This window comes from Motacilla alba, chromosome 15 (assembly GCF_015832195.1).
Source record: "Motacilla alba alba isolate MOTALB_02 chromosome 15, Motacilla_alba_V1.0_pri, whole genome shotgun sequence".
Classification (NCBI taxonomy): domain Eukaryota; kingdom Metazoa; phylum Chordata; class Aves; order Passeriformes; family Motacillidae; genus Motacilla; species Motacilla alba.
This window is the reverse complement of record NC_052030.1, coordinates 9,176,556-9,311,168: the sequence shown is the minus strand read 5'-3', so window position 1 is coordinate 9,311,168 and position 134,613 is coordinate 9,176,556. Positions and strand designations below refer to the sequence as shown.

The 134,613-nt window shown below is 58.7% G+C and overlaps 8 protein-coding genes and 1 long non-coding RNA gene across 19 annotated transcripts; 5 read left to right on the top strand and 4 right to left on the bottom strand.

The window, feature by feature from the left end:
- Positions 1–4,345: 4,345 nt before the first annotated feature.
- SEZ6L (seizure related 6 homolog like) lies at positions 4,346–42,527 on the top strand. 2 transcript variants are annotated; one of them, XM_038152748.1, is made up of 17 exons: positions 4,346–4,541; positions 26,691–27,413; positions 28,048–28,181; positions 31,954–32,146; positions 32,648–32,833; positions 33,656–33,821; positions 34,518–34,684; positions 35,461–35,655; positions 35,741–35,879; positions 37,571–37,767; positions 38,867–39,061; positions 39,211–39,402; positions 39,624–39,818; positions 40,137–40,169; positions 40,275–40,386; positions 40,702–40,804; positions 41,081–42,527. In XM_038152748.1, exons 1-17 carry the CDS (start codon positions 4,472–4,474, stop codon positions 41,108–41,110), a joined length of 3,030 nt encoding a protein of 1,009 aa, XP_038008676.1. In that variant the 5' UTR covers positions 4,346–4,471; the 3' UTR covers positions 41,111–42,527. The 2 variants fall into 2 exon arrangements, with proteins under 2 accessions (XP_038008676.1, XP_038008675.1); XM_038152747.1 differs by having other exon boundaries at positions 4,347–4,541; positions 40,272–40,386.
- A 3,928-nt stretch (positions 42,528–46,455) lies between these two features.
- Positions 46,456–54,671, top strand: ASPHD2 (aspartate beta-hydroxylase domain containing 2). Of its 2 annotated transcripts, none has more exons than XM_038152937.1 (4): positions 46,456–46,602; positions 48,973–50,044; positions 52,234–52,347; positions 53,199–54,671. In XM_038152937.1, exons 2-4 carry the CDS (start codon positions 49,165–49,167, stop codon positions 53,306–53,308), a joined length of 1,104 nt encoding a protein of 367 aa, XP_038008865.1. In that variant the 5' UTR covers positions 46,456–46,602; positions 48,973–49,164; the 3' UTR covers positions 53,309–54,671. The 2 variants fall into 2 exon arrangements, with proteins under 2 accessions (XP_038008865.1, XP_038008866.1); XM_038152938.1 differs by lacking the exon at positions 46,456–46,602 and adding an exon at positions 46,696–46,881.
- Positions 54,672–55,349: 678 nt separating this feature from the next.
- Positions 55,350–70,407, bottom strand: HPS4 (HPS4 biogenesis of lysosomal organelles complex 3 subunit 2). Of its 2 annotated transcripts, XM_038152666.1 has the most exons (12): positions 69,269–69,370; positions 68,479–68,622; positions 67,412–67,519; positions 66,585–66,701; positions 66,382–66,476; positions 65,073–65,145; positions 64,342–64,375; positions 63,689–63,785; positions 62,331–63,219; positions 59,886–60,018; positions 59,495–59,603; positions 55,350–57,934 (listed from the first exon to the last, which is right to left on the bottom strand). In XM_038152666.1, the coding sequence occupies exons 1-12, from the start codon at positions 69,368–69,370 to the stop codon at positions 57,763–57,765; spliced, it is 2,073 nt and encodes a 690-aa protein (XP_038008594.1). In that variant the 3' UTR covers positions 55,350–57,762. The 2 variants fall into 2 exon arrangements, with proteins under 2 accessions (XP_038008594.1, XP_038008593.1); XM_038152665.1 differs by lacking the exons at positions 55,350–57,934; positions 59,495–59,603 and adding an exon at positions 70,104–70,407 and having other exon boundaries at positions 59,727–60,018; positions 69,269–69,359.
- Positions 70,269–72,109, top strand: SRRD (SRR1 domain containing). Its single transcript, XM_038152667.1, has 7 exons — positions 70,269–70,417; positions 70,488–70,528; positions 70,608–70,738; positions 70,826–70,924; positions 71,003–71,157; positions 71,389–71,434; positions 71,716–72,109. The coding sequence occupies exons 1-7, from the start codon at positions 70,269–70,271 to the stop codon at positions 71,920–71,922; spliced, it is 828 nt and encodes a 275-aa protein (XP_038008595.1). The 3' UTR covers positions 71,923–72,109.
- A 686-nt stretch (positions 72,110–72,795) lies between these two features.
- TFIP11 (tuftelin interacting protein 11) lies at positions 72,796–81,723 on the bottom strand. The gene is made up of 12 exons (XM_038152663.1): positions 81,332–81,723; positions 80,790–80,943; positions 79,975–80,131; positions 79,042–79,169; positions 78,426–78,578; positions 77,221–77,730; positions 76,372–76,478; positions 75,970–76,138; positions 75,541–75,784; positions 74,838–74,980; positions 74,207–74,372; positions 72,796–73,627 (listed from the first exon to the last, which is right to left on the bottom strand). The coding sequence occupies exons 1-12, from the start codon at positions 81,526–81,528 to the stop codon at positions 73,272–73,274; spliced, it is 2,484 nt and encodes an 827-aa protein (XP_038008591.1). The 5' UTR covers positions 81,529–81,723; the 3' UTR covers positions 72,796–73,271.
- A 140-nt stretch (positions 81,724–81,863) lies between these two features.
- Positions 81,864–98,352, bottom strand: TPST2 (tyrosylprotein sulfotransferase 2). Of its 7 annotated transcripts, none has more exons than XM_038152850.1 (7): positions 98,182–98,352; positions 90,457–90,522; positions 86,268–87,170; positions 84,635–84,833; positions 83,904–83,954; positions 83,735–83,783; positions 81,864–82,385 (listed from the first exon to the last, which is right to left on the bottom strand). In XM_038152850.1, exons 3-6 carry the CDS (start codon positions 87,101–87,103, stop codon positions 83,754–83,756), a joined length of 1,116 nt encoding a protein of 371 aa, XP_038008778.1. In that variant the 5' UTR covers positions 87,104–87,170; positions 90,457–90,522; positions 98,182–98,352; the 3' UTR covers positions 81,864–82,385; positions 83,735–83,753. The 7 variants fall into 7 exon arrangements, with proteins under 7 accessions (XP_038008778.1, XP_038008781.1, XP_038008780.1 ...); XM_038152853.1 differs by lacking the exon at positions 98,182–98,352 and adding an exon at positions 98,069–98,113; XM_038152852.1 differs by lacking the exon at positions 98,182–98,352 and adding an exon at positions 97,970–98,055.
- Positions 98,353–99,371: 1,019 nt separating this feature from the next.
- On the bottom strand, positions 99,372–103,731 carry CRYBB1 (crystallin beta B1). Its single transcript, XM_038152462.1, has 6 exons — positions 103,591–103,731; positions 102,846–103,005; positions 101,963–102,081; positions 100,263–100,395; positions 99,997–100,139; positions 99,372–99,691 (listed from the first exon to the last, which is right to left on the bottom strand). Exons 2-6 carry the CDS (start codon positions 102,984–102,986, stop codon positions 99,511–99,513), a joined length of 717 nt encoding a protein of 238 aa, XP_038008390.1. The 5' UTR covers positions 102,987–103,005; positions 103,591–103,731; the 3' UTR covers positions 99,372–99,510.
- On the top strand, positions 102,813–108,705 carry CRYBA4 (crystallin beta A4). Of its 2 annotated transcripts, none has more exons than XM_038152464.1 (5): positions 102,813–102,839; positions 107,266–107,384; positions 107,672–107,813; positions 107,910–108,052; positions 108,484–108,705. In XM_038152464.1, exons 1-5 carry the CDS (start codon positions 102,813–102,815, stop codon positions 108,629–108,631), a joined length of 579 nt encoding a protein of 192 aa, XP_038008392.1. In that variant the 3' UTR covers positions 108,632–108,705. The 2 variants fall into 2 exon arrangements, with proteins under 2 accessions (XP_038008392.1, XP_038008391.1); XM_038152463.1 differs by lacking the exon at positions 102,813–102,839 and adding an exon at positions 107,123–107,161.
- Positions 108,706–109,710: 1,005 nt separating this feature from the next.
- On the top strand, positions 109,711–114,281 carry LOC119707645. The gene is made up of 4 exons (XR_005258799.1): positions 109,711–110,086; positions 110,579–110,608; positions 112,204–112,281; positions 112,547–114,281. It is a non-coding gene; the product is annotated as an uncharacterized LOC119707645 (long non-coding RNA).
- The last annotated feature ends 20,332 nt before the right edge of the window (positions 114,282–134,613 follow it).

Genomic DNA, 134,613 nt, shown 5'->3' with positions numbered 1-134,613 from the left:
TCTCCAGGCATTGCCACGAGGAGCTTTAGTTAATTAAGCTCTGAATTATGAATTATGCATAAAGCATAAAACAATGTCCTGATTTCTGGCTGGGGAATTAAGGAGCCTTGGGCTCAGGTAGGTGCTCCCAGGCTTCAGTCCTGGTGCACAAGGAGAGATTTTGCTCCGTGGAGGGAAAAGGGACTGTGGAGCTGTGCTGAGGTGGCCCACACAGGGACACTGAGTGGTGCAGAGGGGACCCTGGGGACACAGCACCCCGGGCAGGCTGTCCCTTCCCTCCAGTTCCACAGGGACGCTGCTGCCTGCCCTCCCCTCAGAGGGTTTGTTGCCCTCAGCCCCCTCCAAACCCCAACGGGCAACAGGGAGCCTATTTTCAAGCTGTGCAAAGTCTTCTTCTGTTGACAAGGAACAAGGGCTTCCCTCCTGAGCGGGCCCCCAGCTGTGCCTGCTGGCACTGGCTCAAAGGGGCAGGATGCCAGCCTGGCCTCCAGCTCAAACCCCCCATTCAGCGCCGTGTTTGGAAGGCAAAGCAGGGAATCAGCCCCGTTCCCAAAGCCAAAGGCTGGAGTGGCTCTGCCATCTCGGAGGGACAAAGGCCTTTTCTGCCCCGGGACAATATTGCCACTCAGCAGCAGTGCCCCCAGCCTGGGCACGGCTCCTCAGAGCCGCCTTTCAGCTGCACTACGGGGCACCTCTGCTCCCAAGTCTAAAGCTGAGGTTATTTTTCCGCTTCCTTGTGCCATTGAAGCCCCCCCGGGCACTGTGGAGGAGGGGTGAACGCTTCCCAAGGAAGCTGCAGGGAGGAGGCTGCTCTCCTGCGTGAGCAGAGGGCACGGGGGGGCAGCAGCCTGGCACCCCGTGCATGCCCTCTGTGCCCTCACGGAGCAGCTGCAGCCTCAAAATGATGCCCAGAGTGTTTGGGATGGCTCACACGGAGTCAGGGGAGTGGGGTCTGTCCTGGTGGGGTCTGTCCCCAAAGCACCCCGGTCCCCATCTCCAATCTGGGGGGAACGGGAGCTGCCTGTGGGCTCTGTCCCACCTTGCTGCGGGGCACGCGCTGCAGGATCCCACAGGGTGGGTGCGTGCGGGGTTCCACAGGCTGCTCGGAGCCCTGGCAGCGCTGCCCCTGCCCCGCGGGCACGGGGAGCTGCGAGTGGGTGGCGATCGACCCACGGGCACAACTGCAGAGCCAACGCGGCAGCGCCGGCGGCTGCGGCAGCGGCGCGGAAAGAAACGAGGGATTGATTTTCTGGGCGGCTCGGATCGCATGGATCTCAGCTGCCGTGGCAAGGGGAGTGCAGGCACGGCTGGCACCGTGGGGCTGGCACCTCCCTGTGCTGCCCAGTGCTGAGGAGCAGCCGTGTGAGGGGATGGGGGCACCCAAAATGAAAGGCAAAAGGCAAAGCAACTCTGAGCGGCTCCAGGGGACAGACCCCAGGCAGGGAGCTGGCAAGGCTGGGGACATTGGGAAGGACAGGGAAGTGGGTGTCCTGGGCTCCCTGTGGGACCCCCCTGCTCCCTGTCACCAGCCCCTTCCCAAACTGCAGTGAGCAGCACCAGCAAGGCACCGTCTGCCTTTAACATCTTATCTCCAAGCTGCTCTTGCTAAGTCACATCTGACTTAATTATGGTAATTAAGATTGACATTAATACAAGATTAAAATGTGAAATTAAAATTAGCTGTGAAACTTATCTGAGTTTTTAGAGCAGTTATTGATTTTCTCCACTGTTAATCAAAGGTCTGAGGTAATGGCCGATGAACACGGTGCTAATTAGAGCAATGCCCATAAAGTGGCCTCGGGAGATGTTTGTCTTATTTCTTGGAATACCTCAGGCTTCTGACCACGCAAACATCTCTGCCCTGAGCGCTGCTGAAGGAGCTCAAGAGGCCACGTTTTGCCCGTTCCTGGAGGTGCTGTTCCTGCTGTGGAGCTGCGGCCATGCCCGGCCATGCTGAGCTGTGCCCAGCCAGGCTGAGCCATGCTGAGCCATGCCGAGCCATGCTGAGCCGTGCCCAGCCATGCCCAGCCGTGTCCAGCTGTGCCCAGCCGTGCCAGGGCTGCAGGAGCCGCTCCAGCTGCAGGGGTTTCAGGGTGGCAGGTCCCAGCTGCAAGCAGAAGGGCCCTGGTGTTTTTGGGGAGCAGCAGGAGCACGGAGATCCCGGGAGCACCGCGGCTGCCGCTCTCTCTCCCTCCCCGCACACACCCCGCTGTTTCTCTGGGTGAGATTCCACAGCCCATTAGGCCCCCGGGAGGGAAATGGCTCAAATCGCAGCAGCTCTGGGGAGTGCATCCCACGGTGCACCCTGTGGTTCATCCCAGCCCGTCTCCCTACACACACTCCTGCCTCCCAGCTCACCTGAGCCCCCAGCGGAGCTGTTGGAGGGAATGAGGACCCCAGGCAGCACAGTTCCCAGCAGCAGGTCCCCTCTTTCCCCTGGAGTCTGTGGTGTGATGCCCGTGGGGTGCAGCCTGGTGGGAGCTGGGCCCACCTGCACCCCCTAAGCCCGGCTCGAGCCTCACCGTTCCCTCTCCATCGCTGACAACTTTTGCCCACTTCATGGGCATTTCTGCAGCGCAAATACGGCGCTTGGTCTCTTTTCCTGCCTGTTTCCATGGCACTGCTGTTATTATCTGGCTATCTTAGGAGTTTACTACAATGCAGATGAGCACAATAAAAATCACTCGAGGAGAACTGCTAAATGAGAGACAACTCTTATCTTTAGCACCGGCAGGTCGGGAGGGAAGCGAGGCAGGAGCAGAGGGGGAGCAGTGCAGGCTGGGCTCGCTGTGCCACAAGCTTTGTTCGACCAAATTAAACCTCCGAGCAGGCGAGTCCCAGTTGGGTACGAGAGTAACAGTGTTAAACAACACGCCGCACCTCTCGCTGCTTTCTCTCTCGTTCTTATTTTGTTCTTCTCGAGCCTGCTGCCCAACTGCTCCCAGCTGCCAGCGGCTGGGAGTGACACCGGGAATGCAAATGACCTGCCGGCCGCTCCCCAGCATCCCCGGGCCGCTGCCTCCGCTTCCAGGGGAGGAGGGAAGCTCAGCGGAGCGCGGCGGGGAAAACGCAGCAGGATCAGTCCCCGTGTTTGGACAGCTCCGTGCCTCGGTGCGTTCGGCGCGGTGGCACCGGTGGTGCCACCAGAGCGCGATGGTTGTTGCTGAGGTAACGGGATCAGTGTAATTGCTCCCGCAAAGGTAGCGGGGGCTTCTCAGATGGCAGCATCGACAAAGTGGCTCTTTAGGGAAGAGGCTGGGCTGTGTCTCGTGCAGTTTGACACCGGTGTTGTGCACTCGTGACACGGCTCTGGCTGTTTGAGCTGACAGGCAGAGCGGCCGGGAGGACCTGGCGCTCTCACCACCGAGAGGTGATTCACAGTAAACATTTCAGGGCAGGATCTGGGATTTCAAGAGAACCAAGCCTCTGTTTCTGTTCTTCTCAAAGTCAGAGTAATTACACCGTGTGCTCTACGGGCTCACGAGGGGCCTGCTGGGAGCCCTGGGCTCTCAGCTCCTGCTGGTGGGACGGGCAGGAGGTTCCTGGGAGCCATCCAGGCCTCGGTTCCCCTGCAGGCAAGGAAGCTGAGGAGCTCTGGGGCGAGGTCCTGAGCAGGGACTGCCTGTGCTGCTTCCTTTGCCACAGGACTGAGGGTACCCCAGTGCTCAGCCATGGCCAGCCCAACATTACGGGGGGCCCTAAGCAGCACCCGCAGACTGTGGGCTTCTGTATGCTCAGTGCCTCCACCCCACTGAGGTCAGGCAGGTCACAGCTGCAGCTCCCTCCAAGCCAGGCTTTGCTGGCTCCAGCAGCAGGGCCAGAAGCCCTGGAGAATCCCTGATCCCAAGGGAGCCACGGGAGCCTCCCCACAGCACCTCTGCCCTATTCACAGCCTGCTTTGGGGGAGCCTGAGGAGAGGGAAGGAGGGCACATCTGGGCTTGAGGAGGGAGCGAGAAGGGCTTGGAGTGCTGAGGGGGGGCTTTGGATGCTATGGGGGCTTAGGGACAAGGAGCAGTGAGATGGGACAAGAGACAGGCTGATGGGGGGGCTGCAGTGGGGGCACTGCCCAGGCTGGGGGGACACCCGGAGGGGGAAGAAGCCGAGGAGGATGGAAGAAACCGCGGGCACCCGTGTGCCCGGGGCTGCTGCGGGAGCCGTAGCCGGGCTGCTCGGTGGGGCCGGGCCGAGCGGGGGGGAGCTGCGGGCGGGGCCGGAGCTCTCGGCGCTGCGCGGGGGCCGGAGCGGCCGCCGGAGCCCTCCCCCGCCGCTCGCTCCGCGCCGCTCCGCGCTCCCCGCGCTCTCCGCTCCGCTCCGGTCCGCCCTCCGCCGCGCCCCCGCGCTCTCCGCTCCGCTCCGCTCCGCCGGCAGCGCCCGCCCCCGCCCGGCCCGGCCCCGCTCGGCGCGGAGCGGCTCGGATCGGCTCAGCTCGGCTCGGCTCCGCTCGGCTCCGCTCGCCCAGCTCGCCGCAGGATGCCGGGGCCCCGCGGGCTCTGCCTGCTCGCCCTGCTGCTGCTGGGCACCCCCGCGGCCCCGCGCCCAGGTAAGCGGGGCGGAGCGGGGCGGAGCGGGGCTGGGGGCTCCCCGGGGCCCGCCGCCTCCCGGCTCCGGGGAGGGGGCACCGCCCGGCGCGGGGGGATGCGGCCGGCACCAGGGAGGGGGCGGTGGGAGCGGGAAGGGCTGACGGAACCGGCCGTGCCGTTCCCCATCGGGGACCCCCCGCTTCTGCCGCTCGCCGGGCCGGGATGAAACTTCTGGCATTGCGGAGAAGCGCAGCGGCGCCGGGAGCGGGGCCCGGCGGAACGCGGAGCTCAGCACCGCGGGGCGGACAGCTCCCGCCGCCCGGGAACGCTCCGGGAGCCGCGTCCTCCCCGGGAACCGAGCGCGAACGGGGCTGCGGCCTCCCGGGAGCCGTGCCGGACCCTTCGCCTCCCTCCCGCAGGGAGAGCAGCCTCATGTGTCCCCAGCCCTCCGTGTGTCCCCAGCCCCCGGTGTCCCTCCAGCCCCCACTTCCACGGCCCCACTGGTGTTCCCGCCCCACCGTCTCGGGCCGGGGGTGGCCGTGGGGGGTGAGTGTTTACCCAGGGGCTGTCTGTCCCTTCCACGTGTCCCCCGTCCCCACGCAGAGCCGCTCCCTCTCCCACTGCCGCGATGCCAGACCTAAGAATAGGCTCCGGGATGCGCTCGCGGGTGACTTGGCAAAGTCACCGCAAACTCGCGTGGGGCTCGGAGACGACCGAAGCGGCGCCTGTGCCCAGCCCCTCGGCACCGCTGGGAGGCCAGGACGAGGCGGCCGGGCTCGGGTGTGCGTCTGGGTGGGGTTCCCAGTGTGGATTGTTCGGTGGGAGAAGGGAGAGGCCGGTGTGCGCCGGTGCTGCAGTGTGCTGGGGCCTGAGGCTGCCCTCCAGGGCTGGCAGGGTGTTTGTGGCAAACACAAGCAGCTCCTGGTGTCAGGAGTGCTGTGCGGTGCTCCAGTCCCTGCGCTCGTGGTCAGATGGCGTTAAATGACTGACTTTTCCGTCTGAAACCCGGCTCTCCAGGCAGGGACTGTGTTACAGAATCCTTTCTTGCTGGGCAGCAAAACAGCAATGGATGCACAGGGTGGCATTTCTCCCTCACCTGCATGGGTTTGTGTTCTGTGATGGTGCACGTACTGTGGAGGAATCAGATGCAAAGTCCCTGCCAGTTCTGGCATCCTGTTCCAGCCTGGGGACACACAGAGAGGCACGTTCCTCTGGTGTGTTACACAAACGCTCTGGTCCGGGCTGCCGGTGCTCTGTGTGAGAGCAGCAACCATCCCGGGCTCCCGGGGGAGCTGGGAAGCAGAGCCAGCAAGCACAGGCCCGGTGAGGGCTCTCAGCTCCCTCACTGCCTCATGTGCTGAGGCAGGAGGGCTGCCCCAGTCCCACAGGGAGCATCAGCAGGCAGTCCAGCTCCCGGGAACAGGATTTGGCACAATCTGCCATAAATCTCATGGTGGAAGAACACAGTGTGCTGAACTCCTCTTTCCTTGGCAGAGAGAGGGAGCTGATAAATTGTTGACCCTTTACAAGGTTTGGTGAATTATTGCAGTAAAATCCCAACTCCTGCCTACGCAGCCTGGAGCCCGTGGCGACGTGGCAGCTCTGCCCGTGCCTGGGGGGAGTCTTGTCCATCTGTGTGGAGGGGGACACAGCCGAGGGCCCAGAGCAGCAAATCCTGCTGTTCTCCAGCTGGGGAGAATCAGGATCAGACCCCGCAGAGAGAGACTGCTCTGCTCCATCTGCCGCTCTTCCCGTTCATGCATCCGAGAAAAAACCCTTTTCACATGACTTGCACCCATCGGGCGCTTGGCTGGTGCCTTTGGGTGCTCTGCACTGGTGAAGCCATTTAGATCACCAGAGAGGAGGTGTGAAAGCCTCTCCTCTGCTCTCAGCATCCGCTCACACCCACCCACCGGCGCAGAGCAGGCAGCAGAGGCACGTCCCTGCACGGGGACTTGTGCCAGGAGGCTCCGGGCAGCCTGTGCTGGAGCAGCGGCACCCCGGGAACGTGGGCACCAACAGGGGCATCTGTTTGTACCCTGGACTGATGCAGAGGGCAAACGGGGGGGTGTGGGCAGCTGAGGGCAGACAGGGCAGCGCTGCCCGTGCTGCCCATGCAGGCACCGGGGGTGGCAGGGGCACAGCTGAACCCCTGGCAGAGCCAGGGTTTCTAAATATATTTGGGGTGCTCAATACAGGCTGTGATGAGACCAGCCTGAGGCTGCAGGGAGGAGAAATGCAGCTGGGGGTGCTGAACTCCAGGCTCCTCTGCACCCCCAAAATCCGCACCCTCCCTTCTCCGAGGCTTTGGGGCACTCCTGGGGCGGCTGTCACAAGGACAGAGATGCTCCTGGCTCTGTGGCCAGCGCAGCACCACGGGGGGTGTTTCCAGAGGATCAGGTGTGTCCGGCAGGAAGGAAAACCGAGCGTGAACTCGGCGAGAGCTGCAACAAGTGCGTGGTGAGCTCTCGCGGCAGCACCCCGGGCAACGAGATAACAGCACAGAGCCAGGCTGCCAGCACAGATAACAGCAATGGGGATTGTCTGATGGAGAGCTATCAAAGGCCATGGCAAATGCTCGCTCTTGCTCTTGCGTCTCTCCTCCTTGGCAGAAAGGATGAGGAGAGCCTGGATCAGGAGTAAATGAAATTAGTCTCTCTCATCCCTCTGTTCTCCGGTATTTTTTGCCGTTATGAATATACAAAGATGCCATTTCAAGCGCAGTTTTGTGGATGTCACAGTGTCACAGACATTTCCTTCTGCACATTTTTAACTTCTCCTTCACTGAGGAATCTGGGAGCAGGATTTAGGGCTGAGGAGCCAGGCTGCACCGAGTCAGCTGAATGCACTCGCTCCCTTGGCATCCAGAACGGCAGCAGAGATCTTGGAATAGCAAACCATGGAAAAAGGGAAGTGTGTGATCCATCCCTTGGAAGTCAGGTGGTGCTGGGTTCGGAAGTTAATGGATAATAAGTGACGGATGAGGCAGAGGAGTGCCAGGGTGTTTCTGGACTGGTAATGTGGGCATCAAAGGGGGCTGGTGTGACCGTGGCCCATCCTGCCAGCAGGCAGGGATGATCCCTGGGTATTCCAGGTCAGTGCCGAGTGCTGGGGCGCTTTGTTATCCCATTTTGTACAGACAGTTGTTTTTTTAATGAAATAGACTTTGTCTGATTAAATAACACACAGCTTTTGATGTAGACTACAAGCAGCCTCAGAAATCTGTGTGTTTTCCATCCTCTGTCACTGCGATGAGCACAGCTGCTTCCAGTGGGCTTTGGGAACAAAAAATCCAAACCCACAGTAACCTTCTGTGAGCAATCCGAAAGTTATTTACTTGATGCGATTTTATTTCTCAAATATTTGAAAGTGGTTACTGAGCAGTAAAATAGGCTCCAAGGAAATCCTGTTACAAAACACAGGCTCTATTTTAATTAGCATGACGTGAGCGACACGGCTGGAACCGGGGCTGCCACCGAGTGCATCTTTCAGGAGCTTGGAGATGTCTGTAGGAAACACGGCGTGAGCACCGGCTTTCCAATTTTCCAGTCCATCAGGATGGATTTACACTCTTGCCAGGGGTATGAAATTGCTGGATGTGCTGGTGAGACTCGTGTGTCTTTAACCACTTGGCTTGCCAGGCACGGGGTGCTCTGCGAGGTGGGGATGTGCCTGTCCCTGCTCTGGTCCCTGTCAGGGGAGGGGCAAGGGGACACCGGCACCCCAACGGCACCCAGCCCTCTGCCTTTGTCAGGGATTCAGCAGGATGGGTGCCCCCCACGCTGGGGACCAAGGGCAGCACCTGCCAGGCCCCTTCTGGCAGGCAGAATGTGGGGCCAAAGCCAGCTCTGCCAGCAGAAGCCTTGGGTACAGCTGGTGCCAGCCCCTGGCGGTGGGGAAGGGGACCTGCCACCCCCAGCTGCGCACCCCAAACCAGGGGGCAAAGGCAGAGGGAGGAAGGCGGTGGGGTGAGAGAAGGTTTGGCATCCCTCTGGCTCAGGCTGCTGCTCAGAGCTGTGCTCCACGGCTTTCCAGAGCCCTTCCCAAAAGGAGCTGCTCCACGAGATGGCTTTTCCTGCTGCTGCACGAGCGAGCGGTGCTGGATTGGTGGCGTGCAGGGAGCAGATCTGCCTGGTGCAGGTGCCTCGGCTGCTGTCCCTGCAGCCCCGACGCGCCGGCAGGCAGCTCAGTCTGCAGGAGCAAGGGAAAGAGCAGGGCTCTGCAGCAGGAGCCCTTCCTGCCGAGGTGCTCAGGGAGGGAAGGTGTCCTTCGTTCCAGGGGACAGGCTGCCAGCTCCCGGCTGTCTGTCTCCTTTCACAGCTTGTTAACCCACAAGTTGTTAAGGATGTTCCTGCTCTGTCCCGCGGGGCCGGCCCCGCTCTATCCGCATCCTGCTCTATCCACATCCTGCTCTACCCACGGATAAAAATACCTAAAATACCTGCACGACGAAGCCAGAGAGAGGAGTGAGAACCTGCCAGAGGAGCAGCCCTGCAGACACCAAGGTCAGTGAAGGAGGAGGAGGAGGAGGAGGTGCTGCAGGTGCCCGTGGTGCAGCCCAGGGTGAGACAGCTGTGCCCCTGCAGCCCGTGGGGATCCACAGGGAAGCACAGATCCACCTGCAGTCCGTGGAGGAGCCCGTGCTGGAGCAGGATCCTGGCAGGATTTGTGTGTCCATGCAGAGAGGAACCCACACCTGGAACATGCTTGCTGGCTGGACTCATGACCCCGTGGAAGAGATCCAGGCTGGAGTATTCTATTCCTGAAGGACTGACCCTGTGGAAAAGACCCACGCTGGAGAAGTCCATGGAGGACTGCAGCCTGTGGGAAGGACTCAGGGTGGGAAGTTCATGGAGGAATGTCTCTTTGGTGGGCACCCAGGATCCGTCCAGTGTCAACCCAGCACACCCACAGGGTCAGCTCTGCTGCTGGGAAGACAAAAAGGGGAAACAAATGAACCTCTGCTGCTCAGCTCTCTTACATCTCAGATTTCATCCATAAGGATTTCCAGAATCAGAGGAGAACCATGGAGCTGGGTTGCTGGAGGAGCCTGCAGGAGCCTGGGACTGAAGGGCAAAGCTGGGAGCAGGGGAGGCTCCTCTTCCATCCCAGAGAGGGACGTGCTGTGGGTGGCCAGCAGAGCCCTGGCATTGGCTCAGAACCAAGTGCAAGTGTTGGTTATCTCTGCCTTGGATCTACACCCCTGGTCCCTGAGGCTGGGGGATTCTTGAGCAGCCGCAATCAGTGCATGTGACCTGGGACTGCCCCAGGACCCCCCAAAAACCAGGGGGTGTCAGGGAGGGTCTGCCAGGAGCTGTAGAAGTGGAGGCTGTGTCTGGTGGGGAGCATTCCTCTGGCACTGTGGAGAAGTCACCACTGCTGCCCTGGTGTCATTGCTGGGTGTCACTGCTGTGACACGAGGAGCCCTTTGCAGCAGAGGGGGGGGTGTCACACTGCCACAGCTGCGCTGAGCTGCAATCAGGGATCCAGCCCAGGTCCTGCTCCTGGGGAGCGAGCAGGGGCACCTGGATCCAGCCCCCTGGGATGGGGACCCTCTGCTGCAGCGCTCTGTCCCACGGTGGCTCGGGGCTGTCCCCATTCAGGGGGATTGCGTTCCCAGTGCTGAGGAGCTGATTTCCTCTCTGTTCCATCTTTTTGCTTGCTGGAGCTCCCACCAGTGGTGCAGCTGCAGCTGGCCCGCTCCCAGGGCACAGCCCCGACTCAGACATCTCTTTTATTCCTTTTTTCCTCCTTTTCCTTTCTCTGGGAGGGGGCCAGAGCAGCAGCTGACCAGCCCTGAGCACCGAGCCTGGAGCTCCCCTGATGCACAGCGAGGAGGCTCTGCCCGGATTCCCCGGGTCTGCCTCGAGCGGGGGCAAGCACGGATTTCTCCAGACCTTTCTCCCTTTCCCTGGCCCCAGAAACCCGAGGACTGCAGTAAATTTTCAACCCCAGAGAGCCCAGGAGGCTGAGCAGGGGCCTGGCTCTGTGCCTGCTCCATGGCGGGAGGAGAAGGCATTGGCACCCCGGGACAGATGGCTGCAGCAGGAAGGTGCAAGGAGCCTTCATGGAAGCTCAATCCAAGCTGCTGGCGGTGCAGAGGGATGGGATGAGCAGCCTGGCCACTCAGCCCCGCTCCCAAGGCATCGTTCCAAGTGCAAAGCTTTAGTCTAGGAAGGAAATTTGGTGCCAAAAGCAAAGGCATCCAAAAACTCGAGCGCGACAGAAGGGATAGCTGTGGGATGGATCCCAGAGCGGCGTCATCTGCTCGGCAAGGAGGATCCTCACGGCTCGGCCCCGTCTCTCTGTCTTGCACACTGGGCTGGGATGTGCCAAAGTCAGCAGCTGAGGGGCCGGGAGCACCCCAGGGAGGGTGGCTCTGCAGGGGGACCACGATAAATGTGGTCCCCGGGGCCTGCAGGGGTCACTCAGGGATGTGCTCCAGCCCCGGGGCAAGGGAAGCGCTGCGGGGAGCTGGCTCTGCCGTGGGGGGCTGGGGCACAGCAGGCAGGAGGAGCAGGCTCGGGAGCAGCATGGGGGAGTGAGGGAATGTTCTGGAAAGCGGTCATTCCGGGGCAGCTTCAGAGCTAGTCAGAACGGCTGGAAATATTTAAAATTCAAGAGAGAATCTCCATCTGACGTTTTTGGGTGGATTAATGGAGCATGGCAACATTTTGTGGATGAGATGCTTCATCTCGGGTAGAGTGGTGGCTGGGGGACAATGCTGAGGACATCACTGCTGATGTCCCCTCTGCCACCCTGCATCTCTTCCATGATGATGGGGCTGCACAGGAATGGGGCTTGCATCTCCTGATGCTGATTTAAATGCAATTTCAGTAAAAAAACCAGGCTATTCCTGACAGCTCTGAACTTCCATTTGCAAAGATACCAAGTCCCTAAACTGACAGACCACTCTGGCATGACCCCCAAGAGCTCCCAGTGCTCCCAGCACACCAGCACATCCCTGCCCGCTGCAGGAGTTCTTGGCAAAGCCCTCTTGAACACATCCAATGCCATCCTTGGGGAGCTCAGACTATTCCCAGCATTGTCAGGGTTAATCTGTTCTGGTGCAGGGACCAGATTCTGGAGCAACAAAGCTTCCCAAAGCAGCCACTCACAGCAAAGCCGCCCCAAAATCTGGGCCCCCAAGGCAAGGAAAGGCTCCTTTCCAGGGCACACAGCCCCCACCAGACAATGTGTCTCCCTTCACTCCTTATCCATCCACATTATCCACGCAGCAGTTTTTAAATTGCTGCTGGACACTATATTTACATAAATATGTGAGCCAATGAGGTCTAAAACCCTGGTGAGCCCTAAATGGTGAATTAGCTTTTTGGAAAGAGGATTTTATCAATTTACTGCGAGTGCAAATCAACAGAACAGAATTTACAAACGCATCAAAAAGCGAGGTGACAGTTTGGAATTAATCCTCTGCCCCAGGCACAGGATGTACCTCCACAAACATCTCCCAGCATAAATATATTTGAGAAATAGTGGAGGAAAACGTAACTCCTAATGCCTGAGCACGCTGGCGGCGGCGGCAGCGGGAGATGAATGGAGTTAATGTCATCGGGAAGGTGCTGCCGCCTCCTGCTTTATTTTTATCCAAGACTCAGCGCCCAGCCTGTGCTGAGATATTGCAGTTTGTCTTTGTGCCAGAATTTCCCCCGAAGAAAATCTCCCTGATAATCGCTCTTCCTCATCTATTCCTTTTTAGAACAACAACAAAAAAAAGAGAATAATTCGGTTCCGTTCCTCCGCACCCCTCACTGGCTGGAGAAGCCCCGGAAGGCTGCACGTCCTGGGGGGGATGAGGCTCCCCCGGGGTGGATGTGGCTGGGGGACAGATTTGGGACAAAACTGGTGCTTTTGGGGCCATTTGGGCGCAGGGATCCGGGATGCCCCCAGGCGCAGGGGGATGCTGCTGGTGCCGCGCTCCTTTCCTGGGGAAGCCGAGCTCTGGCGCCTGCCGGGCCACGGCGCTGCTCCTTCCTCAGGGACCGAGCACAGGCCGTGTCCAAACCCAGCACGGCGCCCCAAAGGCGCAGAAATCCCAATTCCTGCGTCTCCCGGGCCCGCGGCTCCCGCAGCGGGATGGGGATGCTCTGCTGTCCCCTGAGGGGCTCCGAGCTGCCGCGGAGATGAAATCAGTGAGGCAATAACCGGTAAAAGCCAAACTTCTCAAGCCTTCTAATCACAAGTAGAAAGGTTCCTTTTCAGCTTTTGTCTGCAGCTCGCAGAGGAGCCCGTGGCTGCCAGCGGCGAGCAGGCTGGCTTTGTTGTAGAGATGGCTGTGAAGGACACAGGCTGTGTTCCCATTCAGGAATGCATTGAGGCTTTCTTGGAATTCATTAGGAAAGGTAGGGAGGGAAGGGTGCAGCAAAACGAGAGTCCTTGCCGCTCCCCTGGGGAAGAGCTTTTCAGTTTTTCTGCTGCAAAACGTCTTTTGCAACATCTAAATTCGAAAGCGGTTCCGTTCCTCCATCGGGGCTCTCCTGCAGCACTGGGAAGGGGAAGGGGAAGGGGAAGGGGAAGGGGAAGGGGAAGGGGAAGGGGAAGGGGCCCTCCCTGCAGTTGTTCCCCAGCATCAGGGGGTTCTGGTCACAGTGGGACCCCCAGGTGGGTCCTCCCTCGGACCCATCCCACGTATCCTGGACAGCTCTGCTAGAGCTCAGCATGGAATCATGGAGTGGTTTGGGTTGGAAAGGATCTTAAAGCCCATCCTGTCCCACCCCCTGCCATGGGCAGGGACACATTGCACTAGACCAGGTTGTTCCAAGCCCCATCCAGCCTGGCCCTGGACACTTCCAGGCATGGGACAGTCACAGCTTCTTTTGCCAGCCTCTGCCAGGGCCTCAGCACCCTCACAGGGAAGAATTCCTTCCCAAGATCCCATCCAGCCCTGCCCTCTGGCAGTGGGAGCCATTCCCTGTGTCCTGTCCCTCCATGCCTTGTCCCCAGTCCCTCTGCAGCTCTCCTGGAGCCCCTTCAGGCCCTGCAAGGGGCTCTGAGCTCTCCCTGGAGCCTTCTCCTCTCCAGGTGAGCACCCCCAGCTCCCCCAGCCTGGCTCCTTGGCAGAGGGGCTCCAGCCCTGCATCCACAGGGATTGTGACTCATTGTCCCCATGGGCACACTGTCCCCCAAGGGCACAACCTGAACTGAGTCACACAGACATCATCTCCTTCAGTGGCTCAGGTACTCACTCAAGCTTCCTTGGGGGCGGGCTGGATTTTTCCACATTTCCACTCCACATGCACTGAACCATCCTCAGGAGCAAAATCTTTCCTAAATTACACAGTGTTTCATCTCTGTGAAGACCAGAAACCCGAGTGAGCAGCAGGGGCAGGAGCCTGCCCAGAGCCAGTCACCTCAAACAGGGGGTCAGCTCTGAAAATTCCTTCCTCAGTCCCCCAGCACCATCCCCAGCTACAGCCCAGAGCTTCCTCACGTGGAAAATCCCTGTTAGAAGTTTATGTTGACCTCCTGCTGCTCCCAGGAAATCGGGTGTTGTGTTTATCCTGAGCCAACAGCCCCAGCCTGGGGTCTCCTGCCTCCATCCAGCTGCTGTTCCAAGCAGGCTCTGCTGCCCCTCGGGGTTCCTGCCCAGCACCGGGGCAGGGTGTGACCCTGGTTTGCCACAGGCAGGTGGTGGCACAACCCAGGAACCCTTCAGCCCAATCCCCGAGTGCTCAACATCGTGTGTCAAAAAGGCTGTCCTTAAACCCAGATTTATGTCTCAGATGTGGCTGTTTTAATCACACTACACTGCTATCAAAAGGACATTAAAAATTATGATTACCCTCCAGGAACATAAACAACGGCAGCAGTGACAAACCCCTCGTCCCAGGCGGGTGGCACAGCGTTTGTATAATTGGCCAATTCATTGCCTGCTGGGGAGAAGAGCCAGGTCCTTCCTCACCACATTTCCCCATCTCCAGGGCGGGTCAAAAATAACACCAGGAGGAAATCTGCCCAGCCAGCAGCCACAGGAGACCAAAGAGCTGCCCACGAGGGAGTGCAGTGCTCTGCAGCAGGTCCAGCCTCTCCCCAAAACACCCCCTGAGGCAGAGCTGGGGGTACAAACCACCCTCCAGCGCTGAGATTTAAAGGCTTTCTCTTAACTCAACCCAGCTGTGCTTCAGGAACAGCCAGCCCATCCCTTCCTTGGGTTCCTGATGTTGATGTTTAGGGAGTTTTTGGGGGTAGAGGAAGGTGCCTTACAAGGGAGATGCCTTTCCAGCAGCATCCTTGGAGCTGTTCCCAAGGAGAAGGCGGTGGCAGCAATACCCCGTGGGCACAGGGGAAGGTGACACAGGAGGGACATTCCTTGCAGAGCGGGTCCCCGCTGCTGGCCACCAAGTCCTCTTTGCTTGTTTTTGACATCCTTTTTAGCCTTCTACTCCTCAGTTTCGGGGAATGCAGGGATTTTGTGGGTGCTGCAGTGGGCACAGAGAGGGGCTGGGTGTCCCACAGCCCACCAGAATCATCAGCTGGGCACAGCAGCCCTCAGCAAAGCGTTGTCCTCTCTGCTCCCAGCGTTCCTGCACCCCCCAGCACAGCCTGTCATTATCCTTTCTGATAGAATTCAGATCAATCAAACAGAATAATAGAGCAGAGGTCAAGGAAGGCTGTTCCTTCCCCGGGGAACAAGGAGCTGCTTTCGTCAGAAGTGCCAGGGAGCCAGCTTAATTGTTCTAAATCTGAGAAATTATGAACGTGCCTGGTAATTGTGTGTCCTCCTGTGCTGGAGAGGGAGGAGAGCATTGCATGGGAGCATGGAGCAGCGGGGCTAAATCAGCTTTTAATCCCCAAAAAAACCTGGTTTTCAGGGGTTGATGGTGCCACCCATACTGGACTGGGAGGAAACTCTGCCCTGTGCCTGCCCAGCTGGTGCTGGGTGGGAGCGGGAGGATGAGGAGGGATGCAGGAGGATGAGGAGGGAAGCAGATGGGTGAAGATGGATGCAGGAGAATGAGGAGGGATGGAGGAGGATGAGGAAGGAGGCAGGGGGATGAGGAATGCAGGAGGATGTGGAGGGATGGAGGAGGATGAGGAAGGAGGCAGGGGGATGAGGGATGCAGGAGGATGTGGAGGGATGGAGGAGGATGAGGAGGGATGCAGGAGGACGAGGAGGGAAGCAGATGGGTGAAGATGGATACAGGAGGATGAAGAGGGATGCAGATGGATCTGAAGGGATGCAGGAGGATGAGGAGGGATGGAGGAGGATGAAGATGGATGCGGGAGGACGAGAAGAGATGCAGGAGGATGAGGAGAGATGCAGGAGGATGAGGAGGGATGCAGGAGGATGAGGAGGGGTGCAGATGGATGTGGAGGGATGCAGGAGGATGTGGAGGGATGCAGATGGATGTAAAGGTGGCCGGAGCAGCAGACCCAGCAGGGCTGAGCACTGCACCCAGGACCAAAGCTGCTCCTCACCATGCAGGAGGACCCTGCTTCTCTCCTGACATTCTGATGGCTAATGAAAATATATTTGCTATCTGTATTAATTAAAATAAAGTGCAGCAGCTCATCAGGAGGCTCTGTGGGAGAAGCTGTACATGGGTTATCATCATCCAGCACAGCATCGTGCAGTGATGGAATTAGTTCTGCCAGGCCATCTTTAAAACACAAATCGCTGATGGCTGATACAGCTGACAATTAATTCTATAAAAACCAGTGTCACTGGGAATGAGGTGAGGGCTGAGCAGCACCAGCAGCAGCCCGGGGATGGTCTCAGCGTGGGCTGGGTGGTCTCAGGGTCCGGGACAGGGAGGGGGTGAAGCCTGTTCCAGCCCCAAAGTGCTGCTCTGCCCCCAAGAACGACTCTGGTTTAAGCGAGAAAAATGTTGAACAGTTAAAAATTGAGTTTCAGCCATATCGTGTCTGAAAAGGGGTTTGTTTCTGAAGGAGTGAGCCAGTGCAGGGCACACCCGAGGGATGTGCTGGGGGATGCAGTTCCCACTTGGAGCTGCTGGCAGGATGTGCCAGTGGAGCTGCTCTGCTGCCACCCCCAAACCGGCCTGGCTGGAACAGGATCCAGCAGGATATTGCTTCTTTAGAGGGAAAAACCAAGGGAAGGAGGGGTGACAGCCTGCACCAGGGCCAGGCTGGACAGGGCTTGGAGCAGCCTGGTCTGTGCAAGGTGTCCCTGCCCACGGCACGGGGAGGAGCTGGATGGATTTAGGATCCATCCAACGCAAACCGTTCCGGATTCTGCATTCTCTGATCACATCTGCCACCGCTCCAGGCTGTGGAGGAGCACCTGGGAGCCCAGTGTGCCCCACCTCTGAGCCATCCTGGGCTGTTCTGAGCTGTGCCGGGGCGCGTGGGGCTGGCAGCAGGAATGGGAACGGGAATGGGGAATTCTGGGCTGTGCCCCAGTTCCCGCCAGCCTCGGTGATCGATGGGGCCCGATAACTGTGATAACCACAGCCATCAGTAACCCTCCCTGGCCCTGCCTTCCCCGTTGCCAGCAGCAGGGCCCCTCCCGAGCTGTCAGGAGTCATTAGGCACCGAGCTGCAGCGTTTCAGAGCAGGCAGCAGGGTCCTTTCAAGGGCACCAGGCAGCACCAGCTCCTGCGCGGTTCCTACGCGGCCAAAAAGGGAAAACTGGGAGATGGCTTCGCTGATAAAGCAGCAGAAGGGATGGCAGGAAAAGGGGTTATTGTAGCAATTCCACAAAAAGAGGTTGATTTGTAAGAGTTCACCCCAAAATATGACCAAGCAGACCACAAAAGGAGTGAGTTCCTTAAGGCTGGGATCACAGAGAGTGGATGGGCTGTCACACCAGCAAAGCAGGCTGGAGTCCCACCCGTGATCCTTCGGGAGCTAGCCCGGAGGGAACACGAAAACACACATTTTGGGAATGAAAATCCTCTAAAGCACCTAAAAATGGTAGTAATAGGAAAGGGAGTGACTGACATCACACAATCAGTAGTGAGCAAATGTGAGACCTGAAGGGAGAAAATGCAAAGAAAATCATTGCCTGGCAAGAAGATTCCCCTGCAAGCTGGGACACGCTGATCCCAGTGACTGTCCGGACCCCACCTGGTCCCCAGGAGGGACAAACGGGCCTGGCACACCGGCTGGGAGGTGCAGAGGACTGAGGCACGGCCTGGGCAATCCCCAGAGTGCTCCATTGCCTCATCCTGAGCAGCTCCAGCTCTGCTGCCTCCGTGTGATCCCAGCAGCTGCATCCCACGGTGGGAACAGCCCAGGGGAGTCTGTGAGGAGAGCAGAAAACTCCGTGTGTGCCAGATGTCACCTGTGCCACCCTCATTGCTCCGAGGCACCTCTCCACCTTGGCAAAGTGGCCGGGATCTGATGGGCTTCAAATCATGCCTTGAGATGCCCCAGGGCAGCTTTTAGGGCACTCAAAACAACAAATAAAAATCTTTTGGGGTATCCCTGGACAAGCCCATAGAGGAGAGCAGCCACGGGCAGCAGTGCTGAGGCCACGGGGGACAAGTGACAGCCCCGAGGTGCTGCCAGTCCCTGCTCCTCTCAGAGTCTGGACTGGAGCCACGCTGTGATTCCTGTTACGTGCTGTGAAAGAAATATAAAGAGCTGCCAAAGAGATTTAGCAGAGGCAGCTCAGCTCTCCCGCAGCTGCTGCAGGGGGAGCTCAGGCAGGAGCTGAATCCTGCAGCTGCCCCAGCCAGGGAGAGGCGGGCTGTGATGCTGCTCGGCTCACCTGCACCTCGAGTGTCACATTGTCACCTCGAATGTCACATTGTCACCTGGTATTTCCAGTGCTGGAGTATAAATCCAATCAAACCCAGCTCTGCAGGCAGCTGGGACAGCAGGGGAGGCTGGGAACAGTCACATATTCCACGGGTGTGACTGCATGGGAGTGGGAATGTGTTGTGGCCAGACACAGGAACAGTCAGGGATTGTAACCAGGCCGAACTTTGTCTCTGCAGATGCTTCAGGGCTGTGTGTCCAGGAAGTGCTTCCCCGTGCCCCCAGGAGCAGGGAGTTTGGCTGAACCCACTGCTGCATCCCTGCCAGGGCTGCTGCACCCCTCCTGGGTCCCCTCCATCACCCCAGAGGCGGCGCCAGGGCACAGCACCCCTGCCAAGCCCTTGGCTCGTGCAGCACTGGCACCGAGAGGCGCTGGCGTGGCAGGGTGTGGCATTCATTTCCTCTGAAACGTCCCTTCGCCCAGGGTTTTTCTCCTGGGAAGCTGAGAAGCCTCAGAGAAAAGGAAAGCAATCCTCATCTCATTTGCTTCTCCTGTGTTTTGCTCATGAGGAATGTGTTTGGAGGCTGTTCACCCACAGGTGGTTGTTCCATTGGATTCTGGTGGGTTGTTTTCACTCTCTGGCCAATCAGTGCCAAGCAGTGTTAGGACTCTGGAGAGAGTCACGAGTTTTTAATTATTATGGGTTTTTTTTAGCATTCTGTAAGTATCCTTTCTGTATTCTTTAGTATAATTTAGTACTCTTTAGTAGAATATAGTATTATAAAATAACAAATTAGCCTTCTGAGAGCATGGAGTCAGATGCATCATTCCTTCCTCCCTGCCGTGAGGATCCCTGCAAATACAAGAGCAGGGGACACAGCTGAGCAGAGCCAGCCAGGCAGGACCCCCAGCATCTCCCCTGGCACGGCAGCAGGAGCTGCTCTCCCCTCCCAGGGCCGACCTGCTCCCAAAGAGTTAATCCCAGCACTCCCCTCCTCCTCCAGACCTGCTCCGCTGCATCTTAACAGTGATGGGAGATTAATTATTTTAGCTGCAGAGAGCTGACTAGAACGGGGTTTTGCAGCTAAATATACTCTCTCTTTAGGAACCCATTTAATTTTATGCCCTGATGTAGACGGCTGGGCTGGATGATTGGCGAAGAAAGAAGGAGCTTCTCTTCTCCCTCTTCAGTTTTTAGCCTGAAAAGCTGCCAAAACACTCGATTTCCTCTCCTCAGGTGGGCCCTGAGGAGTGAACATTCCAGCTGGGGAGCCCAGGAGAGGCACAGGAGGGATCTTCCTCTGCTCCTTCACCCCTCTGGCTGCCCCTGGATCCCTGGCAGTGTCCCAGGCCAGGCTGGACAGGGCTTGGAGAAACCTGGGACAGTCGAAGGTGTCCCTGCCCATGGAACAGGGTGGGACTGGATGATCTTTATAGCTCTTCCCAATGAATTTCTGAAAAAATGAATTCCCCCTTGAACCCAGCCTGCTGATTCCTTTCAGCCGGGTCTGTCTGCAGGTGTGCCTTTCTTGCACTTGGTATCATAAATCCCTGTGATAAACCCAAATTATTGCCTGCATCAAAGCTCCTCTCTTTCTAATGGCTTTGCTGCCCTGCTCCCAACCAGCCAGGAATATCAGGATAATTCCTGCCCCCATGAGCTGGGACACAGTGGGATCCAGCCAGGATGGGACAGAGATGCTGGAAGTCTCCTGATGCCTCCATAATTGGAGAGCCTCTCAAATCCCTCTTTATCTGCTGCTGCTCCTCCCACATTCCTTCGGGAGGAGCTGGGCAATTCCCAGCTGAGCTGGGCTCATCCCTGGGGATTTGGGCCGTGCTGGGGGTGATGCTGCAGTGAGGGGTGCCAGGGCTGGGGACACTCAGTCTGAGGAGTCAGGGCAGCACGGGCAGGTGCCCCAAAGCCACAGGTGCCTGTGCAGAGCTGGCATGGCCAGAACAGACGCCTGGGAGTCAAAGTCTCATTGATTCCAGCTCCGTGAAGCAGCAGCAGGGAGGAAAATCCATTTTCCTCCTAGCTTGGAGAAGTGTGTAATTTCCTGGCATCTGTCAGGGCTGTGTGGATCGTTGGAGCAGTTACAGCTCCTCGGGAGCACCGGCGGAGGGGGGAGAGGTTTGTGAGTTTAATTCCTGAATTCCTTGTGGTGTCCTTGCTCCCGAGCCCAGCAAGCCAGGCACGGGCAGCGTGGATTCTCCAGTCAGGCACAAACAGGATGGATTTGCCACTAAAGCAGGTTTCCAGGAGGGTTTTGCTGTTGGAATATTGCCCCCAGCTGCAGCAGTCCCCATGTGGAGCCCAAACCCCCTGGAGCAGGAACTTCCACGCCCATGGTCAGTTCGGGGGGATTTCCCCTGTCTCATCCCAGGGCTGGGACAAAGTGTGGGTGTCTGGTGTCCCCTGGGCTATGTCCCAGCTCTGTGTGCCCTGCCAGCACAGCAGGTCCCCGATCCCCTCAGCTCAGGCAGTTGGAGCTGGTGAAAATCCTCCCTCCCATCCCTGGAAGTGCCCAGAGCCAGGCTGGACAGGGCTTGGAGCGACTCAGCTCAGTGCTTGGCATCCCTGCCATGGCACAGGGGGTGGATGAGGTGATGTTTAAGGTCCCTTCCAGCTCAAACCATTCCAAAATTCAGTGATTCCATGATTCTCTCCTCCCTGGCCTTGCCAGCAGAGCTGGGTTTGCTGCTGGGAGCAGGAGCTGGGTGGGCAGCAGGAGCAGAGCCTGGTCCTTCCCGGCCACGGCTCCTCGGGCTGGGCACCACTGCCAGCATCCTCACCCAGTAACGAGGGGTTTCCATGGCAACCTTATTTGAGCATCTCGAGTGACACAGATGTAAATTTTAAAATGAAATATTCAGACCACAGTCCTGTGAGCATAAATAAACCCCTGCACATGGGCAATTTAACAGCATTTTAAAGCAGATCCAGAACTCCCCAGGGCCGGCGGAGTCTCTGTGGCATTGGGAAATTCATGGCCATGGAAAGAAAAGCGTCCTGACCTCTTTCTGCCCCAGGAATCCCAGCTGCATCCCAGCCTGAGTCCAGAGCAGCAGCAAATCATCAAAGCGTTGGTCACACCTGCCCTGCAGAGGAGGTGGCACAAAGGGACAGCCCAGGAGGGACAGCCAGGTGTCCTCTGGAATGGGAGGAAAGCTGCTCCAAACTTTCTTGGCCTCTGCTGCGCTGTCTTCCTGAGCAAAACCTGGGCATCTTTTTTCTTCTGGATTATCTCCCATTAACTGCTCCATGGAACAGTCCCAAGTTTTCCCATTGGAGGCTGGAGGCTCCCAGCATTTCCAGGTTGTCACCAGCATTGGGACAGGCAGCTCTCCTTCATCCTTGTGCCAGAGAGGAGAACACCTGTCTGCTTTCTCCAGCAGCAAGGGGAATGTTCGGCTGCAATCCATCCGCAGCCCTCCCGCTAAAAACGAGAGCAGGCTCCCGTACTAAAGCGATTTCAGCTTTCATTGTAAGAAAAGAAAGGCCCAAAGCCAGGGGCCCGGGCCGAGCAGGAGCCATCCCGTCGAGGATGCTGCAGCGCCGGCGCTGGGGCTGCTCAGCAGCGATGGCCGCGATGGAGCAGCACACCTTCAGTGGGTCAGAAGCCCCTTTTGATCCTGTTTTTGTCCCTTTGGGTTGGTTTCTGTTTGGATCCTACATTTGCACGAAGGTTTAAGGTTGGCCCATGGCAGTTCAGTCCAGGCTGGGCTGGTGCTGCACTTTGTTGAGGTGTGCTACGCTATGCTGAGTACCGGATTTCTTGTAACCCTTTAACCCCTTTTACAATATAACAACCCAACTAACAGCACGTGCTTAACAATCTCTCAACCACTTCACAACAGGTTCCTAGCCTATTTTTAACGCTGCCGTCCCCGTCTCACCTTTGCCGGGAGAGCGGCTCCGAGGTGCCGCGGGCAGCGCCGGCTCCGGCTCCGGAGCTCCCACGGGCATGACTCACCCGCAGCGGATTGCTACGCTTTTATTTGCTTAGAGGGGGAGCTGACAGGATGCTCTTGAGGAAAACGTTTGGTTTTTGGTTTTTTTTTTTTTTTTTCTTTCCTGTTGGAAAATCTTGATCTGCTGAAACTGAAACTGCGGGAAAACCTGGGACTCGCGGCTCCCGCTTGCAGGCAGAGGCTGCATCCGCCCGCGGGGACGCTCGGGGAATGAAAGATTGTTGTTGCAATTAAGGTTTTTCTGCTCTTCAAGATTCAAGGCCAAAAGCTTTTAAAATCTGAAACCGAAGCATCGCAGCCACGTGTTTTGATGGACACAACGTGCTTTTTGTCAGGAGCCCCTTCCCGCCCAAACTCTCCGTTTTCCTCCCTGAGGATGAAATGTTGCACACGCTGGAGGTTGGCATAGGAAAAGGTGGGAGGGCAGAAGGTGCCCAGAGTGCCCCTTCCCACCCCCCAGCCCCCCGGTGATGAAGGATTACACCAGGACCTGCCTCGACCTCCCTGATTTATCCGGGACCTGGATGAACTCGTCCCCAGCAGGAGTGATCCCGCTCCTCCACAGAGGTGCCCGGCAGCTCCTGCCGACCCTGGAATGGGGGAATGGGGAGCTCCAGGGGCTCAGCCTGCGGGCAGAGCGTGCTGGGCAGTGCAGGATAAATCCCAGCTCCCCACGAGCGCTTGGATATGAGGCCAGCAGCATCTCTGCGCAGGATCACCCCAGCCCAGCACCCCGGAATGCACCTGAGCCCGTCACACAGGCAGAGCTGAACACCGCGTTAATAGTGCCTGGACCGGCTCTATTCATTTCTGCTGCAATCAGATCCTAACCCTTCTGGGCAGTGATTCCTGAGCCGGAGCGATGCTGCTGCCCTCCCTGGAGCGAGCGCTCGGCGCGATACCATCGGCATTAGTAATGGGAGCTGCGATAGGGCTCCTCCTGCCTCGGCTCTTTCAGGAGCACGGCAGCGAAACGAGGCCTTTGTGATTATCCCAGCAGCCTTTTATCAGGCATTTGCAGCTCTCTAATTCCTCTAAACCCCTCTGGCTGAGGTATCTCGGCAATCGGGTTCTCCCGGTGCCACGGCGCCTCTGGAGCAGCAGCCGCGTGTTGGGGACACGGGACACGGGCCTGGCTGGGGGTCCTGAGGACCCTCTCGCGTGGGGAGGAAGCTTTGGGGCTGGGGAGGAGGATTTTGGTGCCTCTGTGCCGCTGCTGCTGGGGTGGGTGTGTGCTTGGTGCCCTGCCAACACCCAGTGCCGCGTCTGCGTGAGAGGAGATGCTCCGGGAGCCGCTGCCCTGCCACCCCTCCTGCCCGGCTGCCTCTCCAGAGCCTGGTGCCACCAGCCCAGCCCTGGGATGGGGCTGTGCCCCGCCGGCAGCTCCCACACACAGCCCAGGCTCTGCACCGGAGCTTCCTCCTCGGCTAAGTATAAACCGCGGGGGCTGAGGCTGGATGGAGACATCCTCCCTCCCCGGAGCCCAGCTTCCTGCAGTGTTTGCACACACCCAGGCACGGCCCAGAATAGCCCTGGAGACCAGCTGTCCCTCTGTGATAAGGTCCCTTTGTGCTCCAGACCGTCCCGGCCCTGCCTGGCCCATCCTGCAGGAGCAGCTGCTGTGCCCACGCTGCCGGGCAGGGCACAGAGCCCCCCACGCCACCCTCGGGGCTGGCGAGGGCTGCAGGGCCACCACGGAGGTTTCCGTGGGTTCGGAGAAGGCTTTCCAGAGCCAAAGTGTCCTTGGAGAGCTCCTGATGGAGGTACAAGATAAACCCCTCGTGCATCTCAATAGCGTTTGTTTCCTCCAGATTAGATCAAGGTCAAACGTGGCCATTTCTCTTCCAGCAGCTCTGGATTGATCACTTGAGCAGAGCAGGATGGGGTTTGGCAGCTGGGGAGGGTCCCGTGTGGCCATGATCACCCCACGGGCCTTGGAGGTGGTGGAACGGCTGCCGGAATTGAGATCAGTGGGAAGGATTCTACCAAATCCCACCCTGGCCCTGCAAACATGGAAACCCTCTGCAATCCTTCCCTAAGGATAGGGATAGTCAGTTCTGCTTCCCAAACGGTCTCCAGGCAGGAATGGGGGGGCAGGGGGCTCTGGGGGCTGCGGGGCAGCGCAGGTCCATGGGGAGGGAGCAGAGCCTGGCAGCCCAGCTCGGCTTTGGGGGTGGTGATCAATCAGGAGCCGAGATCCACAATCAATTCCCTTTCTGATAATGTGGAATAAGCCCATATCGATCCCGGATGCCCCGTGCCTGCCCCTCCCCTGCTCCAGCCCGGCTGTGTTCCGCCCTCTCCCTGCCCTGGAACGCGTTTGCCCTTTACAAACTGCGGCATGTTTAGTGGCTCATTAAGGAGTCGCTTTACAGAGTGTTTTATTTCATGCTTTGTTAAGGACAGAATCGGGTAAATGCATCCTGGCAAAGGATCTAATAAGGAATTAGTCAGCTTTCCAAAAGCATAGAATATGGTTTAAAGGCACAATCCATTAAGAATTAGGGTTCGCATGACAAATAACCCGGGGATGCAGGGTTGGTGTTTTTGGGAATGTGTCGGCTTAAAGGACTCGGGATCCTTGACTCTCCTGGTGTAAGCTGGTGTCCCAGAATGTCCCAGAATGTCCCAGCCTGTCCCACCATGCCCTGCCAGCCAGGGAGCCCCCTCCCCTCCCAGGGCTGTGCTTCCTCCCCTCTGCCTGAGAGCCCCATCCTTGCCCATCATGGACAGAACCTTTTGCTGCAGAGCCCTAAAACTGTCACCTGGGCCATGGGAGAGCAGCCACCGACTGCTCCTCCCGGGCTCGGGGTGGGAGAGGAAGAGAAGAGCCCTGGAGAGCCCTGCAGAACTTCTCAGGGAAGGAGAGCTGCACTGGCACGGCCCTGGGGACATTCCCTCCCACCAGCCCATGGCAGGGTGTCCATGGAGGCCGAGATCAGCCTAGGGTGGGATGGAGAGGGAAGCAGAGACACCAAGAAACAAGCAGAGGGTGTGAAAGCTCCCGGTGTGGAAGCTTCTGGTCTCCCCCCAGAAGTGTGGGGACACTGAGGCACCCAGCCTTCCTGGGGGAGATTATTCAGAGCTGACACAAGCTGATGGTTGCAGATGATGCGTGTGAAATGTCTCCTAATGCGCTCAGGGAATGGGTGATGGATTTGCTGAACCATTTGCTAATTAAGGAATTAATGCTTTAACTCGTGGCAAACGGCAGGAGAGGCCAGGAAGGCAGGAGAGGCCAGGAAGCCCTTGGGAGGCTGGGAGAGGTTTGTTGGTGGCTGCAGCAGGTGGTGGCAGCAGGGTGAAGTGGCTTGGGGCAGGCACAGCTCTGTCCCAGGGGCAAAGGACCAGCCCAGGCACCAGCAGAGTGTCCAAGGACTCTCCTGGACCAAGGAGCAGTGTAGGGACAGCCTGAGTGTTGGCAACTCCATCCTTCAGGCTAATTCACCAGCTTTGCCTTTCCCCATATTTGGCTCTTGCCAGAAACTGCTTCTGTTTTCCAGGAGATGGAGCAAAGTCAGTTTTCAGCGCTGCTCAGTCCCTCTGCGCAGGCTGCTTGTGCCCTCCCTCGGTCCCCCCGGGCAGTGGCACCCACAGTGTCCCTGTGTTTCAGGATTCGCATACAAAAGCTCCGTTTTTTCCCCCCCTCACCCTTTTCATTCCAGTCCCACCTTAATTAGCAGAATTTGAAACAGAAAACACCAAGTGAGATGCAACCCAAGAGTTGTGCTTTTGTTTAAAGCGCCTGTACTGTCGAGGTGAGCTGAGATTTACCTGGAGTCTGCTTGGGAAGGAAACCCTGACTGATGCTCTGGCCCCCATCTCGTGGAGAGCTGGGGCTGTGGTGGCCACATCCCACCATGTGCCATGGTGGCCACCCGTCCTGGCTGCCACCACAGGCATGTCACAGCAGCTGGAGCTGCTCTAGGGCTCAGTCGGTGCCTGGGCAGCCCCAGGCCAGCAGCGGGACCCCCTGTGCCCACAGAGGGACAAGGACCCTGCGTTCCACGGGTTCCAAACCCTCCCAGGGTGCATGAGGGGGCTGGAATTATGGTCTTTAAGTAGCGTGCATTAAGTGCCTTCCCTGGCAACTGCTGTTTCCATGGAAAGCGTTGACTCTCGGGCGCTCGGAGCTCTTTGCGGCATCTCCCTGAGCTCACGGCAGATTCCAGCCCATGGATCACAGCCTGGCCACCCCACAATGGGGGATAAATCTGTATTTGTGCAATTAGCCCCTGGCCAGAGCTGGGCTGGGTGGCTTCGGTCATTGGCTCTTTCCTGCCCATCCCTGTTCCCAACAAATGTTGGGTTGGGTTTGCCCAACACGGCGGTGCCTGAGGGGCTCTGCCGAGGCGGGCGTGTTGTGCTGTGGGGGCCGGTCGTTCCTTCTTTGGGAAGTGGTGGGTGTTCCTGCAGCCTCCCAGGGGGCTGATTTCACACCAGCAGCCCATGAAATGTCTAATTTGGTGCCCAGCTTTGCCCAAGTCCCACTTTTCCCTGTTTCTTGCAGACAGCGGCTCGGGGGCAGCGCTGGTGCCGCCCAGCCCGGACCCTCTGGCTGTGGATGAACCCGTGGAGAAGACAGGCGGTGGAGCTGCAGAGCTGGGGCACAGCACGGGTTTGACTGGTGCAGCTGAGGATTTTGGGCATGCTGCGGGTTCAGACCCTGGAGCTGGGGAGCTGGGGCAGGGCACTGCCCTCAACCTCCTGCCGGCCCCGGAGGAGACCACGCCGCTCCCGCCTAGGGCCACTGCTGCCCCCAGACCTGATGCCAAACAAACTTCCCCTGTTAAGAAAAAGCCACCGACTCTAAAGCAAGCAAACACGGGAAGGAAACACCCAAGGCTGAAGCCCACCCCGGCAGGGCCCCCTGGGACTGCCTCCCCAGCCAGCCCACGGAGCTCCAGGCTCCCCACGGCCGCCCCAGGGCTGCGGGTGCCGGCAGAGGACACGGAGCGGAGTCCCCCCGAGCTGCCCTGGGCGGACCAGGCCACCACCAGCCACCCCACGCTGCAGATCTCCCCTTCCACGTTGCCCCCAGCCCTCCCCCAGCCCTTCCCTGACAGCACGGGGGATGCTGGAGAGGCTCCCACCGTGGCTCCCGCTGGCGCTGCCATCATCCCAACCAAGGGCGCGGAGAGGGACGCGCACGGCTCTGTGCCAGAGGAGAGCCAGGAAACCACCACGTCCACCATCGTCACCACCACTGTCACCACCACGGAGCCCACCCCTGGTGAGCTGAGCTGAGCACGGGCACGGGGCTGTGGCACTGGTGGGGAGCACGGCATGCCTGTGTTTAGGCAGCCCCCCCAAAATCAGACCACCACCCATGTTTGGGGGCTGCCTAAAATCTTCTGCTCTTCATGCACTTTGTGACGGGGGGGATGAAACACTTGTCCTGGCTGGGAGAGCTGGGAGAAGGCTCCAGGAAGAGCTTAGAGCTCCTTTCAGTTCCTAAAGGGGCTCCAGGAGAGCTGGAGGGGGAATTTAGACAGGGGCATGGAGCGTCAGAAAAGGGGGAATGGCTTCCCACTGCCAGAGAACAGGGTTACATGGGGTATTGGGAAGAAATTCTTCCCTGTGAGGGTGGTGAGGCCCTGGCAGGGGTTGCCCAGAGAAGCTGTGGGTGCCCCTGGACCCCTGGAACTGTCAAAGGCCAGGTTGGATGGGGCTTGGAGCAAGCTGGGACAGTGGAAGGTGTCCCTGCCCATGGCAAGGGTTGGACTTTATCGTCCCTTCCAACCCAAACCCCTCTGTGATTCTGTAATTCCATGGGATCACTGATGGGGCAGGGATTGCTGGGTTTCGGGGGGTGGGAGTGAAGACCTGAGGGAAGGTCAGAGTGACCCCGCTGTGTGTCCCCACAGTGCTCTGCAGCATGAGCTTCCACGAGCCCGAGGGCTACATCGACTCCACGGATTACCCGCCGCTGCCCCTGCACGGGTACCTGCAGTGCACCTACAACATCACCGTCTACACCGGCTACGGCGTCGAGCTCCAGGTGAGCCCTGCCTCAGGCTGTCCCCACAGCCAGGCCCGCTGGTTGTTGTGTTTGGGTTGCCCCCAGATGAAGGAAGGAAGGATGAATCCGACTCCATGCTCTCAGAAGGCTAATTTGTTATTTTATGATGATATATTATATGAAAGAATATTAAAATATACTATACTAAAGAATACAGAAAGGATACTTACAGAAGGCTAAAAAGATAATAACAAAAACTCATGACTCTTTCCAGAGTCTCAACACAACCTGGCCCCAGCTGGCCAAAGAGTTAAAACTATTCACATCAGAAACCCAATGAAACAATCACCTGTCAGATAAACAATCTCCAACCACATTCCAAAGCAGCAAAACACAGGAGAAGCAAATGAGATAAGAATTGTTTTCCTTTTCCTCTGAGGCTTCTCAGCTTCCCAGGAGAAAAATCCAGGGCAAAGGGATTTTTCCAGAGAATGTGAATACCACAACTGGTCACTGCAGCAAATGATGCCAAGCCTTGGGTACCTCTGCCCTGAGCATCTTCACTTGATAAAATAGCCCTTTCCAGGGAAAAAACAGATTTTTTTCTGAGGCTTTGTAATAAATGAACTCTGTGAGGGAGCTGGAACATCCTGAATGTCAGCGATGATCAAACTCTTTAAATGTCACGCAATTAATTTAACCAAGAGGCGCTGGCAGCAGGTTGTTAAAAAGGCTCTTGGTGGGATGGGGGCACCAGCTCCCTGCCCTCTGCACCCCCCGTTGGCTGGGAGGGGTTTGGGTGGCTCTGAGGGTGCAGGAAGCCCAGCAGGGCTGCCCAGGTTCCTCCTCTGGCTGGGGCAGGTGCCCAGCAAATGCCCACCCGTCTGAGCAGGGGGTCTCACCCAAGCTGATGTGCACCATCAGCTCCCCCAAAATGAGCATCCCTCAGCCCAGGTGAGGCTGCAAGCAGGGCAGGGGCCTCTGCACATTCCAAACCCTCTCCAGGTGAAACCAGCCCAGGGTCTCCATGCATTCCTTTCTTCTTGCGATTTCCCCATGTCACCATTTGCATCCAATTTGGATTTGTGTGATTAAAAGTGCGCATTAAAAGGAGCTGGAGTTCCAGCGGGATTGTCCCCCGCTGTCCCCCTGGTGGGCACAGGCAGGGGCTGGCCCCCAGGCCACGAGGCCACCGTGGCTGCCAGCCCTGGTGGGGAGGTTGCCCTGGCAGCAGCAGTGGTGCAGGTTGAGCACTGGGGAGTCTGAGCAGCTCAGCCACTTCTCCATGGCAGTGGAAAAGTAACTGGGCACAGCAACTGTCTCCTCGGATCCACAGGGTGCTAAAGAGAGGCTGCTCTGCTGTAAATTCGCCTCTGTCCATAATCCATCAGGTGACACCACTCCTGACCTCGCTCTGTTGCGAGCTGAGGTTTTAATGGAGCATAAAATTGGCCTCTCCACCCCCCCCAAGCTTTGCATTTTGCTTTGCTGATGCTTTGGAGCGTTTCAGACAAATTAAATCACAACAGCAGGTCGGTGCTGGTGGAGCATGGCCTCATCTGCAGCTGGCAGTGCCCTGTGCTGCAGCACCACGGGCTCGGGGCTCGGGGGTGAATTCCCAAGGCAAGGCACTGGATAACCCGGGTTTGGATTGGATTCCCAGCTCCTGTAGCGGGGAGATGCTGCCTCTTGCCCTGGGGATCTCAGTAAAGGCATCTGCAGGAGCAGAGAGAAGCCCCTGGGACACGAGCCCCTGCATGGGCAGTCACCTCTCCCTGCAGGGGCTGTGGGACAGCCTGGTGGTGGCCGGGATGCCTGTGGCATTCCAGCCCTGCCCAAAACTGCTCCTGCAGGCACTGGGAGCCGTGCAGGAGGACTCGGGGACCCTCCACTTCCTTTGGAGCCAGACCCTCACTCACTGCGGGGAGGACACAAAGCCTGGAGGTCAGGCATGGTCCTGGGAAAGGCTGGGAGCTGCCCTGGGCTGTGTGAGAGCTCGGGGTCCCTGCTCAGCTCCCTGCCCCTCCCTGCATGCCCCAAAACATTCCAGGGACAGCTGTGTCCCTGCCTGTGCCATGGCAGCCCTGGGAGCTGGGAGCAGCCAGCTCTCCAAATGCTTGGTGAAATTATATTTATTTTTAAAATTCTTGAATCTTCTTGGCAGGAAATAGAATTTCCCTAAAGAGGTTTTTCCAGTGGGTGAGCGAGGCTGGCAGCCTGACTCGAGGATCCCTCCTGCCTTCCCGAGGCTCTGGAGGAGCTGCTGTGGGTGCAGGCAGTGATTGAAGGCAGAGCCCGTGCTCCCAGCCCCGGGCAGGAGCTGGCACATATGGTCCCTCTCGCAGGGCTGACGGTCCCTGGCACGGGGCCATGGCAGCGTCTGCACTCCCTGCCTACTCCAGGCTCCTCTGGGAATGCCAGCCTGATGCTGGCACAGCGAGTGGCACTTGTGGTGACACCCAGCTGCCCTGGCTTCACCGAGGGGAGGCTGATGGTGGAACTGAGTGTGTGTGTGTCCCATGACACCCAGCACTGATCCCCAGCTTCCTCCCTTCCGCAGAGCTCTGCCTGCTCCAGCTGCTCCCCCGAATCCCCCTCCCAATCTCCCAGAGTGATTTGGCTCTGTGTCATGTGCGTGGTGCCACCAGCACTGGAGGGACCCAGCTGGGGAGCAGGTTTGGCTTCAAGCGACTGCAGAACAAAATCTGTTACAAACACCTTGGAAAAATCTTTGCAGGGATCCAGACCCAGCTGGAGAAGCAAAGCTCTGTCCCAGCGGGAGCTGGGGAAAATTGCTGGCACTGTATGGAGCCTGCTTGGATGCCTGGACTCCAAATAATTCACCCAAATAACACTTAATTCATGCCATTTATTAACAATCAGATCTGAGCCATCCCACCAGCCACAGTGGGGGGGGGACGGCACATTTTTTGGGACAATATCTGGGAAAGAAATGACCCAGGGCAGGCAGGGGGTCAGAGTTGCACGTGGCCCGTGCTCCAGACAATGCTTTTCCCTGCCAGGACCCAGCTGGAAAAATAAGGCAAAATCAGCTCCTCTTGGATGGAAACAGGGGCTGGGGTGAGCCCAGTCCTGCTCTGAACTGGGCTGGGGTGAGCCCAGTCCTGCTCTGAACCATCCTGGGGTGAACCCAGTCCTGCTCTGAACCATCCTGGGGTGATCCCAGTCCTGCTCTGAACTGGGCTGGAGCTGTTAATCCAGCTTTTTCCAGGGATTTCCTTCAGGAGCAGGCTCAGGATGCTGAGGGCTGGGGTGGCACCATGCAGTGCCCTTGGAGCAGGGCACATCCCAGCCCCGTGTGCCAGGGGGAGGTGGGCACGGCGGTGACAACAGCCACAAATCCCTGCAGTCACAACATCGTCGGGAGCGCTCCCAATCACGGCTGGGCTGGTGCTAAATATAGAGCCCCGGGCCTCACACACTCAGGGAAACAAATGGTCTGATGAGCATCTTTCTGCTGAAATATGAGCCCATTTATTAAGCTAAATGGACGTGAAATGTAAATGTGAGGTTACTGCTCAGCTATTTCCAAATAATAATTAAAGCCTTTTGGAACTACTCATTAGATGCACTTGCTGTGTGGCTCCCCAAGCGTTCCCCAGTGGGGTGAGGGATCCTGGGGAGGTTTCCTGGTGCTCGGGGTGGGTGGTGAGCACCAAACCCTGAGGAGTGCCCTGGTTTTGTTGCAGCACTGTGCTGGTGTGATGCTCTGGGTGTGTGTGACGGGCTGGGATGTGACCCTGGGGTCCCCACTCTGCCCCCACAGCTCACAGATCTCTGCTCCCCGCAGGTGAAGAGTGTGAACCTGTCAGACGGGGAGGTGCTGTCCATCCGTGGCGTGGACGGCGATGCCCTGGTGGTCTTGGCCAACCAGACCCTTCTGGTGGAAGGCCAGGTGATCCGCAGCCCCACCAACACCATCTCCGTCTACTTCCGCACCTTCCAGGACGACGTGGTGGGGACCTTCCAGCTCCACTACCAGGGTGGGTTTGTCCCCAAAACCGCCCTACCCAAGCCCCACTTGGCTGCAGAGTCAAACCAGTGGGCTGTGCCCCCACAGAGCAGCCACGCTCCTGTTTCACCACCTGCCCGTGCTCAGAGCGTGGGCTGGGGCGGGTCGAGGTGCTGTGCCCAGGGTGGAGGGTTCGGTGTGCCCTGATGTCCCCAAGCCCGGTGCTGGCTGTGCCTCTCACACCCGCCTTGCCCCGTTTCTGTCCCCGTGCAGCAGCTCCTCCTGCACACACTCGCACTGCCAGTCTATTTTTTACCTCGAAGAGCTTTAAAAAATAAATGAGTTCCAGCAAATTATTTTTAAAATAGAAACTGGGTCTGGGCAGCAGCACTGACAGGTGGGGAAGCAGCGGCAGTGGGGGGTTGGCGGTGCTCTGTCTCTGCTCTGTGTGACACGTGGGCACATCCAGCACGTCCCCACGGGGTGGCTGGGAGCAGCTGAGCCCTGAGCTCCCAACGTGTGCCTGTTCCAGTGTTTATGCTGAGCTGCAACTTCCCACGGAGGCCTGACTTTGGAGACGTGACGGTGATGGATCTGCACTCGGGTGGCATCGCTCACTTCCACTGCCACCTGGGCTACGAGCTGCAGGGCCCCCGCACGCTGACCTGCATCAACGCGTCCCGGCCGCACTGGAGCAGCCCCGAGCCCATCTGCTCAGGTACCTGCACATGCCAGCCCCGAGCCCATCTGCTCAGGTACCTGCACATGCCAGCCCCGTGGGGGAAACTGGGCCCCACTGAGGAAAACACGAGTCCCTGTCTTTGCCCCATGAGAGGAACGTGGTCCTGGGAGGTATCAGTGATATTTTGGCCCGACGTCTGGCCGAAATGATGAGGACTCCATCTTGTCAGAAGGCTAATTAATTACTTTATTATACTATATTATTCTATACTATACTACATTACATCTAAACGGAACCTGCCCAGCACTCCACTGCACTCCCCTGCACAGCATCTCCTGACTGTCAGCCACAGTCCCAACACACACCCCTGGATTCAACTGGCCAGTGAATCAAAACACTGACACCAGAATCCAGTTGTCAATTCCCTTCAGGTAAACAATCTTCCACAGTGCGTTCCACTTGTGAACAGCACAGGAGCAGTGAATGAGATAAGATTTGTTTTTCCTTTCTCTGAGGTTCAGAGGATGTGAAACCCAGAAATATTCTTGGGAAGAACTGTGCCTTGCTTTTCTCTGTGGAGAGAAACGTGGTGACAGGGAGGGGGTGAGAGCAATGCCTCAGGTGGTCAGGCAGTGACAGCAGAATCTGTCCCCTCGTTAGGCAGCAAAGGGAAAGGAAATTAAGATTTTATGTGTGTGTGTGAGTATAAATATGCATTTGTGAGTATAAATACGTACAGACAGAGCAAAGCAGAGCCAGGTGAGAGGTTTGTGCCCTGGGCACTTTGAGGAGAGCTGGGCAGAGGGGAGCACCAATGCCACTGTGCCCGTCCCAGCGCGGCTGTGCTCTGTGTTGCAGCTCCCTGCGGAGGGACAGTGCACAATGCCACCATCGGCCGCGTGCTGTCCCCCAGCTACAGCGGGAACCAGTCTGCAAGCATGTACTGCGTCTGGGCCATCGGGGCACCACCGGGCCAGAAGCTGCACCTGCACTTTGAGAAGCTCCTGCTGACTGAGAAGGACAGGTGAGGCTCCAGGAGCTGTTTCCTCACAGCCCTGGGACTGCAGAGAGATCCCAGGGGGTTCCAGGGGGCTTCTTCTGCACGGGGTGAGGAGCAGGGCCTTTTGCTGGGCACTAAATATAGAAAAATGGAATTATTTGGGTTGGGAAAACCCTCTGAGATCATTGAGTTCCACTGTCCCCCAGCACTGCCAAGGCCACCACTAAACCATGTCTCCACTTTTACATGACTGTTAAACCCCACCAGGGATGGGAACTCCACCACTGCCCCTGGCTGCCTGTTTCAATGCTTGTCAGCCCTTTTGGGAAAGAAATTTTCCCTGATATACTTGATATGCAGTCTAAACCTTCCCTGATCACGAGCTATTGCTTCTCCTCCTGTCCCTGTTCCCTGGGAGCAGAGTCCGACTCCCCCTGGCTGTCCCCTCCTGTCAGGGAGTTGTGCAGAGCCACAAGGTCCCTCCTGAGCCTCCTTTTCCCCAGGCTGAGCCCTTTTCCCAGCTCCCTCAGGTGCTCCTGGTGCTCCAGCCCCTTCCCCAGCTCCATTCCCATCCCTGGACACATCTCTGGGAGAGCAAACCCCAGAATACCCCAAAACCTGGAAGCCCCCAGCTTGTCCCAGCTGCTCCATCTCACCCCCCTCGCGCCCGGGTGGGACTCAGGGGCGCTGTCCCGCGTGCCATGCCCCGTGTCCCCGCAGGATGGTGGTGTACAGCGGGGACACCAACCGCTCGGCCGTGCTCTACGACTCGCTGCGCGCCGACAGCGTCCCCTTCGAGGGCGTCATCAGCGACGGCTCCTCCATCAGGATCGACTTCCTCGCCGAGGAGCCCGTCGCCGCCACCGCCTTCAACATCCGCTTCGAAGGTGCTGTGTCCCCGTGCTGGGGCCCCAGGGCAGTGCCCGGCTCAGCCAGGACAACCAGCCCCCAGGGGACAGCTACAGACACGAGGGGTCCTGACTGCCCCCAGCACGGGCAGGCCCGGTGCCCCTCTGTGGCTCCTGTTGTCATTTCAGTGGGTCCCACTGCAGGATCGCTGCCACTGTGGCCCTGAGCGATCCCAGGGTGGATGGCTTGGCGTCCCCAGCTTGGGAAGCTGTCACTCTTGCGTGAATGACACAGGAACAGGCAGGAGGCAGTATTGTAGGAAGAGCAAAGGAGGGTTTATTCAAGAGAGCCACACAGTTTTTATAGGGTGGCACGATAGATTCTGTGTGATTGGCTAACCAACAAAAACATCTTCCTCACACACTGTCCTTGAGAAGAACAGAAAGACGAAGTAGAAAAACACCACCTGCAGATTGTTTATACTTAACAAGTTGTCACATCCTTACAACTCCCTGAAAATTCTCACAAGCTGCTGTGAGAAACGCGTGCTGTTTCTCTCTCTCTGTCCCGTGGCATGCACAGGAAGCACAGTGCCTGGCAGTGCCCTGAGCACATCCCTAGTGCTGAACCACCAGGGCAGTGGGGTTTGGTGAGGCCTGTGTGGCTCAGCATGGATATATTGTTAATCCTAATTGCCTGTAAAACACTCCATGGAAGAGCCATCCATGCGGGTGGGGACAGCAGCAGGGCCTGGGGAAGCTCAGCAGGAAGGGAGAGGCTCCGTGTCCCCACAGGTAACAGGGATCTCTTCCAGCCTTCGAGCGGGGCCACTGCTACGAGCCCTACATCCAGAACGGGAACTTCACCACCTCGGACCCCACCTACAACCTGGGCACCACCGTGGAGTTCACCTGTGACCCCGGGCACTCCCTGGAGCAGGGCCCCGCCGTCATCGAGTGCATCAACATGCGGGACCCCTACTGGAACGACACGGAGCCGCTGTGCCGAGGTCAGCCCTGCCCCTGGGCACTGCCGGGTGTGGGGTGACACCCCTGGGCCCCGGCTGAGCTCTGCCTACCCCCTTGCCCCCACAGCCACGTGTGGAGGGGAGCTGACTGCTGTGGCCGGGGTGATCCTGTCCCCCAACTGGCCAGAGCCCTACACGGAGGGGGAGGATTGCATCTGGAGGATCCATGTGGGCGAGGAGAAGCGGCTCTTCCTGGACATCCAGCTGTGAGTAGCCCAGGAGCTCAGTGTCTGTCTCTGCCCCAGAAGTGCTCGCCTCATCTTCCTGCAGTGTCCTGCTCCCCTGCCTCCACCGTGGAATCACAGAATTCCAGAACAGTTTGGGTGGGAGGGACCTTAAAGCTGATCTCCCATGGGCAGGGACACCTCCCACTATCCCAGGTTCCTCCAAGCCCCTTCCAACTTGGCCTTGGATACTTCAAATGATGGGGCAGCCACAGCATATCCAGGCAACCCGTGCCAGGGCCTCACCACCCTCACAGGGAAGAGTCTTGCCATGCCCTGTTCTGCCCCTCAGAGCTTCCATAATCCCCTTTGATACACTTGGCACCCCGGGCAGGACTGAGTGCTGCTCTCCGAGTTCAAAGCACCATTACACGATCCATAGCAGCAGTGAATTGCTGCTCCAACAGCTTTGGAGTTCTCCACAGGGAGCAGTGCCACAGCAGCACGTGGCCATGTGCTGCTGGGGTGACACCCTGCACGTCAGGAGCTGGGTCGTGCAGGGTTAGGAGAGCCTGGAGGCATCCATGAGATGGAAACAGCTCAATCTTTGGGTTGAATGTGAAATACAGGCACTAAGGGAGTGGAGCCACTCAGCCAGCCCAGGCTGAACGTGCTGGGGTCAGAGGGGAATGGGATCCAATGCCAGGCTGAGAGTTCTTGGCATGGTAATGCTGCTGCTGCAGCGGGAGCCTCCTTTGATGCTATTTTGGGTTTTCAAGAGGAGGACGTGTTTCAAGTAGAGTCTTAGAGTCATAAAGATTTTAAAGCTCCCCATAAAATCCCAAGTCGGAGCTCCCAGCACACCTCTCCCAGCTCTGTGGGTGCTGGGGCTGAGCAGAACTGGAGGCCAAGTGATTTGAAGTCATCAGGCATAAATGTCACCGAGAAAATCGTGTTTGACAGAAAGCAGAGATTTACTACAAATGTCAGCTTGCCATGGGGATTAGCTGGGCTCCCTCCAAGAACATTCCTAATAAAACGTTTGGGGATCAGCTCAGGCATCTCCTGGGCTGGGAGCATCCTGGTGCTCTCCCCTCAGGGAAGGGGAGGAGGTTTGTCCCTGCCCCAGTCCCCCCTGTGCCACCCGGCAGCGGGTCCTGGTGCTGTGCTCCCAGCCCTGGGGAGCCTTGCTGGGCGTGGACAGGGCAGGACAGCGAGCAGGGAAGGGGTGTCACTGCCCACCCTCGGGGTCGGTGTGACCGTTCACCCACGCTGGCAGCCTCGGGCACCCAGAGAACCCTCCCGACACCAGAGCTGTGTCCCCTGGCGTGTGCATCCATCGCCAGCCCTTGGCTTTGGAGCGGGGGGGATCAGCGAACCCTCCCATCCCCTTGGGCTCCAGGGCAGCCGCATTCCCGGGGTGGACGGAGGCTGCAGCCATCCCTGCCCGGTGTCCCCGGCCGTCCCCGCCATCCGCGGGCCGCCACTGCGCTCTGGTGGCCGCGGGGACAAGCGCGGCTCTTGCGGACCGGCACTTCCAAGCGCGGGGTCCCGGGAGAGCCCGGCCTCGAACCCCCCGGAGGGAGGTGACCCGGGGGGAGGTGACCCGGGAGGAGGTGACCCGGGGGGAGGTGACCCGGGGGGAGGTGACCCGGCTGTCCCTTGAGCCCCGCGCTGCTGTGTCCTGCCTGGGCTCCGGCACACGCTGCTCTCTAACCAAACTCTCCTCTCAGCCTGAACATCACCAACAGCGACATCCTCACCATCTACGACGGGGACGAGCTCTCCTCCCGCATCCTGGGGCAGTACGTGGGCAGCAGCGGCCCCCAGAAGCTCTACTCCTCCAGCCCCGACCTCACCATCCAGTTCCACTCAGACCCTGCTGGGCTCATCTTTGGGAAGGGACAAGGATTCATCATGAATTACATAGGTACGGGGAGCAGGGTGCTGGTGCGAGGACGTGGCACACAGCCAGCCCAGACTGTCCAGCTGCAGGGTCTGGCAGCAGGGAGAGGCACTGTAGCATCAGCACCCCCTTCTCATCCCACCCTGAGCCTCCTGCTGCACCCCCAGCCTAGCTGCAGGTCTCTGGGTCAGTCACTTCTGGGGCGTCCCTGTATGTGAGCCCTCCTTCAGGCTGGCAACCAGGCAGGTTTGGTCCCTGTAGGCCCTGGTCTGGCCCAGGGGGAAAGGAATTGCTGGAAACAGGGATGCAGGATCCCCACAGACACCCTGCCAGGCAGGGTGGTCACTGAAGCCAGTCCCTGGGTGGGCTCCTGAGATGGATGTTCCCATCTCCGTGCTCCAGAGCAGCTCAGGCTGCACCTGCACACATCTGGTCCATTGTCCTTCGGGGCAGCTGTGCCCTGTGCCTGCCAGGCTGGGCCTCTGGGTGCCCACGGCAGGGACAGGGGCTGTGAGGGGCATTCCATCCCCAAGGCTGCCTCTCCCCCACCCCGCTTCCCGTGCCAGGCTCCTTCCAGGCATGTTTTCCTTGCACTGCTGACAGCCCTGGCTACGACAAACAGAGCGAGCTGCAATGCAGAGCACATGGGAGGCTGCAGGGCCCTCCTCAGAGCTCTGCAGCACACAGGGCTGGGGAGGGCAGGGCCCAACCCCTCACCTGAGCAAACCAGCCTGGAGGAAGCAGGCAACAAATCCTCCTGTGAGCAAACCAGCTGTGCTGTGACCATGGTGCTGGCACCTCTCCTGCACCCGCAGCTTGAGCTGAGCCTGGTGCTCCCAGGTTATCCTGACCCCAGCACAGACACTGCCCCATATTCACCAGCCCAGCCTCCTCTCTGCCTGTAGGGTCAGGGCTGGGGAGGCTTCAGAGAGCCCCTGTCCCCCACTGCTGCACCTCCCTGTGCCCAGGGGATGCTGCCTGCAGACCAGCTGTGCCATTTGTGGAGCTGTGGGGAGAGACAGGCCCTTGGGAAGAGCCCTGTGTCCAGCTGGGGTGGCTCTGGGGAGGGCTGTGCCCTGGGTCCTGCTCGGTGGGTGACAGCCAGGATCCCTCTTGGCTGCAGAGGTGTCCCGCAACGACTCCTGCTCTGACCTGCCCGAGATCCAGAACGGCTGGAAGACCACGTCACACACAGAGCTGGTGAGAGGGGCCAAGATCACCTACCAGTGTGACCCGGGCTATGACATCGTGGGCAGTGACACCCTCACCTGCCAGTGGGACCTCAGCTGGAGCAGCGACCCCCCCTTCTGTGAAAAGAGTAAGTGCCCACAGGAAGGTGCTTCTGTCCCTGTCCCACACCCTGTGGCAGTGCTGGTCCTGCTCCAAGGGGCTCCCTGCTCCAAGGGGCTCCCAGCTCTGAGGGGCTCCTGCTCCGAGGTGCTCCCCTCAGCCATCCTCTCTCCCCAGTTATGTACTGCACGGACCCCGGGGAGGTGGAGCACTCCACCCGCCTCATCTCGGACCCGGTGCTGCTGGTGGGCACCACCATCCAGTACACCTGCAACCCCGGCTTCGTGCTGGAGGGCAGCTCCCTGCTCACCTGCTACAGCCGCGAGACCGGCACCCCCATCTGGACCTCTCGGCTCCCGCACTGCGTCTGTAAGTCTGGGGGTCTCTCCTGCTCCCCTGCAGTCCAGCTCCTCTCTGGGGGATCCTGGGTAGCACTTTCCTGCAGCCAGGACCCTGCCCGGCTGTGGGAGTGGTGCAGATCCTTGAGCTACTTGGGAGCAGAGTGGGGTGAGAGCTTGGGTGCTTCCTCGCTGCCCCCAGGCTCCTTCTCTCCCTCGGGCTCACCCTGGATGTGTTTCATTCCCTTTCAGCTGAGGAGTCGCTGGCCTGTGATAACCCAGGGCTGCCAGAAAACGGGTACCAAATTCTTTATAAGCGCCTCTACCTACCAGGGGAGTCCCTGACCTTCATGTGCTATGAGGGCTTTGAACTCATGGGGGAGGTGACCATCAAATGCATCCTGGGCCAGCCGTCCCACTGGAGCGGCCCTCTGCCCATCTGCAAAGGTAACAGGGAAGGGGAGGGGGGCAAGGGGACAGCCAACACCTCTGTCCCCAGCCTGGGACAGCCCAGGGACCGTGGTCTGGCTGCAGCCCCAGCTGGGAGCTGAACTCAGCTGAGACCTGGAGCTTCTCTGGATCTGGGCTCTGCTCAGCCCAGCCGGCTCAGTCCTGGCCACATGTTTATTAAAAACTGGGAGTTCACAGCGTGGTTTGGGACCAAATGGGGCAGGAGGTCCCAGATTTGGGTTTCCCAGCCGGCAACAGCTGCCAGCACCCAGTCAAAACCAGCTACAGACCAGTAACTCTCCATCTCTCTTCCAGTGAACCAAGACAGCTTTGAACACGCTCTCGAAGGTGAGTGACGTGGGTTGCCTGGATGGACAGCATCCTGGTGGAGCCTGGGAGGAGGGGGAGAGGCAGAGAGGGGATCCAACATAATAGATCTTGTCCTTTCAGTAGCAGAAGCTGCTGCAGAGACGTCGCTCGAGGGGGGAAATATGGCCCTGGCCATCTTCATCCCGGTGCTGATCATCTCCCTGCTGCTGGGAGGAGCGTACATCTATCTCACCAGGTGGGGCTGCAGGGGCTGGCACAGAGTGGGGGCACGGCCAGGGCTGGCTCAGCATCGCCCTCGCCAGCCACACGCCCTGGGCATGGCGCTGGGAGTGCCCTGGGCTGCCCGGGGTGCTGGGGATGGGGGGATGTGGTTCTGGAATCAGTCTGGGGGAGGTGGTTCTGGAATCAGTCTGAGGGAATGTGGTTCTGGAATCAGTCTGAGGGAATGTGGTTCTGGAATCAGTCTGGGGAATGTGGTTCTGGAATCAGTCTGGGGGATGTGGTTCTGGAATCAGTCCCTGCAGCTCAGTGACTCCGCCTCTCCCTGCAGGTGTCGGTACTACTCCAGCCTCCGCCTGCCCCTCATGTACTCCCACCCCTACAGCCAGATCACGGTAGAAACGGAGTTTGACAACCCGATTTATGAGACAGGGGTGAGTCCTGCTGTGCCTGTCCTCCCTAGGGACACTCCTGAGGGGCTTGGCTGGTTGGGCAGCCACTGGGATGAGTCCAGCCAGGCTCTGTGGGAGCAATGGGACACGAGTCCATCCGTGTGGGATGGGAGGCACAGGGGGCTGAGGGATCCTGGCTGCCAGGGCATCACTCCCCTGGGAACAGAACAACACCCAGAATCTCTTTTGCTGCCTGGGAGTGGGGAGATGATCCTGAAATGCAGCTGCTGCCCTCAACTGGTTTTTCCTTGCTTGCAGGAAACACGGGAATACGAGGTTTCGATATAAGAACAGCGGTAAGAGAGTCTCCAGCAGCGAACTTAATGTGCTCTCATAGAACTTCCTCAGTAACTAATCCAGAGACCACGTGGAGTTTGGTTGGACCCCCGGACCTGCTGTTGTCTTTCCTTTTGCCTCTCTATTGAAGATTTTACTGTTTTCTTCGCTGTATTTATTCTATTTAAACTGCGATAGGTGTGCTGCCCAGCCCTGGGCACAGGCAGCAGCTGGAGCCGGGGCAGAGCTGGGTCCTGGTGAGGCCAGGGGGGCACGGGGGCACTGCTGTGTCCCCCTCCGTGGCAGAATGTCCCCCTCCATGGCGGAGCGTCCCTCGGCACTGCCCACACAGACGCAGGGGGATTTTTGCGGTTCTGATGTTGTTAAAAATTAAAGATGTCTCCATTGCAAGAGCCTGCGGTTGATTGCTGGGAGCTGAGCTAGCGCAGGGTCCCCCGCAGGGTCCCACCCCGCAGCTCCCACAGTGGGACCCTCCCCCGGGGGGCTCGGGGGACACCGGCCCAGGGACTGTCCTCGCTGCAGGGCTCAGGGACAGCCTGGCACACACGAGGTACGTGCTGCTCTCTTTTCCCACTTCGCTTTGGATGTGGAGAGGTGATGCTCTGTGGAGAAGCACCAACCAGTGCCACCCTGCCGCTGGGAGCCCTGGAAGCCACCCTGGAAGCCACCCTGGAGCGAGCAGAGCTCCCAGCTGGTGCCTCTCTGCCCGTTGTCTCTCCAGCAGCACTTCCCGTCACCCTGCCAGGAACACGCGGCATGGCCGAGGGTCGCTCTGTGCCCCTGGCAGCATCTCAGGGTAAGCAGGATGGGCTGGGCTCCCTGGCTCCTGCTGCAGGAGGGGCCCTGGTGGGCTGTGCTGTGCGTCCCCAGCCGGGGGATGAAGGTGGAGCTGTTGGGAAGGAGAGGCAGGTGGGATGTGTGGAGGCTTCAGCGCAGGCAGAAATCGCCCTCAGTCCCACCCTCGCCATCCCCTGCACTCCTTCACTGCATCACCCCTGCCAGAGCCACACAGCGGTGGGGACACGGACCCCAAAGGGCCACCACTGTCCCCGCTGTCTCTCAGCCAGCCCCTGGGGAGGGCAGCGAAGCCACCGCCACGTCCTTGGCTGCTGATGTCCTTCTTTTGTCCTTGTAGAACAATCGCAAGTGCGGGAGGCTGGGTGAGCTCGGGGTGCTTGGTGCAGCTCTGCGGTGTACAGCTGGGATTTTGGGGTTTTCCTTTCAAAACAACGAATGTGTGTTTGTAATTTGTAACAGTTAAAAAAGAAAAAAAAAAAAAAGAGGAAAAAAAAAGAGAAAAAAAAAGTGCCAAAAAATGTACAAAGCGTTTCATTTCCCTTCATACATGTCTGTTTTTATAAGAACAATGTGAAAATTGCTGGGATTAAATATTTTTGAACATGATAAAGTAGTTCCGTGGGAAGCTCTAGCATTCAGTATAACCTTGATAACAATTGTTCTGTATTTTTAAATGTCTGAAATCAGTTTGCAGATGCTCTGGCCGCAGGCTGCAGCCATGCAGGGCAAGGTGAGGGCCGGGTACACTGCATGCCCTGCTGTGGGATGGTGGCCCAAAGCCACTGGCTGGGCTCTGAGTGCCAGGTCCTGCCCTGGTGCAGCCCCACAGAGCCCCCCGCTCCTGTGGGAGGGAGGCATCTGAGCCCTGCTGGGACACGAGGTGACCTGGCATGGCCTGGGGACATCTCCCCTCTCTGGGTCACCCCACAGGAGCCAGTGCCTGCTCCCCCTGTACCTCTGAACTCAGCTTTGTCCCTTGCCATGCCAGCCCAGCCCAGTGATGTCTCACAGAGTGGGTGGGGGTCTGGGTGCTGCCCTGAGGCACTGGGTCCCCACTGGAGACCCTTGTCCCTGTCACAGAGGACACACAGAAAGTTTTGGGGAGCCCTGGTAGCCCAACCCCATTGGGCAGGGGGTCTGTAGGGACCCATCCTGCCTGTGCCCTGCTCACCCGGCAGCTGCCCAACAACCTGTGGCTGTCACCTGGCAGCTCCCCGAAACTACAGGGAGACCACTGTGGGGACAAGAGGGGACTGCCCCAGTGTGCAGGAGGCTGCATCCCACACGGAGCAGCTTGGGAGGATCCCGGGGCTGGGTGGGAAAAGCCCCCCCTGCTCCCTGGGAGCCTTTCCGGGCTGAGCTGCTCCGGTGGGGGAGGAAAGGAGCCCCTGCGAGGTTTTCCTCCAGCTTCAGGGCAAGGTCCTGCGGGGGGACCACGGGACCCTGAGCACGGCTGTGCCTGAGAGCGTGGAGCAGCACGGTGACTGTCACCTCGCCAAGGAGCAGCGCCACCGGGACACCCCAGCGGGAACAGCGTTCCCTGATGCCAGCAGCCCCGAGCGTCCCTGGCAGCGGGGAGGGAGGGGGATGCTCAGCCCACCCCACCCCCCGGGAAATGCCCGGCCGAGGAAACCCGGGGCTTCCCATCTGTCCCTGCCCCACCCAAACAATGCAACAGCGCTGCCCTCCCCAGGCGTGCTTTTAGCCAAGGTTACGCTGTGACATCGATAATGGCTTTGCTCAGCAGCTGCCAGGCTAATGCACAGGGGGCGAGGGAGCCAAGGCTCTGATGCAGAGCATTCCTGGGGGAGGGAGATTGGGTTATTTTTGGACAGAGATTGCAAGAGAATTAAAATGAAGGGGGAAAAAAAAAGCCCTTCATGCTGCCGTTCCTCCTCGGTGACGTAAAGCCAGAGCCAATCTCTGGCCTCAGGCGTTGTGCTGCGGATGGAGCTTTGTCTGGGCCCAGCAGCCTCGGCCACAACGGCCTCCTCCTGCCCGGGGCCGGGCGGGGGCACAGCGGGGCCGTGTCACAGCAGTCACACGGCTGAGGGACCCCCGAGGGCAGGGATGGAGCAGCAGGGACCCCTTGATTCCTTGCAAGCTGCATTGGAGGCTGGTGAGGCAACAGCATCCCTGCCCACTCCAGGCACAGTATCCCTGCCCAGCCCAGGTGAGGCACAGCATCCCTGCCCACTCCAACCCAGGCACAGCATCCCTGCCCAGCCCAGGCACAGCATCCCTGCCCACTCCACCCCAGGCACAGCATCCCTGCCCAGCCCTGGTGAGGCACAGCATCCCTGCCCACTCCAACCCAGGCACAGCATCCCTGCCCAGCCCAAGCACAGCATCCCTGCCCACTCCAGCTCAGGCAGAGCATCTCTGCCCACTCCAGGTCAGGCACAGCATCCCTGCCCAGCCCAGAAGGCTGGGAAAAGCCCTGGGATGCACTTGGCACAGCTCTGCCAGCGACACCCTGGCAGGAGCCCAGTCTGTGGGCAGCCTCCTGGCTCCAGTGGTTCCTTCTCCCTTTTCCTGAGCTGTCCTCCTGGGGCAGACACTGCCAGTGTCCTCCCCTCAGCTGTTGCCAAAACCGTGCTTGTGTTCTGCCAGGGCTGGGATTTCCTGGAATGTTCAGACTGGAGCTGGGGCAGTGCTCCCGGAGGGGCCTTCCCTGTGCTGAGGAATCACAGAATCATGGAATCATTGGTTTGGGACATTTAAAGCTCATCTTGTTCCAAACCCTTGTCACGGGCAGGGACACCTTTCACTATCCCAGGTTGCTCCAAGCCCCATCCAACTTGGCCTTGGACATTTCCAGGGATGGAGCAGCCACAGCTCTCTGGGCAGCCTGTGCCAGGGCCTCACCGCTCCCAGGGAAGAATTTCCTTTCAATATTCTATCTAAACCTATTCTCAGTTTCAAGCCAGTCCTCCTTGTCCTGTCACTCCATGCCCTCATCCAAACTCCCTCTCCAGCTCTCTTGGAGCCTGCAGGAAAGCCAGGTTGATCTGCAGGGAAGAGCTGAGTGGTGGAGCTGGGGACCAGGGGCTGGGCCAGAGGCAGCAGAGAGCTCAGAGGGCAGAGGCAGGGGAGACAGGAGGGGAGAGCCCAGAGCCTCGGAGCCTGCAAGTGCCGACAGAAAGATGCGCTGTCTGCCAGGAGCAGGAGCTGTGCCTGAGGCTGGGGGGCCTGGGAAGGAGCAGGGTGGAAAAAACTCCCGTTCCTTTAACCCCGCAGCACACAATGCTGCCAGGGCCCTGCAGCAGCACACCGGGCTGAGGAATGTGCTGGTGGGGGCACGGGCAAGCAGCAGGAGAAAGCAGGAGGCAGAAAACGTGCCAGGATGGAAAACAAGATGCATTTTGGGACTGCCAGGGATGAAGCTGCTCAGAGGAAGCACAAGCACACCTGAGGGGCTGTGCAGGACAGCTCTGCTTCCACTTCCAGAGCCCTAAGCAGTGCCAGGGGAGGATGCGTGGGCACCGGATGGCAAAATTTGCAAAACAAGGCAGGGCTTTCCTTGTGCCCTGTGGCGGTGACAGGTGTCCCACAGGGCTCCACGTGGCACTGCCACAGGGCAGGACAGGGCAGCACTACCAGGGCCCTGCCTGGACCTGGGATCTGCCTGGACCTGGGATCTGCCCGTGGGCAGCTCAGCTCAGCCGCTCACCCGGCACCGGGGCCATGGAGGAGGAAGGACTGGAGCACTGGATCCCCCGGGGCTCTCAGAACTGATAGCATTGGCTTAGGGGAACAGGAAATGGGTTGGGGAGGAAAAAGGCAAACAGGAAGACTCACGACAGTTTCTCCACTAGCACTGAAGAGTTGTAAAGGGACGCTCCAAGCTGGGAACAGTCTCCCCCCATCCCTGGTGCCGCAGCACACTCTCACATCCTCACTGAAGCATTCCCTGGCTGCCTGCATCTTGGGCCTCGCTGGGAGCTCCTGTTCCCTGCATGCCAGATGCATTTATTCTTGGAGACAAGCAACCCCTGCAACCCGAGGGCTGCAGCACAAGGGGCCGGAATCCCCGGAGCCAGTACTCCCAGCTCCCTGAATGCGTGCGTTCCTGCATCCCTGGAGCCAGAACCCTGCACATCCCGACTGCTGCATCCCTAATAGCCCGTGTCCCTGGAGCCAGTCCCCGTTCCCTCGGTGGCTGCATCCTTGCGTGCTCCCACCCCTGGGACCAGCATCCCCAGACTGCTGCAGCCCCCAGAGCCTGAGTCCTCGGAGCCGCTGTCCCTGCGCGTCCCGCCGCACCCCCGGTGCCCCCGCACCTCCCGCGCCGCCGCCACCCAGCCCCCGCGTCCCGGGGCGCCCCCGCGGCGGGGCGGGGACGGGCGCTCCCTCGGGGACCATCGCCGCCACCTCCCGCCGCTCCATCCCCGGGACCCCTCCCGAGTGCCGCAACCCCGCGGCTCCCCCGCCCCTCCGGGCCCCTCCCGGCAGCGCGGGGCGGGAGCGCGGGGCGGGGGCGGGCGCGGCGCGGGGGGCGGGCGCGGGGGCGCGGGCGGGCTGTGCGGGGCCGGGGCCGCAGCTGCCGCCCGGCGCGGGTCCCGGCGGGGGCGGCGCGGCCCCTCCTGCCCGGGCTGCTGGGAGTTGTGGTCCGCGGCGGCGGCGGAGCGGCGCGGAGGGAGCGCGGCCCCGCGCGGCCCCGCACGGCCCGGCGCGGGCGGCAGGTCGGTACCGCAGCGCATCGCGGGGGGGGCCGCGGGGGCGCGGGGCGGCAGCGGGGCCCGCGGGAGGGCGCAGCCCGAACCCCCCCGGTCCCCGGCCGGGGCAGGGGCTCGGCGGCGGGCGGGCGGCACGGCCGCGCCGGGTGACAGCGCGGCGGCAGGTGCCACCGGCGCTCCGGGCGATGGGACACCGGCACGGCCGTGCCATTGCCACGCCGGGTGATGCGGCCACAGCGGTGACACCCGCTGACGCCGCCACGCCGGGTGACACCGTCACACTGGGTGAGAGCAGCGCGCGGGTGACACTTACTCTGCTGGCACCGGCGGGGTGGCATGCTCAGGAGAGGGTGAAGGGAGCACACGCTGCTCCTGCTCCGGAGTGGCAGCGGGCATCCCGCCTCATCCCAAGGCTCCTGCTCCTCATGCTGCTCCCAGAGGCGACACCAGCCGTGTGGAGCCGAGGACATCCCCGCCACGCGTCCCCGTCACTGCAGGCCCACGGCCCGGGGACCCTGGCTGGGCTGAGCCGAACCCGCTGCCTCCAGGAGATGCCGTGGCCACCAAGGAGTCACCGAGATGCAACTTTGTGCTGCATCGAAGCCTCTGCCTTCCTTATGTAACACGGCTGCTGCTGGCACGGTGCTCGCCTCCACGTCCTGCACAACTTCGGTGCAACGTGGAATTGATCTCTGCTCCCTGGAATGGCTCTGCCATTATCATCAGCTGAGGAGCCTTTTCTGGGATCTCAGGCCAGGGGTGCTGGATGTGACCCGTCTGGGTGCAGGGTCGTGGCTGGGAGGTGGCAGCGCCCGCTGGGTGCCCCGGGCTGCCCCAGCCACATGGTGTGTGTCGGGAGCAGTGCCGATGTTTGGGGCCCTGCCCCAGTGCTGGCACAGCCCCTGTGGGGTGGGTTTGGTCAGGTTTGCAGTGGGGTGGCCGTGCTGGAACAGGAGGCAGCTCCTGGGCTGGTCCCACAGAGACTGTGCCCAGAGAACCCCAGGGCTCTGCAGCCCAAGGCTCCCAGACTCTCTGGGGTCAGGCAGGTGATGTGTGTGGGCGTGGGGGCTTGACTTTCTTGCTGCTCTGATGGTTTCCCCCTGATCTGAGGTGTTGCCTGCATCCCTGGGGCAGCACTGGGGCCGTGTTTGTGCTGTGCCACCCTTGCAGGGTGTGACTCTGACCTGGGGACCCTGAGGCTGTCAGACGCCCCAGCTCTGTTCCTCTTTGCGTTTCCATCAGCTCCGGCTGCGCGTGGCTGCTGTGCCTGAGCAGTTCCCTTTGTAGGGCAGGAGCCACCCTGGATACACATCACCCAGGGCTCTGCTCCTTCCCTAACATGCTCCAGTCCTGCAGGTAGCACAGGGGTTGTGCCAGCCTTTGGGGACATCCCTGGCAGCGACTCTGTGGTGGCACCCCGGGAACCGAGGCCTGGGTGGGAGAAGCGGGAGTGTCTGGAGGGATGCCAGCTGTGGAGATGGAGGAAAGTTATCTTGAGATTCCCGGGAGGCTGTGACACGCCACGTGGACTGCAGATCCCGGGATGGGGCACGCAGGCAGCATGCTACAAGGAAGTAGGGTGGAGGGAGGTTGGGTGTGTGGATGTTCCTCCCTGGGGTGTAACACTCGCTCAATCCCAGGTCTCCAGCCCTGCAGCACGTCTCTGCTGTGGGGTCAGATCCCATCTGCAGCCCGTCTCCATCACCATTGATAAGGGAAAGCATGTTGAGAGGCTGCAGGACCTTGGCAGGAAGGGCTGGGGGGGTTTGGATGGCTTTCCTGGCTCATAAACCCATCCTAATACTTGGAGTCGGTGCTCTTACCGGCGAGCTGGTAAATCAAACAAGCCAACTTGAGCTGCCCCTGTTGCCACCACCCTGACCTGCTCCCGTGGTCATGTGCTGGCCCTGTGGCCATGTGCTGGCTGAGCTCTGGGCTCTCCCACAGCTCAGTCTCTGGAGGGAGAGTCACTTCAGAGCCATCAGATGGAGGGGATAAGCTGATGTGCTGCCAGATAGGGCAGTGAAGTGTGTACTCTCAGTGTATATTCACTTAGCAGCCAGATTTCAGACATGATAAGGCAGCAACTTAGGAGAGAAACTGCAGGATGAGCAGGAACATGGTCACTGAGGCAGTGGGAGATGGGGTCTGTGTCTGGGCCTTTTATTTGGGTATTTGTGGAAGATGCTGTTGGGAGCACTGGGGGATTTACTCAGCATGGGCTGGTGTTGGGCTCCTTACCCACCATCCCCTCCCTGAGGAGCCAGTGCCCCATACAGTCCCAGCGCACAGCTCCAGCTGTATCCCGTGCACTGACCCCAGCAGGGACCCCACGGGGCAGCCCTCTCCCTAACACCTCTGGGTTTCTCTCTGCAGAACCTCCCTCCAGCACTGCCTTTCAGGATGATGGGCCCAGGAACACCAGCGGGGACCCTCCAGCCACGTGGCTGCTGACCCAGGGGTGCTGCCGGGCCCCGCTGCCAATGCAGAGTTCAGGGCAGAGCAGGGCAGAGCCGCCGCTCCGCTCGCCCATGGCAGCCCCTTCCTGCCGCGCCCCGGCCCGGCTGCATGGTGTGGGTGCCCCTGAGCCCCACGAGCAGTGACCGGCGGGCCCCGCTGCGCGCTCCCAGCACCACCACCATGTCTTTGGAGTGGCTGATGGACTGGAGCTGGTCCCTGGACGGACTCCGGGATTTCATCGCCACGGGCATCCAGTCTTTCCGCGACTGCGACGCCACAGCCCTGGTGGCCGTCGCCTGCCTGCTGGTCCTCTTCGTGTGGTACTGCTACCACGTGGGGCGGGAGCAGCCCCGCGCCTACGCCACGGTGAACGCGCTGATGCAGAGCGCCGAGGCCAACGGGGTGCAGAACGGGTTCGTGTACTGCCAGTCGCCCGAGTGCGTGCGCTGCTCGCACCACGACGGCCTCAACCAGAAACTCTACCACAACCTGCAGGAGTACGCCAAGCGCTACTCCTGGTCCGGCATGGGCAGGATCCACAAGGGCATCCGCGAGCAGGGCCGCTACCTCAACAGCCGGCCCTCCATCCAGAAGCCAGAAGTCTTCTTCCTGCCCGACTTGCCCACCACGCCCTACTTCTCCCGGGACGCTCAAAAGCACGACGTGGAGTTGCTGGAGCGCAACTTCCAGACCATCCTGTGCGAGTTTGAGACCCTGTACAAGGCGTTCTCAAACTGCAGCCTCCCGCAAGGATGGAAAATGAACAGCACGCCCAGCGGGGAGTGGTTCACCTTCTACCTGGTGAACCAGGGCATGTGCGTGCCCAGGAACTGCCGGAGATGCCCACGGACGTACCGCTTGCTCGGGAGCCTCCGTACCTGCATTGGCAACAATGTCTTTGGGAACGCCTGCATCTCTGTGCTGAGCCCGGGCACCGTCATCGCCGAGCACTACGGGCCCACCAACATCCGCATCCGCTGCCACCTCGGTGAGTGTCCGGCGCCGTGTGTCGGGAGGGTGTGGGCGGTGGAGGCCGTGCCTGGGTGCAGGGGGCCCAAAAAAGCCTCTGGCACCCCGTGCTCTTGGGGCTCATACACCTGCTCTTCTTTGGCCTGAGGAAGGTTTTGGGGGCTTTGGTGGTGACAGTCCCTGGGTACCTGACATCCCCAGGGTCTCCAGATCAGCAGCAGGAGGGTTTCACCTCCTCCTCCTGCTGACCCAGGGCCGTGGACTCTTGCTGGTGTGTGATACAAGGCTGATTTTACATGGGGGTCTCTGAACATCCCTCTCTCTGCAGACAGGTCCCTTTCCCATCCCGAGATGTGGGGCAGCCTGGGGTGCTGCTCCAGGACTGTGCTGTGCCACTGGCAGCTCCCCTGTCCTGGAATCTCCTGGATGCTGTGCATGGGACATGGGTGGATGGGAGCAGAGGCGCTGCTTTGGGGTTTGCAAAGCGGCAAGTGAGGGCTGGGAGGTCCTGGGGTGTCCCCTGCGGTGGGTCAGGCACTGGGTTGGTGGCACAGAGCTCTCTGCTCGGCGGGCAGGGACGGGGAGAGCCCACACGGCACAGATGGCTGGGCTGGCACAGCACCGACCGTGCCGGGGGAGGCACCGCACGGGCCCGGCTGGCAAACACCAACCGCGCCTGTTCAGCCAACAGCTCGGGTAAACACACCCAGGCAGTGCTGGCCATTTGTTTGGAATTGTTCTCAGAGCTGATCCCAGGAGCTGCCCTTGCCGGTGCCAGGAGGAAGCCTGTCACTGACCCCTCTCGGTGGGGCACTGGGGGATCTGCTCCCCTCGTGAGGGGCTGGGAGAGGTTCCTGGGAGGAGCCAGTGATGTCTGAGTGGGCTCAGGTGAGCACACCTGGAGCGCACACGCCCTGGGCAGAGGAATGACACAGGCCATTTGCTCGTCATTCCGCTGGGACTCTGCACTGGGCTGGGGGCACACTGGCACCCCCACCGTGGTGCTGGGAACGCAGCTCTTGCTGTGGCCAGGGCATGGATGTGTTTAAGACACAACCTGCCCGTTCAGGCAGCTGGATCTGCAAAGCCAGCACAGCCATCAGTGGGGCGAGTCACTCCTGAGGATTTACTCCAGGCACAGGCAGCTTCCACGGGCTAGGGCAGCATCCCGAGGGTGTGGGTGGGATGGAAGGGCTGCAGGCTGCTCCCTCCCTGCATCCCCACAGCAGCTCAGCTTCCCTGTTCCAGCATCTCCAGCTGAGGCTGTTGTGCAGGGAAATGGCTTTGGGTTTTGCAGCCTTTGAAACAGCAGCTTTGTAGTCCCAGCTTTGCCGGGCAGCTGGGAGTCCCTGCTGCGCTCGCTGGGTTTGGCATCGCTCTTGGATCCGTCCTGCTCGTTTGCTGCATCGTTACCGTTCAGGAGCCACGTGAGCCCTGACCCCTTTCTCCACCACGGCCGCATCTTCGGGGCAGGATGGCTCTGCAGCAGCTCCAGTGTCCCCAGCACTGCGGGGGGTGACAGTCCTGGTGCAGGAAGTGATGGGATCAACCCCTGTCAAACTGCCTTGGCTTGTGCTGGTATTTTAAGAAAAGACCCATTTTATTTCTAAGGTTGTCCTTCACGCGGCCCTCACAGAGCTGCTTCCCTGTGAGCATTTTGTGACTCCCCCAGATTTCTGTCCTTGCAGCCCCATGGGTTACCCTGAGGCAGCACCTTGGGTAGGGACTGAGGGACGGGGGCAGGTCCCTGGGGAGCTTGTGGCAGAGCCACAACTGAGCCCCCGTTTTCCAGCCCCAGTACAATTCCTGCTCCCCCAGCCTTGCCTGGGGCAGGGTCATCACTGCAGGGCTGGAGGACGAGCAGGCAGGATCTGCCTTTGGTCCTGAAGTTGAAAAATATCCCAGGAGCCTGGCTCCCTGTGCGCACCTTGGGGCCATGGGCTCTGGGGACTGGGAAGCTGTTCCAGATACGAAAGTAGTGCCTGCTGTGCTGAGCTTGCTGGGGACAGTGAAAAGGCAGGAGGGAGCAGACAGGGAGTGGGGCAGGGGCTGAGCTGCTCCAGGCTTGGGGTTCAGGTCACTCCCTGCAGGGGAGCAGCCCCTCAGCAGCAGTGGGGCTCACACAGAGCTCAGTTTGCTCCCTGCTGCCCCGCCACAGGGAACTCGGCACGGCCTGACCCTCCCTGTCCTCTCTCTTTGTGCCTGAAGGTCTGAAGACGCCCAGCAACTGCGAACTGGTGGTGGGGGGCGAGCCCCAGTGCTGGGCTGAGGGTCGGTGCCTGCTCTTTGATGACTCCTTCCTGCACACGGCGTTCCACGAAGGTGAGTTCAGTGTGTGGGGCCTCATGATGTCCCCTCTGGTGTTGGGGACTGGAGACAAATCAGGGGGACACCCACGCCCAGTCCCTTCTGCTGCCCCAGCAGGGCTGGGGTCTGTGTGTCCTTGGGGCTCAGGGCCCTGGCCTGCCCCAGCTGGGAGCATTCCTGTCCCTGGCATGGCAGGGCTCCCCATGACCTTGCTCCCTCTTCCTCAGGGTGCTGGGGCATCCTGGCAGCCCTTTCCTGGCACACTCCTGGAGCCCCCCAGCCAGCCCTTGGCTCGCTCCCATCCCGACTTGCTCGTGGTGCTGTGGCAGCAGCGCCAGCCCGGCACAGGACCTGCTGCCCCTGTCCCCTCATGGCAGCTCGGCTTCCTTCATGGCCGAGCTCCGGCTGCGGTGACACGGCCTCGGCCTCCTCCAGCCCTGCTGCAGCTCAGGGCTGACAGGCCAGCGAGGGAGCACTGGATTGTTGGATTGTCCCTCCCTCTGCTGACGGAGCCTGTTCCGCTCCAGCTCTCCCGGATTACCCGGCATTAGTCGCCCGTGGCGTGAAAGCATCAGGCAGAGCTCCTCTACACAGGGGAGCGTGCGGAGAGAGTGGGAGAACAAAAGCTGTTGCTTCCACATCAAACCTGCAGTGGGATCGGGAGGCACAGCTCCGTGCAGGGCCAGGAAGGCCGGAGTGGCGCAGCAGCCACTCCCTGCACAGATGCAGCTGCAAGGAGGCCCTGCCTCAGGAATCCTCCATGCCCAAAGCACCCGGAGCCTGCCCCGTGTCCCTGAGTTCCCAGTCAGCAGCTGTTTACTGGGGTTGCACTGGGGAGGGCCTCACTGTGCATTTCTACCCCCCAGGTGCCCCCGAGGAAGGTCCCCGCGTGGTGTTCATGGTGGACCTGTGGCATCCCAACGTGGCCGCGGCCGAGCGCCAAGCCCTCGACTTCATCTTCGCGCCGGGACGATGACGGCGCTGCCCGGCCTGGTGGGTTCAGGGCAGCTCGGCCGGGGCCTCTCCCGGCACACGGCCTCGGCGCTCCCTCCCAGGGGTCTTGTAAATGGAAACTGTGACGTGTATCCGCGCCCATCTCCTTCCTCCATCGTTGGCTTCAGGGATTCTTTTCCAAGCGCCGGCGCCTCGGCCCTGCCGGGGCTCGCTGCCCCCCTGCTCCGTCGTGTTCTGTTGCTACTGTGTTTTGCGGTGTTCAGAAGTAGAGTAACAAAGCCAAGGGTGCTCGTTTGAATGTAATGTAAAATTTTTCTCGTGGTCATCAAAGGAACAACACACACACACACACACACCATAACAGCCAACCAGCCTGCCCTGCCCGGCTGCGGTCCCGGATGGACGGACAGATGGACTCTGGGGGCTGCCGTGGGCACTGTGCTCCCCCCAGGCTGGGTCTGATGGGCTGGGCAGGGCACAGCTCTGCTCACAATGAACCCTCCTGGGGCTCCTGCTTCCTCCTCCATGTGCCAGCTGGGGCTCCCCAGCCCTCCTGCCCTCAGAAACCCCTTTTGTCACCCAGGCAGGGAGCAGAGTCCATCACCAACCCAGCAAGGCAGGAGCCCCGACCTCCACCCTACTGAGGGAACAGCACACACAGACTGACCAAGGGTGTTAGCATTTGCCCAAATCCCTTCCTTGCTCTATCTGCAACCCTCAGTTTTCCCAGCTCCCAGCTGGGAGGCCCTGCAGGGGCAGGGATGCTGTTTGGAAACAGAGAATGGGGGTTTTGTCTGTCTGTAGGAAGAAAGGAGGTCACCATTCCTTCTGCTGCTCCATCTTCTCCTTTCCTCAAGCCAGGGCAGGCACACACAGCGGCAGCTCCCATGGACCTGACACCACAGGACAGCTTCCCAAGGGGGGGTTAATTCTGCAGCCTGAGCAATGAGGCCCCACCCTGAGGTCCTGCCCACCCAGGGACCACCACACTTTTCCTGAAGTCCCCCAGCACCAGGGTCTGTTTGGGGTCTGGGGGCTGGTTTATAACACACCCCCCAAAGCACAGTGTGTGGTGGATGCTCACAGCTCTGGCTGGGGACTCTTTGCCTCTGTGCCCTGCCCGGGAGGGACCAGCCCCGTCCCCCAACAACTTCTTTACAGACTTTTCAGTGATTCAACTGCAAGAGAAGGCAGAGATTTCAAATACATCTGAGATATTTTTTACACCCGTCTTGTTACAGACTACCTGAAGTGCATGATTTCTACACGCATTGGCTACCTGGACACAGGCCCTGGGGAAGCAGGCTGGCTCTGTCCAAAGGTTGGTAACATTCATACAGTGGATAAGCAAAGATTATCAATAAACAGTTGTGCTGAAAACAGAATGGGCTTTGCCTGCTGCTCTAACGAGTCCAGGGTCAAGCAAACACCAAGGGGTTGGGTCCTGCTTATCTGGCTGCTGGTGGGGAGAAGTGGCCTGGAAAGAGCAGGAGCTGCAGGGTGGGATGGGGCATGGGCCTGCTTGCCAGGGATACAGTGAGCGTGGCTCAAAAAACCCCAGCCCATGGAAACTGTCCTGACCAGTCACAGTGCCCCAGGCCTGGATTTGGCCGGGCTGGAAGGGGCCCTGAGCAACCTGGTCTAGTGGGTGAATCCTTGCCCGTGGCAGGGACTTGCAAATGGATGTTTGAGGTCCTTTCCAACCCAAACCATCCTGGGATTCTGTGAAGTCAGTGGAGCCCAGGCTGCCAAGGAGCACGGGGAGCATCTCCCACTGCCTGCTGGTGGGGGACAGCTGTGGGTTCCAGCCCTGCTGCCTGGCCCAGGGCAGCAGAGACTGTCCCCAGCCATCCCCAGGAGCAGCTGCAGGCCCGAAGCTCCCCACAGAAGCCATCAGCCTTGCCAGAGCATCCACAAACCATTTCAGGAATTGCTTCCAGCTGCCTGCACTGATGCGTCAAAGGCAGCAGCTTCCCAGGAGCAGCTCCAGGGCAGAGGGTGCTGCTCAAATCCCACCCAACTGCCTGCAAACCAATGTCTCACCCCCTTAAGCACAAAGCCAGCTTGGCAGGGCAGGAATTGCTCCCCACGAGCCCCCCTGGCAGCACTCAGACAGGCCCAGCTGCTCCTCATCCCTGATGGTCAAAATGCCCTATTTTTAAGGATCCTCTCCAGCACAGCCATTGCCCTGCGGGCCAGGAGCTCTGTGTGCTGTTCCCTCCTGACCAGCACAGGGCCGGGTGGGCAGGCAGGGGCTGGGTGGGCAGATTCAGCCCGAGCAGCTGAAGGAGCAGAGCCAGCCCAGCTGTTCCTGGCTGGCAGACGGCTGAGCAGATTGCAGCGCAGGATCCCTGACGGCAGCAGGCAGGAGCATCCATCCGGTTTGTGCTTTGCTGCTGTGCCAATTCTCCCTCCTGTCCCTCTCAGGCTTTTCCTTCCACTTCTCTGTGTTTCCTGCTAGAGCACACAACCACTTCCCAAGCGCCCAGGCAGGTTCTAAGTGGATCTCCCCGAGGAGCAGAGCAGGCTGGAGCTGCTCCTGGTGCTCCAAGGCTTCCTCTCCTGGGAATTGCAGAGGGAATCCAGATCTGCTGAGGGCACAGAAGGGACAGGCAGAGCAGCATCTCCCAGAGGAGTCACTTGGCTCAGCTGAGCAGGGATCCCAGAGTACACAACCCTCATCCCTCCTGCCTTCTCCCACCCTGCAAAACCTCCCTGATCTTCCTCACAATGTTCCCTGAGCTCCCTCCAGAACCAGAGCAGTTTGTCCATACCCAGTGGATCTGTGCAGGGAAGTCACCAGGGAAGCAGCACCTTACCTTGTGCCATCTTCCACATGGATGCCACTGAAACAGGAGGTCACCAGGGTGGCTCCAGCTCAGGCTTCCCATGGAGCTTTCACTCCTACGCTGCCAACAGGCTCCTGACAGTCCTTCCGTGCCCAGGATGGGAGCAGTGCCACACGACTCTGCTCCTGCTGAAACACCTCCTCAGCTGCCAGGGCTGCCAGCCAGGTGGCATCTGTGCCCAGCCACCCCTGAGCAAGCAGCTGGCTTGTCCTCTGGAGTCCTCTGAACTTCCCAGTAATGTCTGTGGAGCAGCCCTGGGATGACAGAGCAACCTTGGGAACTGTCTGTGCTGGAGTGGGAGCAGAAGCTGTGGCAGTGGTGACCTTCCCGTGCCCAGCTCTGGTTTTAGCACGAGCCTGCTCAGCACCTCCCCACGTTCATGTCTCTGCTCACCATCTCTTGTGACACCAGTCACACATCTATCCATCGGGAAGCTTCCAAGCAGCTGCTCTGCAGGAAGTGATTGAACCAACAGGCTCTGCCTGTTCAACCCCAGCACTGCAGGAACCACCCTTGGAGGAGGCGAACAGGGAACAGCTCCCACAGCCCAGCCCATCACACCAGGAACCACAAACACGACAACAACATCACTCTGGCTGCTGACACACAGTGCTGGGAGAGCCTGGGAGACTCCTTTATTGCCACAGCCACACCGAGGGGTGCGTCTGCACCAGCAGCAGGTTCCAAACCCAGCCAAACACAGCTATCCATCCTCAGTGTAAGCAGCCACCACCACGGGCCCCCGCAGCCACCACTGACTGGGGACACTGTCAGAGCAGAAAGGGGACAGCTGCTGAGGGGGTACAAAACCTCTTTGGTCCCATCAGCTAAGAGGCAACTTCGGGCTCTGCAGAGTGTGGGCAAATGGAGCAGTAAGAGGAGTGAAGTGAGGTCCTGCAGCAGGAGGGAGGAAGCACAGGCTGAAGGACACTCACACCACCACCCAGCCCCTGGGAGGCTGCACATCCTCCTTGTGGGCACAAGGAAGGCAGGGCTGGGCTGGACCATCACTGACTAGGGAGGTGTGGAGGGACAGGGACATCTCTCCGGAGTCACCTGTGGCATAAAAACCTCCTGGGAGCACCCAAAGGGGGGTTGTGAGCTCTGCAGCTCTTGTTCTGCTCCCGTGTGACAACAGGCAGGCACTGCTAACCAAGGTAAGGCACAACGTCATGAAAGGATCATTCCCATGGATTAAGGGACAGATATAAAGCCAAAGTCTGACCAGGACAAGTGCAGGCACAGACAGTGGCTGACTGACATCTCTGAAAGCCAGCAGTGCCTGGGAGCTGTGTACCTCAGAGCAAGGTGAGGTTTTACCTCAGATCAAGGCACGAGGGGGGTCTGCAGAGCACCAAGAGAGCCCCTGTAAAGTCCATGTAAACCAAGAGCCCCAAGATGCTGCGTTCTGTCCTCAGTCTTTGGTAAATGCTGTCAGTGACACCTGCACCGGCCCAAAATGTGCTGCAGGACAGGGCAAGGAGTGTCCCTTCCTCAGGGCCAGGCAGGCTGGAGACCCCACAGAGGCAGGGCAGGGCCTCGTGCCTGTGTGGGCACAAAGAGCTGAGATTTTCCTTACTGGAGATGAACATTCTGCAGGGCTGAGCCGTTATCTGAGCACAGCAGCTCACAGCAAGTTCACCCCATGCTTCAGCAGCTTCTGCTTGGCCTTGCTGGGCAGGCTGAAGGCGCTGTCATGCGGGTTGGGGACGCCTGAGTTGCGGAGTGGAGCTCCCAGCTGCTGGAAGTAGGTCTCCTGGACAGGATTCCGGCAGGCATACACGGCTGTGGAGGCGTTCCTGGAGGGGCAGGGAAAGGCAGGGGTCAGATTGACATTTTTGGGCAAGATTCACAGCTGGGCACAGGGCTCCCAAGTTTTGAGAGGGACTTTCAGGTGTCTCAGCATGGGAACATGGAGCTGAACAGGCACCAAACCCCTGAAGGTCACAGGGAACCAGACCCAACTTCTAAAGGGTCTTGGCATCCTTAAAAGGGGAAGTGAGATAGCACAAAATCATTTAGTTTGGGAAAGACCTCCAAGACCATCAAGTCCAACCTGTGACTGAGTCCAGCTCAGTGCTCTGGACTGGGTGACAAGGTGGGGATTGGTCACAGCTTGGACACAATGGTCTGGGAGGGCTTTTCCAAACTTAATGATTCTGGGATTCCGTGTGTGGCCACGCTCCAAAGATTCCCCTTGCCAGCCCAGCCCAGGACACCACGAGCCTGGAACACTTCTTGTGCCTGACATTCCTCCTCTCCCACTGCTGCTGGCCACAACCAAATCCCAGCACAGCACCTTGCAGCAAGAACCACGTGTTCCCTCACAGGTGTGATGAGGCTCAGGCAACAGTCAGATTCAGTCATTACCAAAATTGTGATTAAAAACATTAATTAAGACTGAGAATCCCCCCCTCCCAGAGTATTCCCTGCAGGAAGGCTGGCAGGGAGCAAAGCCAAGGACCCTGGATTCCTCCTCGAAGGAGGAAAGCAGCAACTGCTATGTTTGCTGACACCCTTCTGTGACAACTCTCCATGAAAGAAAGCAGTTTTAGTCATCGTGTTACTCAGGCTGATTCACACATGGAGCTGCTTTTTTCGGGGTAACAGGGAACATGCCAGCTTAGCCAGTCAGTTTAGGATTGGATTTAAGGAGCCAGCAAAGCTCATGCTAAACAAGGAATTCTCCAGCACTGAAGTGTGTGATTCACATTCCCTTGGCAAGCAGCGCCAGAGTTACCATGTAATTCCCAGGAGTGTCTTTATTTCATCATGTTTTGGACAAACAAGCAGGACCAGGTGGGTGGGATCTGTGCACTCCCAGCTCAGCTGAGGAAAGGGGAGTCCCCTTCAGCCATGGCCTGGGAAAGGGCTCTGGATGTCAGGAAAAGCTCTGGGTTTTGGGAAGGGCTCTGGCTGTGATAAGACCATCCTGCCTGGCGCATCACAATTGAGTTTGCCATGCACATCACAGCGTGTTTCCAACCCAACAAGCCGTGCAAGAAAACAATATCTAGGTTGCCAATTCTGGGCGCCTCTGGCTCCCTGCCGAGACACAAATTTATTAGGAACAGCTAAATTTAAAACTGCGTCTTAGAACCTTACGGTGCCAGGGACTGGCAATTGGGTGAGTGTTGCATCTTAGTCCAAGCCATGGCACCTCTCAGCTGTGCCCTCAGTCCACCCTCCTGGTGCCACTGCAGCCTCTCAACATCCAGGAACCCACAAGTCAAAGGAAATTTAGGGAATAAAGCAACGCGACTGCTCCTCGGGTGTGGTGACAACCTGGTCAAAACCCAGCCAGCCTTGGAAAGGAGTTCTGCCCTTCTGAGACAGCCTGGGACAGGAGCAGCCCTTACCTGATGATCACTTCTGAGGCCGTGGGGAGCTGGCTGAAGTCGGAGTGGATGAGTGTGGCCGCCCTCAGGAAGTGCCGGTCCAGGGGCCCCGGGGTGTGGGGCAAGTTGGCTGCACGACAGGAGAGAGGGGTGTTAAAAACCCACCCTGCAGTGTGCCCCCATTCACTGAGCAGGAAAAGGCTCTGGAGCTCACCACACGCCCTGGACAGCTGCAAAACAGGCTGGGGACACCCTCAATCCCAACAGACAAAGCTCCCCCAACAGGGCCTTTGATCTGGGCTCTGTGGTGGGAGCTCTGCTGAGAAACGGTGTCTGAGGCGTGAGGAAAGGCTCCCATAAACCCCATTCTCCTCCTCGCTCCCCCCTGCAGGCCCAGAAGAAGGAGGCTCACCCGTGAGGACGTTCTGGACACAGTCATAGTGAGTGAAGCTGTAGTTTGTCCTGGCTGAGGCCGAGGAGTCCTTGGGCAGGGTCTCCCTCAGGTGAACCTCGAGGCCATTTAGGGAGGCCAGGCTGCTGTGGTACTGCAGGCAGAGGGAAAGGAAAAGCTCAGAGCCTCACCTGTGCCTCACCTGTGCTTCAAGGAGGTTCTGGCAGGAGTTCAGGTGACAGAAGGATCAGATCCTTCCTCGCTCTGCTGTCCAGGCTCCCACCTAAAATGGCTGGGAAATTTTGGCATGGAGGGAACAGACAAGTCACAGAGCTCCCAGGGCAGTGATGGGGCTCTGGGCAACCTGGTCCAGGGGAAGCTGTCCCTGCCCATGGCAGGGGTTGGAATGGGATGGGCTTTAAGGTCCCTCCCAACCCAAACCAGTCTGGGGTTCTACGACTCAGAAAAGGGCCCTCCAACCTGAAAATCAGCCATTAAGCCACCTGATGCTACTAATTACAGGGAAAATGCAAGGCCCCATTAATTTACCATCAACCATTACTCTTCAGGGCTCATTTCACATGATTTACAGCCCCAGCAAGGGACATTCCTTTGCTTACACCGGGCAGTACAAACACAGACATCAGAGCACTGAATGGATGCCAAGCTGCTATTCTGGATGGATTTCCAGTAGCCCAGAGGCCCTGATCATGCTGAAGCTCCCTGGGCACAGGCAGGGCACAGGCAGGGGTCCTCCACCCCTCCTGGGAAGATTAACTCCATAATCCTCATCCTGCCAATGCGCTTTGCCCTACTGGGGAGAGGATCAAGCCTTTGTTCAGCAGGACGGCAGTGCCTGGCCTATCCTTGACCCCTGTCATGGCACAGATTTTCCTTTCTGTGCAGTGAAATGGAGGGATAAGACCTAAAGAGCAGCAGGAGGCGAGGCCAAGAGCCTCCCACTCCACAGGGAAAGTCTGGGATGGAACCCGCCCTCCCAGAGGTTCACCGCTGCACAAGTAGCATATTTTACCCTTCTTTGGTGTCATTTGGGGGCCTCAAAGCATTCAAAAAAACATTTATTATAACTAAGCTTTGACATCCCTGAGAGCTGAGGGTCATTTTTACCCTACAGATAAACAAAGGGATTGCCAAGCTGAGGTTGTGCCTCAAATCCACCGGCAGCAGAGCTCAGCTGCACCTCCTCAGACATTGCCCCTCCTCCTGGGACAATGGGACATGCAGGACACCTTTCCTAAGGGATAACACACCTGCACCCACGGGAGGGTGCAGCACAAGAGCCCAGCCACAGCTGAATTCCAAGCCGTGTGACAGTGCAGTTTTGGTGAGATCCAAAACAAGGGAACGTGAGATGGAAGCAGATGTTTGGGAAAAGAGCTTATCAGTGCCAGGGCAAGACATCAAGGAAGATGGACTGTGCAATCTCTGGGCAACAGGGATTCCGCTCTCCAGCGTGACAATTCCCACCCGCCTGTGTCCCCCCTGCTGTTCCAGACAAGCAGAAAGGGGACAAAGTGCCACGTCTGGTGCAAAGGGGCCCGGCTGCACCTCCGGGCTCAGCTGATTTGGCAGCAATCCCAAGCCAGGCACATCAGCCCTGCTGTGCAGAGCAGACATTCCCCAGCTCCCGGGGCCCCAGCTGTCCCACAGCTCCGAGGGGAAGGAGCAACCTTGAGGCTCTGCATTAGTCTGAGCTTCCCTCCACCTTCCAGTCTGGCTGGGGAAGGAAATTAGGTTGTTCCTATGGCAACTGGCATATCAAACAGGGCTCTGCAGCTTTGACTCAGCTCCTGGAAGGGAGGCAGAGGCCAGGCAGCAGCTCTGCAGCTGATGCTTCCTGGGAAAGACGGGGGCCAGCACATCCTGCCCCTGCAGCCCCATTAGCTCTGCTCACAGGGGAGTCTGGGCACCCAAATGCCACCGCAGGAAAATTTGGGATTGCTCTGGTGTTACCCGGGTGCAGTGACCACATGGCATCCCTCTCCCCAGCCCCAGGGAGCAGCCTAGAGGCTCCCACAGCTGAAGGAACCTCTCTGGGACCTGCTGCCAGCCACGTCTGCGGTGCTCCCCGAGGGAGAGGTGATGACATGCAGGCTGGGGCTTTAACACAACCAACCTCCCTTCCCCAAAAGCACCGAAGCGACGGGGATCCCCAGAGAATCCCAGCTCCAGCTCGGGCCCCTGGCAGCCCGCAGGTGTCTGTCACACCCCCACGCTCTGCTCCGGTGCCGGCAGTGCCAGACAACAGCAGCACCGGGAGCGCCTGCGAGACGCGGCTGGCCCCGCTCCGCTCCCACAGCTCCCACGCAGCCGCGGCTGCCGAGCCCGGCACGGCTCGGAGCAGGTGATGGAGGCACGGGCAGCACGATTCACTGCTCCCTCCTCGGCTGGGAGGCCTGTCCCCCTGCCAGGGCAGCTGCAGCGGGGCAGAGCTTTGCCACTCACCACGTCCTCCACGGCGCCGCGGTCCCGGCGCAGCTGCTCCTCAGCCAGCAGCGACAGCACCAAGCCCTGGATGCAGTGAACGTAGAGGCTCAGCTGGGCTGGCTCAGCCCCTCTGCCACCCAGCCTGTCCCAGCTGCCTGCCCTGCTGCTGGGACACGGCCTGTCCCCTGCAGGGGCACTGGGCAGAGCCTCCTGAAGCTCTGGGACCAGTGGCTGCCTCCCACTGAGGAGCTCTGCTTGTCCAGCGGGGCCTGGACAATCCAAGCCCCACACGGGGTCACCAGCCGTGCTGTCACTTCCCCCAGACACACGCTCCTGGCTCACAGTCCATGGCTTGTCCTGCTCACTGGATTTTCTTCTGCTCAGCTCCTGGGCAGGAGAGGGAACAGCCGGACTGTGGCTGACTGAAAGGGAATTTTGGGAAGCACAGTGACCAGTATCAGAATCCACAGGGGATTCCCCCTTGTCCTGGCTCTCCTGCTCCCAGGAGTAAGGGTTGGGAAAGGAAAAGCCTTCCAGGTATGGACCTGTAGTCCAAGTACATTCAGTCTGGAGTGAGGAGGGGCTTGGGAGCTGCTCTGTGTCACTCTCTGAGGGGAAGGATGTTTTCCTGCTGAGCTCTGAGCTTTCACCGTCTGCTCCACTCAGGTTTGCAGCTGGAGAATTCCTTGTGCCAGCTCCCATTCCAGAATAGTCCATCACAGGACTTGCAGGGCTGCCCAACTGCACAGCATCTCCTGGGGCAGGTGTGCCTGAAGGGTCCTCATGGGACTCCTGCACAGAGATTCCATCCATGGCTTGGTTTCCATGAGCTCCTGTTGATTCTGGAACTGCCTGGGAGCTGAGAGCATTCTCCTCTCCTCTGGGGCCTGCTGGGGACATGGGTGACCTAGTGGGAGATGACAAGTGGATGAAACACTGAGCAGGATCTGCGTGGAGTTATCCCATGGCTGCTAACCCCACTGGATCAATGGCTGATCACTGATCAGTGGCTGATCCATCCCCTGCTACAAAGAGACCTGGGAAAAGGATGGGCTGAGGTCTAACACAGGAGAAAACCCTGGGAATCTGACACTGCAGGCTCCTGGGAATGTCCCTGCCTTGTCCACAAAGCAGTGCTGTGAGCTGAGGGACAAGAGCTCACAGCTGGGCTGGGCAAGCAGCTCTGCTCCAGGCTGCTCCCAGCAGGGATTTGGACATGGGAATTCTGCCCAGCCTGAGGGGCCTCAGGCAGCTCCTGAGGCAGTGACAGAGCCTGAGGTAGTTCCAGGGAAAGCAGTGACAAAGGCAACAGGGACACAGTGCCTCGTGCGAGCTCCTGCTGCAGATCCTGCCTGAGGCTCAGGCTGGATTCCTACCTGGCCATCCACTCCACGGGGAAGTCCCTGAGAGCAGAGACCTCCTGTGCCGTGAGGAACACCGGCAGGACCCGCACGCCCGGCGGCAGCAGAGGCTCTGCAAGAGCAGGGGAGGATTCAACAAACACGTCCCAGCTTAAAACCACAAACCAAACCTCATCAGCCCGAAGGCTCCTGCAGGAGCTGCCACGATCCTGTATCCCAACTGAGCCGGGCAGCCTGTTCCCACCCTCCCGGCGTTTTCCCATCCTGCTCACACCCTTCATGCCTGACACAGTTAAATTTCCCCTCAGTGTTCCCATCCTGGCAGATGATCTCCACGCTGATGCTGAGAGGGGATGGCTGGAGGTTTGGACTGCAAGCACCAGCCATCTGTTGTCAGGGCCTGGCAGCGGCCAAGTGGCCACATGGGGAACTGGAATTAAGGCAGGCATGGCTGGGAATCTGCAGGACTGGAATCAAACCCAAAAGAGCAAACCCAGCAGAAGGAGCTGGTTCTGATCGCACAGCACAGGCTGGCTGCTGGCAGCAACACCCTCTGGGATATTTTGGAGCTACTCCAGCACCCAGCACAGCTTGGGTGTGAATCCCAGAGAACCAGCCCGTGCTCCCATGCAGGGAAGGCAGCCCAAAGGATGCAGCTGGATGCTCACCAGGCTCTTGCAGCTCCTCAGCTCCAGGCTCACTCTGCAACAAAAGCCAAAAATCAGCTCTGTGCATGGGTCAGGGACACCAGGACACCTCTGTCACCCTCCCAGTCCCCCAGGGCTGCAGCAGACCCCACACCACCCCCCCCCAGCAAACGCTGGGACTGTTTGGTGCTGGGAAGTGTTTTGGTCCTTAGGGAGCTCTCAAAGCCAAGGGGAGCTTCCCAAGAACCAAAATACACCTAAAATTCAGGACAGAGCCCAGATTTATCATCACCAGCTGCTCAGGGCACAGAAACTCCCTTCATTCAAGCAGAAGAACAGCAAAGGTTGCCTCCATATCTGCATACTGATGGCTTTTTATAGAACATCTTGATCACACACATACCAACTTTTGACAAGTTTTAAAGCAAATGAAAACTGCTGTTTGTCAGACACTCATTTGGTGGATTTCCCAGTAAACACCAAAACTTGTGTAAAAAGCCAGTCAAAACACCACATAAATGAGAACTCACACATTCAGTCAGTTAAAGACTTACTGAAGTCTTAAAAAAAAAAAGCTAATTCCTCGTGCAGAAGTCTTGGAACCTTTTTAAATCGTAAGTAATGAAAGCTTTAAGCATCATCACCAGTATTTGTCCTTCCCCATGGTGACACATGCCAGATCTGTGTGACAAGAGCTCCCACACCTCATCCTTACAGGAATCTGCTTGCAGGGAAGGAGTTCAGTACCATACCTGGCCTGGGGACTCGCTGCCCTGCAGGAGGACTTTGGCAGTGAGGGGAGGTGGCAGCTGGGTGCTCACAATCCTGGAAGGACAAAGCAAAGTCAGAGAAACACAGAATGGTTTGGCTTGAGAGGGAACATAAAGACCATCAGTTCAGACAACTCTGATGACATTTGGTGACAAAACGTCTCCACCAGACAGACCAGAGACACAAGGTGACACACCCTGGTGCAGGACAAGGTTCCCAAGTCCCTCCTCAAGTCAAATGTCCAGGTCCCTTCACTCTCAGGTGCTGCAGTGACTCACTCCAGTGTCCTGCCTGCAGCTATGAGGTCACTCCCTGGCAGATGCTCTCCCTGTGGCACCTTTCCAGTGCTTGTAAAAGGTGTCACTGGAACAGTTCATGCCAAAGAAAAATGGCACTTGAGCACTGCTACCAAGGAATTCTCGGAATTCCCCTCCTCCTGTCTTTCAGGGCCACCTTGGAGGCTTTCCTTGAAGTCATTCAGTCATCTTGGACTGAAGGAAGCTGGAATTCCTCGTGGGGAATCCTGGCTCATCCCCCTGTGCACTTCCTGTCAGTCCAGACAGTGGTTCTGGCCAGCAGGTCAGACAAACCCAGGGACACACGGACACTCCTGCACTGAAGTGCACACCTGCACAGGGAACAGTGCTGGAACAGCACAACATCCACTCATCTCCCTCTTCCTTGGGTGACTTCCCCTAGAAAGCCTTAGAAATTCAGTCCTCACATCCTGCTGGGTGTCAAAACCAGCAGATTTCTACTGAAAACCAAGTCTTGAACTCCTTCATGGTGATGAGCACAGATAACCTTGGAGAGACTGGTCACAAGGGCCTGGCGTGGCAGGACAGGGGGGCAATGGATTCAAACTGCCACAGGGCAGGGTTAGATGGGATATTGGAAAGGAATTCTTCCCATGAGGGTGGAGAGGCCCTGGCACAGGATGCCCAGAGGAGCTGTGGCTGCCCTTGGATCTCTGGAAGTGCCCAAGGCCAGGATGGATGAAATTTGGAGCAACCTTGGCTAGTGGAAGGTGTCCCTGCCCATGGCAGGGAGTGGAACAGGATGGGATTTAAGATCTTTTCCAATCCAACCCATTCCATGATCCCGTGATTCCATGAACCACTCAGTCTCAGTGACCCACAGACAGCCAGGGACTGCCTGGCCTGAACCTCTCTGATGGTCTTGCCAACAACCAAGAGCAGCCCTTGCTCTTCTCCCTGGATACATTCCAGGATCCAAGCCCTGTAAAGGGGTGGATTTAACCCTGCAGGGAACAAACACCTGGTTACTCACAAGCCTTTGTAGAGGATGCAGCCTGCCAGGACATGGGGAGAGCGCTGGCACGTCTGCAGGATGAGAGCTGCCTTCAGCAAAAGCAGGGGATCCACCTGGGCAGGGAGAGCCAGGCCAGTGAGGCCACAGAATGCTGGGAGAGCTCCAAGCAGCAAATAAACAAACACAGTGGCACTGGGGCACTGCAGAGGACAGGTTCTTACCTTGGTTTTGTCCAGATGCCAGAGAGAATTGAAAATCCTGTGGAGGTCGCTGGTGTTTTTTTGGATGTGTTCAACGTACCTGTCCCACTCCCTGCTCAGCTCCTCCTGGGAAAACGCCTGTAGGTGACAAAACCCCCACAAACACTGTCACTGCAAAGTGTCCACGCCCTTGGGATGGGAGATGCAATCCACGTGGGACGGGGCCTGCCAGGACAAGGTCAGGAAAGGTGGAGACAGTACTGAGGGCAAACTCTTGAGGGTGAACATCTGGGAAAGGTTCAGCAGAGCCCCACAGGAGCTCGGAGCAATGGTGGGGATGACCTGCTCACTTTTCCAGGTCCCACCTCTTGGATGTGTGACCCTTGGCAGGAGGAAAGGAACACAAGGGAACACTGCAGAGCTGGGACACCACGGGAAGTGTTTAAATGGTCCCAAAAGTCACCATGTCCCCAGTCCCTCATTACCAGGTCCCTCATTATTATGTCCCAGTCTCTTGTTACCGTGTCCCCATGTCCCCAGTCCCTGGTTACCATGTCCCAGTCTCTTGTTACCATGTCCCCACATCCCCAGTCCCTCATTACCACCTCTCAGTCCCTTGTTACTGTGTCTCCATGTCCCCAGACCCTCACTACAATGTCCCAGCCACTTGTTACCACATCCCAGTCCCTCATAACCATGTCCCAGTCTCTCGTCACCATGTCCCCATGCCCCCAGTCCCTCATTCCCATGTCCCAGTCTCTTGTCACTGTGTCCCCATGGCCCCAGTCCCTCGTTACCGTGTCCCAGTCTCTCGTCACCCTGTCCCCACGTCCTCAGTCCCTGGTTACCGTGTATGCAGCCCGCACGGGGCCGTGGTAGAAGGTGAAGAGGCCGATGAGCTGCTCCAGGAGCCGCCGGCAGCTCACGTCAGGCAGCTCCACGGCACAGCCCAGAACCTGCAGCAGACACAGCAGGGATGGAGAAGGTTGCCTGACAGAACTCGGGCACGACAAGTGAGAACAACTCTCATCGCTTTCACACGAGGCCAGGCAGCTCAGTGCAGGCAGACACCCCTCAGACTCACAGTCACAGGAAAAGGAAATGCAAACATTCCCACACAAGAGCCCTGGCACAGACAGGATAAATAAATATCAGAAATGCAGTGCTTCAGACACACTCCCTTCCCACGTTAGATGACCTAGCTTGGTGCTTTAATAGCTAAGAACATTCTCCTGAAACGAAGTGCTTCAAAACATTCTAATTAACTCGTTATTTATATTATGATGATGCTCCATCTAGTTTTTGAATTGCTGAAACAGAAGCAGCAGTGCCAATGAAATGGGGCTGCTGGCCTCAGCCCAGTTCCCAGGGGATGGTTTGGGGCACTTTTGTCACAACTGCCACACACTGCTCTTTATATTCTAAATGCCTGTGGACACGGACAAAGCTCTGGGGATGCTGAGGGCTAGAAGGAGAGAACAATCAGACGATCCAACAGGGACTGTGTCCTTACAAACTGCAGCACATGGAATCCTGTTATGCCCCATCCCTGGAAGTGTCCAAGGCCAGGTTGGACAGGACGGTGGAAAGTGTCCCTGCCCATGGCAGGGGGTGGAAATGGATGAGCTTTAAGGTCCCTTCCAACCCAAACCAGTCTGGGATTTTGGGATTCTGTTCTTAAGAAATCCCTTGGGGGGGGGGGGGTGCACAGAAATAAGGTACTTAAAACTTTTCTGCAGGAAGCTGAAGTGACTGCCAGGCCTCAGAAAATTTAAGTTATGAATGAAATGAAATTTGTGCATGGCAAGGACCCTCCCCGGCTCTCCCTGGGTGCAGCCCACACCCTGAAAAAGAAACCCTCCTTGTCTGATCCCGTCCTTCAGCCCCTGGCTGTTTTCACTGCTCCTGAACTCACCCACAGAAAGTCTCCATCCACCAGCACGGCAAACTTGAGCTTCCTGAGGCGGACCAGGCTGGGAGGGGCCCCGGAGATCTCGGTGAGGCAGCGAACAACCCCGGCCATCTGCCCACACAGCAGCTCCTGCTGCTCTGGGAGGGTCTGCCAGGGAGCAAAGGCTTTAACTTCCCTTTAAAAGAACTCAGAAAAAAACCAAATCGCTGCTGGTTTTAGGTATAAATAAAAAGTAATTATCATTTCAACTCAATTTGCAGAAAGATTTGTCAGGAATTGGCACAGGCTGCCCAGGGCAGTGGTGGAGTCACCATCCCTGCAAGTGTTCAGAAAATGTGTGGGTGTGGCACTTGGGGACAAGGTTTAGCAGTGAAGAGAGTGCTGGGTTCATGGCTGGACTTGATTTTACTCCAGCCTTAATAACTCTAGGATTCTATAAATCAAACACAGTAGAACAGGCAAATTTCTGGGAGAAAAATAATTGGATTGCTTTTTCCAGGCAGCACAAGGGCCTGGGGCTTATGGAGAGGAACTTTCATCCCTTGTGTGTGTTTATGCACATCACCAGGACAGAGCTGGGCTGTGCTGGCCCATTCCTCAGGGAGGGAGCAGAGTTCAACCCGAGAGCCCAGTCCTGCTCCACCTGGAACTGATTGAGAATTGGGATTTCTTAAAAATTTTCTTAACACTTTTGTGACTACTAAGTAAGGATGAATCCAAACCGCCTGGAAGTGTGACTCCTCCCAGTCCAGACTGATCAGCAACCCTTTACAGGTAATAAAGCAGACATTACCTGGGGAGGGTAAAAATAACAGATGCCAGCACTTGTGGGGTCCCCTTCCTCCTTCACTTTTGAGCCGTCATAAAGGAAAAAGTAATTCCACCTAAAAAACATTGGCAGAAATGATTGTGTATTTGAGAATTGTTACCCTTCTTCCTCTCCTTTCTATTTCTACAGAAAAGCAACAGAAAGTTATTGCAAATGGAGAGACATGATTCTTTGCATAATCACACCGAGTTTACACCCAAAAGCAGCACCAAGAAAGCCCCTCACAACTAAATTTGACCACTTCTGTGAGTTTAAAATAGGTTCTAGAACTCCAACTCTCAGACACACGGAAGGAAAGCTGGAAAGAAAGTGGATTCGTGTCATATTGCACCCTCAGCACACGGGATAATTATACTTAAGAGAGTACAATAATTATTATAATTATCGAGAATTATTATCCATGTGCATCCCAAGCAGCTCCCGGGGGCACCCAAGAGCACCCAAGGAGCAGGAGACAGCAGGGTCCCCCAGACGATGGGATATCATTCTGCTCAGAATTTCTTGAACGCGAGGATTCAGTAACACTTTCCATCCTGTCCTGTCACTCAGCAGAAGCTCGGAAGGAGCTTCGTGCAGGGGTTTTCCCGCAGGACCAGCCCGGGTCTGGAGCACAAGCTGGCTCAGAGGAAGCCGCGCGGCTGCCGGGCCAGGAGCGGGAGGCTGGATCCGCTCCCGGACGGAGCTGCTGAGCCCCGGGAGCTGCCAGACCTCACCCGCAACCGGGGGCAGCATCAGCGAAGAGCCGCCGGTGCTTCCCGGGGCGCCGGCCTGGGGGGCTGTGGGGCGGCAAGGGGCTCACCATGGCGCGGGGCCGGGCGCGGCGGGGCGGGCCATGGCTGCGGGAGGCTGCGGCGGCTCGGGGATGCTCCGCGCGGTTCCGGGATGCTCCGGGATCGCCCCGCTCGCTCCCGCCGCCGGTTCCGGGCGCGCCCCCGGTCCCGTGACCGCGCACGTGACCGCGCGCATGGCGGCGGCGGCGGGAGGGTGGCGAGCGGGGCGCGCCCGGAGGCGGCGGCGGCGGGGCCGGGGCGAGGAGGAGGAGGAGGATGAGGAGGAGGAAGGGGAAGGCGGCCCCGGAACCGAAGCGGTGCTGCGGCGGCTGCGGGAGGCGCGGTGAGTGCCCGGCCCCGGTCGGTGTGTTCTCTCCCCGCCGGGCCCCGCTAACGCCGCGCTCTCCCCGCAGGGACGATCTGCTGAGCTCCGGCTTCTGGGCGGCGAGCGCCGGTGAGTGCGGGGAGCGGGGACAGCGGCACGGCGGGGACAGCGAGCCCCGGCGCCGCCGCGCTGACCCCGCCGCCCGCAGGAGCCGTGCGGGCCCCGCTGAGCGCGGAGCCGCCCGCCCGCTGCGTGTGCTACGGGCTGGGCCGGTTCGGGCGCTGCCCCATCGCCCGGTACCAGCTCGCCTTCCTGCTGCTGCTGCTGGACGAGCTGCGGGTGAGCACCGGCACCGGGGGGAGCGGCGGGGACAGCAGCGGGGGCAGCGGCGGGCCGCTCCCCGCTGACGCCGCGCTGTCCCCGCAGGTGCCGCCCGCCCGCTGCGCGCTGTTCGACCCGGCCTTCTCGGCGCGGGAGGCGGCGGCGCTGCGAGCGCTGGGGCTGCGCCTGCTCCCGGAGAATGAGGTGAGGAGACCCCCGGGGTCACAGCGCGGGGCCCCCGGACGGGGCTCGGCCGTGACGGGCTCGGGGGTTCCCGGGCAGGAGGGGAAGCACGGCATCGAGGGCGCGGCCACGCTGTTCTACATGGTGCACTGCGGGAAGGCCCTGTACAACAACCTGCTGTGGAGCAACTGGAGCCCAGCGGCGCTCTCCAAGCTGGTCATCATCGGGAACAGCTTCCGAGGAATCCAGGAGAGGTCTGGGCACGGCCGGGACAGGCTTTAGTGCCGCCCACCCTGCTTTCCTCTTCTCTGTCCCCCTACTTCATTTTTATTGCCTCCGACAGCAATTTCCCTGTTTTGTGGATTTTTGTTGCTATAAAGTTTTCAGTCATGAGCCCTCTCCCCCCTCCTCTGTCCCACCCCCATACAGAAAACCTGTCTAAAGCCACAGGACATGTCTAACGTGGACATCTTCTGTTATTGCAGATTGCTGTCGAGAATCTTGGAGAGAGATTATTCTTACATAGCAAAGGTATGAGGCAACAGTTTAACAGCATTGTTCCATGCTGACAACACACCTTTTAATGAGGAAGGAAATGAATTGCCATTGGAAAGAAGAGGGGGGTTATTCTTAAAAGATTTTCCTAGACACTATGATATAAAAGCTGATCACTTTAGGATTGTTGAACATCTGCAGAACATCCTGCACGCAGGGGCTGAGGGTAATGTAACACCATTCTCATCCTCACTGGCTCAGCTTTGCAGGAAGGGGCTGCAGCATTGTCTGTAACTTTTCCCCCAAATGATCTTTAGGTCTTGAAAGGAGTGGAGGAAGTGGCACTCCCCAGTCACCCCCGCTACCTGGACACCTTCAATGACACCTCCGTGCACTGGTTTCCCTTGGATAAACTGCAGGAGCTCTCCCCTGAGGTCTGGGACTTCGTGGAGGAGCCGATGTACCAAGATTGTGAGGACCTGGAGATCATCAGGAAGGGGGAGGAAGCTACTGCCAAATCCTGACCATCCCTGTGGTGGCAGGGCTGGGATCCTCATCTCTTCCCATGGAAGCTTCTGTGCAGCTAAGATGGAGCTCAAGTAGCAACTGTGGCATCAGGCTCTGTCCAAAGTGGCAGCACCTGAATGCTCAGGTGATGGGACATTTTTGTATTTTATTTAATAAAAAGATAAAGCTGAGCTTTGATTTACACTCACTGAACTCCAGCAAACTAATTCCACCAAAACCTGCCTTGGGAGCCATTCACACTGCAGTGACTGCTCTGATTCCCTCTCCTTCCATAACAATTCAAGGTCTTTGCATGTCCTACACACATTGCAAAGCATCAGGACGGGGAAATGACCAGAGGGCTTTGTAGTGGGAGGTGTTGGGGTCTGGTTCCCAGTGCACGCTTGGAAAGAGCTCCCAGCTCTCATTGCTGCTGAGATCAGTTCTTGATCAGTCCTGAGAACAACCAGGTTGGCTCCCTCCATGAAAAGAAAAGCCTTAGGGTTCCTTGCCTCACCTCTGTGCTCTTAAACCACTGCAGTCCCACAGCAGAGAGAGCTGGGACAGGTCCTGGCTGTGTGCAGCAAAGAGGAGCCCACTGTGTGAGGGATGTTGTGGGGACAGCAACTCACTGCCAGCACAAGCTGTGACATCTGCCACTAAAGACTCAGGGGACTCAGCTAGGCCAGCCCTCACTGAGCTGTTGGAGCAGAGAATGTGATCCCTCCTAACCTGCTGGTAAACCTCTGTCCCAGGTGGCAATTACAAGTGTCAGCACTGCTTGTTCTCCCTCAGCCTTGCCTCCTGGCTCAGGAAGTCTGGCCCTCCATCCTCTTGCCACTGCCTGAACAGCTCTTCCAATAAAACCATCCTGGCATCCAGCTCCAGTGTCACTATTTACAAACCTGGAACTTTATTCTAAGGGTTACCCAGAGGCTGTTTCTGGCTGGTGACTCAGTGCCCAGCAGGGCCTCACTTGGCCATTTCAATGTGGCTCTGCAGTGAGGTGGGCACCCAGGTGGCCTCCCCTTGCACAGAAGCCTCACTTGGCCATGTCGATGAGGCTCTGCAGCGAGGTGGGCACCCAGATCTTCTCCCTTTGCACAGAGGGTTCACTTGGCCATTTCAATGTGGCTCTGCAGCGAGGTGGGCACCCAGGTCTTCTCCCTTTGCACAGAGGCTTCACCTAGGTGGGCACCCAGGTGGTCTCCCCTTGCACAGAGGGTTCACTTGGCCATGTCGATGAGGCTCTGCAGCAAGGTGGGCTCCCAGGTGGTCTCCCCTGGCACAGAAGCCTCACTTGGCCATGTCGATGAGGCTCTGCAGTGAGGTGGGCTCCCAGGTGGTCTCCCCTTGCACTGAAGCCTCACTTGGCCATGTCGATGAGGCTCTGCAGCGAGGTGGGCACCCAGGTCTTCTCCCCTTGCACGAACACCACGCCCCTGTCGATGTAGATGACGATCCTGCCGAAGGTGTAGAGCTGCTTGCCCTCGTGCCTCTTCCCGATGACGGGCATGAAGACGATGTTGTGCTCCTCGGCCTTGGTCTGGATGAGGTCCTTGAAGTTCATGGGCACGGAGCCGGCGGCGGCGCCGATGCCGCGCTGGGCCATGTTCTCGGCCTCGCGCCGCTCCTGCATGGCCTCGTACTGGAAGTCCTTGCGCCGCTCCGTGTGCGTCAGGTAGGCGATGTTCTCCCGGGCGCCCGGCTGCATGTACCCACCTGGGGACAGAACGGGGAGAACACGGTCCTGAGCCTCTCCCAGAGGGAAGCAGCTCCATGCAGGACACAAGTTGGAGGGTGGTGTTCAAGTTTGGGCTCAGAAGAAAGGGAGTTCTCAGTTTTGGAAAGAGGGCAGATTTCAGGTGCTGCTCCCTCAGGCATGCGCTTCTCTTTTATACCATGTAACTCCCAGTGAATTCCCAACTATCACTTTTAGGCAGTAGGGAGAATCATGTGGAAGGGAACTGCTGATTCCCTTCAACTCACCATAAAGAAAAAAATACCCAACGATGACAGCTTTAGAAGTCAAGCCCTAAAGGATGATGTCTGACTTGACAGGGCAAGGCTGGAGGAGGATCAGTTGTTCAATGGCTCAGGAAACCCCCAAAAATCTGTTTCTGCTTCAGTGCAGTCCAGAACTATTGAGCAGCACCTCAGAGGTGCTCTTTAAGGACAGAGCAAGGCAGAGTCCACTGACTTTCACTGCTCCTGGGAGTTCCTGCCATTGAGGCCATGTCCCAGTCAGCCTCGCAGTGCTGCCAGCCCAAAGCAGCAGAGCCACCCCCACGAGCCACCTACCCACGCTGGAGGACACGGCCCGGTTCATGATGTCAAGGGCTTCGTTGAACTTGTCTTTGATGGAGGGATGTGCCAGCACCTGGTCTGAGAACATGGACTTCCAGCCCAGGTACCACTTGGTGATCTCTTCGTAGTTGGGGCTGTTACTGAGCCAGGAGCAGAGCACCTGCAGAGCAAGGCACAGGTCAAAGGCAGCACAGGGATGTCTGTGCAGGAGAGGCCTCTCCGCCACAGAATCCCAGAGTCATTGAACATGGAAAAGACTCCAAGAGTATCGAGTCCTATGTGTGAACAATCACCCCCTTATCAACCAGCCCAGAGTGCCACATCCAGGCATTCCTTGGACAACTCCAGGGATGGGAACTCCATCACTTCCCTAGGCTGCCCCTTCCAGTGCCTGACCACCCTTTCTTTACATGAGAAAATTCATCCTGATGTCCAATCTAAATCTCCCTGACATAATTTACCACTTGGTTTATTACTGTCAGGAAAAGGAGGAACTGTTCCAATGATAACAGAGCTGTGAGTGGGAACCAGCCCAGCTCAGCACCAGGGCAGCAATTCCTGGAGAGAAATCACTAAAACACTCCCCAGTTAATCAAACCTCTTTCCTCAGCCCTCAGTGTCTCACCTGCAGCCACTTTGGGAAGAAGTGTTTCTCCAGCAGCCCAACGAGGCTGGAGACAGAAATCATCCCCTCCCAGTCGATCACCCAGTAAAAAGCATCCATGTGCTGCTGGTGAGGGTTGATGATGAGCTCATTCAGACACATTCCTGGGAAAGGAGAGGACAGTTAGAAAAGAGTCTCTCTCAGTTTTGTCAGTGCCCTGACCTCTTTCACCACCAACACAGAACTTGAGCAGGCCTTAACCTCTTTGTTATCCTAAAGGACAGTGGGGATCTTTGGCTGATCCTGCCACAAAACGGTGCATTCCCACTTCCAGTGATTACAATTTGCAGCTAGAACTGAGAAACTAAAAACACTTGACTATTTTTTAACCTTTGAGCCTCTTTGCATTACAAAACTCATGGTGAAACTTTAGAACAGACCAAGGAATTCAGGAGTAACAGAGAGACATCTTACAGCCTGGTCCTACCTGACAGCTCTCAGATGTTCCTATCAGCTGGAGATGGATGATTAAAGACAGAAAACCTAGAGAATAACTAGAGTAATTCCTTGTATTCTTCTAATCTTTCTGCTTCTGTACAGGACTGGTAGCAGAAAATCAGAGGCAAGCTTGGTGTAACCTCACTAACAACAATCTCTGACGTAACGCTGGCACCCACACTAGCAAGGGGGAAGGTGCCACTGCCAGCACTGTCTGTTGTCTCACCGAGCTTAGGCACGATGTTCTTGACCATGAAAGCCTCCCAGGAGCCAGGAGTGAACACATCCTTCCAGGGCTGAAGGATGAGCTTGGCAGAGGAGTCGCTGGGGTGCCACTTCTGCAGGGCGTTGGCCAGCTTGTTGCGGATGGGCGAGTACAGCGGCTCCAGGCGCGCCTGCATCAGCGGCAGCCAGGGGTGGATCCACGAGTGGATCGGCACCGTGTCCGTCAGAGGATTCCAGCTCTCCACCTTGGGGCACAACAGCAAGGATTAACTAATTCCAGCCACCAGCAGCAAGTTTTTTAAAAGCATAAAGAGATGCAACCCACGACTCCTCAAACCATCAGCAGAGGCTGCACACTGGTGTTTGGGAGTTCCAGCCGGAATTCATGGTTCAGAGCGTGGCTTTGCTCTCCCCTGCCCTCTTCTCTCACCTCCTTCTGCAGCTTGGGGAAGATGAGCTGATCCAGAATGTTATCCAGTATCCACACGGGGACAACGCTCACCCAGCTATCCAAGAAATCCACCATGGATCCGCAGTTCCTCGGCTGCCACCGCGCCACGATGTTCCTAACATATGGCATCCAGATCTCCCACATCAGTCTGCCAAGAAACCCCAAATAAATCAAAGTGAAGCTCCAAGCTACAGCCTGGGCCTAAATAAGCCAAACTGGAGCTGTTAGTTAAAGCTGCTTCTTTTCTATAGCTGCAAACTGGATTTTAACAGGCCCAGCAAGGGAATCCTCAGGAAAAGCTCCCTTGTGTCTGCTCTTTTCCATCCCCGAGGAAGCAGCATGGGAAGATGCTGCACAAAGTACAGATCATTTGTTCTCTACCTGTGGAAAGCATCTGTTGACAGGTCCTGCCCACTGTGGGATAAGAGCTGATCGTTTTCCAGAAGGCTCTTCCACTTGGCTATGATCTCTGTGCCATACGTACAGTCCTGGGGATGACAGGGCACAAATGGTCCAGATCATTTTCCTTTAATTCCAGCTGGGATCTGCACAGAGCAGGCTGAGGGTGTGCTGAGCACAGCCACCCTTGTCACCTCCTCTCAGGGCAAGCCAGGAGCTTGCAGTCTTAATTCCAGAATCCCACAATCACTGAAGTTGGAAAAAGAACTCCCAGACCATTGAGACCAACCTGTGACCCCTCCCCACCTTGTCAGCAGCCCAGAGCACCGAGTGCCACATCTGTCATTTCTTAAATGACTTTTAGTGAAGTCCTGCCAGAGAAAAATCCCACCTTACAGCATTAACACACCTGCAGGGAGAGACAGTCTGAATTTTTGCAGGTGTACAGAGAGATCCAGACTTTATCCCAGCCTAAATGGCACTGAGAACAGACTGTGCATCTCTGATACCCGACAGATAAACCTCTCCTGCTTTTGCTAAAGAACAACTGCTAGAGATTTTTCACCAAAGTTTTCATCCCAACACTCATAAAAGGGATTTGTTTTAGCCTTACAAACTCCTAAATTTTTACCCAGCAAATTTCTGAGAGTGGCGACAGTACAGTTTCATTTTGTCTCTTTTCTTTTTCTCCAGACTGATCAGGAATTTAGAATCCCAGAATCCCAGACTGGTTTGAAGGGACATTAAATCTCCTCTCATTCTTGGGACAAGGTAACAAAGATTACCGGAGCCATCAAGTGAGAACTGCAGATAACTCACACCGACACGCACCTTGAGGGGATCCCAGTTCTTGAAGTATTCCTTCATGAGAGGATAAACTATGGCCACTGCCAGGTCCACCCTGTCTGACATCCTGTATTCCTCATAGTACTTGTCCTGCAGGGTCTCAAAGATCTTTGCACACTCATCCAGGGTCAGAGGGTTCTCACAGCCCGGCTGCATCCGCCTCTCGCACTCCTCCACCATGTCCAGCACCTTGCTGAGGTTGCTGATGGCCTTCTCCTCGTGGGACAGCACCTCAGCCATCTTCTGGATCTCGTGGCTGAGGTTGACCACCATGTCCCTCTCGTACTGCAGCTGCCGGTCGCTCTGGATGATCTCCTGCTCCGTGATGTCGATGAGCAGCTGCAGGTTGTGCTCCAGCTCGGGCAGGGCAAAGCCCTGGGGCTTGGAGTCCTTGCCCAGGGGCTGCTGGGGGCTGTCATCTGGGATGTTGTGCTTGTGGCTGATCTGGCTGTAGCTGTAATAAACCTTCTGCTCCCGGCCCGTCATGTCGATCACCTGCCAGCACACGGAACAAATTCTCTAACAAAAAACTCTCAGCTTCAAAAAAGGAGAAAATCCCTGACTCCAAATTGGAATCTGGAGATTTCCAAGGACCTTAATTACTCCGGGAGGCTGCTAACATACACTGTATTTGAACAAGGGGATTGCCTCCACAATGGCCTTCTCCAGACACCAGGAGCCAGAACAAATAAGAGCCAATCTGGAATCAGTGCCAGAAGAATCTCCTCATCTCATCCCAGTTTCACTGAATGATTCCATAAGCAGTGATCTTGCCATTACTTACTGCACTTAAAACTTGTATAATTTTATAAAGATACTTTAATATCAGATTCATAATTTTGTTGAGTGCACACCAGACAAATCCCTTACTGTCCCTTTGAGGTGGAAGATGGTTCAAACAATCCCAAGAAGGACAAGTGTGCTTTCAGAAATGAGTGTTGATTATGACAAATGTGAAACAATTAAACGTTAATTGCAATTAACCCCCTACACACGCTCACATTTAATCTCACCTGTCACCACATCCAGTGACACAGAGCTGTTACATGGCTCAGGGATGAGCTCCACGAGGCTGCACAGGCAGTCCCCAGGACTGGCTTTACTGAGGTTACCAGTGCCTAAAATGTGCTGGTGACACCAAAGAGCCCAAGCTGCTCCTCAGGGGTCACCTCTTGGCTTATCAACCTCACCTTGACCTGGGACAGCTCCTTCTGAGGGGCTGCAAGCTGCTTGCTGATCCTGCCCTTGGCTTTCAGCTCTTCCACTGTTTTGTAGCTGTACTTGGGCTTTTTCTTGCCTCCGTTCGGGTCCTTCCGCCACTGGCTGAGCTCCTTCTGAAATTCCTGGACAAAACCAACAGAGTTGTGGTGGCTGCTCTTTGTCACACCCCAAATCTGCCTCTTTTTACAGGAAAATAACCATCAGATCCATGAGGAATTCGTACAGGAAATAAATGGGATGTGGAAAAGTTCATGCCAAACCAGCTGGGATGCTGTGGGCAGTCACCCACCCTATGGATTAAATGAACAGGATGTTCCTGGTCTTTTTTTTATTTATTTAAACAAAAGACAAAGACTATTTATGTGGGGGACTCCTCAAAGGAGGGATTCTAGCAAAGCTACTGAAATAGAGTGAGCCAGAAAGAACATTACAGTGACAAGGAAGATCTGCCTAAACAAAACCAATGTGCTCTGTGTTTGGCTTCTTATCTAAAATGAGCCCAAACAGTTCTCTGACACAGAAATTAAGAAAACTGAATTTTGTACACCCAGCACATACGGGAAATAGCAAGAACCCCAGAAATACCTCCTCAGTTTCCTCTTCTGAGTCCACCACAGGGAAGTCCTGCAAGGACTGCGTGGTCCTCTCGGAGCCGTAAGCACCCACAGCACCTTTGCCTTTCCTCTGCTTGGCCTCGATGGGATTGATGATTCCTGGCAGGATGGAAACGGGGTCAGCAGGAGCAGTTTGTGTGCTGGGAGAGAGCTGAACAGCCAGGCTTTCCCTGTGAGTTACCAGATCAGCACCAACAGCCTCCCTGGCACTGCCTCCAGCACTGCAGCGCTTCCAGCATCACCAGTTCCCTGGGAAATCACTTCATCCCAGCACCAACACCCTCCTGGCACTGCCCCCAGCACCACAGTGCTTCCAACATCACCAGTTCCCTGGGAAATCACTTCATCCCAGCACCAACACCCTCCCTGGCACTGCCCCCAGCACCACAGTGCTTCCAACATCACCAGTTCCCTGTGGAATCACTTCATCCCAGCACCAACACCCTCCCTGGCACTGCCTCCAGCACTGCAGTGCTTCCAACATCACCAGTTCCCCGTGGAATCACTTCATCCCAGCACCAACACCCTCCTGGCACTGCCTCCAGCACTGCAGTGCTTCCAACATCACCAGTTCCCTTTGAAATCACTTCATCCCAGCACACACCAAAGTGCCAAAGCACAGCCACAGCCACATTTCAGTGCCGTTTTATCCTGCCACGTAAAACAGCATCTCCTTTCCCATGGCATGACCACCTTTGGGATTTACTCCCTTTTTTCTTGCTCTTTTTTCTCTTGCAAATGACCACAGGTCAGTTTGAACACCCCTGACTCTCAACCCAGGGCCCGGATCACTGGCAGGAAAACAAGAAGGAAGTTTAAGCCACCTGGGGCTGGCAGCTCTTTAAGGAATCCAACCTCTCCCCCAAATCCCCAGCTAATAAACCACCAAACACACTGACAGTACCTTGAGCGTTCTTCCCCAGACCCTTTCCAGGGACATATCCCATCTTCTGGAGAAGCTTCTGCCCAATTCCTTTAGTGTGCCTCTCCCAGCTGCCAAAATCCACGAAGGACTTGGAGCCCCCTACGAAACCTTTCTGGCTGGGCTTGAAATTTCCACCCTGTCGAAAACAAACACACAAAACCCTGCAGCCCTGAGGCTTCAAAGTGTGCAAAACTCCCCTCAGAAGGTTCTTCCCACACTGCCCAGCTCACTGGAACCCCGCTTGTGCATCCGTGAAGCACCTGTGGAGATCCCTGAAATTCCTCAGATGGGAAAGGAAAATCCTGAAAGAACTCTGGCTGACAACCTGACAGTTCTCAGGTCCCACCACCAGATTTAGCCGAAGCTGATTCCTGCTTCTTCCAGGTTTTAACTGAAAAGAAGGGTTTCAGTTTTAATTTATGACATGCCTGGATTTGTTCATTCTGTGAGAGTAGAAAAATAAAGTCTCTGAAAGGCAGGAAACCACAGGAATTCTCTTCTTTAAACTTCCATTGCCCAAAGGGAATACTGAGAAAAATGAAAGGACTGATTCCCAAGGCCACATAGTTGTAATATCAACATACCAATAATTTATTATCCTGATCTTTGTTTTATCAATGTATTTGTACCAATGACACAAAATCCAGGGCACACACTTCCCTTACTGACACATTTGGGTCTCTGGTTTAATTATTGCTCCCTTTTTTAGTGCCTATTCAGCCTGGCTGCCCTCGACCACAGTCTGAATTTCATAGAAATTAAACAGAGAACAGTAAATTTCCTGGAGAACTCACTGTTTTTAACTTCTTGGGCACAAACTCCTTGGGAATCTCCTCCTGCTTCACAGGCTTCTCCTCATCATCCGAGTCCTCATCCGAGAGCTCCTCGGCCGCCGCCTTCCTCAGCCCAGCACTCACAAAGCTCACGGGGGCCGAGTAATCCCTGGAGCTGCCAAACGAGAGGGAATTCTGCTCATTCCTGCAGGAGCCCGGGGGCTGCTGTGCCTTACAGCCCCCAAAAATGGGACAGTAAAGGCTGTCGAGCTGTTTAACCCTGCTTTTGCCAGGCGATCCCCATCCTCCCCCCCGCGCTGCAGGGAGGGAGCAAAGGGAAAATCTCTACGGGTGAGGGGGGCCCGAGGGCAGCCCGGCCCCGGGATGGGCTGTTGGGTGGGTGTCCACAGCCGGGAAAGGGCCAGGGGACGGGGAGAGCTCCAGGGAACGGGGGGAAGCTCCAGGGAAGGGGGGGGAAGGTCCAGGGAACGGGGGGCAGCCTCCAGGGAACGGGGCAGCTCCTGGGGTCCCTGAGCGGGCCGGGGGTCCCAGCCCGGCCGTACCGCTTCCCTCCGAAGCTGGGCCGCTCCTCGTCCGAATCGCGCTCGGCCCACACGCCGTAGGTGGCCTCCTCCTTGGTCTGGCGGTGTCGCTGCCGGTGCGGGTTGAATTCGTTCTGCAGGTCCCAGTCCGACACCTCGAAGCTCTCCATCTCCACGCCATCGTCTCCGTCCGTGCCGTACAGGTGCGACATCGACATGGTGGCACCGCCGGGATGCCCCGGCCCGCTCAGGGACCCCAAGCCCCCTCAGGAACTCCTGACCCGGAACCTCCGGCCCGCTCAGGGACCCCAAGCCCCCTCAGGAACTCCTGACCCGGGACCCCCGGCCCGCTGACGGAACCCAGCACCGGCCCCGGCCGCGCCGCCACACCGGAAGCGCCCCATTCACTTCCGGTCCGCTTCCAGCAGCGAGCAAACCCCCCCCCAAACCATAGAGACGTTAGGAGCGGAGCGGCCGCGCCGATAGCGCCCCCTTGTGGCCCGGCGGGGTAGAGGGGGCGAAGCCCGCGCGATTAATAATTAAAATTTAAATATCAAATCAACACTTTAATGGTGTCCGACATCGGGGGTGGAGGGGGACATATATTAACTCTGCAATAGCCTCTGCAGGGTCGGGGACGGGGGGAGGGCACACGCACCACAAAGGCTCTGCAGGGCCAGGGGGCTGTTCCTGACCCCGGGAATTGGGAACGGCAGGAGCAGGGCGGCTCTTCCCGATCCCAGGAATACGGAACAGCGGGGATGGGAGGGCTGTTCCCCACACCGGGAACGGGGACCAGATCACGAGACACAAACGCGATGTCCGGAGTCCTCCAGCCGCGGCACGGGGAATTTCCCGGCCCGGGATTCCACAGCCGCGTTCCCCACGGAGCTGGGACCGGCCGGGGACGCTCCCGCCGCGGAGCACGTTTGGCCTTTGCAAATAAATGCAAATACATTCCTGGAGCGCAGTCATTTGGCAACAGTAGGAGCAAGCAATATGCTTGGAGAACAGATTTCCACGGGCCCACTGCACACTCGTCCTTCTCGGGCAACAACAGGCCATTGGCAGCGTTCTGGAAGAGACAAAACACAAACCTCAGGGGCAGGATCCCCTCAGGGACAGGATCCCCTCAGGGGCAGGATCCCCTCAGGGACGGGATCCCCTCAGAAGCAGGATTCCTTCAGAAGCAGGATCCCCCTCAGGGGCAGGATCCTTTCAGGGACAGGATCCTTTCATGGACAGGATCCCCTCAGGAAGAGGATCCCTTCAAGGAAGGATCTCCTTGGGAAGAGGATCCCCTCGGGAGCAGGATCCCCTCAGGGGAAGGATCCCTCCAGAAGCAGGATCTCCTCAGAAACAGATCTTCCTCCCTCACCTCAGGGAAGGATCCCCTCAGGGAAGGATCCCCTCAGGGAAGGATCTCCTCAGGAAGAGGATCCCCTCGGGAAGAGGATCCTTTCAGGGGCAGGATTCCCTCAGGGGCAGGATCCCTTCAGGGGAAGGATCTCCTTGGGAATAGAATCCCTGCAGGAACAGGATCCTTTCAGGGGCAAGACCCCCTCAGGAATAGGATCCCCTCAGAACAGGATCCCCTTAGGTACAGGAACTCCTTAGGAACAGGATCCCCTAGAGAACAGGATCCCCTAGAGAACAGGATCTCCTTGGGTACAGGATCCCCTTAGGAACAGGATCCCCTTGGGTACAGGATCCTCTTGGGAACAGGATCCCCTTGGGAACAGGGTCCCCTCAGACCAGCACAGCAATGCCCAACTGCGGGTTTAAAGCCCCTGTGACACAAAAAATGGCCAGAAAGGAACCAATTCTCAGCCCAGGACAAGGGGACACACAATTCCTGATCTTCCCTCAGTGCTTCTGATCTTTTTCTAGCCCAACCATCTGCTTGTACACAGAAACTTGCTCTTAAAGGATCAGTTTTAGTACCAAGAATGGTATTTTATGCTTTAGCATGGAGGAAGAACACATCCAACACATCAACAGTTGTCTCTGGAGCAGCAGCCCAAGGCAGCAGCTTTGTTTTCCATCATGTTTTCCTTTGTTTTCTATCCCCTTCCTCAGGTCCATGGCACGTCTTTGGAGGCAGCTGGGGAGCAGCTCAGCTCATCCACACATTCCATGTGTCCCTGCTGCCCGCGGGGACGGGCTGCAATAACCCTCCCAGGCGGCTGAGTTTCATTTTGCAGCTTTCATCCTGTTCCCAGAGCTCAGGAAAAGAATTCCTTACAAATGGTCCCACACAGCACCATTGTGTGGGAAGATCTGAGGCGACTGTGAAGGATCTCTGGCACCAGGAGTGCGCCTGGAACCCCAACTGATCCACAGAAATCACACAAACCAAGTGCTGGGCCTGGAGCAACGCAGGCGGATTTGCCCAAATCCCAAAATTTAAGTAAAGAGTCTTACCTGGAAATCATTCATTTTCTTAGTGAGAAGATGACGTGTTCTGAGTCACCTGGAAGAGCCCCAAAAGAGAAGGGTCAGCTCTGAGCCAGCATTCCCCAGGGAAGGCAGCAGGGACCAGGTACCCTGGTGTGTCCCAAACCTCCAAACCCTCAGGGTACAGGGCTCTTACCTGCAGGTGACCTTTGAGATTGGCCGGTGTTTTATAATCCCCCTTTAAAACCTGTGGGAAAGAGAACCTGGAGTGACCCCCTGGGGCAGTGGAATCACCTCTGGGTCACTGCTGTCAGCATTTCCAGCCTTCCCAGGGGAAAGTGCTCTGTCCTGCTCTGGGCCCCTCTCTCCAAAACAGATATGGAGGGGCTGGAGTGTGTCCAGAGAAGGGAACAGAGCTGGAGAAAGGGCTAGAGCACCAGGAATAGCTGAGAGAGCTGGGAAAGGGGCTCAGCCTGGAGAAAAGGAGGCTCAGGGGGGACCTGGTGGTTCTGCACAACTCCCTGACAGGAGGGGACAGCCTGGGAGGGGTCAGGCTCTGCTCCCAGGGAACAGGGACAGGAGGAGAGGAACCTGCATCAAACTGTGCCAGGGGAGGGTCAGATTGGACAGCAGGAGGAATTCCCTCATGGAAAGGTGGTCAAGGACTGGAAGGGGCTGCCCAGGGAGGTTTGGAGTCCCCATCCCTGGAGGTGTCCAAGGAATGTGTTCCATGGGTGGGGATCGGGCAGAGGTTGGACTCGATGGTTCTGGAGGGCTTTTCCAACCTGAATTACTCTTCTGTGATTCTGTTTTCCCTGTGTGAGTCTGTTTCCCCCCTGCTCCATCCCAACCCGGCTCAGGAGCTTCCCTTGCTCCGGAGGGCTCTGTGAGCCCCTGGCCTGTCCCCTCCACGGCAGTGCCACTCACTCTGTGCGTGTTGTTGACAACCAGGGGGTCGGGGTGGCCGTAGTTGGGGGGGTTGGCGTAGGGGTCGTAGCCGAGCCTGGCGAGCATGGGGGCGATGTGGGCCATGTCCTGCAGCACGTCCCCCGGGATGTGCCCGATCCATTTGGATAACGCCTCCATGTTCACTGGCTTGATCACCTGGTCTGTTGACCTCTCTATCCTGGGGAAAAGAAAGGAAAAAAACAAAAGACACAATGGTTGGACTTCATACGTGTGCTGGGCTCACACACAGCTCGCTGCCACCTCCACAGAGAACCACAGGATGGGATCTTAAATCCCATCGCGTCCCACTCCCTGCCATGGGCACAGACACCTTCCACTATCCCAGTTAGCTCCAAATCCTGTCCCACCTGGCCTTGGGCACTTCCTTGGATGGGGTGGCCACAGTTTCTGTCCCTCACAGCCCTGCTCTGGGGAAGCAGACCCTGGCAGGGGGTTCCACAGCCTCAGAGACTGGGTCCTCCTGTTTAGAATCATGGAATTATTAAGGCTGGAAAAACCCTCTAAGGCCACTGAGTCAAACCATTCCCCCAGCACTGCTAAGGCCACTACTGACCCATGTCCCCAGCTGCCACATCCACACAGCTTTTAAATTCCTTCAGGGATGGTGATTCTACCACCATTCTGTTCCAATGCTTAATTACCCTTTCAGGGAAGGAATTTGGTTTTTTATCCAACCTAAACCTCCTCTGGCACAACTTGAGGCTGCTTCCTCTTTTCTTACAGGAGGGATCTATCCTGCACTGCGACAGGGGGTTTCACCAGGACACCTCTGCTTATCAGAGGAAAACAAAGTAAGATGTGTGGGCTGTAGCACAGATACACCAGGTGACCCCTATGAATATTCAAAATCCAATCTAAGCAATCTGGACCAATTTACTCTGAGCAAACAGGGAAGTAGAGCTGGCTGCACTCCCAGGGCATCCTGGAAAACTGGAGCAGCTGCACATCCCCCTGTGGCTCCTGTGCCCTCACCACCGGGGCACCAGCAACTGATACAGAGACTTGGATAATTCCCTTACACGGCTGATTAAATTTTGCTAAGCCTGACTTAAGCCTCCATTTAGAAAAGAAACAGCATTAAAAGAGGAAAAGAAAGTGGGAGAAGGCAAACACCCCCCCGCACACGGAGAGGGCAGGAGGGAGTGCTGGGTGTGCCTCCACTGAGCAGGTATTGCTCTTATTCTGCAATACCAACCCCGGACCTGGCAAGAACTGCAGCTCATCATCATTAGCAGCACAGCTAATCACACCAAGGAGGCATCTGAGGACGGGTGGAGAAAGAGACATTAAAGAGCTCACGTTTCAGAGCAAGCAGGTCTTTGCAAATTAGAGACTGAAATAATTTCTGCAGTGTCAAGAGAGATTAAACAGTCACCTGCTCCTGAAATCCTTGCTTGACAAGCTGTTCTGTGGAGTACAACAGATTGGGAGCATTAAAGCCATCTCTTACTCGGGAACACAACCCCCCCCTGCAGTACAATGTGCTGTCCCTCCTCGCCCAAAATCACACGCAAACACCAGCCACGCAGCTCTGCCCCCAGTTTTAGCCTGCTTTGTGCAATGATAAGCTGGGGAAGGAGCCGAGACTCACTTGGAAAGGGACACGCCGCCGGGTTTCCCGATGAGCTCCTCGTGGTGCAGCACCGTGTCGCTCCAGGAGATGTCCAGGAACCTCATGATGTTGTGCATGGACTGCTCGGGGTGCAGCACCAGCTGCTCGTAGTAGACGGGCAGGCAGCGGGCACGGCCGATCTCCAGGCACTGGGAATACATCACCTCGATGGCCTTGTTCCACTTGGTCAGGCAGTCCCTGTAGCTGTTCAGGTCGAAGCCGGCGATCGTCACCTTGCGCGTGATCATGGAGTGCACCGAGGCGCGCCCGTCCCGCACCATCAGCAGGAACTTGGAGTTGGGGAACAGCCGGGACAGGTACACGGAGGACTTGAGCGTGAAGGGGTCCTTGTTGCACAGGTACCTGGCGGGCTCGCCGTGCTTGGCGATCACTTCCAGGATGAAGGCCTGCATGGCCGCGTCCAGCACCTGGTCCGTCACGCCCGCCTCGTCCAGGCGCATCTTCTCGCGGCCGGACTTGGACCAGGCCTGGCGCATGGCCAGCACGCGGGGGATGATGCGGGTCTCCTCCCCGCAGCGCACCTCGGGGTGGGCGTCCAGCATGGCCCTCATCAGCGTGGTGCCGCTGCGGGGGACGCCGCCGATGAAGATCAGGGGCATGTCCTTGCTGTACCGGTACTCCACGTGGTTGGCGTCCACCATCACCAGCTCCTCGTTCTCCGGCCTCATCAGCCTGTGCCTCCTCTCGCTCAGGACCTGCTGGCACTCCAGGACCTGCTGCCCGAGGTGCAGGGTCACCATCAGGGCCGCCACCGAGCCCACCAGCAGCAGCACCCTGCGCGTGGTGACCCGCATCCTGCTCTCCTGGGCGCAGGCTGGGGGCTTCAGCTCTCTGCTAGCGAGTGTCCAACCCCACGGGCATCTGCAAGAAAACAGCGCCGTCAGAGCAGCGATGGGATGCTGACACCATCCCAGATTTCATCACCTCCTTCACTTATCAGCACCTCCTTCATTTATCAGCACCTCCCAGGCTTGGCGCCCTACACCCAGCAGGTAATTAAAGTCTGCCTCAGTGCACACCCACAGAGAGAATTTCTGCACTGTGCTCCCAGAAACACAGGTTTACAGCTGGAGCAAAGCTCCAGGAATGTTTTGGAGAGGAGGGGCACTGTATTTTCAGAGACTCCATAAAACAAAATCTTTACAGAGAGCCTGCTCCGTCCCAGATGAAGCCCAGACCCAAGCTGAGGTTATTCCTCCCAAAACCGAGTCAGCACTCCGGCGCTGCTCACCTCCCAGCCACCTGCATCCTCCCTACATTTTGTTTTGTTTAACCCTGCGGTTACAGGGGAGGGGGAAGCTGAAGTAAGAGGAAAACAAAGGCCTCTCATGCCAGCTTTAAGGGTCTGAGTCAGGAGAAACCGTTAGAATGAAACACTGAGAAATTCCACCACCTGAGAGTGAACAGCCACACGCAGCGTTCACCACCCTGCCCTGCCTCGGGAACTGACCTGACGGAGAAATCCGTGAAACTTCATCTGGCACCGAGACTTCTCGGGGCTTCCCACGGCTCGGCAGGACATCCAGCAGGAAGGCTGCAGCCTCTGCGAGTGCCCAGCTCAGCTGCGTGCCCAGAGGGACTCCCGGGAATGCTGGCACCGCTTCCCGCCCCCTCCCCCCGTCCGCCCCAGTTGCGAGTGCAGGTTTTGCAATCCTCCCCTGGGCTCACCCCGGGATTTCCAGTTCTTTGTGATTATGTGGCCGGGGCAGGAGCTGAATGGAGTGGAAGGAACGGGCCGTCCATGGATTCTGTTTTGCTGACAGGCCAAAGAGCTGCTCCAGAAAATCGTTTCCCCCCACAGCGAAGGAATACATTGTGCAGCAGCCCATGCGGAGCAGGGAGCAGGCAGGAGAGAGCCTGGAGCTGGGCAGCTTTCCTGCTCCTCCTGCCAGGCACTTAGGGACTCGCTCTGCTCCCCCTTCCAGTCCCTGACATCCCACTCCACCATGCTGGACTCCACCCACTGGCTTTTATCCACCCCTGCCCAGGCAGTGCCTCTCTGCCAGCCCAGGGATGCCCTCCCACAGCCCAGCAGCACAGCAACATCACCACCAAAAGTATTTTTGTGGCTCTTTACTCCCTGATCCGCCCTAACCAGCTGCTTGCTAACACACCTGAAGCTTAACAGCCTCAACTGCATCCCCAGGAATGAGATAAAGTGGGTGGATTTCTTGGGATGTAGATCAGAGGGACACTCAACAGCTCTGGCATTTTTGCAGCACCAAGCAGAGTCAGAGCCATTAACAAGACAAGTGCTGCTCCTTCCTGCTCTCTTCATCTGTTTCTGTCATGTAAATATATTCAAATATTCACCCCAAAATAATTGCAAATGCCACAAGACCCATTTCAATGGATGGCAGAGGAACAGGCAGGATTTAGGGCCAACTGGAATAATTAGGGCGATGCAGACCAAGACAGGCTAATTAGCAGCAAAGGCTGCATCATGAAAGGAGGCTGGAGCACAGAAGTGCTCTGTTCTCCAGGAGAACCAGCTCACAGGGAGCAGTTCCCACCGAGATGCTCCAGCAGCTCCGGCCGAGCTGTGGAGGGAACAAAGGGACTCTCATATTGTGTTCCACGGGGCTGCCAGCTGTGCCAGGGGAGGTTCAGGTCAGACATCGGGGGAATTTCCTCATGGAAAGAGAGGCCAGGCCTTGGCAGGGGCTGCCCAGGGAGGTGGTGGAGTCCCCATCCCTGGAGGTGTCCATGGAACGCATGGATGTGGCACTCAGTGCTCTGAGCTGGTGACAAGGTGGGGACCGGGCACAGGTTGGACCAGGCTGGATGGTCTGGCAGGGCTTTTCCAACCTGAATGATCCTGGAATTCTGGGAGTCCCTGGGGACTACCCTGCCTGTCCAGCAGGCAGGGACAGAGCCCCCACTGCTCCCACCCAACGCCGCCAGCATGGGAAGCTCCCACTCCGTGTGGGGAGTGGGAAAGGCAGGTCCCACAGGAGCATGGCTTCTCCCCACTGCTGAGCTCTGGACTCTGGCTCTGCCTCTGCATGGCAGCCCCTGGGCCTGGGAGGGCTGGAGTGGGACAAACCTCTCCATTGGGATCACCCCAATGTGCTGGGAGGGCTGAACAACACCCAGAGCGTGTCTGGCTGCGGGCCGGGGCTGACCACAAACGGCCCAGCTGGTTCTCAGCTCTTTTGTGCAATTCTCCACTGAGAATTTCCTAAAATTTATGGACCTCATTAGTCTGTGAGGGAAGACGGATGGGTCATTTCCTCCCCAGCAGACACTGTGCTGGAATCAGGGTGTAATTAGGTGCAGGGCTGTCTGAGCAGAGACAGCCCTCTCAGAGACACCACCCTTTCAGATGCCCAAGCTGGCTCTGAGAGCTTCCCACTCCAGCAGGAATTAGGGAGCTCTCAGAGGCTACTCTGGCAGGGAATGGTGACATGGGAGCAGAAAGCAAAGTGCCAGCAGCAATCCAGGGCTGAAGCCCCTGAGTGCAGTGTGCACACGGCAGGACAGGGATGTGACACAGGACTAGGGGCTCTGTCCCTGGCCAGCATCAGGGGCTAAGGCTGGTTAAAAGGAGAAAGCTGTGGAGGGAGACATGTTGTGGCAGTTTTGTGCTCCCCTTGGGATGCCTTTTGCAGCTGCAGTGTGCCTGGAGCTCTGGGCTTTGTGACTTTTAAAACCCTAACCCTAGGCGTAACCCTAACCCTATCCCTAGGCAGGAAAAGCAGCCTTGGGCTAAGGCTGGATCCAAAGCTGTGGAGGAAGCCATGTTGCGGCAGTTTTGTGCTCCCCTTGGGATGCCTTTTGCAGCTTCAGTGTGCCTGGAGCTCTGGGCTCTGTGGTTTTCAAAACCCTAACTCTAGGTGTAACCCTAACCCTAGGCCGAGCGGTAAAAGCAGCCTTGTAAGGCTGGCACCCAGAGCGTGGGGGAGGGTGGGAACCAGGGGGGATGTGACAGCAGAGTGACAAGAGGTCCTACAGGCAGCAAGTCTTCCCTGTTCCCATGCTGATGGGACTTGAGCATGAACAAGGCTGACACTGCGTTGTGCCAGCTTGTGAAAGCAACACAGGATCAATGGGGCACCCGTGGTGGCGTGGACAGATGTGCAACATCATCAGACAGATGTGCAGCACACTCAGCATCCCAGGGAACCACACATCCAGCTGCTCTTACCTTCTCCCCTTACGGTCATTGTGCTGCTAGTTGAGCTCCATGCTGAACCCGTGGCCACCAAAACACCTGATGGGGAAGAGAAGCCACAGTGTTGATTTGTTTATTTAGCACACGGATCTGCTCTCCTCCTCAGCACCTTCTCCTCCTCCCCACAGCCTCCTCTGAGCCCCAGGGAAAGGTGTTCCTGCTGGAGCTGGTGGCCCCAGCTCATGGTCAGCGCTGGCAGCTGGACTTGGCACACCTGCCCTGGGACACCAGCACTGCCCACAGAGCACAGCCAAGCCAGGACACACAGAGGGAAGCAGCAGGACGGCTGCTCTTTTAGGAAATGCAGCCTCCTGGAAGGGAGAGGCCTCAGGGGAACCCAAGCAGCCTGGATGTTTAAAGCCCAGGGGATGACAATCCAGCTGGGCACAATTCCAGCACACACCGACCAGCACAACAGCCTTGACCAGAGGAAGCAGCTCCAGACTCGCCTGCTGCAAATGCTGAAATCAGGCACACGTCAGACAATGACCAGAGCCCCCAAATCAGGGACAGTGAAAGGAGACAGAGCCCAGAGGACCTGCAGGCCTGGCAGGACCTCCTGGCTCCATCCCAAGGAACAAAGCTCTCCCCAGTCTCACCACCTGCCATGGCAGCAGCACCAGCCCCGCACAGCACGGAAATCCCTCTAGGCTGGGAACCAAACACTGGACACTGGGTTTCCCACAAGAACTGCTCCATGCCAGGGAGCCCAGCAGCCTTGGCTGAAGCCATCCTGCAAGCACAGAGCATCCTGGGGACAGTCTGGGACACGGAGCTGCAGCAGAGCACCCCGAGGGGCCAGGACCTGGCCAATCACCAGATGTCACTCTGCTCCCAGGACCACAGCAGGGACATGGGAGCATCATGGGGTCACTGCTGCTGGGACATTCCCAGTCAGCTCCCCCTGGCTGTGCAGCAGGTCCTGGCCTCACAGGATGTTCCTGAGAACATTTCCAGGAGTGACACTAATGGCTATTCCAGTCTCCTCTCGTGCCATCGAGTGTCACCAGCCCCTCTGCCTCAGCACTAAAGAGAAGCCAGAGGGAAACTCCACCCAGCAGGAACTCTGCAAGGGCTTATCCGCAGTGCAGGCGCTTCCCTGCGAGGCTTCCTGCTCAGCCTGGCCTCCATGGACTACAGGATTCCAGCTCCACGGAGCAGCAGCCGCATCCCTGGATGGGCTTCTGCAGTGCCCCGAGTGCTGAGGGGCTGGGACAGAGGTGGTCCAACAGCCCACCCGACTCACCCCGCTGCGGAAAGGGCTCCAGCTCCTGCCTGGGCACAGACACACGGACAGACACACAGACACGCACTTGTTTGTGACTTCCTTCCTGATGCTGTGCAGGGCGTCACCACCAGCTGGGCTCCAACAGCAGCTCTGACCGAAAGCCCGACCAAAAGCCCTGAGTAAAACCCCTGACCTTGGCACCTGCGCTGGGAACGGGTAAAAACCACCCCCGGCACAGCCCAGAGCCGGCACAGCACCCTCAGCAGTGAGGAAGCACCATTTGGTAAAGTGTTACAAACAACCACAGAAACAGTTCCTATGAGAAGCCCCATATGATCAAAAACTGTATTTTTCTTTAAACCATTCCCAGAAATGAGTGTCATTAAGTGCAGCCTCCCCAAAACACGTAAGTGTGGCCTGGAAAATTTGAGCTCAATTTGTTGGTGCTTGATAAAAGGATGAGGATCTGCAGGCGCCCTTGTGGCGGAACAGCAGCAGAAACTGTGGTCAGCAAGAAATGTCCCAACATATCCCACTCACATCTTTACAAATCAGCAATATTTAATTACTGAATTGATAGTCTCCAGTTCATTTACAAAAATAAACACAGCTTGCCCGAGGGCCACTGCTTCATCCCAACCTGAGCTCAGTCCAACGCTGGCGCTGCTGATGGCAGCTCTGCTCCTCCTGGATGCTCCTGCTGGCACCTTGTACAGCACATTTCCAAACACTTCCCAAGTATCTCTCTTAGCAGGACTGGAATGTAGCGTGGGGCATGGAGCGTGGGGCCAGCCCCAGTCTCCACCAGGAGCACACAGAGGCACCACGGGGGTGGCTGTGGTCACCGAGTGCAGCGCCAGCCCTGTTGCATAACCTCCAGCTCGTGCTCCTCCAACCCAGCAATGCACAGCCCGGGATTGATCCCACGGGACACTGGGAACAGAGTCCAACCCACCCACCCCAGTGGTGGGACAGGGGCTCTGCACCTACCTCTGCTGCAGGTGTGGCCCTAAGCCTTGGAGAGAAGGTATGAAAATTAAGCTGCAGCACTCAAAAAAAAAAAACCCACAACAAAAAAGAAGCTGCTGTCAGCCACCACGTGGCAAGAGCAGCACCACTGAGAGCAGGACGGGTTTGGTGACTAAAACTGAAGCTGCACTGCAGGTCATGAACCCAGGGCATCCACTGGAACAGAGGCCAATTCCAGTGAAAACACAACCAATCCCAACAAAAACACCTGGGGTCTGGAGCACTTTGGAGTTCTGTGTCCCTTGGAAAATCCCCAAACAGCACTGACAGCCCTGTGGTTTACACTTGCACCGCCACCGTCATCCCAGGGAAAAATAACAGTCAAAAGAGTTCAGGGATGAGTGTTCAAGCAGCCACCTCAGCACCCAAACCACGCAGAGGCTGCTCCAGCTGCATCGCAGCACCCAACAGGCTCAGGGGGCAAAGGGGAATTCGTTCTCACTGCTGAGTACTGAGAAAAATAAACCAGCAGAACCTGCTGCCCCGAGGATTAAGGCAGCGTGTGCCAGCTTCCAACACTTTCTGGCTCAGAAGAACCTGCAAGGTGAGAGCCCTGAGCCACACCAATCATTCCAGCCGAGCATCGCAAAGAGCCCAGCCAGGGATAGGGGCACTGTGTGCCAGGCAGCTCCAACAGGCTCTAAATCACATCAGCAGAGAATCCACAGACATTTCACAGCACAAACACACTGCTGGTTTATCGCCTCAAGGCTGTTATGATTAGCAAAACATTTTATTATCCTGCTCAGTGGTACAGTGTTCCTCAAACAATAAAAAATCCCACCAATTTACAGTAAGTCCCCTCCGCCCACCCCTCATGGCGACAGCATTTTATCATCGGGAGATGGAAGCCTCAGCATTCACCCTGCCAGCCTCGCAGGGACACGGCCTTCAGCTCAGAGTGGCAGATTAATTATGGAATGGCCAAGGAGAAAGCTGCTGGCAGGACACAGGGATGGAGGCACCGACCCACTGCCCAGCACCTGGCACCGTGTGCCCGCACCGCAGCAAGGCTCAGGCACGTCAGACACGCTCGTGCTGAAATGGGACACGAGCTCTGCACTTCAGAGGGAGCTCCTGACTTTTAATTAACCCACAGAGCTTCACCCTTCCTCAATTACTCTGCAGTTGCTGCCTCAGGGGGACAAAGGCAAAGCCAGCACAGGTCCACTGATGGTGACACTCCCACGTTGGTTCCCCTTGTGGCCTGACCAATGGCTCCACTGTCCTGCTGGAGGAAGGAGCTTTGGGAAAGCACCGAGCTCTCCCCCAGCTCCTCTACCCCAGAGAAGCTGTGGCTGCCCCATCCCTGGAAGTGTCCAAGGCCAGGCTGAATGGAGCTCTGAGCAACGTGGTCTAGTGGAAGGTGTCCCTGCCCATGGAAGGGGGGTGGAACTAGAAGATCTTTAAGATCCCTTCCAACCCAAACCATTCCATGATTCTGTGACGATTCTATGATTCCTCTCCATGCCTCTGATCAGGTCCCTCCAGCTCTCACCCCTCATCCAGGTACGTCCTGGGGATCCCCACAGGACAGGGGCACTGGGCGAGGGGAGCCAAGGGTTGCAGCCCCCCTGTTCAGTCACCACGCTTGATGTAAACACAGCTCTTCCCTCACAAAACTGCACAAATATTCCCTAGCAGGAATGTGGGTGGTCAGACCCTGCCGTACAACAGGGAGGAAGAGAAGTCAGAGGAACTGCTAGAAAAAACACCAAGTATCTTCAAAAAATATTTTCCCAATCCACACGCCAAACCCTAAGCTCCATTCTTGCACACACAAAGATCAGGATCTGCAAATAAAAAATTGTTTCTGCAAGACAAACCCCAAAACCTCAAATTTGCTTAAGAAACAAAATCAAAGTGTTTTATTTCCCCATGCAGCAGCAGCAGCAGCCCTGGAGGCACTGCCTGAGGGCAGGGCAGGGCAGGGCAGGGCAGGGCAGGGCAGCAAGGATGGAAGTGCCACTGCTCACCCTGCAGGCAGGGAGAGGAGAGGGGACACTGCTCCCCATCTTCCCCAGGTCCTCTGCTCGTTCTTGTCCTGTTTCTTGCAGCTCCCTCAGGAGCACAGTCCCAAGCACAGGCCAGCCCCAGCATCTCCAGCAGCGCCCAGCCATGCTCAGCACAATGGATGCCATAAGGCAAGCATTTGGCATCTCCACAAAGCCAGAAACTTTGGGAAGCACCAGCACCCACTCAGCAATGTGTGTTTGTGGTCTCCCACTCCCAGCCCCAGCGAGGACAAGCAGTGACCACTCCCAAGCCCTGGCAGGGGTGAAGTCCTTGTGAAACCACCGATGGAAGAAACGGAACCGGGTCCTTCCGAGCCTGTGCCGCCGCTGCCTCGTCAGCCAAAGCACCCTGCACGGCACATCCGAGCGCCTTCCTGTCTGCACCAGCCCAGCCGGAGCCCTGCTCCTCCTCTGCTGCCTCTTGCATCTGCAATGCTGGGCCACCAAGGCCCGTGTCCATGCTCTGAGTGCCACCCGGCCATGCTGGCTCACAGCCAGCTGTTATCCTGCTCCCCTTGCAGCTCAGCCACTGCCGGCAGCAGCTGCTCGCACCACAGGATCCCTCCCAGCACCGAGCAGGAACAGGAGTGCTGGAAAAGCTTCCCCTGCCCCAGCACAGCAGCCTGTGGCTCCAGAGCCAACGTGCCCGTGGCCATTCCTCCGTGGAGAAGCACCTGCCTGCTCCAGCCCCTGCAGAGCCCTCAGTCTCAGTCTGGGGTCACTGCCTGGGAATGCACGGTGGGAAGCAGCCGCTTGCTTCACTTCCGAGCGCTGCGTGTTGAGCAACCCCCGCTGCTGCTCTTGTTCGATGTCCCTGGGAGGGGACAAGGGGCTCCTGTGGCAGGGCCACCCTCCTGCCTGCACCCACACCATGAGGCACCACAGCACAGACCAAAAGGGGGCAAAAAGGCATCGTTCACCTTGAGAGGGGAAATCTTGGAGAGAATTCCTGCAGGAATAGTGGAGGCAGACAGGGCTTGGAAAACAGAATGAACCAAAGCAGGCAGCCAACACCAGGGCAAGCTTCTCCTGGGTTCTGTGTGCCCGCTGCCTGTGGAATCTGGAGGGAAACGTGCTCAGGTTCTGTGTGCCTGCTGCTTGTGGAATCTGGAGGGAAACGTGCTCGGGTTCTGTGTGCCCGCTGCCTGTGGAATCTGGAGGGAAACGTGCTCGGGTTCTGTGTGCCCGCTGCCTGTGAAATCTGGAGAGAAACGTGCTCGGGTTCTGTGTGCCTGCTGCCTGTGAAATCTGGAGAGAAACGTGCTCGGGTTCTGTGTGCCTGCTGCCTGTGGAATCTGGAGGGAAACGTGCTCGGCCGAGGCAAGAGGCTGAGGTTCCTCAAGGCATCACAAATTCATCACAAGGCACATCTGCACTGTGCCAAATAAAACCACCTGCTGGGGGTTTGTTTTTCTCTCTCCAAAAATCTTCTTGACAGTCCCCGCGTTTTAACAGCGCTCCTGCCATCCCACACATCCCCAAAGGCTCAGCGTACCCGTAATGCCAACTGCCTTTGGAAAAAATCTCCTTAAAATAGCAACAGAAATTACTAATACTGTTTGTAAAACCTACAGGCAGAGGATGGCCGTGGCATCAGCCTGCCCATGCTGGTGAGCCCACCAGCGTCCTGCAGAGACCCCAGGTCTCAGCCTGCCACATCCCCCCACAGTGAAGCCCCCCAGTGCCAGCTGCTGTGGAGGACTCACACAGTGCCCAGTTCAGCTGCTGTCCCCCAAATTCCAGGTTGCCTTCCTGTGACTCCACACAGACCCTGGGCTCCCCTCAGGCTCTGCAGCACAGCTGCTCCTGTGGTGCCACATGCAGCAGCCTCAGGGCACCAGCTGCCACTGGCACGCGATGGCAAACCCCGCTCGCAGGCGCCCGCATTGGCACTTGACAGCTCCCCACGAGCAGCCTGCAGCATTCCCCCAAAATACAAGGCAAATCTGGAAACCTGTTGGCACCAATTGTTCAGATCTCCCCACTCACCGTTGCTCGGTGCCTGAGCAGGAGGGAGCAGCACGGCTGCGCTGAGAGGGGACTCCCCTCCCAAAACCGAGTCAAGCAGCCGGCGGGGCCTGGCACGGGGAGGCGTCTGAAGGGGTTTCAAGCTGTGAGATGACTTTTGGACAGAGCCTGAGCATGCAAACAAACACAGAGAGGGACAGAGCAAAGGCCTCTGTGATGCAAACCATTCCCTGCCTGCTGAGGAGGGCAGCCCAGTTCATGCTGCTGGCCCCAGTGCCAGCAACTCCAGCCACGAGTCCCATGGAACTTGAGTTGGACAAATCGTGGATGTCACATCCCTGCCACACAGGGCACAGTAACAGACGGGCACTGCCAGGAGAGTGCCAGTGCTTTGCGTGGCCTGCAAGGTGCCAACGCAGCTGCTCAGGAGCCCGTCTGCACCCCCTACCAAAGGACCCACAGCCCACAGCCACCCCCACCTTGGGGCTGCCAACACCTCTCAAGGCTCAGCAGAGGCTGATGCTGCCCGAGACCTGCAGATGCAGCCTCTCACTGGGCACCTGCCCTGCCCAGGCCACCACGCTGATCCTGGTATAGCAGGGCAGTCCCAGCCCTGGCTGAGCTCTGGACACCTGGATGGACGGACAGCCCCGGCCCATGGGTGCCTCTGTGTATGGCAGTGCTCAGGTTATGGGGGCACAGCTTGGTGCTGGGCTGCCAGAGGGGTGCCATGGGAGCAGGGAGAGGGCACCGTGTGGCAAAGAGCAGAACGGGAGGACAAAGGTTGGAGGAGGACCCTGCGCTGAGCACCTTGTCCCACCTGCCGTGCATCCTGCACTGTGTTCTGTGCCCTGAGCACCCTGTGGGCACCTCAGCAACCCTGCACTGCGCTGAGCATCCTGCACCCAGCACCACTCTCTGAACTGAGCACTGAGCACCCTGCACCGAGCATCCTGTCCTGGGCACCCAGCACCACTCCCTGAACTGAGCACTGAGCATCCTGCGCTGAGCACCCTGCACCGAGCATCCTGTCCTGGGCACCCAGCACCACTCTGAGCGCTCTGCACTGAACACCCAGCACCGAGCACCGCTCTGTCCCCAGCACCGCACACCGAGCACCGCTCTGTGTCCCCAGCACCGCACACCCAGCACCGCTCTGTGTCCCCAGCACCGCACACCCAGCACCGCTCCGATCACGCCTCACCGCCCGGCGTCCCCAGCACCGCGCACCCCCCGCACTGCGCACCGAGCATCCCCCGCCGCTCCGTTGGCTTCGCCCGCGCCACCCACCGAGCCCCGAGCCCGGTACCAGGCACCGCCCGCCGCGCAGCCCGGCCGCTGTCACCTGCCGGCCGGCGCGGCTGGGGGGACAGACGGCAGGGGCGCAGGCGGAGCCCGGGCCGGGCCGGGTCGCTGTCCCCGCTGTCCCCGCCGCCCCCGGTCCCCCCCCGCACTCACCGGGGCCGCCGCCGGCCCGGAGCGGCGCGAGACGCGGCGACGTCACGCGCACGCGGGGCCGGGATCCCCGCCCGCCGCTCCGCGCGTGCGCCGCGCGCGCCGGGCACCGGGCGACACCGGGGGACCGAGCCCGGGACCGAGCCCCAGCCCCTGTCCCTGTCGCTGCCCGTGCCGGTACCGGCCCCGGCCCCGCAGCCTCGCCGCGAGCTGCCGGGAGCGCTCCGCGCCGCGCTGCCGCGGCCTCACCGTTATTCCCGGTCCCCGTCCCTGTCCCGGTGCTGCCTGTGTGCAGCGCCCCGCCGTCACTGCTATCGCTGTAATTAATCACCGCCGTCGCTAATTAGCGGCGTGGGAGCGCAGGGGAATGCCGCCCGAGGTGCCCCACCGGGAGCAACGGGACGGGAAGGGGGAATGAGGCTGGAGGGAAGCGCCCGGTGGGGAGGGACAGCATCCGAGGGGGAAAAAACTCCTTGAAAGTGAATCGGTCTTTGATTGACTGCAATTTCGGCTGTTAATTAGTGCCCAGGTGGATTCCGCGGACAGGGACCCTGGACCCCTCGCAGACCCCGATCCCGCAGGCGTGGACTGAGCCAGGAGCCCGCCCTGGTTCCGTGGACCGAGCCCGGATCCCGCCCTGATCCCATGGACAGAGCCCGCAGCCCGCCCTGGTTCCGTGGACAGAGCCCGGAGCCCGCCCTGATCCCATGGACAGAGCCCGGAGCCCACCCTGGTTCCACGGACAGAGCCCGGAGCCCGCCCTGATTCCATGGACAGAGCCCGGAGCCCACCCTGGTTCCACGGACAGAGCCCGGAGCCCGCCCTGATCCCATGGACAGAGCCCGGAGCCCACCCTGGTTCCACGGACAGAGCCCGGAGCCCGTCCGGGTTCCATGGACAGGGCCCGGAGCCCGCCCTGGTTCCGCGGCTCCCGGGGCACCCCGAGTCCCCCAGCTGAGAGGGTCCCCAGGGGGTTGGTGGGGTCGGGCTGTAGAGCCTTTGCCACCACCTTCCCCCACACCGAGGGTCTCCTGAGTCCCAGCTCCAGCGTGGGGAGTTCCTGCATGAGACCAATTCCCTGGCCAAACCCCCGTCCCCCATGTCCCACCCGGCTCCAGCGTGAGGCTGGCGCATCCCGGGCAAGCAGAGCCGCGCTCATGCACCACCGACCCCCGAGCAGTTCTAATCTTCTGGTTTTTTTTTAATTTGCCTCACAAGGTAGAGTACATCCAGGGAATGTGCAATGTACAAGGAAAGTGCTGGGCAGGCGAGCGCGAGGGGAGGCGGGGGTGCCCCACGGGGCCCGGGACTCGTAGCTAGCAGGCAGCACGCTCAGTCGGAGGGCGCGTCGGGGGTGACAAAGGTGCCCTTCTGGTCCCACTGCATGTCCCGGATGCGGCGGATGGACTGGATCTGGGGCTGGAAGGCAGACCACTCATTCCAGTGTCGGAAGTCTCCGGTCTCAAAGAGGTACTGGTAGCCTCTGTAGCCAGGGTACTGGTACCCGACCCAACTGTGTGAAAAGCAAACACAGGGCGCCTGAGCGGGGTTGGCCACTCCAGGCAGCAGCCACATGGCTCAGGGGGCCACCAGGGCCTCTGTGCACTGGCCACCAACCTCTGGGGCACGGGCTACACCACCAGAAACAGCCACACCACCAGAAACAGCCATGCCACCCAAAACTGCCATGCCAACAAAACCAGACATGCCACCAAACCCAGCCATGCAGCGCTTTCTGGCTGCCTGAGAGCCTGCAGCAGCCAGTTGGGGAGGACAGGGAGCCTGGCACGAGGCAGCCGCCACTGCAGCCCAGCTTACGTTCCACTGGGCACCTGCACGCTGCCCACGCGGTCGCAGAAGCCATAAGCCCAGAGGCTGGGCACGTCGTCCTCCTGGATTTCCATCTTGTTGCCCTTGAAGTCAGCAGACTCGTAGAGGGAGATTTTGTGGTCCTCAGCCTCCTGGGGAAGACAGAGGGAGGGTGCTGGGCAGTGTGGCCGAAGCCCTGGAGCTTTGCTGCAGCGAGGCATCGAGCACACAGCCCTGGGCGGACCCCACCGGGCTCTCTGCTCCCCATCACTCACCATTTTGATGGGACGCATGGACATGAAGCAGTCGCTCCGGTAGCTGCTGGACCAGGTGTCCCAGCGAGGGTACTCGCCCTTCTCCAGGATGAACATCTCCCCACGCATGTTGGCCTGCTCGTAGGCCACCCAGCTGAGGAGAGGTGGGCAAAGAACGGGTCAGGTGCCACCCAGCAGTTCCCCTCCTGCTCAGCCAGCTTGCAGGACAGTGGAGGGGTTTCCAAAAGGGCTGTGGCCCCACCACCCTGCTCCCACCTTTCTTCCAGCCCAGGCACTGTGGCCTGTGCAAAGCCAGCGCTGATCCATGGGCTCCCAGCTGGAAGCTCACTTGTGTGAGTGCCCAAACCTGCAGCAGGCACCAGCTCTCACAGTGCTCCTCTTCCTCAGCGGGGGAGCAGCAGGACCCCTGCACAGCTGGTGACCCTGCAGAGTCAGCTCAGGACTCTGTTGTCCCTCCTGCCTGGACTGTGTAATCCCGGCACGCCCACACTGCTCCAGTACCAGCCAGCGCTGGCACCCGTCCCACTGCCAGGAGTGGAGCTCTCCCAGCTGCAATGTCACCTCTTCAGCAGAGCCACGAGGTGCTGAGGTGCTGGGAATGTCATGGGTGTGGGGCTCCAGAAGCCACTGCCACCACAGCAGTCCTGCATTCGCTGCTTCCCCTTTCTCTGCAGAACAGCTCTTCCTGCAGATGCCAGCAGGGGTTTTCCTGCTGGCAGGAGATGTGTTCAGGTACCCCAGGCTGCACAGCCTCAAGCTGGCTGCTAAAGCTCAGCTTGGTTGTTTTGCTTTTATCTCTCCCTAAGCACATTTTTGGGTGCAGAGTTCCATCAGTGACTCAAGAAGCTTCTAATGACACCCAAGACCCTAGTGACACCCCAATTCTCTCTCTCCTCCCAGTTTCACCCTTTCTATGTCTAGTGCAGCTTCCCAGGTATCATATCTGAGCTCCTTCCAGGCTGCTCCACCCACCCAACTCAAGAAGAGTTGGATATTCTGGGTTCCTAATAAAAAAGTCATTGGTGCTGCATGGTGTCATTCCAGGTCACCCTCCCGGTCCCTCAGGGATGCTGTCAGGACAAGCCATGTCCTGTGCATCCTTCCCACAGCTCTACCAGCCCCCTGCATTCCTGGGCACGCTGTTTCCAGCCAGGCACGGCACGGTGGGATGCTCTTTCAACATGGAGATCATCTGTCTGCTCAGTTATCTGCTTTGGGGATCGTTTTTGTCCCTGCCTGTGTCAACTGTTCCCACGGCTTTGAGACCTGCCCAGCCCCCTTGTTGCTGCTGAGTTGCCTGGGTGCAGGCGGTGCTTGTCCCTGCCCGTCCCTGCCTGCTCCAGCCTGGCCCAAGCATCCCACCTCATTTCACCTTGGCTTCTCTAAAATCTGCAGGTCCCTTGTATTCCACGGACAGCTCCAGGTGGCTGAAACCATGGACACGTTTCCTCAGCCCTTGGCTTTGCCTCTGGTGCCCTTTGCTTTGCATGTGGCCCCGGCATCCTTCCCACCCATCCTGGCCCTCCTGTCCTCCTCGAAGGAGCTCCGGGATGCCCGCTCTGCTCCTGTGCTGGCCCTGCTGCGCTCTGCCCAGGCATCAGGGAAACGCCCCTGAACGTCACATTGTGCCCAGGGCTGTGTCCCCACCCGCCGGGAACATCCCCAGGGTCACAGCCCCCTCCGTGGCTGGGGTCACTTACGGTCCGGAGGTGACAATGACACTGCGCACCCGGTCGAAGCCACGGTCAGCCAGGTTCAGGCACTCGGCGGTGAACTCCATCTGCCTGCCCTGGAAGTTCTCCTGGTCGAAGACAACAATCTGCGGGTGCAAGGAGAGGGTTGGATGAGGACAGGCACGCTCAGGGAGGGCAGGCTGGTGCTGGGTGACCTGACACGCCTGAGCCCACTGCTCCACGTGTCCCCCTCGGCTCTCCAAGCCTTCCTGCAGCTGCTGGGATCTGGTGCCCACCCATGCTGAGCTGGGCTCTGTGCATGGGCATGCCCAGCACAGGCTGAGCACAGGAAGGCTCCCCCCAACAGCTGTTCCTGCTCCAAAATGGCCTCATCCTGCCCCTGCTTTTGCTGCCGGTGGTGCCCACACTGGTGGGAAGGAGCTGCTTCTCCAGGTGCTCTGTCTGCACCTTGGCCTTCTCAGCCTGGCACGGTGTCACCGGAGCCCTCGCATCACTCACCCCCCGTGCCAGCCCTGCTGCAGTGCCTCAGTGGCGCGCTGGCATCACTGTGGCATTTCAGTGCTGGCCCTGTCACCCCTAGTGTCCCCTCCACCTCCCCGCAGGACCCCTGCATGCAGGGGGTGACCAGAGGGAGCAGGTGACAGCAGGCAGCCCTGACACCACAACCCAGGGGAGAGCACTTCCAAAGCCTGTGGTCCCCAAGAAGCCAAAGCACCTTCAGACTGCTCCTCCTGCAGCAGCTGCCCAAATCCCGTGCCTGCTGTCAGAGAGACAGAGCAGGGACGGCGTCACCCACACCTCCACAGTCCTTCCCCCTGGAACAATCTCCTCCTGCCCTTGTCCCTCAGCCCGGAGCATGTCCCTGCATGTGGGGAGCCACAGGGCTTACCCTGAAGGCTTCTGGGGAGGGCTCCTCGCCCTTGCTGTTTGCGACAGGAGCAGGGTCGAGGGATGGGGTTGGAGCAGGAGCTGCCTTCTCCTTGTCATCCGCAGCCTGGCCGGGAGCAGCGGGTTTTGTGGTCTCAGACATCGCGGTGGTGGGCTCAAGTCTGTGACAGGGCACAGCAGCGGGTTAGAGGGAGAAATGGGTGTGGGCACCCACAACCCACCCCAGGAAGGGTGACATCTGGATGGGGACTCTCAATGGGGTGGGTGGGCAGGGCCCAGAGAGGAGCTGCTGGAAGGTTCTCCAGCAGGCACAGGCAAGGATCCTGCCTTCACCAGGGGGATCACAGGAGGTCCTGGAGTCCACACTCTCCTTCTGTGGCCAGGAGAGCCCTGAGCATGGTCCCAGCACTGTAGGAGTGCCTAGGGATGGGGCCTGATGCTGTGCCAGGCACCGGGGCCATCCCGCACGGGGTGCACCTGGGATCCCGGGGGGCACCAGGGCAGCGTGTGAGGGGTGGGAAGGGGACAGCTCTGGTCTGTCGAGGCCCTGCAGCTGGCACCCTGCCGTGGCCCCGCAGGTGAGTGTCAGCAGCAGCTCCCCGGGGAGTGGAGGGCGGTGGGATGCTGAGCACAGAGGTGCTCCCAGACGTGACCACCACAGCGGTGGCCACGGCTTAGACCCTGAGTTTCCCTCTCCCCACCTCGGGTCCGGCTGCAGCCCGTGTCCGGGGACTTTGTCCTCTTACCTGGGCAGCTGCTGCTTCTTGTTGGAGTGAGCGGGCTTGTGTTTCGGGGCGCCGCGAGGCCCCCACTTTATAGCCTGGCAAGGGCAGACCCCCGGGCGGGCTCACAAAGGAACTGCCAGCTCATCAGTGTCTGCGCGGCCGCCCAGTCATCACATCCTGCAAAGCGCTGGGCGAGCTGGAAGCCTCTCCCCGGCCCCGTGCCCAGCCGCTGAACCCAGCACTTTCCTTTGTGCCCCCGGCACAACAGAAGACCTGACCGTGCCACTTTGCAGCGCGCCCGGCACCCGCTGCCCCGCGTGCGGCCGCCCCGGCAGGGCATATATAGCCCTGGCACGGCCCGGCCAGCGCCGGCACCGGCTCAGGAACACCTGCCCTGCCCAGAGCCCGGCACCCCGCTCCCAGCCCCGCGTGCCCGGCCTGCAGCCGCTCTGTGCCTGTTTCTCCCCTCCAAACGCCGAACCTCTCGCTTAGAACATCACCCCGTGCCCGCCAGCAGCGGCGGCGCTGCCCTGGAGATGCCAGCGAGCGAGACCTGAGTGTTCTGAAATGCTTCAGGACTCGGGTTTTTTCCAAACGTTGTGTAATCGAAGCTGACACTTTCTGAACCACCGGAGTGCCTGAAAACAGTGTTTGTTCTCCTTTGGGAACATCCCTGCTCAAAGGGTTCTTCCTCTTCTTTTTAGCCCATTTTCCCCATGCTGTGGTCACCCTGTACCACTCCTGGTTCTGTCACCACCACACTCATGGTTTTGGGGCATCAGCTCTGTCTGACCGGTGCAGGAGGGCTGTGGGGTGGCTGGATGGGGATGCACTGGCACCAGTCCCTGCAGCAACTCTGGTGCCCCATCTCTCCCACCCCGTGGCACCTCGGGGGAACCTCCCCCAGAGTTCCTCTGAGCCCCTGATCAGCTTTTCTGTGCCTCCACACCCCTGTCCAGCACCCTCAGCTTCCCGCAGCATCCAGCACCAGCCGTGCCTCACCCGGGGGTGTGTGGGTGCAGGGCTCAGAGCCCCGTGTGCTGCCCTCCCCTTTTGTTCCTCTCGTGTGTCACCCCGCAGTGGTGGGATCCAGTTGCACCCTCTGGGCCATTGCACAAAATCCCCAACAAAGAGAATGTATTGATCCCTTCTTTTCCCGAGGTTTTTCAGGAGGTGTGCTGTGCCCGTGACACGGCTGGGTGTGGGGTCTGCTGCCCCGTCACCCTGGGCGCTGGCTCAGTGTGGTTCTCACCTTGATACTGAGCAGTGTTTTATGATCCGTGATTTCAATTTGCGCTCGTTTCCATGGTTTTTATCCAGATTTCTAATTTAACCTGTCCTCTCTTCCTCCCAGAGCCAGCATGGGTGCTCTCCCTGTGCTGCCTCCCCTGCGCCTCCTGGGCATTAATCAGCGAGCCTCACCCACTCCCTGCTCCTGACTCTGCTTCCCCTCCCAATCCCCAGCACCTTTGAACCTGGGCACTGGAAAAGCAGCTCGGAGGGGCCAAGCCCTGCTCCTGGTGGCTGCTTTGCTCCTTACTGAGCACTCAGCACCCCCTTGGGCTTCCCTGAGCCAGTGCTGTGGCTGGGCTGACAGCAGGGGTCAATCCTTGGCTGTTCCTGAGCCCCCCAGACACAAAATCTCTGTCCTGCCATGGACCCTCACTGCACCATCCCTCCCTGGCACAGGGATGCACAGCTCCAGCACAGCAGAGAGGTGCCCTGGCAGCAGACAGCCAGAGCTGGCACAGTGTGGGCACAGAGGGTTTGCTCTGCCCTGGTGAGTCCCACTGCCCGTGGATCTCCTGCTGCTGCATCCCTGCCTGGCACCGAGTGGCACTGTGGGGACACAGGCTCCAGTGACCGTGGCATGGACAGTGAGCGAGTGGTGGTCACTGTGCTGGTGGCCAGCGCAAGCTGAGTTTAGCTCAGGCCACAGCGAGAGGCCAGGGACAAATTGTGCCAGTGCCAAGAGGGCTTTTGCTGGGGTTGCAGGTGGCAGGGACAGCCCGTGCAGCCCTGCTGTGCCCTGGGGCAGCCCGTTGTGCTGAGCCTCCCCAGCTGCCCTGCTCTGCCTCCCCCAGGGTGCCTGGGGCTCGCAGAGCTGCTGCAGCTGCATGAGGGGGACTCTGGCTCAGCCTCCTGGCAGTTTTCTAGCAAATTCTGTCCCAAAACACAGCACTCCCTGTGGACAGAGTTTTCCCGTTGGGCTTGAGAGCCCCCGTTGCCCGCTGCCTGCTCTGAGGGGCAGGCTGGGTGGGTGCCTCTGCCCAGCCTTTGTGGAGCCCTGGCACCACCCCGGAGTGATTTGTGAGGTGTGTGGGTCACTGTGAGCAAAGCTGGAAGGCGTTTAGGTCCCCAAAATGTGGTGGCAGCAGAGTCCTTCCAGCGCACAGAGGCAGGAGGCTGCTGCAGCTCTTCCCAAGTCATGACCTGCACTTCCAGTCCCCTTTTATACCCCCCACCACCACTTTCCATGCCCCTGGTCCCCACTCTTATGGTGTCCACGGCTGTTGTGTGCCCGACCTGCAACGAGCCGCCCCAGATTTAGGGTAGAGCTGCTCTGCCCTTGCAGGGAGAGCAAGTGGAGACGTGTCCTTCCTCCCACTTCCCAGAAAGGGGTGAGGAAACCTCCCTGCACCCCCAGTGCAGGCAGCACGGCCTGTGGGCAGGGGGAGCGCTGCCAGAGCTGGGACACGGCCCCAGCCCAGCCCTATGCCAGGGAGGGCACGTGGCAGGACGCTGGCAGGGCCTGGGGGCGATGCCCCGTCCCTGGAGCTGTGGGGAGGGGGTCAGAGCCTGTGCCCGGTGGGCCAGCTCGATGTCCCGGCTCATCAGCGTCTCTGACACAGTGCCTTTGTTCTGGCCAGTCCCTCCTCCCCGCCATGTGCTGAGTTAGGGGTTTCAGTAATGCTCCCCCGGGCTCTGTCTCTATCTGGAGGCTATAAAAACCCAGCTGGAGGCTGCTGGACATGTCACCTCCCTGGGCACCAGTGCCTCACCCCAGGTAAGCGCTGGAGCCCGGGGCAGCTGCCCCGTGCCCACGGCAGGGCCTGGGAGCGAGCAGCTGTGGGAAGAGGTGGAGGAACACCCGAAATCCAGGGCTAGAGCTCTCCTCAGCACCGGGAGCTGTGGTGGGGGGTTGGGACATCGAGGGCTGTCCCTGGCTGTGGCAGTGGCAGGTGTTGACGGCCACTGTGGGCACGCAGCTGACTCTGCAGTGCTCCCAGCTCAGCACTGCCCTGCCAGCGCCGGGGCTTTGGCTTGGGGTGCTGCCAGTGGGAGGAGGAGTTTCCCTGGGCACGGGCAGGGATGTCTGCCAGGGCCAGGTGCCCACTGGGCCAGGTGCCCGCTGCTCCACATGGCCCTGGTGGCAGCTCCAGCTGGGCAGGGAGAGCCACAGAGCTCTTCAACTGCTCCAGCACGGAGCAGGCCCCTTGTTGTCCCCCACACTGCTGGTGAAGGGGGACAACAAGGTCTCCTGAGGTCATTTTCATCTGGGCAGAGAGGCGGATTTAACTGTCCCCTTCTCCTGTGCTCTGGCAGAGCCACCATGACCCACCGCTGCAAGAAATCCTCCGGTCTCTGGAAGGTACGGGAGCCCGGGCAGGAGCAGCACCATCCTGTGAACACCTGGGACTGGGGCTGCAACATCTGCACCCCCAGAGCCCCCTGACTGCCTCCATTCTCCCCCAGATCGTGGTGTGGGATGAGCCTTTCTTCCAGGGCAAGAAGCACGAGTTCACCACCGACTGCTACAGCACCCCAGAGCACGGCTTCAGCACCGTCCGCTCCTGCAAGATCGAGAGCGGGGCGTGAGTGGGGGCCCCGTGAGTGGGGGTCCCGTGAGTGGGGGCCCCGTGAGTGGGGGTCCCGTGAGTGGGGGCCCCGTGAGTGGGGGCCCCGTGAGTGGGGGTCCTGTGAGTGGGGGTCCCGGGGCATTGCCACCCCACGGATGGCAGGGGACTTGGAGGACGGAGGCCTCCAGTGCCTTTTGCTACCCGAGCTGCCTCCTGCGGGCACCGCTGGGTGCAGCGAGCACAGCCCGGCCGCGAGTGGGGCGGTGGGCACGCCGCGGGTCTCACCCCTCCCGCCCCGGCAGGTGGGCAGGCTTCGAGCACTGCGGCTTCCAGGGGCAGCAGTTCGTGCTGGAGCGCGGCGAGTACCCGTGCTGGGAGGCGTGGAGCGGCAGCAACGCCTACCACGTGGAGAGGATGTGCTCCTTCCGTCCCATCGCCTGCGCCGTGAGTGCCCCCGCCCCGGCTCCCCCCGCGGGGCGGCCCCCGGAGCCCACCGCTGGCCAGGGTGGCAGTGCCAAACCGCGCCCGTCTCGGCCGCAGGACCACGGGCGGAGCCGGTTGATGCTCTTCGAGGAGGAGAACTTCCAGGGCAAGCGGGCAGAGATGAGCGACGACTGCCCCTCTCTGCCCGCCCTGGGCTGGGGCAGCAGCACCGTGGGCTCCTTCCTTGTCCGCTCCGGAGCGTGAGTACCCGGGGCTTGCAGCCTGCAGGGACCGCCGGGGCGCGGAGCACGGCCGGGGATGCTCTGGAGGCACGGCCAGGGATGCTCTGGAGGCACGGCCGGGGATGCTCTGGCAGCAAGGCCGGGGGATGCTCTGGCAGCAGCGCCGGGGATGCTCTGGCAGCAGGACAGGAGATGCCCTGGAGGCACGGCCGGGGATGCTCTGGAGGCACGGCCGGGGTTGCTCTGGCAGCAAGGCCGGGGTTGCTCTGGCAGCAGGGCCGGGGATGCTCTGGAGGCACGGCCGGGGTTGCTCTGGCAGCAGGGCCGGGGATGCTCTGGAGGCACGGCCGGGGATGCTCTGGCAGCAGGGCCGGGGGATGCTCTGGCAGCTGCGGGGGCTCCGCGGTGCCACCAGCCCCGGGCCACCGCCGCTCTCTGCTCTGTCGCAGGTGGGTCTGCTCGCAGTACCCGGGCTACCGGGGCTTCCAGTACCTCCTGGAGAGCGACAGCCCCGCGGGCGAGTACAAGCACGTGCGGGAGTGGGGGTCCCACGCGCAGACGGGCCAGGTCCAGTCCATCCGCAGGGTCCAGCAGTGACCGCGGTGCCGCAGCCCCCGCGCCCCGGGCCCCGTCTGTCCCCTGAGCAGGGACAAAGCTCAATAAAGGCTCGGTTGTCCAAGGTGGCGCTGGCAGTTGGGGATGAGGGCCATGGGGGTGCGTGGCGGGGAGTGATGCCACTCCCGGGGGCACAGCGGGGCTCTGCAGGGGCAGGGATGAGGTGGAGGGGAATTTTTCTGCCCAGGTGCAGGGCTCTGCAGGACCCCCACATCCCAGCACCCCACAGACACCATCTGCTCTTCCAGCCCCTGCCAGGGGCTGAAAGGAGCTGCAGGATCAAGCGAGTCTACACCTGTCCCCGTGTCCATGCAGACCCTGTACCCGTCCCAGCACTCTCACCCACCTGAACACAGCCCTGCAACCATCCCAGCACCCATCCCTCACTCCCGCACACCCAGTGTGCAGCCAAAGCTGGAAATGCAGCCGGGAAAGGCTGCTCTGGGGAAAAAAAAATCCTCATTTCAGAAGAGCTCTGGAGGAAATGTTTGATGTGGTGAAAATGTCCCATCCATGACATTTGCAGCAGCAAGGCCACCAGCGGAGGGAATGCTGCCCAGCAAGGGATTCTCTCCGCAGGAAATCACAATTAAAAAGCCTAAATAGAAGAAAAAGAAACAAAAAGTTGTGGGATGGGCTGAATGAAACCCTCCAGGGCAAACCCGGCCGGGGCCGGCAGCCAGGGAGATCCGAGGAGCGGAGCTTCCTGTCCCCCCGCCCCCCGTCCTGGGTCCCCCCCGTCCCTGCTCAGCTCCAGAGCCCTGGGGGGACGCGGGGTCCGGGAGCGGGGCCAGCACATGGCCAGGCACGGTGGGCAGCTGGCGGCGCGACCAGGGGTCCCCGGGGAGCCGGCGGGGACTGGGAGAACAGTGCGGGAGCCCAGCAGCTGCAGAGCGCTGCGGAGGGGCTGTCACAACCCCCGCACGGGAGGGGAGCTGTCACCGGCATGGGGGGGCTGTCCTCGGACAGAGCTGTGTCCCCAAGCCGGGCTGGTCTGTCTGCCATCCGTCCCCACCTCACCCTGCCACCGTGTCCCCAGGGCTGTGCCCCTGTCCCCCTTGTCCCGCGTCCCCTGGGTCACACCCATGGCTGCGGGGAGCCCGTGACTTCACGGCGGGCGATGCCTGCCAGGGGGTGACGGTGACATTTGCAGCGGCTGTCGTGGCAAAGGGGTCCCCAGGGTCTCCCGCAGCGGGAGCGGCGCGGGGAAAAGGCGACTCGGCCGCATTTCCAGCATTAAAATTAAATGCGAGTTGCAGCATCCTCCTGCGCCGTAGGTAGGGCCGGGGGGGCCGGGGGCTGCTGGAGGAGGAGTTTGCTCGGCCGCCTCTTCCTCGGGGATGCTCTGGGAAAGCTCCAGCACAAAGGAGCGGCGCGGCGGGCAGGAGCGAGCGGAACCGGCGCCCCCCCAGCCCCAGCCCGGCCCCCCGGGAGCAGGTAACGCACCGCGGACACGGCTCCGCTCCCTGCGGACGGGAATGGGGTCTGGGGGTGCGGGGACCCCGGGGGCCGCCCCCATCTCCGGGCGGGAGCGGGGGCGATGCCGCCCCAGGACTCGGGGGGTCCTGCGGGCGTCGCTCCGGGAGGTGCAGAGGCGGCGGATGCGGCTGCTCCCTCTTCTCCATGCCCCCCAAAATACCCCCCTTCTCAATATATTATTGCCTGGTTACAAATAACCCCAGGAGAGGCCCCCCCCTCCAGCAGGACCCACTCCTTCCCCGGGGGGACAGGCCGGGCCCCCTCCCTTTGTTAGGGCAGGAGCAGCCGCGCATCCCGGAGCGTGTTCCCGGCCACATCCCGGTGATCCCGGTCCTGAGGCAGCTCTGGGCAGCCTGGCCCGCCCCCACCCCGGACACTGCCTGCAGCCCCCAGCCCAAATCAGAACTAACTGCTGCACCGCTTGCTTGTATTTATTTTTTTTTTTTCCAGAATCCTCATCAAGAATAGGGCTCCTGCCAGGTAAATGGATTCTTGCCTGATTTTCAATGCTCCTGGGAGGATTTGTAGCCAAAATGCTGTTTTCTTGCTTTGTCTCCAAGCCCCCATTTTCTCCTAAAGCTGGTGATCCCGGGCGGGGGTTAGAGGCGAGGCTGGGGCCAGCAGCCCCAGGGCACAGCCCAGCCCCTCCTTCCCTCAGCGCTAACCTGGCAGATGCTCTTCTCGCGGAGCCATTTTCTCTCCCTCAAAAGGCTGTCTCGCAGCCTTTTGTGTGTGCGGGTAGGTCCTGCCCTGGGAGCCAGGAGGAGCCCAGAAATAATCAGATTTTCAGGCGTTGTGGGCTTGCGAGGAGCCTTTCACACCCTCTCGCTCCTTTCCTGCCGGGCTGCCCAGCCCCAGAGCTGCAGACAAAGACGGCAGTGCCAGGCACCCCTGCAGCAGCACCGGAGCCTGGGCTGTGCCCGAGCCTGGGCTCTGCTGGATGGCAGGGAGGCTCGGGCAGGGCTGGCAGGGCACAGGGCCGGGGTGTCTGCCCACCCTGCTGGGACCTGCGGGGTCAGGGTGCCCGCACGCCACATCCCAGAGATCATCTCTCTGGCATCTCTCGCCTGTTGTGCCCCATCTCCCTGCTCCTGCCCGCAGTGGAGCTTGTGCTCCTCTTCCTCCCTCTCTCCTCGCTCGAGGAGGGGGTTTAGCCCCATTTAATTCGGGTGTGCAGCCCCCAGGGCCGCTGTATGTGCCACCCACACGTGTGGCAGAGCGAGCTCAAGCTCACGCCCAAGACGAGTCTTTAGGTGAGTCCTGTCTGCACAAAATTGTTTTTCCCTCCCTGTCCCCTGGGATGTGCTTCATTCCCAGGCCACAGAGGCCATCCTGCCCCAACACAGGCACCTCCCGCTCGGATCCAGCAGGGGATCCGTGTGCCAGATGCTCAGTGCCGTCTCCGCAGCTCCTTCCCGCTGCTGGCCCCACCGCAGCTGGGCTGCAGACGCCGCCTGGACGTGCTGTCCCCAGGGCAGGGACTGTCCTGCCGGCAGCGCCTGCGGCGTGTGGCGACAATGAGCCGCGGGAAGCAGGAGCTGAACTGCAGAGTCACCACGGGCCCGCTCCCCCGGGACCTGCTGTGTCCTGGTCTGCCCAGGCGGGCAGGGCAGGGCAGGGCAGGGTACAGACATGAGCTGGCTGCTGCCGCCACGTATCCCCAAATCCCCGAGGAGACGGAGCAGCACCCACCGCAGCGCGGCTGTGACCGCCAGTTCCCCAGTTTCACCAGTGCCTGTGGAGCTGCAGGGTCCCAGGCTCAGCTTTACCCCACAGCAGGGGCAGAGGTGGCAGCAGAGGTGGCAGTGGCAATCCGTCCCTGCCTCCAGTGAGGTAGGGACAGTTTGGGGCATTGTCACAATTTTGGCGCGGTGGTTCCGACGCCCCCCTGTGCCTGGTTCAGCTCCTCCGCTCTGAAAGGGGACAGGGACAGGCAGATCCGTGCCCACCCCTCCTGCCAGGCTCCTGCCAGCTGGGTGGGCTGTGCCTGAGGACGGTGCCCTGTTTCTCCCCCTTGCTGCGTTGGTTGTTTCTTTTGCAGCTGCTAATGACTGACCTGAGGTCTGTTCACACAGTCCCCTCGCTGCCTCCACGGCACAGAGCCACGTGGAACAGGGGACACTGCACAGCACTCCCGTAGCTGGTGACCAGAGGTAGGACTCTGGGGAGGGGACGCAGGCAGTGCCAGCCCCATGCTCTTCCACCCCTCGTGAGCAGGGAGGTGCTGGGCAGTCAGGATCATCCTTCCCCCTCAGGGCCCCTTCTCCTGGAGGGCTCTCCCCAGGCCCCAGCGGGGTGCAGGGGTCCACACCATCCCCAGGGCCAGCTGCATGAGAGGATGTGTCCCCCACGTGTGCCCGGCAGTGGGGAGGGGGTGGCTGCCACAGCCCAGGGTCTCACAGCATCTCTGCTCCTCAGTGCCACCACCCCAGGGGCACGGCCCAGCTCCTGCCTGGCCAGACTGACCATGTCCAGAGGGGAGCCGGGCTCAGGAGCTGCCATCACCACCAGCACGTGATGCCAGAGCCAGGCTGGCCCCAGCAGAGCAGCCTGGCACCCTCTGCCATGGCGTGGAGCCACCAGACCGGCCACTGCGGGGGACACGGCCCAGGAGACTGCGGTGGTGACACCTGAGGACACGGGGCTGCACATGCACACGGTTCTCCTGCAAGGTGCTGGGGTGTCCTTGCCTCCCCCCAGGCCTGTCCCCTGCCCTGAGCACAGAGTAGGAGGAGGGAGAAGGAAAAGGGAGCGGGGGCAGAGCTGTGCCACCTCCTCGTGGTGACACGATGGGCAGAGCCCAAAGGGGCTCTGTTTGTCCCCACTGATCCTGCCCTTCCCTCTGGCTGTTGGTGAAGTCCTGGTGCTTTGCTTTCTGAAACACCTGGTGTGTGGAGCATCCTGGAGCTTGGGGAGGAGCATGGGCAGTGAATCCTCCTGACGTGGCCCCTGCAGTGGCCCTGTGAGCAGGTGGGACCCTGTCCTCACCAAGCAGCCACTCGGGCCCGTGTCCCCACACAGGCAGGACACGGAGTGCGGCGGGCTGGGGGCAGACACAGCTCATGGCAGGTGATACAGCCTTGAAGTCCAAACTGGAAAAGTGCCTCCTGGGGACCAGAAGAGCTCGTGCTGTGGGAGGAGGTGACCCAGAGGGGCTCGGGGCAGAGGCTTTCCTGGGTGCCCCATCCCAGCCCTGTTTCTTGGGGCTCAGTGCTCCTGCAGCCCTTGGAGCAGTGCTCAGCCCCATGGAGAGGCAGCTTCTGTGGGGAGGGAGTAAGCTGTGGGTCGCCTTTCCTCTGCCCCACGGTGGTTTTCCCTGCTGGACCTCCTCCTCCCTGCACGTGCAGTGGGAGCTTGGTGCAGTCCTGGAGCAGCTGTCGTGGTCTCTGCTGGAGCCTTACCCCAGACACTGCCAGTGATTCTTTCACCCCCTGCTCCTCTGCTTCTTCCAGCTCCTTCGGAGTCCTTTAGGCACTGCTGGGGCTGTGTCCTCCATGCACCCTGTCTCTCACCTCTCCCAGCACCAGGCCTGGGAAGTACATGTTGTGAGGGGCCTCTGGAAGCTCCCTGGCAGGGATCAGAGGGGCAGATGCCTGCTGAGCATTTCATTCAGAGACAGGTTCTGTCACACCAGCTGAACCCTCCACTAACACCTTCTCGAATGCCAAAGCCCAAAACCGCCTCCTGCTCTTGTGAGCCAGAGCCCTGCTGCTGGCAGGCCTGGCTCTGCATGCTGCTGATATTAACCTACTAACCTGCTGGGACCCCTGTGCCCTCCCCGGGGCTGCCACGGCCCCCGGCACACGGACTAACCCACTAACCAGCCCAGCGCATGCCCTACTAACCCACAGCAGCCCTGCCTCGTGCCCACTAACCACGGCAGCAGCGCTGCCTTTAAAGGGGAACAGAAAAGCTGGAAAAGGGTTTGGAAGTGCCAGGTGTCAGTGCCAGGCTGCACAGGCAGGGACAGGCAGGGGCAGCCCTGCAGAGAGGACTGGCTGCCCAGCACCGGGCAGGAGCGGTGACGGGCAGCTCCTGCCTGTGCAGGCAGCCCCAGTCCGGGCAGGAGAGGGGACTGCTGGGCCCTGGGCAGGACAGGGGAGCAGCAGCCCCTGCCCTGGTCAGGAGAGGGGAGCAGCAGCCCCTGCCCGGGCAGGAGAGGAGAGCAGCAGCCCCTGCCCTGGGCAGGAGAGGGGAGCAGCAGCCCCTGCCTGGGCAGGAGAGGAGAGCAGCAGCCCCTGTCCAGGCAGCAGAGGGGAGCAGCAGCCCCTGCCCTGGTCAGGAGAGGGGAGCAGCAGCCCATGCCTGAGCAGGAGAGGGGAGCAGCAGCCCATGCCTGAGCAGGAGAGGGGAGCAGCAGCCCCTGGCCCGGGCAGGAGAGGGGAGCAGCAGCCCCTGCCCTGGTCAGGAGAGGGGAGCAGCAGCCCCTGCCCTGATCAGGAGAGGGGAGCAGCAGCCCCTGCCCTGGCAGGAGAGGGGAGCAGCAGCCCCTGCCCTGGTCAGGAGAGGGGAGCAGCAGCCCCTGACCCGAGCAGTCCTCAGCAGCACGAGGAGAGGGTTTCTCCCCACACGCCCTGCCCAGCTCTGCCTGTGGAGCCTGTTGCTGACTAGGAGCCTAAAACGGTTTTATCAGCAGAAGCTTTTCAGTTCCTTTTTAAGCCAGTAGATCTCTGTTACTAACACATTGCTGAACTGAATTAAACAAACTAACCATTGCTGCTTTTCTCTTCATTTCTCTTCCAGTGTGTGTGTCCTCTAAGGCAGACCAGTGGCCCGCTTCTGTTACTAACCTGTACTTCTGTTCCCACTGTACTAATCCTCCCTGACTGTTTCTCTCTTGCTACTAACAACTCTCTTTGCACTTTGCCTCTCGGGTGCTGTTTGCCATGACAAGTGACAGTGGCTCCTCCTGGACTTACTCACCTGCAGCACTCGATTTTCCGTGCTGCTGAGCATCCCTGGCTCCCCTTTGGTACCATGGGAAAGAAGATGCTCAGCCTGGGGCACTTTGAGTTTTCCCTCTTGGCCTGTTTTCCAACAAATTTCACGTGGCACAATGAGGAGAAGAGGCTGAGTGGCAATGGGACAGCACAAACCCATTAATGGCTGTAGAGGCCCAGCAAACCCAGTTTGCAAAGAGATTCAGCCACAGAGCAAAGCCATTGCCACGAGCCTGAGCTCGGGGCTCCCCCGAGGCCCCAGGTCACCTGTCATGGGGAATGTTCTCGTGCTGCTCCCAGCATTGGTGCTCCTGGGCTCCTCTCTTCCCCCCCTGTGTCTCTCCACGGTTTCTCTTGTGCCTGGTGCATGTGGAAGCTGCTGCTGGCAGCGCGGCCCTGACTAACTCAGCTCTGTGTCACCGTCCCCCTGCAGGCTCCCCTGGCCCCCGCCAAGGACAGGGGTGGGCAGTGGGTGTCACAGGGGCTCTGCCACCAGGTGATGGGGGCACAGCCTGGCCTTTGCTTTCTGTCCATCTGAAAGCCAGATGAACGCCCTCAGCCTCTGCAGGGACCCTGCCAGGGTGAAGGATCCAGGCCCTGCCCTGCTGCTGGGGGTTTGGCACAGGGCGAGGCACTGACAGCATTCCGGGGGCCGTGACCAGGGGGACAGAGCCAAGCTGTCCCCGTGTGCCTGCAGAGGATGGTGGCCCTGTGCTGCTGGCTCAGGAGGGCATCCCAGACCGTGGCTGTGGGGGGTCACGGCAGTTCTGTCAGGGGGGCAGGTGCAGCCAGGGCCCAGCTCTGGCTGCTCTCTCTTGGCTCTGCCCCGTGCTCTCTGCTCCCATGGCCAGGGCTTCCCCAGACCAGCATGTCACTGGCTGATGTCACTGTCACCCCACGGCAGCTCTCCTGCCTGCGCTGGCAGGCAGAGCCAGAGGGGTCTCCAGGGTGGCCCCGTGACAGTGCCACCTCCCCTGCTGGGCACTGACCCAGCCTGCTCCTTTAGCTGGGGGTCTCAGGATGATGGGGTCCCCTCCCTGCCCAGCTCCGTGTCTGTCCAACCTCCACCTTTTTCCCACTAATTCCCCAGCTGCCCTTACTCCTCACAGCTGCCACCAGGAGGGATTTTAGGGCTGGTGCTCCTGTGTTTGATGGAAGGGGGAGACAGGGCCCTGCTGTGGGCAGAGTGGGGAGACAGGGGCAGGAATGGGACAGGAATGGGGCAGGAATGGGGCAGGAATGGGACAGGAGGACGAGCCAGGTCAGGCCCAGGGGGGGCAGGTTCAGGGCTCCTGCACAGGACAGGAGCACCTGGACTGGGCTGGAGTTGTCAGAGCCCAGCTCTGCGAGGGACTCTCCTCCCCACCCCACAGACCCCCCTTTCTGCTCCAGAGCAGCCCCCCTGGGCCCAGGGGCACCTCCCCAGGCTGAGGTCACCCAGGGGAGCCATGGGGACCACAAGTCACCTCGATGGCAGGGGATGCAGCTGGCAAGTGTCACCCTGCACAGTGGGGACAGGCCACCAGTGCCCGTGGGTGGCTGCTCCCCCCTCAGAGCAGGGCAGGAGGGCAGAGAGGCTCCACCAAACAACCAGGTCCCTCCTTTACTCTGCTCCTGCACCTCAGGGCTCCCTGTCCCTGCTCCGCAGTCCCCGTGGCTGGCAGGAGTTGATCCCTCTGTCTGTCCATCCCTCTCTGCTGGTGTCCCCAGAGCCGTCTGGCGAGGGACACCATGTGCAGACCCCCTTTCAGCTGTGGTGGTGGACGTGTGGCCAGGGCACCCCAGCAGTGACACGGGCAGAGGTGCAGCCCTGGGGGCACTGTCCTGCCCAGGCTGCTCCAGCCCAAGCTGTCCAGGGCTGCCCCTGCTCTCTGGGCACTGGCCAGGAGTCACCACAGCCCCGAGGACGTCCCCAGAGCCCCGAGGATGTCCCCACCGCCTGTAAAGTCTACTGTGAACATGGCAAGTGTGCAACCACCTCTCTGTCTTCCTTGTTTTCTGTCGTTGTGCAGCGTGGGGGGTTGGGGAGCCCTGTGAGCCTGGGCTGGGGGTGCCCCAGGCTCCCTTGGGGGGTGTGGGGGGGCCAGGACAGGCCGTTCTCACCTTGGCATCCTGCTGAGGGACCGGGGCCACCGGGGTCGTGGCGGGACCGGAGAGGTCCTGGGTGGGCGGAGGGGAGAAGGGGCTCCGTGCCCCGCGGGGTGCAGGCGGGCGGGCACCCCAGGGCACCCCTGGGCACCCCGGCTGGTGGCTCTGGGGGTGCGGTGGCATCACCCAGGGTGGACACGGAGCCCACGGAGCCCCCGAGCCGGGGGTCGGCGCGGGGAGCGCTGCGGGGGCTGCGGGGGCACCGGGCGGTACCGGCCGGGCTCGGAGGGCGGCGGCAGGTGGAGCTCGTGCTCCAGGAAAGCCGTGGCCCTGCTGTGTCCCTGGAAGTGCCCGAGGCCAGGCTGGACGGGGCTTGGAGCGACCAACCTGCGACAGTGGCAGGTGCCGCTGCCCGCGGGCGGGGAATGGAAGGGACGAGCTTTGAGCGCCTTCCGCCACAAAGCACCCCACGGCTCTGCCATCCCAGCCCGGCACAGACAGCAGCACACGCCCCACGGCTCTGCCATCCCAGCCCGGCACAGACAGCAGCACACGGCTCCCGCCTGCCTTTCTGCGGAGGGGGAGGCTGGACACCCCCGGCTGTGGGGATGGTCCCGGCTCCATCCCTTCCCAGCGGAGCGGGAGGGCAGCAGCCCAGCTGCCGCGTTTATTTCCCCAGCATTTTGTCGTGTCACAGCCAGTGCCCCCAGCCCGTGCGGACAGGGAACGCGTACGAGCGGGAGAAACGATGCTCATTGCCATCAAACTGCGCCGCGGTTCTGTGCAACGGGTCCGGGGCGTTTTGGGGAGCAGCGGGGCTCTGCCGGAGGGATTGGGAATGCCCCAATTACACCTTTCCCCAGTTACCTTTCCCAAACGCCCCAATTACCTTTCCCCAGTGCCCCAGCGCTGGCCGTGGAGCTGTGGAGGGAGCCAGGGAGGCAGGCAGGGAGGAGCCCAGGGAGCAGCTCCACGTCCACAGCTCTGCCCAAGTCACCGCCCTGCACGGGATTAGCGTCTCTGTTCCCACTTCCATAAATAGGGCATTAAAAAAACCCCACAGATCTTCCTCTCCCTCCCTTTCTGCCGGCAGGCAGACGCGGCTGTGCTCATGCAGTCGCACCCTTATCCAGGTTTTTCTCAGATCCTGGAGCTTTATCCCGGGAAGCATGGCGTGTTTGCTGTCCCCAGCACCTCGCAGGGACACAGCTGGGCTCTGGTCGGCCTTAAGAGGGAAAAGTCGCTGACTGAGGGCATCATTCCTGCCCGCAGCTCCCCTGGGGCCGCTGGGGAGGTGCCCTGAGCACTCAGTGTGCCTGCTCACCCGGGGCAAGGAAAACCCTCCTTAACTCCATCCGTGCCTCTTGTTCCCAGCTAGCTCTGTCTATTCCATATCTTGCAACAAGGAGAGCCAGGAGTCACATGTGGAACCCTGAGTGAGGCTGGAGCTGGAGGCAGGACATCCTGGCACATCTTGAAGCGATTAAAGTATCACTTACAGCCGTCCTTCCCTCTTCCACCCTGCGGAGCAAGGCAGGGGCTGGGGCTTGCTCGGGCACCAGGATAAAGCTTTCAGCTGACAGAAAGCAGGTTTAGGTTGAATATCAGGGGAAAATTCTTCCCTGTGGGGGTGGTGAAGCCCTGGCTGTGGCTGCCCCATCCCTGGCAGTGCCCAAGGCCGGGTTTGACAGGGCTTGGAGCAGCCTGGGACAGTGGGAGGGGTCCCTGCCCATGGCAGGGGTGGCACTGGATGGGCTCTAAGACCCTTTCCAACCATTCTGTGATTCCACATCATGCCAAGAGGTCCCAGATCCTGATTTCTCTAGGATCAGCCATGTTTGGGCTCTTCCCTCCACCGGGAGCAGCTCCAGGCCCGTGCAGCCACACTCTCATTAATATGTGGGATTGTGAGGCGATCCATAATTAGATGCTAACTGAGTTTTCTCTAAGTTGGGTGAGGGAAGGTCACCAAGGTAGGACTGGAGTCAGCTTATTGTTATTATCAATCAATAACCTATTTATTTTCCAACATTCCTATTAACCTCTGCGAGCCACTCGCTGTTTCCCTATGAAAGGGGCTGTGCTGCTGCTTTGCTGACTGGACAACTCTGATTGAAAACGGAGCAGTGACCCGACCCCAAAAGCAGAATCCAATTAAAATCATTTTCATTTGTAGATTAATATCTTTTAACATGTTCTACATCCCTTGCTTCAGCATTTCACACAGGAGCTGCTGCCTCGTTACACCAGTGCCCGTATCAGTGGTGCCATAAGAAAATAATTACAATTAATTAGACACGGAGACAATTAGGACTGTCCTTTTCCAGGACGGAGGGACGGTGCCCAGCTGTGATGTGGCACTGCCATGGTGGCAGTGACTTGTGGCTGGTGGGACAGGGCTGCTGTGCTTGGGGCAAGGAGGGGACAAGGAGGTCTCGGTGCCTGGCTCCTTGTGCCCCTGTCCAAGCACCAGCCCCGGAAAGAGGGTGGGTCAGGGTCCCTGGTGGTCCATCCTGTGCTGATGGAAGAGGTCCCCAATCATGGGGGTTCATCACATCGTGGTGGGTCCCATCCTTGTCCCCCCCCCCGGTGCTGGGCATTGCTGAGCGCAGGAATTGCCAGATGCAGCTCGGTCTCCAGGTAAAGTCTATTATTAATAACGTGGCTTTGATAATAAAAAGATTAAAATTAGGTTTATGGTTTGCCGACTGCCCTTTCCACGCTGTAATCATCCCTCATCCATATTCATGAGCCTCTCATTAGTAACCACTGCTTACAAGGCGGCTAAACAGCCCAAGCCTTCAGCAGCCACCATCTCCTTAACTGCTTAACTTGCTCGCTGATTACCAACATCAAATTAACTCTGCAGAACGGATCTAATAAGCTTCCCGGTGGCTTCAAACCTCCTTGAAAATTGCTCTGATGTCTCCATGGGGCCCTATTAAAAAAAATCCTTCCCCTGTGAGTACAGCAGGGAACGCACGGGGCTGCGGCCGCGGCGCTGCCGGTGCCCAGCCCTGCCCGGTGCCCGGGGGCAGCTTCCCGGGCCCTCCCGCAGTGCCCAGCCGAGCAGCCCCGCTCCCGTGCGGTGCCTTTGCACTGGGAACAGCTTTTAGAAACCATGAGCTGTTTTCCCTGATCCTTCATTAAACACTCCAAGACTTAATTTTGCTGTTTGGTAGCTCGGGGGTTGTGTAACAAAAGAATAAATAAGAACGACCTTTCCATTTAATTACTTTTTTTAGATGTGGGAAATGCCTCGGCTCTCTGGCAGAGGGTGTGTGGAGCTCTGGTGGTGTTTAGGAGTGATGGGACCAACCTGGTGATGCTGGCCGTGGTCTGGGCCGGGTTTGGGGACACCCCACAGTGCTGGGGACAGCACAGAGGACGAGCCACGGGCTGGGGATGACACTTGGCACGGAGCACGGGGGTGGCTCCCTGGCAATTAACTCTGAGTGTTTCAGCAGCGGCCGTGGCCGTGCGGAGGAACGCCAGGGAGTGAGGGAGCCTTCATCCCTCATTGCCATGGCAACCGAGCACAGGGATGGAGAGCTGAGGGGCCTGGGGGATGCATCCCTCCTGGCACACAGACCTCCGGTGGGGGTGGCTGCTGAGACACCCCCAAAACCCCTTCTGGGGTAGGGATGGATGGATGGACACCCTCTGGGGTGTCAAGGGCCTCCATCAGCAGATCCAGCCCAGCTGGGGCTCAGGACCCCCTGGATGCAGCCAGGTGGGATGGGAGATCCACCCTTGGGACATCTCTTGGGACAGCAGGCAGGGCTGGCTGCACCCCCTTCTCCTGGGAGAGGTGTGCCAGGTGCCAGGCTGAGCCCCCAGCCCCCGTGCCATGCCCCCTCACCCCCCTGCACGGAGCCCCCTGCCCTGCCTGGCACTGATGAAGAGAGCTGGGTGGCTGCAAATCCCCACATCCAGCCCGTATTTCCTGCCTGCTGGAGAGAGCGTCCTGCAGCAGGCACTGACAGGGAGATTTAGTGGGCAGGAGGTGGAGAATTTGTGTTTGGGCTCCCTGCTTGGTGCCCCCAGGGGCTGGGAGCTGGAGGAGGCAGCTGCTGGCACTGTGTCCCCTGAATGAAGGACAGGGATCCTCCACTGGATCCTGAGCCCTGGAACCCAACCCTGGGGTGCAGTCACCAGAGCCAGCAGTGTCCCCCTGCGTGGTTAGAGGGGTCAGGGAGCAGGCGGTGTGCCCATCTCCCACCCCAGGGTGGGCAGAGCATCCTGTGGCCCTGCTGCACAAAATCCCAGCCCTACACCATCCCTATCCCACATTATTCCAGCCCTACACCATCCCTGTCCCACACCATCCCTATCCCACACTATTCCAGCCCTACACCATCCCTATCCCACACTATCCCAGCCCTACACCATCCCATCCCTACACCATCTCTATCCCACACCATCCCTATCCCACACTATCCCAGCCCTACACCATCCCAGCTCTACACCATCCCTGTCCCACACTATTCCAGCCCTACACCATCCCTGTCCCACACTATCCCAGCCCTACACCATCCCCATCCTGCACCATCCCAGCCCTACACCATCCCTGTCCCCCACCATCCCTATCCCACACTATTCCAGCCCTACACCATCCCTGTCCCCCACCATCCCAGCCCCCCACGCTGCAGGGCACACATGCAGGGGCAGGGGCGCAAGGCCACTGCTGTTGAGCAGGTGAGGAAGGAGATCCTCATCCTCCTGCCCAGCCACAGGAGACCTCCCCAGCCAGCCCCAGCCCAGCTCAGAGGTGGGGCACCTTGGGAAGGCAGAAGCCATTCCACACCCTGCTCCCTCACTTTCACTCCACATCCCTCCCCCACAGCCCCCTCCCCTGCACGTTCTCCCCAGATGCAGGCTGATATTAATAATGGCTTATTTCAAGCTTTCAGCCCACTTTCTCTGAAGAAAATATTTATCCTGAGCTCCATTTTCCATTTCTTTTCAATTACCCAGGGCGAATCACCGCCCCACAACTCTCCTCTTTAGCCACAAACACAAATCCTATTGCCTTTTCTCTTTCCGTGTATTTGCCCTTTGATTTAAGCTGCATTTTCTCCTGTTTTCATCAGTTCTGGCCCTCTCCTGCTGTATATCTCCCTGTTTATCTACTTTCCAAAGGCCTCCCCCTATTTCTCTGGCCTGGATCAATACAGCTGCAGAACCAACTGGCAGCTCCTTGCTGCTGCTGCCTGTAGTTTTTCTTAGGGGACTTGTCCAGTATTTCTTGTTAAGCTTCTGTCTCAGCTTGTTCCATTTCTCATTAGGTTTTAGCACTGGCATTGTAGTATTTCTTGCATTTCCACGCTGCCCAGCGGATCTCTTGGAATTCTTAATGCTGAGGCTTAAAGCCTCCTCTTTAGTGGGCTCCTGGGTCCTCCCCAGCAGGCTGGAAGTGCTGAGCAGCGAGACACTTGGATTTTCAGGTGGAGAAAAGAATTCCTCTGCCTCCAAGACACTTGGATTTTCAGGTGGAGAAAAGAATTCCTCTGCCTCCAAGACACTTGGATTTTCAGGGGGAGAAAAGAATTCCTCTAGCTCCAAGCCGGGCCAGGAGCTTTCCTTACAAAAGGGGTGACGGGGATTATTTGCATTTTACATCGTTTTTACCAGGGAATGCTTTTCCTGAGGCTGTTGTGGGTGGCAGTGCCAGAGGACGGGGGAAGGATGGGATGGCTGGAAGGGCAGAGTGTGGCAGCTCCCCTAAGCCCTCTCTGTGCCCCCAAACCCCTTCATCCCTTCCCACCAGCACACATCCTGCCTATTCCAAAGGGTTTTTTTTTTTTTTTTTTCCATCTGCATCCCTCCCAGAATTTTCCTTCCAAGAGGAAAGCTGCTGTTAAAACCCAGCCCAGCTTTGCAGCTGTCAGGAGCCAGCAGATGTATTGCTCTCATGGCTGCATCCCTGAGTATTAAACACGACGTGCAGCCGCCACCACGCAATATTTCCTGGGATGCCACGGCTCTGCAGGAGCCAGGCAGTGTCCTTTAAAATCAGACCAATTTTTCCTGTCTCCTCTACAGAATAGTTTTATTTATCCACACTCCACCAGCTGTTACTGCAGGTTAACCAAAGGTTGTAAAAACACTTTTCTAACAGCCTTTAACTTTGCGGGGTTTGTTATTGGAACTGTTCCTCTTGGATTGAGGGGTTTTCCTGATCATGATGGGGTAAAACAGGGAAATCTGGCCCTGCCCTGCCCTGCAGAGAGCTCTGACCCTGGAGCTTGGAGCCTTCCTGGCAATGTAGAGCTGCTCCACTTTGTCTGGGAGGGATGGAGATTCCAGGGATGGGGATTGAGGGATGGAGATTCCAGGCATGGGGATGGGGATTGAGGGATGGGGATTGCAGGGATGGGGATTGAGGGATGGGGATTGAGGGATGGAACTGCAGGGATGGAATTGCAGGGATGGGGATTGCAGGGATGGGGATTGAGGGATGGGGATGGAGGGATGGAATTGCAGGGATGGGGATTGCAGGGATGGGGATTGAGGGATGGGGATTGCAGGGATGGGGATTGCAGGGATGGGGATTGAGGGATGGAATTGCAGGGATGGAGGGATGGGGATTGAGGGATGGAATTGCAGGGATGGAGGGATGGGGATTGAGAGATGGGGATTGAGGGATGGGGATTGCAGAGGTGGGGATTGCAGGGATGGGGATTGAGGGATGGAGGGATGGGGATTGAAGGATGGGGATTGAGGGATAGGGATTGCAGGGATGGGGATTGAGGGATGGAATTGCAGGGATGGGGATTGAGGGATGGGGATGGAGGGATGGATGTTGTGTGATGGTTCAGTCCTTGCACACCTCTGAGTGTCATTTCTGTGCAGGTGATTCCCTCATCCAGGAAGATGGTGCTGGTGAAATCCAATCTCCTCTTCAGTCTGGTCGGGAAAATTCACCATCAGCTAAGCAAAAGGGAATTATTATTAAATGCAAATAAAAGTTAAATATAGCTGCCTGGGAGCTGCTCTGTGATGGACCATCCACATCAATCAGGGGGAAACACATCACTGGAGCTCCTGCTCAGGCGTCCAGAGCTACCCAGACCCTCGTTACCTCCCTGTTAATGGGGACAGCGATGACACCCTGGGGGATGTGGAGGGGAGCCACAGCTCTGACACAGCCTGGGCGGGCAGGGGGACAAGGGGGTCAGTGGGGACAGGAAGTGGCTGGAGGGGTCTGACCCATACCAAGGAGCCTTGGAACATCCTGGCGTTTGCACTGCTCTGTAACCCACCCACCAATCCCAGGGCTGACAGAGATGTATTTTTAGCTGCTGCAGCACAATTAAGTCTTCTCGTTAGTCTCAGGAGGAGAAGGAGGCTGTTGGTTTACTTGCAAATGCTTGAGGTAATTCTCTAATGGCTCCTCCACCATTACACAGACTCTGTTTTCCATCTCTTATCATATGTAATCCCTAATGATTCCTCCGTTATGTCCTGTTTTATTAAAGCACCATTGAACTATAGCCTATTGATTTAGATTTCACAGACAATTGAAATTTAAATTGACTCCAAATTGAATGTCTCCATGCAATCTGTGTTCTGCACTAAAGATAGATAAAATGCTTCTATTTTTGATAACAACTTATAGCAGAGGCACATTTTAATTTCAGGAAGCACAGAAGGGCATCAGGATTTCCATGACAATGGCAGGTGGCCAGGTGGCAGCAGGTTCCTGACCCCTCTGGGCACTTGCTGTCCCGTGGGGCTCGGAGGGCAGCGTGCACGCTGGTTTGGAGAAAAATGGGACTTAATGCCTTGAAGGCTGTGGCTGGGGAATTCCTGGAGGGCTCTTGATTTCCTGAGCACCAGCTGAGCCACCTGTGCTGCCTGCCCGAGGTGCCAGTGGGTGCTGGGCCCTGGGGTGCTTTTCACAAACCACAGAGCTGTGGAATCCCAGGCTGCTTTGGGTTGCCAGGGATCTTGAATCCTCTCTTCCTGCCTGGGGCCAGGCTGCCAGGGCTGCTGAGGGACATCAGGGGATGCTCCAGCTCCTGCCCCCAGGCAGGGACTGTGGGGATCACCCTTCCTGACAGGGCTGTATCCACCAGCCAGTAAACAGCTCATTGCAGGTGGAATCCTCTCTGCTGCCATTGGGGCTGGCTCTAACACAGAGATTGCTCCCAGCAGGAGGCACACGAGCAGAGCTGGTGGCAGAGCCCTTGCTTATTTACACCAGAGCTCCTGGGAGAGAGAGGAGCAGGATCTGGAGCTGCAGGGGTGGCCACACTCACCCTGTGCTCCGAGGGGATGCCCAGGGATGGGGACAGGGGGTGGGGACTCACGGTGACAGGGATGGGGTACAGGGGGTGGGCAGTCATGGTGCCAGGTCTGGGCACCTGCCCCAGCCAGCTGCATCCCCAGAGCTGAATTAACCCTTAATTTTATGAATAAAACCTGGAAGGCATTTGGGCTCTGGTGGGGTTTTCCCCTCTGGTGCTGTGTCTGGTGCTCTTTGTCAGTTCTGCTCTGTTTGTGCTGCTAGTGAGAGCGTCCTGAGCAGGGCCAGCAGCTGGATTGATGATCCTTGTGGGTCCCTTCCAACTCCAGATATCAGGAAAAAATTCTTCCCTGTGAGCAAGGGGAGGCCCTGGCACAGGGTGCTCAGAGCAGCTGGGGCTGCCCCTGCATCCCAGTGTCCAAGGCCAGGTTGGATGGAGCTTGGAGCACCCTGGGACAGTGGAATGTTCCCTGCTCATGGCAGGGATGGCACTGGATGAGCTTTAAAGCCCTTCCAACCCAGGCCATTCCAGGATTTCCCAGCCTGTGTGTGGGACCAGTGCATGCTCCAGGGGTGGGGAGGTGAAAAAAACCTAAAAAAACCCTGCTGGCATTGGTGCTGCTCACCTGGAAGGACAAAACCCCCCCAAAAACCTCTGCTGAAACCCACCTGCCTTTGAAACCCACCTGCATTCCTACAGCCAGGGCTGTCACCCAGCTTCTCAGGGCGCCGTGGTTTTCTCTGAGTGATAGACAGTAATTAAAACTCAGCTAATAACCTCCTCACTCCTGACATTTCTACAGGGGTTTTCTTCACCATTATCTACATATAGATTAAAAATTGTAATTGGACCAGAGATAGGGTTAGAAAAATCCACCCCCTTCCCACTGATCGTTCGCTGCTGAGTGACGCTTGGAAATTTTATTTAATCTGAGGAAAATTGAGTTGAACTCCGGTAAAAGTTGAGTTAACGTGAAGTACCTGCATTGGGTAGGAAATGCACTTGGCTGGGGGATGAGAGGAAAGAGTGGGAAAGGGGATGGAGCAGCAACAGGGATCATACCGATGTTTCCAGACCAAAAAAAAGTTTAAAAATGGAAGAACCTATGGCAGCACCAACTGCTTTAAAGATCCATTGGGAGCAACCAAAAAAAGTAAAAAAAAAAAAAGAATTGATGATGTTGGCAGCACCAGGTGCTTTAAAGAGCCATTGGGAGCACCCAGTCAAGCTGAGAATTAATCCAGCCTGACCCAGCAATTCCCAGACTCTTGCCGTGCTATCCCGTGCTTGATGTTTTCCTGGAATGCCCAGCTGCCCCCTGGGCATCCCAGGAAAGCAAAGATCCTGTGAATTCCGTGTGTCCTCCTACCCATCCCAACCCCACAATGACTGCAGACACTTAATTATGACCTCAATAATTATTATACCAGGGAATTAGTAATGGGATAATGACAGCATTTATTGGAAGCGGTGACATATTAACTAAGCGGGGCAGTATTAATTGCAACGGTGAATTATTCTCATTGCCACTATTTCAATTCTTGTTTTGTCACTATTACATTTATGACAGCAATAATTACATCTCTAAAATACTCATTATTGGGAGATATACAGAATAAGTCTGGATAAATGCAGCAATTAAGGGATAATGCTCCTGGTGGGGAGTTGAGGAGCAAGAAATGGCTTTTTAGGCTGGTTTTAAGGGCTCTCCTGATGGAGATGACCTTTCACAGGATGAAGGCTTGGCACATCCTTGTTGGCACAGGGGTCACATTGCCCCAGGACCCCAGGGAGGCCTGAGCTCCTGGAGATGTTGGAGCTGGGATGTCTGAGGGCGTTTCCAGGAGCAGAGGTGCCCAGGGGTGCCACTCTGGGATTCCCCAGAGGAACAGCAACTGCCTCTTTCCTCCACTGGATCTTCAGAGGAAAACTACACCTTTTTTTCTACAGGATCCCTGCCCCAGCAGAACCACCCTTGACACTCCAGGGGGACTGCAGCCACAATTCCAATGGGACTGCTCCCAGCAGCCCGACCCACAGGGTGTCAGGCTGTGTTCTGACTCTGTCAGTGTTCAGTTTACTGCATTGTTTATTTTATCCTTTTATTTTCTTCCCTATCAAAGAACTGTTATTTCCTGCTCCCACATTTTTTGCCCGAGAGCCCCTTAATTTAAAATTTATAGCAATTTGAGTCTGGGGAGGGTTCACATTCTCCTTTTTGGGGGAGGCTCCTGCCTTCCTTAGCAGACACCCGGCTTTCCAAACCGAGACAGATCTTGGCAGTGAGTTGGGGTGCCCGGGAAAGGTCATTAAGGTCATCAAATCCAACCATCAGCCCAGTCTCACCACTCAACAAGGCGACCACATCCAACAGGTTTTCTGAACACCTCCAGGGATGGGGGCACCACCACCCCCTCCAATGCCTGGCCACCTTTTCCATGAAGAAATTCTTCCCGAGGCTGTTTCCTCTTCTCCTGTCGTTTGTTGCTTGGAAGAGCCCGACCCCCCCATGCCTCCAACACCTTTCCAGGGAGTTGTAGAGAGCAGAAAGGTCTTCCCCCTACACTCCATGCTGCTTTTCCACCCAATTCCTTCTCCTGTGCTGATCTCCAGGAGCCAGAACAAGGCTGTTGGTCCGGAGTGCGCCGTCCCCGCTTCTCTCCAGCCGCATCCCGTTCTTCCGCTATTCCAGCAACCCTCACCCGGCTCCATCCGTCTCTCGGGGTTGCAGCCGTGCACGGCGGTGCTCTGCCCTGCCCAGGTGTCGCGGTGTGTCCCCACACGGTGTCCCTCTTCCCCCGCGGCACGGCCGCGTCCCGCCCCGCCAGCGCCGCCATCCATCACGGCCGAGCCGGCGCTCCCGCCGCAGACAATGAGGGGAAAGCGGCGCTTTTCAGGAGCGCCACTTTGTTGTTTGTACAAAGGAGTTGGGCTGTTAACACGTGTAAGGTAATGGGATCCCCCCCCCCGGCTGCGCGGGGCTCTGCCTGATGGATTACCCACCCCATTCATCTAAATTATGTCACAGGCAATGAGCGGCTTGCTCCATCCGCCCCGAGCCGCGGCCGGGGTGGCGGCGCTGACACGCTCCGGAGCCCACGGTCACCGCGGGACAGCCCTGTCCCCACCGTCCTGCCCGCACCGTCCAGCGCCACATCAGCTCCAGAGGCTCCAGAGCCTGAGTTCCATCAAACCCGATCTCCTGGAGCCTGACACCTGCGGAAATGAGGCCCCGGTCAGCAGCAGGACCCGTACCCAGAGCTGGTTTGGGCACCCTGGGGCTGTGCAGGAGAGCAGGACCTGCCTCTTGGCAGGAAAAACCTGGAGGGGCTGCAAATTCCAGAAAAAACCTTAAAAGCAGGCTCACATCCAACGAGAGGACCCCCTGCCCTGCAGAGGGATGGGGACACCCGGGGATATTTGGGCACAGCAGCCACGGGGAGGACGCGGGGAGGAACAGCAGCAGGTGATGCCCTCCAGCCCAGCACACCCTGATGTCCTGGAGCCTGACACCTGCAGAAATGAGGCCCCGGTCAGCAGCAGGACCCGTACCCAGAGGTGGTTTGAGCACCTTGGGGCTGTGCAGGAGAGCAGGACCTGCCTCTTGGCAGCGGGGCAGCAGCAGGAATAGCCTGGAGGGGCTGCAAATTCCAGAAAAAAACCCCTTAAAAGCAGGCTGACATCCAGCTAGAGGACCCCCTGCCCTGCAGAGGGATGGGGACACCAGGGGATATTTGGGCACAGCAGCCGGGGGTGGACGAGGGGAGGAACAGCAGCAGGCGATGCTCAGGGTGTGCTGGGCTGGAGGGCATCGCCCCCCGCCCCCTCCCGCTGCTGCCTGGGGGATCCTTGCTGGTTTAATCCGCAGTTATTTCCCTCCTTTCCCTCTCCCGGCTTCCCTGACAATCGTTAATGTGCGAGTTGACTGATTTTCATGGTAATATGCTAAACAAGTGCCTCTTTCTCTTCGCAGCGATCCGGCGGCTCCGCCACATCGGGGTCGCATCCCCCGAGCAGCCCCCGGGGCACAGGGCGGGTGCCGGACCCCAAAAGGTGCTGCTGGGCTGGGGGTGGGCGGGGAGGGGGGCGTGGGTCCTGCCCCGGCTCTGGCACAGAGTCCCTGTGGTTTTCCAGGCATTCCAGTGCTTAAAGGAGCTTCTAGAAGAGCTGGCATGGGCAGGCAGGGATAGGAAAAGAGGGAATGGTTTTAAACTAAAAGAGGAGAGATTTAGATTTGGCGTTGGGGACAAGTTCAGAGGGCAGTGAGGGCACAGGGTGCCCAGAGAAGCTGTGGCTGCCCCATCCCTGGAAGTGCTCTAGGCCAGGCTGGACGGGGCTTGGAGTAAATTGATCTAGTGCAAGGTGAGGAATTTCTTCTTCTTAGTGGAGAATTTCTTCCTCTCGCCCACGTCGGCTCCCAGCTGCACAGAATCCCCAGGGATCTCTCCAGTGACAGTAAATTGGGTCCATCCCTGCTCACACGTCCCACGCTGGGGCTCACCCAAAGGAAGAATCAAACTGGCTTCTTTTAGAGATGAAGAAAGGAAGGAGAGAAGGGAGAGAACCCAATTTTCCTCCCAATTTGGTGCCACGCTGACGCCTGGAGATGGTGTGTAATTTGACAAGGCCGTTGGTCCTGCAGTGACGGTGTTTGACTAATGACAGGATGAACTCTCTGTCGGTGCTGCCTGCACTGGAATAGCCCTGGGCAATCACCCAGCCACATGTTCCAAATGTGGCAAAGGAAATTGTCTAATAAAGCGATAAAGTGAGGGACTCACTAAATGATTTGTCTTTTAACTATTGTAATGGATTTTTTTTTTTTAACATTGTTTTATGTTGGAATGCAAAAAAATTATTACAAGTAATTAGAGTCATTTTGATTCAAATCTCCGCTTGGGCTTGACATATTTTGCATACTTCCACCCCATATAACAAGTCAGCTCATAAAAATGCAGGCAGCTCGGAGCGTGGCGGCTCAGGCGAGAGCCAGGGTTGTCTCAACCACCATCAGATGCCTTTGCCTCAGCGAGGGGAGGGAGGGGGGGATGCAGCACCACGTAAATTTATTTTGTCTCATTAGGGAGCGAGGAGGAAGAGAGTTGTGCATGGCCATGGAGCCACAGCGTCACCGCTCCCCTGGCACTGGCACAGCCCAGGACCGGCACTGGCACGGCTCCCTGGGCACCCACACCCCCTGAACCAGCCTGGGAGGGGAAGGTTGGGTGTTCCATCCTCATCCTTCAGCATGCTGAGCGTGCACGGGCACAGGGAGGCTCTGAGCAGGGATTTATCCACCCTGCCTGAAGCAGGAGTGTTTGAGCACAAAACCTTTGGGGCACTTTGGGGGTGCTTGACAGGCATCCTCTCCCCCTTTTCCTTCCCTGGGGTGATCATGGGCTCATCAGCATTTTAATAACGGGATAATGGATGGAATCACACGTGGCACAGATGCCCGTCAGCCTGGCACACACAGCACCAAGGGCACCACTGCCCGTGGCATTGGCCAGCCAGGAGTGTCGTGCCCAGGGAGGAGGGGTCAGGAGTCACAATGGATTTCTCAAGGCAGCACTCAGCCTCTTCAGGAGGAGTTTAGCACAGGGCAGGTAGCAAGAACAGCTTGGTTCTACCCCAGCAGCCAGGTCTGTGCTGTTCCCTGTGCCCCAGTCCCCACCTGGCTCTGGCAGAGCTCCGGGCCCTACCCTGCTGCTTCTCCTGCCCAGCCACACCTCAGCGCCACATCCCTGAGGGGTGTCACAGCAACAGCAGCAATGGGCTCAGCCTCAAAGGCCTGGAAGGTCAGAGAGGAGGACTCCGTGCCAGGCTCTGTGCCAGCCAGCCAGACTGAAACCCTCAGACACTGGGAAACCCCTGAGGATGGCTGAGTGGCTGTGTGACACCTGTGCCAGGGCTGGTGGGGTGGCTGGGATCCCCAGGACAGTGCCAGAGAGGAGATGGTGCCATCCAGCTGGGTCCAAACCCTGCCTGGATCCCTGGGATTGTGCCAGAGAGGAGATGGTGCCATCCAGCTGGGTCTAACCCTGCCAGGACAGTGCCAGAGAGGAGATGGTGCCATCCAGCTGGGTCTAACCCTGCCAGGACTGTGCCAGAGAGGAGATGGTGCCATCCAGCTGGGTCCAAACCCTGCCAGGACTGTGCCTGAGAGGAGATGGTGCCATCCAGCTGGGTCCAAACCCTGCCAGGACTGTGCCAGAGAGGAGATGGTGCCATCCAGCTGGGTCCAAACCCTGCCAGGACTGTGCCAGAGAGGAGATGGTGCCATCCAGCTGGGTCCAAACCCTGCCAGGACTGTGCCAGAGAGGAGTCTGAGCCCTGCGTGTCCCCACGGAGGGAACATGGCACGCTGACAGTGCCGTAGATCTGCTCCCGACAATCAGATGGGATCTCTTACCCGCCGCTTTATGTATCTCACCCTGTACACAGCATCTCAATACCAGATCTTATTCTTTCTATTTGTCTTGTTTGAAAGCCCCTGTGTAAGAGAGACAATTTTTTAACTGTAAGATGGATTGCCTGGAGCTGTGCGACAGCAGGGACAGGAGGCAGGGGATGATGGATAACGTACAAATGATTAGAGGACAGGCCGCACAAATTCAGGTGGAGGAAAAAAACCTTCCTGGCAATGTCATGGCTCCCTCCCCTCTGGTCAGCGCTGGCCCGAGCCCCTGGCAGTGCCCACAGCTCCCTTTTTGCAGAACTGGGGGGTCTGACGCAAAGCCTGCCCCTGCTCAGGGCTGCAGGGCTGCCCCAGGTGTGCTGCTGGCGCTGCAGGATCCTCCAGCCTCAGCCACCTGCAGGGCGAGGGCACAGCGGGGCACGGGCAGCTCTCCCCAGCGCTTCCTCCCCACCCCAGCCCGTTCCCGGGGCAGCCTCAGGCTGAGAGGATGATGAGTGCCAGAGGGAGGGGGCAGGGGCAGCTGGAGGGACACCTTTGCTGCCCAGCCACGTCTCTGCCACGGTATTTGCCAAAGCCAAAGCCCTTTTCCAAAGAGGATGCTCCAACCTGGCCCTGTGGCTACCAGAACCTGGCTGATGCAGGATCCCACCCTCGGGTCACCCTGCTGTGGTGTGTGCCAGGCATCCCCAGCCATGTGGCACTGCCAGGGCTGTGGTGGCACGGGCTGTGACCCCTCAGCAGAGCGCCCAGGGCCGTGCAGGGCGAGGGCAGGGTGCTGGCACGGTGCTGGCACCGCCACTGCCCGGGGACACGGAGGCAGCACCCGCTGCCAGGCTGGCACGGGCTGCCAGCAGAGCTGGGCTGGGCTCGGAGCTCCCTCCGCCGTCCCATTAATCCTGATTTACAGGGGAGGCAGCAGCCCAGGGCCCTCCTAACAGGCTGCCCAGGCTGATGTGCCCGGGCTGGGGACAGCGGTGCCCGAGAGGAGGCCACGCTGGATTATCCCAGTCCGCACGGGGAGGGAAGCGGGGGCTGCCGGCGGGGTGTGCCGGGGTCCCGGTGTCCCCGGTCCCACAGCCCCTCGCACGTCAGGGGGGACCGGCATGGTCCTGAGCCCCGGTGCTGGCAGCGAGCAGCACCCGCCCGTGCCCGGGGCTGCCCGGCAGTGACACGCACGAGGTGCCACATGTCACCAGCGCCAGCCGAGCCCGCGGCTCTCGCCACAAGGGTGGAGCTCCCCCTCCGTCTGCTCACCCAATACAGATGCTAGCACCTCTATTACACCTCTCTTCAGCTATTTTTCAACTTAAAGGGCTAATAATGCCTTAATAAAACTCTTTAATTACAGAAAATGTCCTTTATTAAACATAATCGCCATATGGCTGTAAAGTGCTTATGGCCGCATCCGTTACCTGCGAAAGCGAAGCTTCTCCGGCGGCAGGGTGTGTTTAGCTCGTCCCGCCGCACCCATCCTCGTGCTCTGGAGGTCACAGGAGTGGAAACCTTCGCCCTGCCGTGTCCCTGCCCCCCGAGCCACTTCAGCCCTTGTGGTGGCCCCGGGCTGCGGTCACTCGGCAGCTCCGGACCCGCCCCGGGCCCTGCGGCCCCGGGCAGGCACAGGGGTGTGAATGCCATGCGACACGGGGACAGCCTGTGTAGTGGCAGGGGATGGTGGCAGGGCATGATGTCCGAGCCCCAGGCACAGCGATGTAAATGCCATACGACACGGGGACAGCCTTTTCGGTGGCAGGGGCTGGTGTCCGAGCCCCCAGGGAGCGCAGGGTGCAGCCCCTTCCCCGGCGCCCGGCACGAACCGCTCACAGCGCCCGAAGAATCCATTGCAGGAGACGCGTTTTCCGCGAGCTGCCGAACCACTGACTCCAAAGCAATTAGCAAAAGTAATGAACTTCAGCGCTGCGGCATCGATGGGAGCCATTAACCCCTTCTCCTCCGTGTGAGGTGACCGGAGACGCTGGTCCACGAAGAGCTCCGGACCCTCCCGGCATGCTGGTGCTGGCTGCAGGGTGACAGTGACACAGCCGGGTGTGTCTCTTGCCTTCCCCCCCCAGCCCCATCTGGAGGGAGAGCCCTGCGGAGCCCTGGTGTTCCTGCATGCACCCATCACTCTTCTGGACAGACATCAAGGCACCAAGCCCCGGATCAGTGCAGGGTGTCAGGGATCAGTGCAGGGTGTCAGGGATCCATGAAGGAGGTCAGGGATCATTTCAAGGTACCAGGGACCCATGCAGGGTGTCAGGGATCAGTGCAGGATCAGTGCAGGGTGTCAGGGATCCTTCCAGGGTGTCAGGGATCAGTGCAGGGTGTCAGAGATCTGTGCAGGATCAGTTCAGGATGTCAGGGATCCATGCACGGTGTCAGGGATCCATGCAGGGTGTCAGGGATCCATGCAGGGTGTCAGGGATCAGTTCAGGATCAGTTCAGGCTGTCAGGGATCCTTCCAGGGTGTCAGGGATCTGTGCAGGATCAGTGAAGGGTGTCAGGATCAGTTCAAGGTGTCAAGAGATCAGTTCAGGGTGTCAGGAAGCAGTTCAGGGTGTCAGGGATCCATTCAGGGTGTCAGGGATCAGTGCAGGGTGTCAGGGATCAGCTCAGGACCATGTTCTCCCTCACAGACTCATTTAATCCTCCAGCACACAGGGACTGATCACTTTGTGCAGGAGCAGCCCACCACGGACACAAAGAAATGTCCCTTCCCAGGACAGCCAGACACAGGCCCCTGGGAGAGGTTTGCTGAAGGCAAAGGGGGCTGCAGGAACACCTTTGCAC

What these genes read in the sequence shown, in the direction of transcription:
- HPS4 (XM_038152665.1), bottom strand. Translation starts at nt 70,270, where the DNA reads ATGCGCGCGGTCACGTGCGCGGTCACGGGACCGGGGGCGCGCCCGGAA. An exon ending in GTTATTTTTACCCTCCCCAG is followed by an intron (nt 68,623 to 69,268) that starts GTAATGTCTGCT and finishes GCTCCCTGGCAG; the next exon opens with ACCCTCCCAGAGCAGCAGGA. An exon ending in CCGTGCGGGCTGCATACACG is followed by an intron (nt 66,702 to 67,411) that starts GTAACCAGGGAC and finishes TGTCACCTACAG; the next exon opens with GCGTTTTCCCAGGAGGAGCT.
- TPST2 (XM_038152850.1), bottom strand. Translation starts at nt 87,103, where the DNA reads ATGCGGGTCACCACGCGCAGGGTGCTGCTGCTGGTGGGCTCGGTGGCG. An exon ending in GGCGGCGTGTCCCTTTCCAA is followed by an intron (nt 84,834 to 86,267) that starts GTGAGTCTCGGC and finishes TCTTTTCCCCAG; the next exon opens with GATAGAGAGGTCAACAGACC. An exon ending in TTGTCAACAACACGCACAGA is followed by an intron (nt 83,955 to 84,634) that starts GTGAGTGGCACT and finishes TCTTTCCCACAG; the next exon opens with GTTTTAAAGGGGGATTATAA.
- SEZ6L (XM_038152747.1), top strand. Translation starts at nt 4,472, where the DNA reads ATGCCGGGGCCCCGCGGGCTCTGCCTGCTCGCCCTGCTGCTGCTGGGC. An exon ending in CACGGAGCCGCTGTGCCGAG is followed by an intron (nt 35,656 to 35,740) that starts GTCAGCCCTGCC and finishes TTGCCCCCACAG; the next exon opens with CCACGTGTGGAGGGGAGCTG. An exon ending in ACCCGATTTATGAGACAGGG is followed by an intron (nt 40,805 to 41,080) that starts GTGAGTCCTGCT and finishes CCTTGCTTGCAG; the next exon opens with GAAACACGGGAATACGAGGT.
- ASPHD2 (XM_038152937.1), top strand. Translation starts at nt 49,165, where the DNA reads ATGGTGTGGGTGCCCCTGAGCCCCACGAGCAGTGACCGGCGGGCCCCG. An exon ending in CCGCATCCGCTGCCACCTCG is followed by an intron (nt 50,045 to 52,233) that starts GTGAGTGTCCGG and finishes TTGTGCCTGAAG; the next exon opens with GTCTGAAGACGCCCAGCAAC. An exon ending in GCACACGGCGTTCCACGAAG is followed by an intron (nt 52,348 to 53,198) that starts GTGAGTTCAGTG and finishes TCTACCCCCCAG; the next exon opens with GTGCCCCCGAGGAAGGTCCC.
- TFIP11 (XM_038152663.1), bottom strand. Translation starts at nt 81,528, where the DNA reads ATGTCGATGTCGCACCTGTACGGCACGGACGGAGACGATGGCGTGGAG. An exon ending in TGCCCAAGAAGTTAAAAACA is followed by an intron (nt 80,132 to 80,789) that starts GTGAGTTCTCCA and finishes TGTTTTCGACAG; the next exon opens with GGTGGAAATTTCAAGCCCAG. An exon ending in GAACATCGTGCCTAAGCTCG is followed by an intron (nt 74,981 to 75,540) that starts GTGAGACAACAG and finishes CTCCTTTCCCAG; the next exon opens with GAATGTGTCTGAATGAGCTC.
- CRYBA4 (XM_038152463.1), top strand. Translation starts at nt 107,123, where the DNA reads ATGACCCACCGCTGCAAGAAATCCTCCGGTCTCTGGAAG. An exon ending in AATCCTCCGGTCTCTGGAAG is followed by an intron (nt 107,162 to 107,265) that starts GTACGGGAGCCC and finishes ATTCTCCCCCAG; the next exon opens with ATCGTGGTGTGGGATGAGCC. An exon ending in TGCAAGATCGAGAGCGGGGC is followed by an intron (nt 107,385 to 107,671) that starts GTGAGTGGGGGC and finishes CCGCCCCGGCAG; the next exon opens with GTGGGCAGGCTTCGAGCACT.
- SRRD (XM_038152667.1), top strand. Translation starts at nt 70,269, where the DNA reads ATGGCGGCGGCGGCGGGAGGGTGGCGAGCGGGGCGCGCCCGGAGGCGG. An exon ending in TGCTGCTGGACGAGCTGCGG is followed by an intron (nt 70,739 to 70,825) that starts GTGAGCACCGGC and finishes CTGTCCCCGCAG; the next exon opens with GTGCCGCCCGCCCGCTGCGC. An exon ending in GCCTGCTCCCGGAGAATGAG is followed by an intron (nt 70,925 to 71,002) that starts GTGAGGAGACCC and finishes GTTCCCGGGCAG; the next exon opens with GAGGGGAAGCACGGCATCGA.
- CRYBB1 (XM_038152462.1), bottom strand. Translation starts at nt 102,986, where the DNA reads ATGTCTGAGACCACAAAACCCGCTGCTCCCGGCCAGGCTGCGGATGAC. An exon ending in CCATGCGTCCCATCAAAATG is followed by an intron (nt 100,140 to 100,262) that starts GTGAGTGATGGG and finishes TGTCTTCCCCAG; the next exon opens with GAGGCTGAGGACCACAAAAT. An exon ending in GTGCAGGTGCCCAGTGGAAC is followed by an intron (nt 99,692 to 99,996) that starts GTAAGCTGGGCT and finishes CTTTTCACACAG; the next exon opens with TTGGGTCGGGTACCAGTACC.